This window comes from Lissotriton helveticus, chromosome 2_1 (genome assembly GCF_964261635.1).
Source record: "Lissotriton helveticus chromosome 2_1, aLisHel1.1, whole genome shotgun sequence".
NCBI lineage: Eukaryota > Metazoa > Chordata > Amphibia > Caudata > Salamandridae > Lissotriton > Lissotriton helveticus.
In genome coordinates, this window is record NC_136059.1 from 164872818 (window position 1) to 165016996 (window position 144179).

Sequence of the window (144179 nt, forward strand, 5' to 3'; positions counted from 1 at the left end):
TGCTTACAGGAGCGCCGGGGCTGGCTTCCTCTAGCCTGCGCGCCAGAGAATCATAATCCCCGCCTACCACATCCTGTGACGTGGTTCCTGTTCCGCTAAAGGAACACTAGAGCGCTACCACACACACGTGTTGCTCTCGTGGAGGCTAGCAACTTACTTAACCACGCCCAGCAGCCTGGGCTCTTTATTGTATTACAGGCGTGCTGGTCCATGGGGACGCCAGACCAGCCCATTGTGTTCACGCTCTGCGGGGGAAATTAAACTTCAACCCTAGCAAGGGTACAACATCTGCAGGCCCGATTTGCGGGCAACATTACAATGTGGCTATTTTTATTTAGTACCCTTATTGCCAATAGAGTTTGCCACATAATCACCGCTGCCGTTGAAAATCAGGGCTGAGACGCATTACGGCACACTTCACGCAGAGTGCTGTCTCATCCAAACATATTGCTGGCTTTGAGTGGGATCTGCCACGCTTCCACCTTCATCCCACGCTCCCCCCCCCCTTCATCGAAAGGCCCTTTTGTATTGTGGGCTGGTTTTAGTCGCTCCCGCATTCGCGGTCTCCCACCACCGACTGCGTGAGGCTGGTCCCCACGATGTCAGGCTGCAATGACATCACTCACTGACACCAAAGCAGCCCTGGCCTTCTAAGGCCTGGGAAAATGGAGGGAAGACGGTGCGTCGATGACAGCCAGGCCTTGCAGGAAGTATTAAAAGCGGCAGTGCACAGGCCCGGCCGTGGCCGTGGGAAGGAGATGCTGAGGGGGACACGCGCCAGCATGTGCTCACACCGTGGGTGATTCACTCTCCCTCCCTCCCAGGCGCCATGCCTGCCTTCCCGCCAACGCAGCCGGTGACGCTCCCGTCTCTGCCGAGGAGCGCGCTGACAGCTTTTCTCCCTCACTCCCCGCTCGTGGCTGCCTCTGTCACGGGCTCCAGTGGTTATAATTAGGCACGGCCCTCTATTGCTAAGAAACACCGGCCGCCTCCGCCCGCCGGGGCCCGTCCTTTGTCTCATTCCTGGAAATGGCACCGAGTCCCTCAGCCCCGCTGCTGCTGCCGGTCCCTGCGGGGCTCAGAGCCGGCTGCGTGCCTCGGGGCTTCCGCAGGGCTCGGAGATTTCCCGGGAGCAAGGCGAGCACACAGCGCCTCGAGGCCGACCTGACTACCGAGGCCAGGCCAGCACACGGACCACGTGAAAAGGAGGCGTGACGTCACTAGTGAGGCCTTGTCAGCACACGGAGTACTCGAAAAGGAGGCGTGACGTCACTAGTGAGGCCTTGTCAGCACACGGAGTACTCGAAAAAGAGGCGTGACGTCACTAGTGACACCATGTTAGCACAAGGAAAATGAGGCATGACGTCACTAGTGAGGCCGTGCCAGCACACCGAGAACGTGAAAAGGAGGTGTGACGTCACTAGTGAGGCCATGTCACCACACGCAGCATGTGAAAAGGAGGCGTGACGTCACTAGTGAGGCCGTGTCAGCACACAGAGCACGTGAAAAGGAGGCGTGACGTCACTAGGGAGGCCATGCCAGCACACATAGTACGTGAAAAGGAGGTGTGACGTCACTAGTGAGGCCATGCCAGCACACAGAGTACGTGAAAAGGAGGTATGACGTCACGAGCGAGGCCATGTCAGCACACAGAGCACGGAAATAACATAGCTGTGTTCATTGCACTTCACAGAGGTACTCAGACAAAACCAGATGTATACAACGCTGGGCCTGGGCCCCGCCCATGCAATACGTGGCATTTCAACAGGAGCCTCTGTTTATCCAGGCACACTGTGAATGCTGGGCTTTTTCAGCCAGCGCTTGCGTTATTGAATGTGGAACTACATATCCCAGATTGCAAAGTGATTTTGGATAAGAGTGAAGCAGTTGGTTGGTTGTTCTTTGCATCATAATGCAATGGTAGAGCTCCTTTGAGGGGGAGGGGCCTGGCATGCTGGGAGAGGGGCGTGGCCACAATCCTGATGTGGCAAGTGTGAGAAGTTGGCCTGGTATATGATGTTCACTATTCTAGTGAGCACCTTGCACCAGTCCAAACAAACCTTATGGTGATGGTTGTGAAGACAACCTTATAGACCAGCTATCCTAGTGGTAGCATGGACAAAAGCAGTCTTAGGCTAAACTCAAGAGGGCATGTGAAGCCAGCTGTTTTACCATATGCAAACCTTTTAATACCAAATGAAAGGACACCACACAGGTTATATATTCAAAGTATATATGTATTTATTTCTAAACCACCCCCTGTACTCTTTATGAGCACAGAAGCACAAGCGTATAACAAGGAACTTAATATAACATACAATAAGTTGCACAATATGGATAGGCCCTGGTGGCCCGTTAAACCATATACTAAAATAGTGGTATAAGTACCACGTCACGAACAATGGTAAGGCCTAGGGCCTTGGGAATCGCTGGGGCTAGGGGCTACACTGGACTAACAGTAGTTAGGGAGCAGGAGGCCCACAGGATGCGGGTGCAGTGTCTGAATGCACACGCGTGCACCTATAGAAGTCAATGGGTGCGTAAAGTTAGAAAGTTAAAGAGTTAGGAGTCTTCCGACTGGACTAGAACTAAACCACTTGAAACTAGGACACTAGGAGTGTAAGTCTCTACAGGAGCACCGCAGTACTCGCGTTACCTCACCCACAGGAAGCGGATGCATAGGTGTCAAAGTGTGTCGGGTTTCGTCGTGGAGTTCTATGGAGCCTTGGAGAAAAGATGCTGCAGGCGACCAGGAGAGATGAGTCCAGTTGGATCTAAGGGTAGATCAAAGATGAAGAGTACCTGAAAGCAGAGGGGACAGAGTCTGGGTCACTAGCCAGTGACCAGGAAGGAACAAGGAAGGAACCAGGCGATGTCGGGAAGTAATCAGGTGATGTCGTGAAGCTTGTCTCTGCAGCCACGTGGATCAGGAGGTGTCGACGACAAACAGGAGCTGGATATGGACTGTCCCACGAAGGCTCTCGCTGTTGGCGATGTCGGATCTCGATTCGGAGTCAACAGGCCTTGGCAAATGCAACCCACGCAGGAATCGAAGATGGCTTCTTACTCAGGTCAGCAAGGACTGAAGGGCTTCTCCTTTGCAGAGAAGCAAGGGCCAGTCTGGAGCTACCAGACCAGAGGTGTAGATTGTAGATTTCGTTGTCACAGAGGCCACTAGCCAACGGGCAAGTGACCGGACAGACGCGTCGAGCAGGAAAATGCAAAAGGGCCCCACGCAGCACTCGGTGAGTGTGGAGAGGTGATCTTCGGTGCAGTTGGTGCTCGGGGCTGGGGCTTCTCAATCCCCAATGCACAACTTCGAGGGTGCCTCAGAAGTTGCACGGAAAGCAATTCGCTGGCTTTCCAAGATGGCAAGTCCCACGTCTCGCGTCGCCTCCATGGGTCTCAGCTTTGCTGTGGCTGTGGTTCGGGTTGAAGGAAGTCTGGAAGTCCGAGTCTTGTCAGGCTCTGTGTTCAAGCTCCGGCGGGAGCAACGACAAAGCAAACCGTTGAGCGCTTGATGGTGCCTGTTCGCACAGGGTGGTCACTCCTTGACCACAAGGGAGATTCTTCAGTCTTCTACGTCGAGTAGGATATCGAAGGGTCCAGAGTTTCATATCAGATTTTCAGTCAGGATTATATAAAGTCTAAGGACACAGCTCCTACCTTTATTCCAAATCAAGGGGCTGTATTACCTGCTAGGTCTCTCCTATGGGTGGGACCCAGGAAGGGGGTGGTTACACCCCTTTCCCTTTGTCCAGTTTCGCGCCAGAGCTGGGGCTGGAGTGCCCCAGCACCGGTTTGAACTGGACTATGCATGTGACACCTTGTGTGCCCCAGGCAGTGTCTCATTTCATTCAGCCCTCCCTGCCCCCAATCCACTATCTCCTGTCTGGGGTGGTGCTAGCACCTCCCTGTGACAGGAAACCTATTGTCCAAGCCTCCCTCGCTGGAAGGATTCCCAGCAGCAGGAGGTTAGACTTGTGTCTGTGGCAGCAGCATCCATTTTGTGATGCTGAGGCTCTGGTTAACTTTAATTGGGATTAATGGAAGTAACATGTCTTTTCCCTCTAGAAGGGTGGAATGCTACCCCTGCTGCCAGAACTGGCGAGGGGGTAGTATTCCAAAGCGTATGACACCTTACACGACATGTTTTGATAAAGCCAAACCGAAGTTAGCAATAACCGCGAGGATTATAATGCACTTAAGAGTATATGGTATGGCAATATCCTGGAACAGCTATAAGTACATGGTTCCCAAAGCTGCAGACAGGCTCAGCTCATGCTAGAGCACCATCTCACATAAAACCAAGAATTCTGCCTTAAGGATTGTTAAGGCCTGCCTTAGGAGTGACTAATAGGTGCATATGTGTCCAGATTTAAGGTTAGACATAGGAATACTATATCTAAGCAAGGGGTGATTACACAACCTTGCCCCAGCTGAGTGATCAGCCAGTTGTGTCAGTTTGGATGGCCAGCCAGGGGTGGCAAAAGATATGCTGCAGCCCCTGGTAGGCCTTGGATCCACCTATGCCCTGGGTACCTATAGTACACTATACAGGGGCTCATAAGGTGACACAATACCCAATTAGTTATGTACCTAAGGTACATGGAGTCCATTTTATAGAGAGAGCAGATAGCCTGGGGCCCTGATTAGCAGAATCCCAGGCCAACTAAGTCAAAAACCAGCTAAACACAAGGCAAAACATCTGGGGTAACCATAGTCAGGTATCCACCTTCCTACACAACCCCCCCAAACGAAAGTAGATAAGGCTATCCTTGACCAGGTAAGCTTATATTGCCTAAGTGGCCATATAAGGAAGTACCTGCACTAGCACGGTTACCCCCTGTCTCATGGTCCACTAAGCAATCCCTCACCCTAGGGGTATCAGAGGGTCTCCACCATAGGGAATCTCTACCTATGGTGTGGTTTGGCAAAGTAAAAGGCTGGTGTTGAGATGGAGTACTGAAGTGAGGCTCCACTAATGTAGGGCTCAGCTTCCTCCAATCACTATCCAACATGTGTGCCTTTCTTTCCATGTCTGAGTTGCACTGTGCTCTCAGGGTCAACCTCTGGCTGCCTACAGCTGGAGGCTGGGTCCCTTTTGTTGGCTTACTGGAGGGACAGCTAAGGTTTGGGGCCTTTGGGTCCCATGTTTGGCTGTGCCCAACAGTGTCCATCTGGGGGAGGTTCCTAACTAGGTGTAAGGGAGATCCCTCAGGAGTTTCTGTAATTTTCACCTTGCTAGGGCTGCTAGCTTTGGTGCCCCTAATCTGCTGATGGGGGGGTTCTGGTGGACAGGGGGCTTTTTGGGGTCCACTGGCCTCCCTGACCTCTACAGCCCTGGGCTGACTGAGGCCGGGTAGAGAGGGGCAGGTTACCTTGGAAGGGTCCACTGACATCAGGGGCTCTGCCAGGTTAGGCCTGACTACCTCTGGGGCAGTTCCTTCACAAGGGGTAGGGTCAGTTCCCTGAGGAGGCTGACTCTCACCTAATGTCTGGTGGGAGGGAGACTTGTCTTCCTCCCCAATGCTCTCTGTCTGAGTGGAGTGATCCATAGTTTCAGGCTTCACAACACCGAAATCTGTCTGAGTTTGGGCTGTGGCCATCACAGCCCCACCAACCTTTTCAGGAAGGGACTCAGTTTGGGTTTGGGCTGTTACCATCACAGGCCTGTCAATCTGTCTAGGGAAGGAGTCTGCTGGAGATTGGGCTGAGACTAGCAGAGCCCCACCAACTTTTTCAGCGAGGATCTCCTGAGCTGGGGCTGTGGCCATCACAGCCCCACTAGCCTTTCCATGGAGATTTACCATTTTAGAATGGGTTTCTTGTTCTACCTCAGCCCAGACTGAGATTTCCAGATCATTTCCTAGTAGACAATCTACAGGCAAGTTTGTAGACACTGCCACTCTCTTGGGGCCAGTGACACCTCCCCAGCTGCGATGTACTACTGCCATGGGATGATCTTTCTGTACTCCATCAATGTTGGTCACCTGGTATGTGGCTCCAGGTAAAAGTTGCCTTGAGGGGACTAGACTCTCAGTCACCATAGTGATGCTAGCCCCTGTGTCTCTATAGGCCTCAATTTTCTGACCATTGATGAGGGGCTCCTGTCTGTACTTGCTCAAAGTGTTGGGACAAGCAGTGACGTTGGCAAACCCCATGCCATCTTCACAGACAAGAGTAGCTATGTTAGGGGACCTGGTTAGGCCAGAGTCCACCTGAGTTCCCAAAGTAAACCCAGCCAAATTCTTGGGGGCACTCCCACCACCTGGTGGATTACTACTAACAGTAACAGGAGGTCTGGGAGTATTACTTGGGAAAATGTTTTCCTTATTGGTGGCCCTTGGGCAACTGCTGTCAGTCTTCCAGTGGCCAGGCTGTTTACAGACATGGCAATAAGGTTTCTTTTGGTTAGAGGAAGTGTTTTGGGACCCACCCCACCATTGGAGTTTTGGGGCCCTGTGGAGGACTTGTCTTTTGATTTATCCCCACCTTTCTCTTGAGGCTTGGTAGAATCTTTCTTCTGGTCACCACCCTGATTTTTAGGCCTAATCCTAGTTCTGACCCATTTGTCTGCCCTCTTACCCAATTCTTGTGGAGAGGTCAGATCTGAGTCCACCAGGTGCTGGTGTAAAAGCTGGTTTTGACAATTACTAAGGATCTGCACCCTCATAATCAAATTATACAATCCTGTATAGTCATGTACTTTGCTGCCCAGTAACCAACCTTCCAGAGCCTTAGTAGCACAATCTACAAAATCAGTCCAGTCCTGAGTCTGAGCCTTTTGGGTATCCCTGAACAACAACATGTATTGCTCAGTGGTTAAGCCAAACCCATCAATCAGAGCACTCTTCAGGACAGTGTAGTTTTTAGCATCCTCATGTCTAACTGTGAGGAGCTTGTCTCTTCCTTTTTCTGAAAAGGAAAGCCATAAGATTGCAGCCCACCTACTCTGGGGGACCTGCTGTACCATGCAGGCCCTCTCCAAAGCAGTTATCCATTTGTGGATGGCATTCCCATCTTTGTAGGGGGGCACAATCTTACTCAGGTTTCTATGATCATAGGACCTGTCTTTATCCTTAGGGATATTGCTGCCACCAGTGGAATCTAATCCACTTAACTTTTGCTCCCTTGCTAAAGCAAGTTTAGCTTGGGCCAGGGCTGTTTCCTCCTTTTCTATCTGAAGTTGGACAGTTCTCATCCTAGCCTCATGTTCTCTTCTCTGGGGGGAAGTCATTCCCCTTTGAGGTCACTTACCACAGGTAGAGAACTGGAGGGTTCACCTGTGCCAGACATGTCTAGTGAGGTGTGGTGTGTGCACCTACCTACACTGAGTGTTTACCTACTAGAACCTCTCTAGGAGTTGTAGTCAGGGTGTGCTAAGCCCTTTGGTCTACAACATTTAAGTTCAGTAGAACTTATGTATTTTAAGCTTTGTTATATGTACCGATGGTACCTAATGTGATTTTTATCGCCTGTACTTTACTCGACAAGCTGGGGACACCGACTTACTGAATACTTCAATAAAGAAGCTGTTATCTATTTGTTTGGACCCTTATTACTACAGGTACCTAATGTGATTTTTCAAATGATATCAAAGATTACAATTGGTAAAACAACAGCAAGCTTAAATCCCAACCGCTGCATCCAATGTGAGAAGTTGGCCTGGTATATGATGTTCACTATTCTAGTGAGCACCTTGCAGCAGTCCAAACAAACCTTATGGTGATGGTTGTAAAGTCAACCTTATAGACCAGCTATCCTAGTGGTAGCATGGACAAAAGCAGTCGTAGGCTAAACTCAAGAGGGCATGTGAAGCCAGCTGTTTTACCATATGCAAACCTTTTAATACCAAATGAAAGGACACCACACAGGTTATATATTCAAAATATATATGTATTTATTTCTAAACAACCCCCTGTACTCTTTATGAGCACAGAAGCACAAGCGTATAACAAGGATCTTAATATAACATACAATAAGTTGCACAATATGGATAGGCCCTGCTGGCCCGTTAAACCATATACTAAAATAGTGGTATAAGTACCACGTCACGAACAATGCTAAGGCCAAGGGCCTTGGGAATCGCTGGGGCTAGGGGCTACACTGGACTAACAGTAGTTAGGGAGCAGGAGGCCCACAGGATGCGGGTGCAGTGTCTGAATGCACACGCGTGCACCTATAGAAGTCAATGGGTGCGTAAAGTTAGAAAGTTAAAGAGTTAGGAGTCTTCCGACTGGACTAGAACTAAACCACCTGAAACTAGGACACTAGAAGTGTAAATCTCTACAGGAGCACCGCAGTACTCGCGTTACCTCATCCACAGGAAGCGGATGCATAGGTGTCAAAGTGTGTCGGGTTTCGTCGTGGAGTTCTATGGAGCCTATGGAGCCTTGGAGAAAAGATGCTGCAGGCGACCAGGAGAGAAGAGTCCGGTTGGATCCAAGGGTGGATCGAAGATGAAGAGTACCTGAAAGCAGAGGGGACAGAGTCTGGGTCACTAGCCAGTGACCAGGAAGGAACCAGGAAGGAACCAGGCGATGTTGGGAAGTAATCAGGTGATGTTGTGAAGCTGGTCTCTGCAGCCACGTGGACCAGGAGGTGTTGACGATGACCAGGAGCTGGATACGAACTGTCCCATGTAGGCTCTCGCTGTTGGCGGTGTCGGATCTCGATTCGGAGTCAACAGGCCTTGGCAAATGCAACCCATGCAGGAATCAAAGATGACTTCTTACTCAGGCCAGCAAGTACTGAGGGGCTTCTCCTTTGCAGGGAAGCAAGGGCCAGTCTGGAGCAACCAGACCAGCGGTGTAGATTGTAGATTTCGTTGTCACAGAGGCCACTAGCCAACGGGCAAGTGACCGGACAGACACGTCGAGCAGGAAAATGCAAAAGTGCCCCACGCAGCACTCGGTGCGTGTGGAGAGGTGATCTTCGGTGCATTTGGTGCTCGGGGCTGGGGCGTCTCAATCCCCAATGTACAACTTCGAGGGTGCCTCAGAAGTTGCACGGAAAGCAATTCGCTGGCATTCCAAGATGGCCGGTCCCACGTCTCGCGTCGCCTCCACGGGTCTCAGCTTTGCTGTGGCTGTGGATCGGGTCGAAGGAAGTCTGTAAGTCCAGGTCTTGTCAGGCTCTGTGTTCAAGCTCCGGCGGGAGCAACAACAAAGCAAACCGTTGAGCGCTTGATGGTGCCTGTTTGCACAGGGTGGTCACTCCTGACCACAAGGAAGATTCTTCAGTCTTCTACGTCCAGTAGGATGTCGAAGGGTCCAGAGTTTCAATATCAGAGTTTCAGTCAGGATGATCTAAAGTCTAAGGACACAGCTCCTACCTTTATTCCAAATCAAGGGGCTGGATTACCTGCTAAGTCCCTGCTATGGGTGGGACCCAGAAAGGGGGTGGTTACACCCCTTTCCCTTTGTCCAGTTTCACGCCAGAGCTGGGGCTGGAGTGCCCCAGCACCGGTTTGAACTGGACTATGCATGGGACACCTTGTGTGCCCCAGGCAGTGTCTCATTTCATTCAGCCCTCCCTGCCCCAATCCACTATCTCCTGTTTGGGGTGGTGCTAGCACCTCCCTGTGACAGGAAACCTATTGTCCAAGCCTCCCTCGCTGGAAGGATTCCCAGCAGCAGGAGGTCAGACTTGTGTCTGTGGCAGCAGCATCCATTTTGTGATGCTGAGGCTCTGGTTAACTTTAACCGGGATTAATGGAAGTAACATGTCTTTTCCCTCGAGAAGGGTGGAATGCTACCCCTGCTGCCAGGACTGGCGAGGGGGTAGTATTCCAAAGCGTATGACACCTTACACGACATGTTTTGATAAAGCCAAACCGAAGTTAGCAATAACCGCGAGGATTATAATGCACTTAAGAGTATATGTTATGGCAATATCCTGGAACAGCTATAAGGACATGGTTCCGAAAGCTGCAGATAGGCTCAGCTCATGCTAGAGCACCATCTCACATAAAACCAAGCAGTCTGCCTTCAGGATTGTTAAGGCCTGCCTTAGGAGTGACTTATAGGTGCATATGTGTCCAGATTTAAGGTTAGACATAGGAATATTATATCTAAGCAAGGGGTGATTACATGACCTTGCCCCAGCTGAGTGATCAGCCAGTTGTGTCAGTTTGGATGGCCAGCCAGGGGTGGCAAAAGATATGCTGCAGCCCCTGGTAGGCCTTGGGTGCACCTATGCCCTGGGTACCTATAGTACACTATACAGGGGCTCATAAGGTGAACCAATACCCAATTAGTTATGTACCTAAGGTACATGGAGTCCATTTTATAGAGAGAGAAGATAGCCGGGGGCCCTTATTAGCAGGATCCCAGGCCAACTAAGTCAAAAACCAGCTAAACACAAGGCAAAAAATCTGGGGTAACCATAGTCAGGTATCCACCTTCCTACAGCAAGACTGGCTCGTGGGCAAATATAGTAAGGTTCCACATAGGAGACATTGTTTTCAAGTGTTAATACAATGGCATCAGTTGAAGTGCACCTGTACTGCAACTTCCAGAATGCATGAGGTTTTTAAACAAAAAACGTGGACTGGATGGAGTACTGTCCCCTTGCTGACCTGGAGTCCTCCTATGACCTCAAAAAATGATTTAGTTCAAGTGGAATTTTACCGTGCACAGCACGGTAAGGTAGAATGCACCCATGAGGGTTTCTGTTAATACCTTTTTCTTGAATTCCTGCACACCGCAGATATATATATATATATATATTTTGGGGGTTTACATTTTTTAATTGATTTTAAGAACAAGATAACATTACGGTTAGGTAACCTGTCCCGCCCCCATCTCCCCAACCCCTAAACAAGGAGGAGAGAGATGTGAGTCACACAGTGTGCACATGAATATAAGTTCATACATAACATTTGGATCACTTGGGCAGCATACTTGGTACTATCGCATCAAATTTCAGCAAATCAGCATCATAGACCCATTTAAAAGATATTAATCACCTGTACCTTCACATCTTGTCCCGGTTCAGAGTCTGGCATTTCTGTTGTAGCCGCACTTCTTCTAAGTACCATTTCATCCTACCTCCCTGTTCCACTCCGTTGTAAACCAACCTGTGGCATACCCCACATTCAGCCCGTATCCACCTCTCAAATTCCCACAACCATTGCTTTCATGAGCAGTTGCTTGGACATCCGTCTCAGTGCTACACACTTCTTTGCCACTGTGAGGCCTAGTTCAAATACGTTCTCCAATACAAAAAAATACAAAAAATAATATAAATTTTAATGCAATAAGACAGCACACTGTGTGGCATATGTAACACAATTTACTGGGCACTACAGTCCATAGAGACTCTATGCATTATTCGTTTCGTAAGCCAAAGTAGTCCCACCGCTGCCTCCAAGTCTTACAGTACTGTTAGGGGCAGCCCCAGGCTTTGTAAATAGCGTATTCCATTTTTACACCTTTGTCAATGGCTTTCCACGATGTCGATACAGAATTAACAGCCTGATTCATGTACGGGCCGTTTTGCGTGTCCCTAATAGCGATCAATAGCGACTCGCTATTGAGGAAACGCAAAACGGCATTCATGTACTTATCTGAGAAAAAATAGCGACTCGCATGCGGGCGCTAAAGCCGTTAGCGACCCACCAAAAACGCAGAATAATCGCTATTTCCGGCTACCTGCGAACGGGAATTGCGACTCGCAATCCCGATCGCACGAGATTGCGCTCGCAATCCCGATTGCACGGGATTGCGAGTCGCATTCTCGCGGGATCAGGAAAACGGGAAGACGCATTCCGAGCACCGTGATGACATCACAACCAGGAAGCAGCCAAATCCCACCCCCAAACACCACAGTGACGCCAACAGTCGACTGTCCACGACGGAAAGCTGCCACCAACCCGCCGTTTGCGCATCCCGACCCCGCCGAAATAGCGACCGCTATGGCAGAGGACCAGCAGGCAGGACCCAGCAACAGCGCTGGCCGAAAGCGCAAATTGAAATTTTCGGAACAGGAGCTGGAGAACCTCATAGAGGGTGTGGTGGCCAACCACGACCAGCTGTTTGGTGCAAACTCCCGGAGGGTCCCGGAGCAGGAGAAGAGGAGGATCTGGGTGGGGATTGCGGCAAGTGTGAACTCTGTGGGAGTTGCGGACAGGTCCCTTGAGGAATTAAAGAAGCGGTGGTACGACCTCCGAGGGCGTGCCAAGGAGAGGGTTGCGGAGCGCCTTGGTGAGGCATCAGGCACCGGAGGAGGTGGCCCGACTGTCCCACCCAACACCCCCCTGGAGGACCGGGTAGAGGACACGTTGGAGAGGGAGGCGTGTGTTGGCGTCACCCCTCTGGACTCCTCCCGCCCCACCCAAGACACCCAAGGTAAGTGGCATGCGACTGCGACCCTGTCCCTATGACCGCCCATGACCAAATAGGCTCACTCATTGGCCCTTAGTCATGCCGTGCATCAGGAAATGCCCTGAAGCATTGTGGGAGACGTAGTATGTCCACAATGTAGTACTACCACAATGCGGCCCGAAAGGTTCCAAAGTGCGCAAATACACAGCCACCCAGGGAATGACACCCAGCATGCATGTAACATCTGCACGTCTGTCAGTCACATGCACCTAATGAGTATCCACTTACCCTCACAGGTGCAGGAGATAGCAGCGACAGTGAGAGGCTGCTGATCGACGAGGAGGCCCAGGAGGAGGAATCCCTACCTGCCACCCAGCCACCAGCCCCTGCGCCAGCGCCATCACCAGCAGCCAGGCCACCCACCACACCTGCCGCATCCGCCTCAGGCCCACCGGCTGCCAAGGCCAGGCCACCCACCTTGCCTGCAGCATCCGCCTCAGGCCCACCGGCTGCCAAGGCCAGGCCACCCACCACACCTGCCGCATCCGCCTCAGGCCCACCGGCTGCCAAGGCCAGGCCACCCACCTTGCCTGCAGCATCCGCCTCAGGCCCACCGGCTGCCAAGGCCAGGCCACCCACCACACCTGCCGCATCCGCCTCAGGCCCACCGGCTGCCAAGGCCAGGCCACCCACCACACCTGCCGCACCTGCAACACCAGCTGCTGCAAGACCTGCAGCTCGTCCACCACCATCTGGGCCAGCCACATCGGCTACACAGCGGCCGACCACCAGGAGGGGCAATGGCCACTTCCACGCATGCATGAGTGTGGAGCGGCGCATGCTGCGTTTACACCAGCGCCAGTCGCAGCAGCAGGGAGCCATCCAGCTCCAGCTGCAGAAGATCGGCCGCAATGTTGCGGGAGTGGGCGACAGGGTGGACCGCATGACGGCGGCCATTGACCGCATGACGACGGCAATGGAAGACAACACCGCTGCGCTGGTGAAGCACCGAAGTGTTGCTGGCAGGCGCCACCACCAGTTGCTGAGCCGGCTGACCACCAACAGCCGCTCCAATTATTCCTCGGCAAATGCCACCGCCCTGCTTGCGCGCCGCTCCTTAACCCAGCAGCACCAACTCGTCCAGTGCTGCGAAGATATCACCCGGGTGCTGGAGCACTTGACAACCGTGGTCACCGCACTGCACGCACCTGTGATTCCGGCAATTGTGGGGGGTGATGATGCTAGTGAGGGTACCTCTAGTGTCAGCAGCCACTCTGCCACGCAGGCCCCCCCACCTAGGCGCAGCGCAAGGGCTGCCCCACCTCCAGCTGCCCAGGAAGAGGAAGAGGCTCCCAGGCGCCAGCAACTTGTGCGCCGGAGACGGCAATGACATTGTGACAGGGACACAGACGCAGGCTGAACTTAAGCCTGCAATGGAGCGTCCCATGCAGTATGCATGAATACTGCTTTTTGTATATAGTTATTACGAACACCCATTTATATTTTTTGTGATTCAAACAAATACATTTATTTTGGTGCACACATACGCCTTGTGTAATCATTACAGTTTGCATGCAATTGTGATATGTGGGGTGGGGGAAGGGGGTGGGCTAGAAATTGTTAGCTGTGATGTGGTTGCGACGTCTGTGGCCTTCAGCTGGGTTCTCCCCGCGTGCATGGTGCGCATGTGCTGGTGGCCGGTCGTCCCCCTCAGATTCACTGCCTGAGATGTCAACAGGTATCCGGCGCTTGGTTGCAATGTTATGAAGCATTGCACAGACAGCCACAATGCGGCAGCACGCTGCAGGACTGTAATACATGGCCCCACCTGTCTTGTGCAGTATACGGAACCTGCTCTTGAGCAGGCCAAATGTCCTTTCAATACAGTTCCTTGTCCGGATGTGCGCAACATTGTAGCGGCGTTGCTGAGGTGTGGCAGGGTTGAGGTAAGGGGTCAGGAGGTATTCCCGTAGGGCGTAGCCACTGTCACCTGAATGAGAGGAGCAGATGTTGATTGCCTGTGCAGCGCAGTTACTTCATAGCAATGTGACATTGTCGACAAAGTGTACTTACCAAGTAGGTGTCCTTCCCCAAACTCTCCCCTGAGCAGTCGTGTGTGGAGTCCGCTGTGCCTGAAGATAAAGGAGTCATGGGTACTCCCTGGGTACTGGGCCACAATGTCAGTGATGATGGTCTTGGCATTGCAGACCATCTGTATGTTGAGGGAGTGGTAGGACTTCCTGTTGCGGTACATATACTCCGTGCCAGCTGGTGGGCAGATGGCGACGTGGGTACAGTCTATGCAGCCAAGGACATGGGGAAAATGGGCAACATTATAAAATTGTAGTTTTGTGAGGTCCAAATCCTGTTGGCTGGTGGGAAATGTGATGTGGCGGTGGAGCTGGGTGAGCATGGCGTAAACAAAAGTGTGGAGGCAGCGTGACATGGTGGGCTGGGAAATCCCCCCAGCAGCGGCTACTATGCCCTGGAAACTGCCGGATGCCAGGAGGTGCAGGCTGCACAATACCTGCACATGTGTGGGCACAGAATTGTTTCGCCTTGTTGGGTGCTGCATGATGGGGTCGAGTTCTTGTATCAGCCAGGTGATCATTTCCCCATTCAGCCTGTATTTGGCATAAATCTGTTCTCTGGTTTGCCCCAGCAAGGTGACCCGCTGCCGGTAAATCCGTGCCTGCCTCATGCGTCTCCTCCGTGCTGCTCGCTGTAGCCTTCGCCGCCTCACCACCATGTACATCCCAGGCATTGTGAACGCCTATTGCTGCTGCTGAATGTCCTTATGTGTGATTGGTCAGGCCTGGACCTGTTGGTGATTGGCTAACAGTTTTTCAAAATTTGGTTAATCATGGCTTTTATGGTTACCACCTGCTTTGAGTTGTCCTTAAATTGCGCCGCGCTAATGTGCGATTTAGCGATTTTTCGCTAATGTATTTCTTTCATGAATGCCGATTGAGACAGTATTGCGTTTCGCTATTCAAATCGCAGATTCCGTGGTTGGTCGCTATTTCATTTTCGCTAATGCTCGACTTCCCGGAGTCTGCGACTTTTACAGCGTAATCGCTATTCCGCTCGCTATTATTTTTTAGCGATTTCGCTATTTCGTACATGAATGCCGATTCCATGTTTTGCACCCGCAATTGCGTTTTCGCTGCCATTGCGGGCGCTATTTCGCTTCATGAATCAGGCTGTAAGTGTAGGAGACTTCCCAAACTAAGCAACATCCCTCCTTACAATCACAATACCCACCACTGCTCATTCCCCCAGCTGCCACCCAAGAGGGCGAGCAAGCAACTGGTCTGCCTATAGTTCTGGGCAATGTGGTAAGCAGGCCCGGACTGGCCGTAGCGGCCACCGGGCAATCCCCTGGTGCGCTGCACGCTTGGGGAGCCGGTTTGGGGCCCCTGGAGGCCGTTTTTGTTTAGGGGCCGTTTTTGCAGCATACGGCCCTGGCAAAGAGCTCGGCGGCACACACAACCCCCCGCTGGTGAGGGGGGCCGACCGAGCACTTTGCCAGGGCCGGTTTTGGTTCCCAGTCCGGCCCTGGTGGTAAGTAGCAACAACAGAGCATTCACATGCTAAAAAAATCCATTAAGTAGAGCCACATCAAAACCATGAAGGCGGAGGAATTTTGCCAGCGTATTTCAATTCCATGGGAGTAAAATAGGCAGCAAGTAGGTAGTTTAGTTGTACAAGTCTTAAACGGGAAGGGGTAGCACTCTCATGCAGGGATATTTTTGCATCCCTCCACCCACATTCCTCCAGGGGGCCCACCCAACCCTCCCATCTTTCTTTGAGGTTAGAGTGGGAAAGTGGTTTATTATACGGTGTGGTTGTGAGACCTCGCTGTGTAATAAAGTCACAGTTCCGTATCAGGTCCAGTCCGGTTTGTTTGTACAATTTTAGCTCAGTCACGGGTAGCTGTGGCTCAGAGCAGTCAGACCTTAACAAAGGAACAAGTAAGCATTAAAAAGTACCAATACTGTTGAATAAGAAGAAAATGCAAAACAAAAAATAGACAGCAGTTTATATAAATAGTTTGTATTTTTATCTTTAAATAGACAGCTCAAGGCCAAAAACCCACCAGGGGGTTCCAGATAAATGAATTTTTAAAGAAGCCATAAATCACAGCTTTTCACGTAAGGCAACAAATAGTTATAATCTACTGTGACTCATGGTTTAGGCAGGGTGAGCCATAAAAAGTAACCTGAAAACGGTTATAACAGCACTCTTGTGGGGTCCAACACCGAAAGGGAGCTAGTCACAGAGACCAGTCAGGCCCAGTTGAACAGGTATCTTGTAATTTAAGCAGCCTCCAGTCCAGATCCAGGCCCTATGGGTAAACCGCCGAAGACATCAATGGAGTGGTCCTGATGCAAGGGATGCAGGATGCTGAAAATGCTCAAGGATGCTGAGCCAGTATTGGGGGTCTTCTTGTTGCCACCCCTTTGTCCATGAACATGGAGGGTGACTAGCCACCAATGATCTACTGGTCTCCGGTTACACCAAAAACAGCTGTTTCCATTGACTTGCAGCAACATCCATGGATGACCAAACTGCACTCTGACAACTCTCCTGGGTCCAGCAGACTCGGATGCAACTTTTGAGGATTAGGACTAGGTCTCCCATGCTGCACCTTGGCGTCCAGCGGTGGTCAGGCTTCTTAGCACTGGACTCTCAAGGAGCAGGCTTCTCAGGTTATAGGCCCTGTGGCTGTAACAGGGAGACAGCCTACTGACACTTGAGGGACAGTCCTGGATTACCAGCCTATTATAACCTGCCTCCTCATTGGACCATATGTTCACCCAGCACAATAGGGGTTTAACAGCCACCATATCTGAGTTGTACTTCGACCCCAATTCCTCGTGGACAATAAACGCAGGGGTACTATGAGGGGCTTTCTGCAAGAGTCTAAAATAACCGTCTTTTTCAGTTTGTAGCTTGTAAGTCATCATGAATCCCCAAACCTCGCTATCACATAAAACTTTGGAGCCACAGAAAGAGTTATACAACTTTAAAATTGTCCCAAGTGACCATTTGCTTAATCTATGGATGAAACTTGCAATTGCTCCAGTGGACATTGTCAGACCCAGGCACTTATCCTCTACTAAATGTGTAAAGCTCAGTTTTTCATCAAATAAAATACCTAAATATGAAAAAGCCGTAGCCCCACTATGACCAACAAGGTCAAGGGATCATCTTGCCTTCAAGGACAGGGCCTAATTCCATGTAAGGGCCAGTGCTGTTCCAAAGGCAATCAACCAGATCAGGCCACTGACAGCTGGCGTGGCCCAGAACTACAGCCACAGCTCTCCACTGACGGGACGATATGTTACCTTAGGGTTAGCTGTGGGGCTCTCTTCTGGCCTTGGGGCTGGCAAGGAATCACTCACCAGGTCCTTGGGTTCTGCTAACCTCTGGGGATCAACACTTGTCTGGCAATCCAGGACTTCTAGGGCTGACATACAGTCTCCCTTAAGGACAGTGATGGGTGTCACCAGTGGCAGTCTTGGGGTCCTTTCCTACCTGAGAGGGTTGCCCCTGGCTGTCTGGTCTCTCTGCGAGTGGCCTCCTCCTCCGCTTACCCCTTCTCTGGGGCCATGTCTCCTTTGTATAGGGACAGCACCCCCAGAATCTTTGGGTTTTGAAGTGCCCTGGGCAGCCACCCCTCTAGGTTTCACCTCTAGGAGTTCATTGCCTAGGATACAGTCTTAGGGGAGGCAAGGACTGACTACTACCCTCCTCAGGGTAAGTGTACCCTTCTTCTCTAGGGACACCAAAGCCACAGGTGGTCAGTCACCAGCCACTGAGCTGTCCTTACCCGTACAACTTCATGTGGCAAATACTGGCCTGGGGGAAACCAGTCTGTCACCACTATGGGTTGACTGGCACCTGTGACAGAAAATACCTTTATAATAATCCTGATTTGGAGGTTTTACCAGTGAATTCAGCGGGCATGCTACACTAAAAACGAATCACCACTTTGTTTACCTCTGGTGGTGTATGTAAGATGGCGTCACCGTACACTAGGCCCTGTATGGTGTCTTGGTTGATTAGGGAGATTTAGATTTGAAGGCGGGCTCAAGCAGCAGGATTGGCCTCAAGTAGCAGGGCAGTCCTCTGAGGGTACAAGGCAGGTTTCAAGCAGCGGGGCTTTGGTTGCAACAGGGCAGCTCCCTGAGGTACAAAGCAAGCCTCAAGTAGCACAACAGACCTCTAAAGTGAAGTCCATCTATGGGTCCTCCGCGGATCCAAGAGTGAACTGAAGAGTTTGTCTGAGGGTCAAGTACTCATACCTGGCACCTGCCTTTGAAGTGGGATAAACATCTAGGCTCTTTCCCATCTAGTTCTGGAATTTACCTATCTCCTTCCTTCCCCTGCCCTGGATCCTTGTGGTGTAGGGGAAGAAAAGGCTGGTGTCAAGCTTTTTGTGGGTGTGCAGGAAGCAACCCTTTAAAATGTAAGTTGGGCAGGGTACAGCTCCGCCACACCAATCCTGGCAGGATGGCCCATCATGCCACTCCTAGTCTCCCTTTGTCTCACGGTCTGGGAGGAATACACAAAGTCCAACTATTCACAGTCATGTGACCCAGGACACTGGCTGCAGGCACCAAATACTTAGGACAAGAAAAACCCAAGTTTCTAAATGTGGCCTTTTCAGAATTATGATTTATTATTCAACTTTACCATTAAAGAGGGTTTTAAATTACAAATCTTTTGAGCCCAAACATGACATTTCTACCTATTCCTAATACAAAATTAGCATTTATTAATTGTAATAAGGTAACCCAATGTTATCCTATGGGAGAGGTGGACCTCACAGTAGTCAAAACTAATTTGGGAGTTTCACTACCAAGGCATGTCAAACTTAAAAATAACTTAAAAATAAATGTCCTACATTTTAAATAGAATTCACCTTGCCCTATGGGTTCTTTGAGGCTCACCATAGGGGTGAATTATATGTATTGAAACGGGAGGTTAAGTCCTGGTAAAAGGTCGAATTGGCCATTTAAAACTGGACATAGGCTGCAATTGTATGGCAATGGATCACCAGCTGACCCATGTCCACAGAGAATTTTAAAATTGATCCCCCCACAATTAATGCAGTATTCAACATTATTCTGAATCAATCGCTAGAAGTAGATCTCTTTTCATCAGAATGGGAACAACAAGCTTTTCTGCAACTGCTATCGAAGAAGCACACAGCCAATTCGGCCAAATTGAGCAATTTTAGACCCATCTCCCTTTTACCGGCAGCAGCAAAAATTGTGGAGAATTTGATAACTATACAGCTCTCTGCCTGCCTAGAATCTTGTTGCACGATACACAATCAGGCTTCCGGCAGGGGTGAGCACGAGATCGCCTTATTGGAAATCACGGAATTCCTCAAAGAACACCCTGATCACGGACGTGAAGCGATGGTGGTTCTTTTAGACCTATCGGCAGCGTTCAACACTGTCTCTCATGCCACCCTCTTAGAGAGACTGAAAAGGGCAAGTATTCAAGGGAAATACTTCTTGTGGCTGAGGTCGTATTCACAGGATAGATCACAGAGAGTCCACCTTCACCCATTCTCGTCCTCCCCATGGCCAATAGTATATGGAGTTCTTCAGGGCTGTGCTCTGAGCCTTCACTCTTTAATCTCTACCTAGTCCTTGGCTCAACTGATTGAAGCTTGGGGTGTACAAGTGGTGTCATATGCAGACAACACTTAACTTAACTCAGCCCTGAGTAAGTTTAAAGAATGTCTCAAGGGAGTCGCCGGCTAGATGAACGAAAATTCTCTGAAGCTGAACTCAGAAGAAGCTGAAGTTCTCTTTTTTGGTACAAATTCTCTTCCTCCTAGCCTATGGCGGCCAGAGTACCTTGGCTACCCACCAGCCCCTGAAACCACGCAGGAAGTCTGGGAGTGTTCTTTGACTAAAGGCTCTCTTTCTCTACACAAGTTAAGCAGCTGTCATATGCTTGCTATGCCAAACTCAGATAGTTAAGGACGATGTTGCACTTGATCCCAGAAAAGACTTGTAAGACTGTAGTTCATACCTTGGCCACTTCACGGGTGAACTACGCAAATAGTCCATATCTGGGGCTTCACGCTTTCTTAATCCACAGACTGTAGTTTGTGCAGAATGCGGCAGCAAGTCTGACCCGAAGAGTCCCATCCAGGCAGGCCATATCTCCTCATTTGAAGCATCTGCACGGCCTACCTGTGTTAAAGCGAATCAAGTTTTAAGTGCTAACACTTGGTTTTAGAGTGTTCCACAGACAGGGCCCTGTATCTCTGCGAAAAAGACTGTGTCCATACAAGTAATGTAGAGCGCTCAGATCAAACCTTCTTCTACTGCTCCATGTCCCAGAATTTTTTAAGGCAAGGAAGATCATTCAGTCTTGAGAGCTAAGCTGTGGAACACTCTCCCAATAAAGCTGTGCAGAGCTGCTTCTATCTCAATTTTGCAGAAAGAACTGAAAACCTTTCTCTTAAACAAAAGCTAAGCCCTTCCTATTTTGCATTGGATGTACTGGCGATCAATTGTGTGCTTCTGCGGCAAGGATGCCTCCTGGGAAGCAGCTGTGCGCCATACAAATGGGGATTGATTGAATGGTAGATCGGAGACATGTTTTAAACGGCTTCTTAAGTGGGTGGCATAATATGTGCTGCTGGCACTAGTAGCATTTAATGTACAGAGTTGGGTACATGAAGTACCACTTTACTAGGGACTTATAAGTAAATAGAATTTGCCAATCAGGTGTAAAACTAATTTTAATATGTTTAAGGGAGAGAACACAAGAATTGTAGCACTGGTTAGCAATAGTAAAGTGCACAGTGTCCTAATGTGAACAAACACGAAATTCAGAAAACAGGAGGGGTGAAGGCAAAAAGTTCTGGGGTGATCCTACAGAGAGGGCCAAGTCCAACATTAGCAGACAGAAAAAATAGTTGAAGCAGAAGCCAAGTAAAAGGAAGGGTAGGAGAGGAAAAAATGGGCGGGCTGAAAGGAAATAGCGAAACAGGAGCAAAAAACCTGCAGGAAGGAGGACAGTCAAATGTGTTTGGAATGGGCCCTCTCATACTGGAAAAGGACATGGAAAAATGGGTTATGACCCAAAACTGCAGCAGGAATGCCTGATAATGGGCAAAAAGTATATATATATAGAAGTGGTTCATTACAGCCTGCCAATAGGGCCACTAAAGCAGCTCTGCCCCCCTAAGTCAACACCCTGTCAAGCTGCCAGAATGCCTCACACTCCTGCCCCTTTTATGCATGAGGCCCGAGGGCGGCTATGGTGGCGGCCACAGGCAGCACCTGTACCCGTGAGCCCAAGCCCCGAACGAGTGCAAAGGTAGGACAGGTTACTCACAGTCAGGTTCTTTGTATGCCATGACATAGAACCGTGAAGCTCTTAATACCACTGCTAAGCTACAGATCCATCACAATGCTGCTCTACCAAAGAAAAATCAAAAAGCAAGCCTTCCCTTCTCAACTTTGATTTAGGAGAATTTTGTCCATCTGTAAGACTGTCTCATCGACCTCTATCTCTGTAGGTCTTGGTGAACTGTCTCACTCTTTTCAAGTGGACCCAGGGATAATATGTGTATGTTTTGTGTATGTTTTAGTTCTGAGTATTGTCCTAATGACACAAAGGCATTTTCCCTGCAATGGGTGATGGATGGTTGGTTTTGAAAGCTCAAGGTCAGAAGCATATTGGCCAATCTTACAGATTGTGCAATACTGTTTGAATCCTTTGTTTAAGCTCTTTGATAGGCTTTGGTTGGATATATAAACAAGGATGTGTTCATTGCTTGATGCATCACTCTAGCTCGAAGGTTAGTACATTGCTATCATGGCATGCAACATTTCCACAGACGAAGGGTCTTCGCACTTAGGAATCCATAGGTTTCAAAAGGCCAAACAATCTGTCCAGGCGTTCTCCTCCTGACCCTGGAACTCCCTGCCTCCTGATATTCGACCAGCTTCTTCTATCCTCCAGATTATCAAGAAGCTAAACATTTATTTTTTCAAGGCTGCTGAGCCATTGTAACTCTGTCTGTGGGCAGCTTATTCTTAATCGCATTAACAAGCGGCGTCCATAGTAAACGTTTCCATGCATTGTCATCTACCTAGTTCACCATATCTGTGAGCCACCACATAACACCCACAGCCTCTTCTCCACACTGCTTAAAAAAATATATTAGTGTTCCTGTAGAAAGGATGTTCATGTTTCCATGAGCATTGCCTATTCCTAAGGTCAACCCTCCTCGCATCTCCAGACCCCGATGTTGGCAGGGGTAAGTTTACAACGACCTGACCCTTTTTCCCCCAAATATTTGCTCTATATGTTAAGAATGATATCCAGTGTCCCATTGCCAGCAAGTTATTATGGGTAAATATGCCAGTCCCAGATGTTTATACGTGATGCCTCCCATATATTATGGATAAACCATATGTTAAAAATGATGTCCAGTATGTCCGGGTCAGGATCTTCTCTTTATTTGATTCTCCCATCGCAATATGCCAGGGTTGCTCTTCCCTGGGTGAAAACTTACCTCTGATATGCCAACACCAGCATTTGTACAAGGGCGTTCACATACATCAAGAATTACTTTCAGTATGTGAGCCGGCCCCTGGATTTTATTCCCTCCGTGTTATAAACAGCCAATGAGAGGTTGCCTTTCAATGTGTGCAGAATAACTGGGGAATCGCTTGCTCTGACATCAAATCGTATCTCCCAAAACCAACAAGAAATATTGAGCTCGGGTTTTGTGAGATGCAACTAGCCCTTGCAAACAAGTCCTAAAACCGACTTTTGTTTTTGCTCTCTTTTATATTCATTGCCAGGCCAGCTATGAAAATACATTAATTGAAATGTGACCAAATTCAAGTTTCTGCAATACCTACTGGGAGAAATGACGGTATTGAAGTAGATAGCTGCGTGCCCTACTGTTCACAAAAACACAGGAGTAGCGGATGTGACATCACAGGTTTGTCTCCCTGTCCCACCCTTTGCCTCTCAGCAGCCGTCTATTTGCTGCTGGTGCGGGGGCGCCCAAATGCCCGTTGACTAGCCGCCATTGAGTCATGTGGCCTTTTAGAGACCATAGATTTTTAGCCAGTATATCTAAAAAAAATTGCTTTAAAAGGCACTATTCAAGCCCACTTGTTCAAAGATTTCTCGGGGGCTTGGAGGCCTACGATCCTCTTACAGAAAGTTGGACTTGCTGAGCTCTCGCGCTAGAATTCAGGGCACGTCTTATGCCTCACCACTTTCAGAGATTACCAACCGCCACTGAAATTGCACCTGCAGAAGTGAGCTCTCAAGAGCACTTAAGGCCAATTATTTTCACAATACGAATATGTCACAGTGAAGTGCATTTGCATTTGTAAACCTTTTTGTTGTTCGCATGGAGAAACCACTTGTAAAATAGTCCCCCAATCCGAGGTAGGGAGTAGGGACCCCATCGGTGGCAAACTCAGACCCGTCTCCTGATTCTCTGCAAAGACGGCACCAGGTGTGAATAACAAAATATAAAATGTCGCGAGAGCTGAGATATCCGTTTTCGCTTTAAAGGCAGTGCACTTCCTTCTGTTTCATTATCTTGCCCTGTTTGCTGTGTTGAGTGATGCACGCGTGGCCGCTCTCCCTCAGCATGCATGTGAGTGGAGTGATGCCAGCCGAGGCCTCTCTGTGGACAGTCACTCCTACTGAATGGTAGTTGTAGAACCTAGCTATGTTGGTAGTTTGAGGCTGCTTTGAGGGTTCAAACCCATTGAGTGCAAGGGTGTGTTCCAAAGATCCATTGCACACAGGTCATGGGCATTTAAATGAATGCTGGCTTGACCTTGCAGGAGGTTTGCAGTCACTAGGGGGGGCTCAACCAACCATTTGTGTGCCTGTATGAGGACTAGTATGGCCTGCAGCTTTGTCCACAGCATGCATATTCACATGCTACCTCTGTTGTTGGTCACATGTATGTATTGCTGCATGCATTGCTGGTCAGATATGCTTTGTTGTTAGGGTATTCTTAGGAGGCATGAGTGTTGCCCAGGTATGGAATCTGTAGCCCCCTGGGAAGGTGTGATATGTGAGAGTGGGGCATCTATTGCCTTAAATACTTTGTGTATTGCTATAACTGTTGGGAACCCTGTTGGCCAGCGCCAACAGGGACTCTACTAAGCTACGGTGGACATGGTAGGTGTACATGCATGTATTAGTGACAGGTGTTATCCGCTGGACCAACTGCATTCAAAGGTGCCTCTTGGCGCAAGGCTATTTCTGTCGTGAGAGAATGAGAGTCTGCATGGAATGTCCATCTTGTGCCATATCACAGCTGGGTCTTGTTTAGGACGATACTTTCTCTTCCAAGCCTGATTGGCACCAAAAGAGGCAGCGATGCAGCTATCTCTTATTAATGGAGGCGTGAAGCTAGGGGATAGCTAGGGCCTTGCAGCTATCCCCTATTAATGGGGTCTGTGAAGCTAAACGCAGTGATGCAGGTATCCCTTATCAATGGGGTCATGAAACTAGAGGCAGCCTTGCAGCTGTCCCTTATTAATGAGGGTGTGAAGTCAGAAGCACCCTTGCAGCTATCCCTTATTAATGGGGGCGCGAAGCCAGGGTCAGCCTTGCAGCTATCCCTTATTAATGGGGGCCTGATGCCAGAGGCACCCTTGTAGAAATCCCTTATTAATGGGGGTGTGAAGCCAGAGGCCCCCTCGCAGATATCCCTTATCAATGTGGGCGTGAAGCTAGAGGCACCTTTGCAGCTATCCTTTCTTAATGGGGGCGTGAAGCTAGAGGCACCTTTGCAGCTATCCCTTATTAATGGGGGTGTGAAGCTAGAGGCACCCTTGCAGCTATCCTTTCTTAATGTGGGCGTGAAGCTAGAGGCACCCTTGCAGCTATCCTTTCTTAATGGGGGCGTGAAGCTAGAGGCACCTTTGCAGCTATGCCTTATTACTGAGGGCGTGAAGCTAGAGGCACCCTTGCAGCTATCCCTTATTAATGGGGGCGTGAAGCTAGAGACACCCTTGCAGCTATCCTTTCTTAATGGGGGCGTGAAGCTAGAGGCACCTTTGCAGCTATGCCTTATTACTGAGGGCGTGAAGCTAGAGGCACCCTTGCAGCTATCCCTTATTAATGGGGGCGTGAAGCTAGAGGCCCCCTTGCAGCTATCCCTCATTAATGGGCGCATGACGGTAGAGGCACCTTTGCAGCTATCCCTTATTAATGGGGGCGTGAAGCTAGAGGCACCTTTGCAGCTATCCTTTCTTAATGGGGGCGTGAAGCTAGAGGCACCCTTGCAGCTATCCCTTATTAATGGGGGCGTGAAGCTAGAGGCACCTTTGCAGCTATCCCTTATTAATGGGGGCGTGAAGCTAGAGGCACCCTTGCAGCTATCCCTTATTAATGGGGGTGTGAAGCTAGAGGCACCCTTGCAGCTATCCCTTATTAATGGGGGTGTGAAGCTAGAGGCACCCTTGCAGCTATCCCTTTTTAATGGGGGCGTGAAGCTAGAGGCACCCTCGCAGCTATCCCTTATTAATGGGGGCGTGAAGCTAGAGGCACCCTTGCAGCTATCCCTTATTAATGGGGGTGTGAAGCCAAGGGCACCCTTGCAGCTATCCCTTATTAATGGGGTGTGAAGCCAAGGGCACCCTTGCAGCTATCCCTTATTAATGGGGGTGTGAAGCCAAGGGCACCCTTGCAGCTATCCCTTATTAATGGGGTGTGAAGCTAGAGGCACCTTTGCAGCTATCCCTTATTAATGGGGGTGTGAAGCCAAGGGCACCCTTGCAGCTATCCCTTATTAATGGGGTGTGAAGCTAGAGGCACCCTTGCAGCTGTCCCTTATTAATGAGGGTGTGAAGTCAGAAGCACCCTTGCAGCTATCCCTTATTAATGGGGGCGCGAAGCCAGGGTCAGCCTTGCAGCTATCCCTTATTAATGGGGGCCTGATGCCAGAGGCACCCTTGTAGAAATCCCTTATTAATGGGGGTGTGAAGCCAGAGGCACCCTCGCAGATATCCCTTATCAATGTGGGCGTGAAGCTAGAGGCACCCTTGCAGCTATCCTTTCTTAATGGGGGCGTGAAGCTAGAGGCACCTTTGCAGCTATCCCTTATTAATGGGGGCGTGAAGCTAGAGGCACCTTTGCAGCTATGCCTTATTACTGAGGGTGTGAAGCTAGAGGCACCCTTGCAGCTATCCCTTATTAATGGGGGGGTGAAGCCAAGGGCACCCTTGCAGCTATCCCTTATTAATGGGGGTGTGAAGCCAAGGGCACCCTTGCAGCTATCCCTTATTAATGGGGTGTGAAGCTAGAGGCACCTTTGCAGCTATCCCTTATTAATGGGGGCGTGAAGCCAGAGGCACCCTCGTAGCTATCCCTTATTAATGGGGGTGTGAAACCAGGGGCAGCCTTGCAGCTATCCCTTATTAATAGGGACGTGAAGCTAGAGGCACCTTTGCAGCTATGCCTTATTAATGGGGGCGTGAAGCTAGAGGCACCCTCGTAGCTATCCCTTATTAATGGGGGTGTGAAGCCAGGGGCAGCCTTGCAGCTATCCCTTATTAATGGGAGCGTGAAGCTAGAGACACCCTTGCAGCTATCCATTATTAATTGGGACGTGAAGCTAGAGGCACCTTTGCAGCTATCCCTTATTAATGGGGGCGTGAAGCTAGAGGCACCCTCGCAGCTATCCCATATTAATGGGAGCATGAAGCTAGAGGCACCCTTGCAGCTATTCCTTATTAATGGGGGTGTGAAGCCAGGGGCACCCTCGCAGCTATCCCTTATTAATGGGGGCGTGAAGCAAGAAGCACCTTTGCAGCTATCCCTTATTAATGGGGGTGTGAAGCTAGAGGCACCCTTGCAGCTATCTCTTATTAATGGGGGTGTGAAGCCAGAGGCACCCTCGTAGCTATCCCTTATTAATGGAGGCGTGACGGTAGAGGCACCTTTGCAGCTATCCCTTATTAATGGGGGCGTGAAGCTAGAGGCACCCTTGCAGCTATCCCTTATTAATGGGGGTGTGAAGCCAGAGGCACCCTCGTAGCTATCCCTTATTAATGGGGGTGTGAAGCCAGGGGCAGCCTTGCAGCTATCCCTTATTAATAGGGACGTGAAGCTAGAGGCACCTTTGCAGCTATGCCTTATTAATGGGGGTGTGAAGCTAGAGGCACCCTCGTAGCTATCCCTTATTAATGGGGGTGTGAAGCCAGGGGCAGCCTTGCAGCTATCCCTTATTAATGGGAGCGTGAAGCTAGAGACACCCTTGCAGCTATCCATTATTAATTGGGACGTGAAGCTAGAGGCACCTTTGCAGCTATCCCTTATTAATGGGGGCGTGAAGCTAGAGGCACCTTTGCAGCTATCCCTTATTAATGGGGGCGTGAAGCCAGAGGCACCCTCGTAGCTATCCCTTATTAATGGGGGTGTGAAGCCAGGGGCAGCCTTGCAGCTATCCCTTATTAATAGGGACGTGAAGCTAGAGGCACCTTTGCAGCTATGCCTTATTAATGGGGGCGTGAAGCTAGAGGCACCCTCGTAGCTATCCCTTATTATTGGGGTTGTGAAGCTAGAGGCACCCTCGCAGCTATCCCATATTAATGGGAGCATGAAGCTAGAGGCACCATTGCAGCTATTCCTTATTAATGGGGGTGTGAAGCCAGGGGCACCCTCGCAGCTATCCCTTATTAATGGGGGCGTGAAGCAAGAAGCACCTTTGCAGCTATCCCTTATTAATGGGGGTGTGAAGCCAAGGGCACCCTTGCAGCTATCTCTTATTAATGGGGGTGTGAAGCCAGAGGCACCCTCGTAGCTATCCCTTATTAATGGAGGCGTGAAGGTAGAGGCACCCTTGCAGCTATCCCTTTTTAATGGGGGCGTGAAGCTAGAGGCACCTTTGCAGCTATCCCTTATTAATGGGGGCGTGAAGCTAGAGGCACCCTTGCAGCTATGCCTTATTACTGAGGGTGTGAAGCTAGTAGCACCTTTGCAGCTATCCCTTATTAATGGGGGTGTGAAGCCAGGGGCAGCCTTGCAGCTATCCCTTATTAATGGGAGCGTGAAGCTAGAGGCACCCTTGCAGCTATCCCTTATTAATAGTGACGTGAAGCTAGAGGCACCTTTGCAGCTATCCCTTATTAATGGGGGCGTGAAGCAAGAAGCACCTTTGCAGCTATCCCTTATTAATGGGGGTGTGAAGCTAGAGGCACCCTTGCAGCTATCTCTTATTAATGATGGTGTGAAGCTAGAGGCACCTTTGCAGCTATCCCTTATTAATGGGGGTGTGAAGAAAGAAGCACCTTTGCAGCTATCCCTTATTAATGGGGGTGTGAAGCCAGAGGCACCCATGTCGCTATCCCTTATTAATGGGGGGTGATGCTAGAGGCCCCCTTGCAGCTATCCCTCATTAATGGGCGCATGACGCTAGAGGCAGCCTTGCAGCTATCCCTTATTAATGGGGGGGTGAAGCCAGAAGCACCCTTGCAGCTATCCCTTATTAATGGGGCGTGAAGCTAGAGGCACCTTTGCAGCTATGCCTTATTAATGGGGGGGTGAAGCCAGAAGCACACTTGCAGCTATCCCTTATTAATGGGGGTGTCAAGCCAGAAGCACCTTTGCAGCTATCCCTTATTACTGAGGGCGTGAAGCTAGAGGCACCCTTGCTGCTATCCCTTATCATTGGGCGTGTGAAGCCAGAGGCACCCTTGCAGCTATCCCTTATTACCCACTTGCCTGCTTCTGTCGGCTGTTGGCCGACGCGCCCCTCCCATTTTGCAGAAGTGCCGCACTGCCGCAAAATTGCGGCCGCAGGAAAGGGGTTAATGGAAGTGTGAAGCCAAAGGAACCCTTGCATCTATCCCTTATCAATGGGGGCGTGAAGCTAGAGGCACCCTTGCAGCTATCCCTTCTTAATGGGGACGTGAAGCTAGAGGCACCTTTGCAGCTATGCCTTATTACTGAGGGCGTGAAGCTAGAGGCACCCTTGTAGCTATCCCTTATTAATGGGGGTGTGAAGCCAGGGGCAGCCTTGCAGCTATCCCTTATTAATGCTACACAGGTGCAGCACTGAATGAGCAATAAAAATGGTGAATACTAAGTAAATATATATACCATTGGAGTAGCAATACAGTACCAATGAAGATGGCTCATGTTTGCTTTACCTGCCTCATTGTAGTTGCACTATCTTAAGAAAGGTGATGAGGATCACTGCTTGCAATGCCTCCTGCATTGGTGCATGTCTGCACAATCAATTGCGATGGTCAGCACTACTTCCATAACACACTACATTGGTGTCGCACTGCACTAGCAATGCCCACTGCTTGCACCACAGGCTGCACTGGTGTAGTACTACACTACTAATGATGGTGGTGGCACCTGAATGCATTACATGCTGCATTGGTGTATCTCTGAAGCATCAATCGCAATGGTCAGTACTACTTCCATAACATGCTGCAATGATGTCTCAGTGCACTAGCAATGACCACTGCTTGCATAACATGCTGCACTGGTGCAGTACTACACTAGCAATGACGATGGTGGCCACTGAATGCATTAACTGCTTCATTGGGGCATCTCTACAGCATCAATTGTGATGAATTCAGAAACTTTATTTAGAAAAACTCTTAAGACCTAGTTTTTCGGCCTACCTTAGAGCCACCCTCACCAAACATGACCACTCTGCACCCGCTGTTAGCGCCGGGACACCTCCGTCGGAGTTAGCCATGCGCTCTACAAGTTGCAATAATAATAATAATGGTGAGCACAACTTTTAATACATACTGCATTGGTGTCGCACTGCACTGGAAATGGTGGTGCTGACTACTGCTTGCATCACATGCTGCACTAGTGCAACCCTACAGTAGCAATTATGGTGGTGGCCACTGAATGCATTACATGCTGCACTGGTGCAGTACTACACTAGCAATGATCGTCGTAGCCAATTAATGCATTGCATGCTACACTAGTGCGATACTGCACTAGCAATGATGGTGCTGACTACTGCTTGCATTACATGCTGAACTGGCACAGCCCTACACTAGCAATGATGATGCTAGCCACTGTTTCCATAACGTTACATGCTGCACTGGTGCAGTACTACACTAGCAATGATGGTGGGGACCCTTGTTTGCATTACACGCTGCACTAGTGCTGCACTACAATAGCAATGATGGCAGTGACTACTGAATGCAGTACATGCTGCACTGGTGAAGTACTACACTAGCATTGATGGTGTAGCCACTGTATGCATTGCATGCTGGACTGGTGCAGTACAACACTAGCAATGAGAGTGGTGACCCCTGCTTGCATTATATGCGGCACTGGTTCAGTATTTCAGTAGCAATGATGATGGTGACCACTGAATGCATTACATGTTGCACTGGTGCAGTACTACACTAGCAATGATCTTGGTGGCCACTGAATGCATTACATGCTGCACTGGCGCAGTACTACGCTAGCAATGATGGTGGTGACCCCTGCTTGCATTATATGCTGCACTGGTTCAGTATTATACTAGCAATGATGGTGGTGGCCACTGAATGCAATGCATTCTGCACAGGTGCAGTACTGCACTAGCAATGATGGTGGTGGCCACTGAATGCATTACATGCTGCACTGGTGTAGTAGTACACTAGCAATGATTGTGGTGGCCACTGCTTGTATGACATGCTGCACAGGTGCAACACTACACTAGAAATGATGGTGGTAGCCACTGAATGCATTACATGTTGCACTGGTACAGTACTACACTAACAATGATGGTGGTGGCCACTGATTGTATTACATGTTGCATTAGTGCATCTCTACAGCATCAAGTGTGATGGTGAGCACGACTTCTAATGCTGCATTGGTGTTGCACTGCACTTGCATTATATGCTGCGATGATGCAGCATTACACTAGCAATGATAACGGTGACCACTGCTTGCATTACATGCTGCACTGGTGCAGCATTACACTAGCAATGATGGTGGTGACCCCGCTTGCATTACACTAGCAATGATGGTGGTGACCCCTGCTTGTATTATACACAGCACTGGTGTAGCACTACAATAGCAGTGATTGTGCTGACTACTGCTTGCATTACATACTGCACTGGTGCAGTATTATACTGGCAATGATAGTGTTGGCCACTGAATGCATTACATGCTGCACTGTTGTAGTACTGCACTAGCAATGAGGGTGTTGACCACTGCTTTAACTACATGCTGCACTGGTGCAGTACTACACTAGCAATGAGGGTGTTGACCCATGCTTGCATTACATGCTGCACTGGTGCAGTATTACACTAGCAATAAGCGTGTTGACCACTGCTTGCATTAAATGCTGCACTATCACAGTACTACACTAGCAATGAGGGTGTTGACCACTGCTTGCATTACATGCTGCACTGGTGCAGTACTACTTTAGCAATGAGGGTGTTGACCACTGCCTGCATTACATGCCGCACTGGTGTAACACTACACTGACAATGATGGCAATGGCCACTGCTTGCATTATATGCTGCTATGGTGCAGCATTACACTAGCAATTATGGCGGTGACCCCTGCTTGCATTACATGCTGCACTGGTGCAGTACTACACTAGCAATGATAGTGGTGGCCACTGAATGCATTACCTGCCTCACCGGTGCAGTACTTCACTAACAATGATGGTGGTGGCCACTGAATGCATTACAAGTTGCACCGGTGCAGTTTTACACAGGCAATGATGGTGGTGGCTACTGCTTGTATTACATGTTGCACTGGTGCATTACTACACAAGCAATGATGGTGGTGGCTACTGCTTGTATTACACATTACAGTGCTGCAGTATTACACTAGCAATGATGATGGTGGTCACTGAATGCATTACATGCTGCACTGGTGCATTACTAGACTAGCGATGATGGTGGTGGCCACTGCTTGTATTACAAAGTGCGATAGTGGAGCATTACTCTGGCAAGGATGGTGGTAACCATTGTGTACATTACATGCTGCACTGGTGCAGTATTAGACTGGCAGTGAGGATGGCGGAGGAGTGCTACTACCATGCATTATTTATTTATTTTATTTATTTATTTTTGAAGCTTATAAAGCGCACGGCTACCTCCGGCGGAGGTGTCCCGGCGCTGAGATTACCCGAATGCCACCCAAAGAAGGTACCAGGAGTAAATCCTACAGAAAGGAAATAAAAAGAAGCAGACACTATTATGACCGATTAGTAAACAGCCAGGTTTTGAGTTTACGTCGGAAGACCGTCTCCGATTCAGTGAACCTAAGATCCAAAGGTAGGCTATTCCAGAGTTTGGCAGCAGTGACGGTGAAAGTTCTGCCGCCACACCTGGAGAGTCTGAATCTTGGGATGATCAGTAAGCGAAGGCTGTTAGATCTGAGGTGTCTAACTGAGGATGAAATTTTAAGGCGTTTACTCAGGTAAGACGGGCCTGTTCCATGAATAGCACGAAATGCCAAGGTCAAGATCTTAAAATCAATACGCCGAGCTATAGGGAGCCAGTGAAGCTCATCTCTATACGCTCTGACTGAGGTGCGAGCAGGGATATTGCCAATAAGCCGAGCCGCGGCGTTTTGGACAGTCTGCAGGCGATCAATCAAATACTGGGGGGCACCCGCATACAGACTGTTAGCATAGTCCAAATGTGTGGTGATGAGTGCCTGGACCACCGTTTTGCGGGAAGATTGAGGAAGATACGGGAATATCTTCCTGATCATGCGCAATTTCGCAAAGCAAGCCCCCGCAACCTTGTTGACTTGGGACTTACCAGACAAGGTGTTATCAAATGTGAAGCCTAGGTTGCGGGCAGCCTGAACTGGCTTAGGAGGGGGATCCAGAACAGTGGGCCACCACAGGCTGGCCGGGGAGGAGATTTCTGACCAAAGAAAAGAACCTCAGTTTTATCGGCATTGAGCGCCAGGTGGTTAGCAGACATCCACGTGCAGATATTGCCAAGGCAGTTTCTAAAATTAGAAAAATGGGAGTCAGAGTGGCCTCTAAATGAGAAGATAAGCTGAGTATCATCAGCATAGGAGACCACTCTGACACCCCAAGATTCTACTACCCTAGCAAGAGGAGCCACGTAGATGTTGAACAATAGAGGGCTGAGGGCGGAGCCCTGAGGCACCCCGCACAGAAGGGGTTTATCCTCTGATTCAAAAGGGAACAACGTGACCCTCTGGAACCTATTCGACAGAAAGGAATTAATCCAGGCCAGTACTGTGCCACTGATCCCGAGCTGATGTAGACGCGTTGCTAGTATATCATGGGATACAGTGTCAAATGCAGCGGATAGGTCGAGGAGGACCAACATGGCCTCCTCGCCCTTATCCACTGATTCCCGAATAATTTCTGAGACCTCTAGCAACGCAGTCTCGGTGCTGTAGCCTGCTCTAAAGCCGGACTGGGACTCGTGTAACAGCTGATTAGATGCCAGATACTGGGCCAACTGAGTCTGTACCACTTTCTCCAAGACTTTAGCAGGTTTAGGCAGAAGCGAAATGGGCCGGTAGTTGGTGAATTGTAAGGGGTCAGCACCGGTTTTTTTTAGAATAGGGATTAGCCTGGCCTGTTTCCAATCCGAGGGAAATTGACCACGAGACAAAGAAGAGTTCCAAATCGTGAGGAGAGGTTTAACCAGAATAGGGGCAAGATTGCCCATGATTTTGGCAGGGACGGGGTCCAAAGGAGAACCGGACTTCACTTTAGATAGCAAGGACAAAGCTAGTTCGGGGGTGAGCTCATCGAAATGGTTAAATGAGCTATGACTAGGACAGGTTATATCAGGGGGGTGGCAGGGTACAGCAGTAACAAAAGAAGAGGAGAGTTTAGTAATTTTGTCCTGAAAAAAATCCGAAAGTCCGTTGCAAAGATCTTGCGTTGGAATACATTGGGTTTTCGTGGCAGGGGGATTGACAAAGTCTTTCACGATAGTGAAGAGAGTTTTAGAAGAATTCTGTGCCTGATGGATAAGGTTGGAGAAATAAGCTCTCATCGTAGAGCGTTTCAGTTTATGGAATTTATTCCGGGCAGATTTATAGGCCAGTTTAGCAAGAGGGTCATAATTTTTCCTCCATTTGCGTTCCAGTTGTTTACATAAGCTCTTCTCCTCACGAAGCAAAGAAGAAAACCAGGGAGAAGAGGGACGAGATCTGGAAGAACACAACGGAACAACAGGGGCAACGGAATCAAGGGCCGAAGAAAGGGCCGAATTAAATCTTGCCGTTTCTTTATCAAGGTCTTCTAGATGGTTAATTTGAAACTGAAGATGAGGTTCTAAAGACTCACAAGTCACTTTGGTCCATCTACGGCCACTGTCTCTATGAAGAGAGGATGGGGAAAAAGACGAATGGGAGGTTAGGGTAAAAGGAAGAAGGAAGTGGTCAGTCCAGGTCAGAGGAGAAGGGGATAGAACAGAAATACCAGGATGATTAGAAAAAATGAGATCTAATGTGTGCCCTGCAATGTGGGTCGGGCCAAGAACTAATTGCGTCAGAGTAAGTCCCAGTAAGGTTTCCAACAGGGAAGAGGCTTTAGTACAGGAAGAATCATCAATATGGAGATTGAAGTCTCCCAATACAATGAAATGAGGATGTTTAAGAAGGAAGTCAGCAATAGAATGCGTCAAAGCCTTGAGAGAGGATACAGTAGCTGTAGGAGGATTATAAACCAGAATACCGGCACAGATGATGCTAGCTGAGTCCATTATAGTGAAGTAAGCAGCTTCGATAAGACCGTGATTGGGGATTTTAGTTAAGTTCAGTTTTAGGTGAGATTTGGCAATTATAGCGAGGCCCCCTCCAGGTTTAGAGTTTTCGCGATTAATGCCAGTGAAGCAGTATCCAGGGGGGATAGCTAGGTTAATGTCTGGAGTAGATGAATCTTTGATCCATGTTTCGGTTATCCATGTGATAGCTCAGTATCGCTCTACCCACAATCACCGCGCTCCCACAAGTGCCGCAAAGGACCCCATTGGCTCCAGGTTCAGACCCAGAGGATGAAACAGATCCCTATACATCCTCCATATCGCGGCGGCCCACCAACACTAGCACATCGATTGCAGTGGCAAAGGGTGGCACTCAAAAACTGCACATGCGCCTTTCTGAACACATAAGTACAGAAACGAAAATTGGTGCAGAACTGTTTATCTTTTGATAAAAAAAATGCAAAAGAGAAATATGTGGGAAAAGAAATGTGAGTAACGAATTAACGTCCTTGGTGTTTGCTGAATGATGAGTGAGATGAATGTGTGGTGACAATGTCACCAATATGCTTCATATCATATTTAGAAAAAGAGGTTCCTTCTGGCAGTGACAACTTGTGTTTGTCAGCGTTACAGCTAATGCCATTGAGGCTTCAGACGAGTGTCTGTGCGGCTCTATCACACCTCAACGGATCTCGAATGTGTGCCTTCGGTGGTATGTCTCATGACAACAGTGTTAGAGCAGCCAGGCTCATTCTGAATGAATGTGATGGAACTTCAACAGTATCTTAGAAACAGCTTTTATTCATAGCCAGATACAGCCAGAAAAGGGAACTGTAATTCCGGTCCAGGGAAGACATGGCATGGCAGTTCGGGCTGGACTGTTCCCATGAGGCACAGGGTCAATACTGATTTGCATATGGCCATGTCTGAACTGGGGTGGCTTGGTGAGCAAAATAACGATGGATTAACCCCAGATCTGTGACTGGGGGTGAATGTTTTGCCATTGTGCAACATTCCGTCCATCATCTTGTGTGTTTAACTGTAAAAATATGTCATCGAAAAATTGGATTCCATCTCTGAGAATGTAAACTTCAGTTGTCAAAGCTGTTGGCAAGACGTTTTCACGAAGAACGTTGCTACAAAATGCATTTATTGAAAATAAAAGAACAAATGATAAGAACACAGCCCCGGGCTCATATGACTGTCTAAACAATAACAAAAAGTAATCAAAGGGTTTGCAACAAGAGCAATGCAGGGCAGGGTGCCCTGATAAAAGCTTTCTCTGTTTGAATGCATTTCCTACCCTGAACATTTGTAACACAATTCTAAGAATTTGTTCCAGAGCAAAGTTCATCAAAATGAAATGCAAACGTGTACAATACCCAGCAGGCATGGCGTGGGTGGTGAGTGGGAGGTGGAAAGTACTTCTCATCTGAACACAAACAGTCCTTCAATTGCAGGGTGGTGACAGCTGTGCTTCCTGCCTGGAGAGGGCTGCTTGAAGTCACCTTTGTAGCTGAATAAGGGGACTCTTAGTTCAAAATGTAGGGCTGTGCTCTGATGGGAGTTTACAATCCACAACCATCGCTGGCCTTTCGCCAGACAAACAAACAAAAAAGGCAAACATATCTATAATTATGCATCAACCCAAACGAAATCCCCAGCCCTTTGGCTCTAAAGCCCCACCGCCATGTCATTAGGAAAATCCCTGTCTTATTACCCAACCATTGGACCAGTGCAGCCATATTTCCTCAATAAAACATGACATGACTCAATGACAATGAAAATAAATAACATATGTATAAAAGTCACCAGGCGTCAAAGCGCTAAACCAAAGAATAGCTTTCCCAACGAATCCTGACAACCCGAGGCTGGCTTTACAAAGAGAAAAGTCATGTTTTCAGATTTTTCCGAAACAGGGAAAAGGAGTCTGCCTCCCCGATGTGAATAGGTAGCGGGTTCCACAATTCCGCTGCCGCAACCCAGGGGGGACGACCTCCCCATCTGGCTTTACGATAGGTGGGAACCATCACCTTTCTACCAGCAGAGGACCTATGAGATCTGCTTGGCAGATACCAATTAAAGATGGAGGTCAGATGTCTCCATTCCTTATGGTGTAGCGCCTGAAAGACCATACTGAGCACTTTAGAGGAGATCTGGAGTCATTGGAGAGCTCCCTGACCGACAGGGGCTTGGGAATATTATATTCAGAATGGGGTGTGCGGCCGCATTCTGTACCACTTGCAGTTTATTAACTGGGGAGCTGCTAATATGCAGATATAGTGCTTTGCAGGAGACCAGGCGTGAAGGGATCAAAGCGATGACCACTGAATGTCACATTTCTGAAGGGATCTAGGGAAAGATTTTCCTAAGAACCTTAATGATAAAAAAGCAGGTGCTAGTGGTGCGACTAACCTGCGCCTCAAAATTGAGAGCTCTGTCAAAAGTAACTCCAAGATTTTTGACTGACTTAACAGGAATAGGAAGAGGACCACATGGCTTCGGCCACCAAGCTTTTGTCCAGATGGAATCCTGTGCTCTAAACACCAGCTCCTCCATTTTCTCCACATTCAAGTTTAGGAAATTATCTTTCATCCAGATACTAATACTGGACATACACTGACTAAATGTGTCAGGTACAAAAGGCAAATAATCTTTGAGATAGACACGATAATTTGTGTGTCGTCCGTGTAGGAAAGAACTTGGAGATCAAAGGAGTGAACCAGCTCTGTGAGGGGAGCGACATACAAATGAAACAGAGTTGGACTTAGAGAGGATCCCTACGGAACCCCGCAGGGAAAGCTAAAAGCCTTGGCTTTAAAGCCACAACAGCTGACAATTTGCACCCTATCTGGGAGAAAAGAGGGCCTCACCACTCACTCCAGTAAGTTGAAGACGTTGGATCATGCTCAAGGGTGAGACAGTATCAAATACTGCAGACAAGTCCAAGAGCAGTAAGGTAGCCGCCCCGCCCTGATCTACCTGGAGCCTGGTGCTATCTGCTGCTACAGTAGTATGGAGTGCTGTCTCCATACTATGTCCACTTTTAAACCCTGTTCTGCGATGGATCAAGAATATTGTGAGAGTCTATCAATTTCCCCAGTTCCTGATTCAGATATTTTTATAAGAATTTGCCTGGTGCAGGCAGCAGGGAGATAGGGTGAAAGTTTTTCACGTCATCCAAATCAACATTAGGTTTTTTCTGTAAAGGAATAAATATGGCTTCCTTCCAGAGACAGAGAAAAATCCCAGTTTCCAAAATCTGATTGAACATTCTCTGCAAATTGTCGGCAAATCAATCAGGAGCGAGCTTCAAACTTTTGGGCAGACATGGGTCTGCCAGAGATCTTGATTTATTACAAGAGAAGTTTTTTAGTTTGCTGCCTCAAAATAGGGAGACAGACGGAGAGCTGTGGGAAACATACCAAACTGGTGAGTGCTACAACTCTCAGATCCTTTACAGCAGTAGAAGTAAATTCTTACTATCAATTAAGGATGTTATCTGTCAAATAGTTGTCTGGTTTGTCGCAGAACCCTTGCGAAGTGTCAGTAAGGCCTAGGATAGGGGTGTGGGACAGTTCTTGAACTAGTTTAAAGAATTATTTAGTCGAGTTGCTCGCTAATCTGATTTTGTTGGTGTACTCAACCATACTGCACTTTAAATACCCAAATCTTTTTTATTTTAAGATAATTTTGAAAGCAAGAAAAGGATCCTCAAATGGTGTTATTTCTGCTCACTACTTTGCTATCCCCTCCTTTCATTCAGGACTTTCTTTACTGAACTGCTGCAGCAAGCAAGATTGTTAAACTATTGGGAAGAGAGACCTCTATCCTAATATGTGCTGTGGCTGAAATCCCACTAGATCCAACAGCATAGTTGCTAAAAAAGTATACAGGCGCCCCTTGAGAATCCCTGTCTTACCCTTGGTAGCTTGGGACAACCCTCAAGGTGGTGGTACCTGTACACAACAACAGAACAAGATAACATTTAAGAAACAAGCAAGTTTAAATTCCCAAATCAATCGTGATAAAAAAAGAACAAAATGTAACTATTAACATGATATCAAAAAATAAAATTACAAAAATTAGATGCCTGGATGTGGAGTCATTATAACAAAGAAAAATATTCCAGAGAAAATATTAGGAGCTCAAAGTGCAATGAAAGTCATTTGGGTGCAGATGACCAGGACCTACGCCTACTTTCGGGAAAAACTGACTGATAAGGAAGCTCAAGATAATGAAGATAAAGCTAGTGATGACGAGAGAAAACCAAAAAACTAAGAACTCAAAGTGCAATGAAAGTCAGTTGGGTGCAGAAACACAGGACCTATGCCCCCTGAGAGACTGACTGGTGAAGAAGATGAAGATGATGAAGATAAAGCTAGTGATGAAGAGCTAAAAGTTAAGAACTCAAAGTGCAACGAAACTCAGTTGGGACCTATGCACACAAAGAGACTGACTGGAGATGAAGCTGGAGCGGACACAGGCTGTTGGTTCACCCCACTTAAAAATTGTGGCGGTCCATGATAACACGCCCTTTGGGGCCCACTGTGCCTGCTGTTGGAGGGAGTTGACTTACCTGGTGCAATTGGATTCAAGTCTTTCTGCCCCTGAAGTTTCACAATCACCACTCACCAATGCACACTGCTTCTTTTGCAAGTATAGTCCAAAAACTATTGCTGCATATAATAGATTATATCAACTTCATTCTTAGGTAACCACATCAATTTCTCCAAACATAACCTGCAAAATTCCCACGTCTTATCTCTCATAGGATCCTAACCCGGCTGTGAGAGAGGCTCATTCTTAATGTGGCAGAGCCTTCTTTCTACAAAATGCAGTCCTCAGCACAACCACTGGCCACAGAACTTTTTTATTTTTTATTTATTTTTATTTTCAAAAACTTTTATTGAAGATTTAGACACAGCAAAGGTACAGAGTTACACCATGGCAAAGTAATATTCATTACGATATGTTGTACAGAATCAAGGACAACCGTTTACAAGCACTGCAATCAATATCATCAAGAAATAAAACGGAATTCCACCAAAAGCAGAGAAGAAAAATTATCAGGGAAGACACCACTCCTAAACACAAGAGGGGGGACAGTGTGGGGTAGAGGGCGAAAGGGAAGCCTAGAGGAGGAGACTCATGGGTCTGCACCGATGGTCGCCGTGGGTGAAGCGCCGACGGGGATCACGGGAGAGGTCGCCGAGTGCTGGGAAATGTGGCTTAGGAGATAGGAGACTAGCAGACCCCAGATATCTAGCGGGCAAGACTTAGCGGGCATTAGGTCCCAGAATTCGGACAGGAGAGTCTGACAGCGGGAAGCATCCCCTAACCAAAGGGACACCTTCGGTGAGCTGGCCACAGAACTCAGGGTGTCCTAACAGTTGATGCTTCACCCTTGTGAATTTTCTCTTTCTTCTAAATTTGTCCTGGTGTAGCTCTGATTTCATCAAAGCTGTCAAATTAATTGACCAAGATTATTAACCTGCTGCTGGACCATACTATGTTCCTGCTGATGAAAGCACCCCGAATTATTTTGCCACCTATTCCAGTTCTGTCTTCTGTTGATGTACCTACGTACCCCATGCAAACAGGAAATCATCTAAGTAGTGCAGCTCTACCTGGCTCGAATATCCACTTCTCCGCCTGCTCTAAGGGAGTACTGAGCATTTAAAAACATTGTTTGATACAGCTCCCTTCACATGGTCACCCTCAGAGGAGTCAAAATGGCACAGTGACACGCAAGGTGAGCTGGAAAACACTGCAGAGAGTGGATTTCAGACAATGTCGATGAAGGGGGCATCGAAAACATCCCAGGGCATCAACAGCAGCCTCGACAACTTTTTGTTTTCATGTTTTTGGGTGAAAGCCATGCCCCCTTCTCACACAACACGACACATTGTATTCTGACATTGGCAGGTCTGCTCACAGCAAACATCTTGGGGGCACCAAATTTCAGTAGCTGGTGCCAAGCTCAATCACAGATTGGAAGATTAATATCCTCCAAGATTTCCTGGGATGATTCCTGTTATTTGATGAAGAGACCCTCTTAGATCTAATTGGCTTCTTTTGATTGTGACAACAACGGGGATGACTACGCAGAGGTTCTTTTGCATTCTGCAATCTCTGGCATCAAACAGCTCCTTAGATTACTAATTCATATCAAAAGCAGCAACACCCAGGACTTAATGTGCACAACACTTCACCTTTCACAAGTCTCAGTGTCATGACTGAACCAGGCATGCAACCATCAGTTACGACTTGCTCCACTGTCAAGTGTCCCAACCAAAAAAAAACGAAACCAAACCGGGATTTCTACAGGCAGTGCACATCACAACAACCTAATCAATGTATCTGCCTCACTAACCCCTGATAGTGATGCTAACTCACAGATAACTGACGTCAGACACAACTTCTAGTGGAAAGGTACCACCAAGCCCCAATCAAAACCCGCACTGCGGTACACACAAACTCACAGACACTAAACACACCATCAGGTGGTAAGGGAAGTAAAGGTGCCAGATGCAGCAGCAAGAAAGAAGTTACAGACCTTAAGAACCAATGGTTTTGCAGAATGCTCGTCACAAAGGTCACAGCAATCTAATACAAAATGAATATCAATCATCCAGCAAACAGAAGAATACATTCTTCAAAGCAATCAATCTCCGGATCCATCCGAATCCATCCCTGAAGCACTCAAAGAAGAACCGCGCAGTTATTAACAAACAGCCTGGGTTCGGAGTGACTTATTTATTGGTTTTGACTTGAATCATTGCAGGATAGAACTATTGAATCCCATTCGGAGAGCCAGTAGTTGGGTCAGGCTTGGAAACCAGCGGGTAGGTCAATCCGCTCAAGCGGGCAGGCACCGCCGTTGTCTGTGAACTGGAGGGTGTTGTTGGTCACCGGGATTGGTGCTCTTTCCATACTGCATTGGGGCCCAAAGCCATATTTGTGGTTCTGCAGAAAGATGTGTTTTATTCTTTCATGAAGCTGGTTAGTGAACAGATAGAAATGGTGGGTGTGTGATTGGCTGGTAGTTTGCTAGGCTGCCTTCATCCCAGATGGATTTTTGGGGGAGAGATAGGATCTAGCTGGTCTTGATGGTTTAAGGGGAAGTGCCTTGTAGAAGGGAGGTGTCTTAGATGAAGGGGTGGGATCAGAGCTCGTCTGGAGATCCCTTTTATGATTGATGTTGAGATGACCTCATTCCAGGAGGTTCTGTTTAAGGACTGAAGCATGTTCATCAGTCCTTCTGTGAAGATGGTGTGCAATGTAAGCCCTCAGACCTTCTGAGGGTAGGTATTTGCCTTCTAAGTGTAAACTACTTCAGCTCAGCGTGGAAGGTATAGGTTTTTACGACGTCTTTCCATGGGAGTGGTCCCGGTTTCTCTACCAGCGGGTGTGCTTCACCTAAAGAATCAGCTGATCCAGAGTGGATGGTCTGGGATCTGTTACAATACATATAGAAATAAAGAGTAGAAGGCACAATGATAATGCAAGTGACTGCACACATGCACGCACACAAAAACTCCACCCGCTTTTCTCCCTCAAACGAGGAAATATAATAAAACATTAGTTTATTTTCTATGCTAAGTAAACATTGCATATATACACACTGCAAATTGTTGCCCACTACAGTGAGTCCGTGTCACAGTCCGACCCTTGGATTGTACAGGGGTAGAGTATGGGTAGGTTGAAGGACAGTGCCCGAGAGTAAGGGTGTAGGGCTTGACGTCTCTGCAGTGAGCACAGGAAATAAATGAAAGGGCAGGTCGGCTGCTACGGAAAGTAGATGCTGCAAACTGAGCCAAACCTTCCAGTGAACTCGACTCCAAGAGGCTGGAGGGGCGAGGATGGAAGACGTGGTTGTCTTACAAGGCCTCTGCCTCTAGATGGAGACTGCAAGTTGGGTTCTGAAAGTTGCAGAGTGTAAAGAGTGCAGGCAAATGCAGATATGGCAGCCTGAAGAACCTCAATGTAAACAACAGTTCATCACTTGACTCACTTCCATGGCAGGTGGCTCCCCAAGGATAGGGTGATGGATTCCCCTTTGAGCCCAGCCTTGCACAAATTAAGTGTTAGGACATTCTTTGAATCTCGTTGACATCCTACAGCGTGAAGGACGGGGGGAGGAGGATACCCCAACTTCGAGAGAAAGATCTGCATATGAAGGAGAATCCACTTGGTGAATCTCCTTGACCCTAGAGATTGAATGACCGAGGCGATTCCGCTGGTGGAACCGTGCCCAGGGTTAGCGATTCTCCCCAGAAATTGGAGAGTTTCTCAGGTCACCGAAGTGGGTGGGAAAAGACACCTCTGGAGGGCGTGTTAAAGCAAGAGCGGAATTCAATGGTGAGATTTCTTCCACCGCAGAGATATAGTGGATCCTTCCCCCGGCGGATCTGCCTCCGACTGAGAAATGTATGAGATGATCCGGGATAAACCACTTCAGCGATTTATTCGAAGTTGCAGTCTCAGGTTGAGGAGTAATACGGAGTAATAATAATGAGGAAATGAGGCCTCCTTTTTAGGTCTCGACTACTTTATCCCGCAGGGGTAGATAGGCGAGAATTATAGTAAGCACTTCAAAAACTCTACCAAACTTGCGGATCACGCACAGTTCATGTGAGCTATGCGCGTGCACGCCATCGCCAGCCACGTCACACCACCATTTGTCTGTGCCTCGCATCAGACTTCTAAGGCTGCCGCGCCCCCGCATAAGACTTCAAAGGAATGCGCTCCTGCTCCGCTCCCCCGCCCCCGCCACAGTAATGCTGAGAGCTTGTTGTTGTTTGTTCACCCCCATGGATCACCATGATTACTTGTGGCATACAAACTTCTTCCATTATAGTTACTGGCTCAGGGACATATTTTTTTCATCTGAAAGAGCTCTGCATGCAAGTGTTCGTGTTTCCTTTCCCTTAATCAGCGCAGCGCCTCTTTACGGCCGCCCGCTTCATCTTTCACACCAGACCACCTACATTTTTTATCACATTTCCTGGTTAGTGCCCACATAGGTACATGCGACAATGCGCTAGTCCTTTCATCTTAAACTTTTAAAATGGAAGTTTTCCTTGCATTACAACCGAAATAATCACAGAGACAACAGAGGAATTTCTATTTGCGAGAGCTGACTCTGCTCTGATGCTCCACGACGTGCAACCACTCTGCACCACACATTAACTGTGGCCACTGCACGGTGTCGGCAACAAAAGGCAGAACCACTGCTCCTATAAACGTAGCACGTCTGTGCTGCTTCTTCAACCATGGCCTGGGCTTTAATCAACATGCAAGCATTCCCATAATGTACGAAGTCACCTTTATTTAGTTTCAGCTACAACCCCCTCCACCCCGCAGTAACAGATTTGCTTTCAGCGTGAGACGATATTTTGGGTTTTGTTTTAGTCTAGCTTCCCCGCATTTGTTAGCCCGCATATTCTTCAGGCCATAAACTGCTGCAAGCCACACACTGCTGCATGGCTCATACTACTGCACGCCACACACTGCTGCACCCTACACACTGGTGCACGCCACACACTGCTGCACGCCACACACTGCTGCACACCTCACACTGCTGCACATCACACACTGCTGCACGCCTCACACTGCTGCACGCCTCACACTGCTGCACACCTCACACTGCTGCACGCCACACACTGCTGCACGCCACACACTGCTGCATGCCACACACTGCTGCATGCCTCACACTGCTGCACGCCTCACAGTGCTGAATGCCACACACTGCTACACGCCACACACTGCTGCACGCTGCAAGCCTCACACTGCTGCACGCCTCACACTGCTGCACGCCACACACTGCTGAACACCACACACTGCTGCACGCCACACACTGTTGCACGCCTCACACTGCTGCAAGCCTCAAACTGATGCACGCCACACACTGCTGCACGCCTCACACTGCTGCACACCACATACTGCTGCACCCCACACACTGCTGTACGCCTCACACTGCTGTTCGCCTCACACTGCTGCACGCCGCACACTGCTGCACGCTGCATGCAACACACTGCTGCACGCCACACACTGCTGCATGCCTCACACTGCTGCACGCCACACACTGCTGCACGCCACACACTGCTGCACACCTCACACTGTTGCACGCCTCACACTGCTGCACACCACACATTGCTGCATGCCACACACTGCTGCACGCCACACACTGCTGCACGCTACAGACTGCTGCACGCCTCACACTGCTGTACGCCTCACACTGCTGCACGCCACACACTACTGAACGCCTTGCACTGCTGCACGCCTCGCACTGCTGCACGCCACACACTGCTGCACGCCACACACTGCTGCACGCCAAACACTGCTGCACACCTCACACTGCTGCACGCCAAACACTGCTGCACGCCTCACACTGCTGCACGCCTCACACTGCTGCACGCCTCACACTGCTGCATGCCACACACTGCTGCATGTCTCACACTGCTTCATTCCACACGCTGCATGCCACACACTGCTGCATGCTGCACGCCACACACTGCTGCACGCCATACACTTCTGCATGCCACACACAGCTGCATGCCTCACACTGCTGCACACCTCCCACTGCTGCATGCCTCCCACTGCTGCACGCCACACACTGCTGCACGCCACACACTGCTGCATGCCTCACACTGCTGTATGCCTCACACTGCTGCATGCCTCACACTGCTGCACGCCACACACTGCTGAACACCACACACTGCTGAACGCCACACACTGCTGCACGCCACACACTGTTGCACGCCTCACACTGTTGCACGCCTCACACTGCTGCACGCCACACACTGCTGCACGCCTCACACTGCTGCACGCCACATACTGCTGCACCCCACACACTGCTGTACGCCTCACACTGCTGTTCGCCTCATACTGCTGCATGCCGCACACTGCTGCACGCAACACACTGCTGCACGCCACACACTGCTGCATGCCTCACACTGCTGCATGCCTCACACTGCTGCACACCACACACTGCTGCACGCCACACACTGCTGCACACCTCACACTGTTGCACGCCTCACACTGCTGCACACCACACATTGCTGCACGCCACACACTGCTGCACGCCACACACTGTTGCACGCTACAGACTGCTGCACGCCTCACACTGCTGTACGCCTCACACTGCTGCAAGCCACACACTGCTGAACACCTCGCACTGCTGCACACCTCGCACTGCTGCACGCCACACACTGCTGCACGCCACACACTGCTGCACGCCAAACACTGCTGCACGCCTCACACTGCTGCACGCCTCACACTGCTGCACGCCTCACACTGCTGCATGCCACACACTGCTGCACGTCTCACACTGCTTCATTCCACACGCTGCACGCCACACACTGCTGCATGCTGCACGCCACACACTGCTGCACCCCATACACTGCTGCATGCCACACACAGCTGCATGCCTCACACTGCTGCACACCTCCCACTGCTGCATGCCTCCCACTGCTGCACGCCACACACTGCTGCACGCCACACACTGCTGCACGCTGCACACTGCTGCATTACTCACACTGCTGCACGCCGCACACTGCTGCACGCCGCACACTGCTGCACGCCTCACACTGCTGCACGCCTCACACTGCTGCATGCCTCACACTGCTGCATGCTGCACATTGCTGCATGCTACACACTGCTGCACGGCACACTGCTGCATGCCTCACACTGCTGCACGCCTCACACTGCTGCACGCCGCACATGGCTGCATTACTCACACTGCTGCATTACTCACACTGCTGCATTACTCACACTGCCGCATGCTGCACACTGCTGCACGCCTCACTGCTGCATGCCTCACACTGCTGCACGCCTCACAATGCTGCACGCTTCACACTGCTGCACGTATCACACTGCTGCACGTATCACACTGCTGCACGTATCACACTGCTGCACGCATCACACTGCTGCACGCATCACACTGCTGCACGCATCACACTGCTGCACACTGCTGCATTACTCACACTGCTGCACACCTTACAGTGCTGCACGCCTCATACTGCTGCACACTGCTGCACGCCACACACTGCTGCACGCCACACACTGCTGCTTTGCCTCCCACTGCTGCACGCCTCACACTGCTGCACACCTCACATTGCTGCACACCTCACACTGCTGCACTCCTCACACTGCAGAACGCCTCACACTGCTGCATGCTGCACACTGCTGCATGCTGCACACTGCTGCACGGCACACTGCTGCACGCCTCACACTGCTGCATGCCTCACACTGCTGCATGCCTCAAACTACTGCACGCCGCACACGGCTGCATTACTCACACTGCTGCATTACTCACACTGCTGCATTACTCACAGTGCTGCATGCTGCACACTGCTGCACGCCTCACTGCTGCACGCCTCACTGCTGCACGCCTCACATGGCTGCACGCCTCACAATGCTGCACGCCTCACACTGCTGCACGCCTCACACTGCTGCACGCATCACACTGCTGCACGCTGCACACTGCTGCACGCTCCACACTGCTGCATTACTCACACTACTGCACGCCTTACACTGCTGCACGCCTCATACTGCTGCACACTTCACACTGCTGCATCCCACACACTGCTGCACGCCACACACTGCTGCCTTGCCTCACACTTCTGCACGTCTCACACTGCTGCACACCTCACACTGCTGCACGCCTCACACTGCGGCACGCCTCACACTGCAGCACGCCTCACACTGCTGCACGCTGCACACTGCTGCATTACTCACACTGCTGCATGCTGCACACTACTGCACGACTCACACTGCTGCACACCTCACACTGCTGCACGCCTCAAACTGCTGCATGCTGGACACTGCTGCATTACTCACACTGTTGCATTACTCACACTGCTGCATTACTCACACTGCAGCATTACTCACACTGCTGCACGCCACACACTGCTGCACGCCACACACTGCTGCATGCCACACACTGCTGCACGCCTCACACTGCTGCACGCTGCACACTGCTGCATTCTGCACACTACTGCACGACTCACACTGCTGCACACCTCACACTGCTGCACGCCTCACACTGCTGCATGCTGGACACTGCTGCATTACTCACACTGTTGCATTACTCACACTGCTGCATTACTCACACTGCTGCACGCCACACACTGCTGCACGCCTCACACTGCTGCAAGCCTCACAACACCACCACATCACTCAGGGACACCACCACATCACTCAGGGACACCACCACATCACTCAGGGACACCACCACATCACTCAGGGACACCACCATATCACTCTGGGACACCACCACATCACTCTGGGACACCACCACATCACTCAGGGGCATCACTCAGGGGCACCACCACATCACTCAGGGACACCACCACATCACTCTGGGACACCACCACATCACTCAGGGGCACCACTCAGGGGCACCACCACATCACTCAGGGACACCACCTCATCACTCACGGTACACCACCACATCACTCTAGGCCATCACTCAGGGGCACCACCATATCACTCACAGACACCACCACATCACTCACACACACCACCACATCACTCAGGGGCACCACCGCATCACTCTAATACACCACCACATCACTCAGCCCTACCACAACAGCATCACTCAGCACCACAACAGCACTGTCCTTGCTTGCTACCAACAAGCATTGCCATAGTCAACAGGACTCGCATTAGGAAAGTGTAAGCTATTGGCTTTGTCAATAACGATGCTATTAATTTATATATTTTCAAAGCCAACACATATTAAAAAAAATTGTCATTTACAATACCAATAGCTCACACTTTCCTAATGCGAGACCTATTGCATTGCAAATGCTTGTTATATAATTGATCTTTACCGTCCTCTACCCTTCATTCTATACATGCCTGACAGTCACCCGGGCCTGCGCCTGTAGACTGATTGTGAATGAGTTAAATCCAGTTTGTTCATTAATTATTCTCTCAAAAGCGAGATGTTCATTCGTTTTGCTATTATTAGACAGACGTATGCGTAATCAAGTTCACTGTTTGCGTCATTTATTCTTCTCTGCTGGGTGTCAGATTACCTTGGTGGCATAATTACCCGCTTGCGCATTACATTGTTAAGTAATTGAAGAGTATGCGCTTTCATTTACGCACTTGGAACTACTAACAGGAAACTGAGCGTTTATCAAATGTTTAATTTTTAACAGTGTGTTCGTCCATATCAATAATTTATTACTATACCCATGTTATCTGCAATTACTTTTTTTTTTACATAACATCATCCCTACAGGTTGACTGCCAGTTCTAAGCTCTGTACAAAACAGGTGTTACTATTACCCAGTTTAAGAGTACTCAATATAGACCTTGAAAGGATGGAAGGCTGAGTTGGTCTTGCTGGTGTTCAAACTCATGCTCTGCAGAGCACAGCAGACAAAGTATATAGTGCCTAGTGAAGTGGATTCTTCCGATCCTAAGCACTTTTTCATTGCTCCCCCTACGCGCAAAGATGTGTGCTTGAGACTCAGTTCGCTTCTCCTCTTCTTGTAGAACAGGGTTTGTTTCAATGAGGGTACATCCCAAAATGCAGAACCCACATCTCACATGGCAATCTGTCTGCGTTTTCATATTTTTCGACTCCATCCTTTAAAGGATCTATGTCAGACCCTATTCTGGGCTCCACTGGGCAACAGAACCTGCCAGCCAGAGCCCTGAGGCCTGGGGTCATTTAGGTCTGATGTCCCAAGGTCCGTCCTACTATAGCTCTGCAACCTGGGCCAAGTATAACCATTCGGCACTTGACTCACAGTGGTAGCGATGGCGAGCAGTCAAAGGCTTCAAAGGGGGAAGTACCTTGAGACACATAGAACATGTTACACCACACACCACAGGACACAGATACAGGCATTTCGCTTGTGTAGGGCCACTATATCCAGGGATGGGTACTTCCCCTCACTCTGTCCCCTATTCCTTGGTTGGCGTCTGACTGTGGGCAGGTGTAGGTATTAGACACAGACACATTGAGATTTATAGAGTTTGTACACTCCATTACTCCTAAAAGTTCCAAAAGTGTTTTTATCTAATCACTGGGGAGCTTTGCCACAGTAGCGTTTACGACAGGGACCCCCAGCACGCGTCTGGCCCTCCCTCTCTCAGGTGAAATTCACTGGGAGAGGCAGTGGAGGGCGCCACCCGCTGCAGGCTTCAGAGTTGTTAAAAGTCTTCTTATTGGCTTCAGGTTAGCTGAGTGTCAATCTGTGAGATCAGATGTCACATGACTGCCTTAAAGTGACATTTTGCACGTGGCGCGACACCAGCTCCAGTCACGGTGCTGGGTTAGCGGTACAGTATGTTCCGGTTCAGCCAGAGGTCACAGTGACCAACTCTACTCAGTGGCGTAACAAAACATGAAGGGGGCCCCCTGCAAATGAGGGTGCCCCCCAGCGGCTCGGCCCATCACCCACCACTTTGCCCCACCGACAAAAATAAGCAGTCACCTAAAGCCGTATTTTCAGCACTTATCTCTGCATACTTCGAACAGCAAATAGAAACAGGATGCACTTTAATTGTGTTCTAGGGCTGCCTGAATGATCTATGACTGATAATTAAAGGGAAAAAAGACAGAAAAGTCACATTACAAATGAATACGTACATTTTTATTTATAACCCTATTTAGTGTCAAGACGAGGATTTTTCAGGGTCTTTAAACAACACATGGCTGGCATTTTTCTTTTGGCAACCCTACTTTATATTCCTTTTAATGAAATGTATTCTCACACTACAGGAGTAAATGCAAATTTCAATTGTACGGAATAGGCAGAGTGGGGGCACTCTTTTTTTGGTCACAGCATACCTAGGCTTTCGGGTGTCAACCTGCCTCAGGCCCATGGTTTGTGCTGCTTGCGTTCTCTAGTTATGCCTTACCGGCCTACGTTCTCCTATTCCCACCTACATGCAGTCGTTGAGGCTACCCTGGTTGTACAGATACTGTATCTTTCATGTTCGTCTACTGCATTACCCTGCATATGTCTCAGAAATCAACATGTCTATCTCTCTTTATCTCTCTCCCTCTTCTCTCTCCCCCCTCCCGCTCTCTCTCAGTCTCTAACCCCCCTCTCTCTGCTCCTCCTATCATGGTATCACCTTGCCTGTGTTGCCCCATCTTACTCTGGGTTGCTCGCTGGCCTGAATGTTTGCATGTAGGCCCTTCCCCCCCCCAATCTCATTAAATGCGGACCTTACCAATGGATTGCAGAGTCTTACAATCTCCCAAAGCGACTTCCTGTACTTTACTGCCTCCGGTTATAAGGGTACATATTGTCTCAGCGACTCCTGTTGTCATCCAGTGTGCCCTTAAGTGTTTATAGATTGATGACTCACTGGGACAGAAAGTAAGCCTGGCACCAAAATAAAAGTGTCCCTCATTAGCAAATCAGACAGCTAAAAGAGCGGCCCATTTGCAAATAGGAGTTAATCTTATCTTATCAAGAAATGCTATATATGTGATTTCAAAGTATGGTAGACTGCATAAATTTATGCTTGCTGCAGTGCATAGTTTGTGGTGATATCATGGATATCAACAGTATAACCCATCATACCAGATTCAACAGGCCGACAAACAGCCCACTCTCTGAGGTGTCACATCTACTCTTTTGGGGACAATACTAGCAGTGGGAGAGGCAAGGAAAAAGAAATCTCTTAGCTGAAGGCTGCACCTTCACATGCTGTAGGTGTTTAGTAAGGAATGTGCGACTGTGTTTATTTAAGGATACTTCAGGCAAGGTTTGTGGTATAATCCAAAAATCACCAATAAAACCCAGGGCACCAGACCATACAGGCTGAAATAAGTCACTTGACACACTGACCTGCAAAGATACCCCACAGGACTGTATGCACAGGTGGCACAGGTGGCAGGCTGGCAATGAAAAAGGAACCTGCCACCCATATCCTCTATATACGTTTTATAACTTGGGTATGAGAGATGTCGACTCTGCATTTAAGCTTGCTCCGGCAAGGCTTATATAGCAGAGAAATAATCAAGAAAACACAATGCACAAGACACTACATGCCCACAAACAGCCAAAATAAATCATCCCACACTGTGACCTGCCGCACATAGCCTTTGGGGACGGACATTATCGGCAGTGGGCGAGGCAAGAAAATAAGATAGCTGCCTTCTACCACTTCATACACGTTATAGGTGTTTACACTTTTCAGTAATCACGCCATGCATTTGAGCTTGCTTCAGGCTTTGCTGTAAGATCGGGGAAATCATCATTAAAACTCAGAACAAAAGACCCATTCGGCCTACATACTGGCAAAATGAACCAGCCCACACACTGAGGTCCACAGCTACCCCTCAGGACTATAATGCACGGGCTGTGGGTGCGGCAACGAAAAGGGAAGCTGCTGTCCACTGGCTCAATATAAGGGGCCAGTCAACACACTGCACAGACGCAGCTATGTTTTTCATCACACAATGCGCAGATAGGCCAGGTGGAATGCTTGAGAGAGAAGCCGGACACGGCTTGTTAAAATCTAAGGGTCAGGGTCAGCGATCTCCGTCAGTGACTATAAAGTCAGTGCATTGGCCGATCGGATGTAAGTAAAGGCCAAAGTATATTTGAGACAGCAGACTGGCAGACCGCACAGAGTGAACTCATTAGCACCATCACGTCCCTGCCTCCTCAGAAGCAGAGGGCTATAAGTCATCAAGAGAATATGGGAAAGGAGAAGGAATAATGAAAACAATAGTCTGTTGTCTGGGGATCTTTTTAAATTATGTGGTGTTGTCTGGTGAAGAGCAGTACAATTTTAAAGCCTGTTTAATCAGTTTCTCTAAAGAAAATGTATTGTTTTTACTTTTGCACAAGTGATGGGTAGTCAGTGTTTGTGAATCATGAAGGCTCTTAATTTATAAGGAATAACATAAGATCATAGTAAATCCTGGAGGCAGCAATCATTCAGTGTTGTTGGGTCTTTTTTCACACACAAAAATGTTGTATACGTGTGGGCAACGATTGCACAAGGAACAGCTATGATGAAAGTGTATTTATGGTAATGTCATGTGACCTTTGGTAAAGGCTCCTATTCCTCCTGTGGAGTTCCCCACAGTGGAGAAGTATGCATGGCTGAAATGGAGCCTCCTTGAAAATGTACATGTTTCTTTTTTTTGGGCTGTGGAGGAAAGCGTTGTGGAGAAACCCCTAACCCTGCACCCCCAAGAAGTTTGGTGCTCATCGCTTCCTCCTCCAATCTTGGATGGAGAGATACAGCAGCCCTTGGCAGGGGAAAATCTGTGACTGTTTCTAGTATGGAAAAAGATCTGAGAAGAGTTTAGAAATGCTACAAGTATAGATGTTGGTGGGTGGTCACAGGAAATCTGCAGTACTAAATATATTTACACCCTCCAGGAATCGCTTCCAGGATATCTGGCAACAGTAGTAAAATGACATGTTGTATAACATAGCGCAGCACTGCCAGAGTCTGGGATCACCCTTTAATGCCTCTCACCCCCGGCATCTTCAGACTTCTTGCCACAGAGGAAGTCTGAATTAGTTCATATCTGCAACGTGAGGTGCCGGGTTTTTAGGAACCCGGTGGTGCCAGGGGGTAACACCCGAAGACCTCTGAGTTCTCCCTTGTTCCGGACCACAGAAACAATGAGTCTTCTAGTCGCAGTCAGAGATCAAGTTTTATTGGTAGCTACCAAGTAACACGTGTCCTAGAAGCACGACAAACACGGGTCATGTATTCTCAGGAGACTGTACGTGTTCGTTTTTACAGAACCAGTCTTCTCCTTTTATACAGAAATAATGGCTTCAAGCAAGAATTCTTGAGTTTATGATATGGCTGTAAACATATTTCTGCAATAATACAAAGTGCGGCGTCACGTAAGCAAGCCCACATTTTAGATGTCCATTTCGTGACAGATTACCCAGCAAGATCCGGGACTCCCATCAGATATCGATGAAACACCAATAAAGGCAGGTACCACCCAGTCATAAAACTGGCCATAAAGAAGAAGTATGGACAGGTGCATGTTTGTAGAAAGCATGTTCTGTATGGGGTGAATGGTTTGTGGAATGTTATGTGTCGATGTTATCGTATTCGGCCACTGGGCGGGGAGCCGCCCAAACAGGTTTGGCTTAAGGCAATGGAGTCAGTTTGGACAGGTCAGGGGGAAGTCAAATGGAGTCTAAGGGATTTGGATGGAAACTACGATTTAGGGGCGCTGGCAACCCTCGATTGTTACGCAAATACACAGGAATGATGTCCTAATCATTATCGGTTCTTGGACACTAAATTCGTCATGGTACGTTGATATTTTGTGACACGGGTATTGGACCTCGATATGGGGATAACAATAGGGTCCAAATTTTCAGAACCACAGACCCTCCTTTTGCCCTTATGTAAGGCAATAAATCATGTTAATCTGAGTCTAAATCTGTATGTAGGAATTCGTGGAGATGCTGCTGTAACATCATTCTGTTGCTTAGTTCATCCCTTGACGCAGGCTTCCGTACACATGAAGTAGCACAGAGGCCACAGAGTGCAGGAGCGCACTGGACACAGAGGCAGAACATAAACAGAAATGTTAAGATCATCCCAATGAAGATTAGCGTTTTCCATCCCCAGGCAGCGATCAGTCCCCAGAACCACCCTAGCAAGGACCGATCCCCTTTCTCAACGTGAAGGGAACCAGATATTTCATGTAGTTTAGAGATGGCCTGGTATACTGTCGGTGCATTATCAGGGATGAATATGCAACAACTGGATTGGATGACTCTACACACACCACCACGATCGGCGAGTATGATATCAAGGGCAATTCGGTTCTGAAGGGTCATAAGTCGATCCGACTGAAGCTCGGTTGTCAAATTGCCAAGTGCTCCGGCCGTTGTAGTCACGGCGGATTCAACTATCCTTGCTAACTGGCGGATATTCCTGCTGTTCACCATAGGCCCCCAAAATGGCAGAAAACCTTTTGCGAAGTCAGCAAATTCCTGACCCGCGGTGTCGTCTTTACTTACGACACCTCTAGCTGTCCTTGTCCGATGGTAATCTGCTCGGGCCGTGTAGGTAGGAGGCAGCAGAAATGAGATGAAACACGTGCCTGAAAAGTCAGGGGGTAACCACGTATAGGCTTGGTCGTGGCAGACGAAATACGTGCCTTTGGCTGCTAAGAGCATAGGGGAAGTTCGGGAGGCGAGCACATAGGTTTCCGTGCAAATGCTCTTTCCTAACTGTGCTGTAGGATCCCTACCAATACCTTGTAAACATAGGTGACCTCGGTGGGGCACTATCCAAACTGGGCGGGATTTCTTGGCTGCCTGGCTCTTGATCAGGTAAACGCCATGTTTGGTTACGTTCCAACGAGTGTATGGGGTCAGTTCATCTTTGGGGATAGTCAGATATGTGTCGATATCCCTACTCATATTTCTTATCCCTGCTATTAGTGCCTTGTTACTGGAATCGCTTTCAGTGGAACGGGTCGGGTATGGTTCTAGGGCGAATAGGAACATGGTCTGAAAAGCCCATAGAGAACCATAATAACTAAATGGCAGGATGAAGTACGGGATACCCTTATCAGTCGTGTGCGGCATGAGTCCGCATATCCAACAGTTTGATGTGTTCATTATAGACTGGTGTTGGTGCAGGAGTTGGATGAAAGAGTTATTTAAAAATTCGAGCCTTCTGGCAGACTCGTGTTCAGGTAGAGGGTGAAAAGAGTGTGGGGAGAGAGTGGGAGGAGGCGTTGGCAGAGTGTCATTTGGGAATAGGGAAACTCGAAATACGAATAGAGCACAACCAATCAAAAGCATCACAGTGCTAAACAGCATTAGAACACATATTATTAAAAACCTTCTCTTGGACAGTATAGTACACAATTGTTTTTCTAAGTTCGTAAGTTTGACAGGTCTCTCTACCCTTGGAAACTCCATCCTCTACTTGCTGCCCGCGGTGGTAGGTCGATTCTGCCAGGGAGCGCGCTCCGTTCGGTCCGGGGTGACTCCCTCGGACCAACCAGAACCGGTGACCTAAAACTTCCTTGGTTGCACTCCCGACACTTCAACCGCGACCCTAGCAGCGGAACCGGATGGCGGTTCGAAAATCAAAAATGAGCTAGTTCCCTGGTGCGAGAGAGCTGGAAGATAAAAATAGTTCTTGGGGGAAAAGGGAAATCACATTAGATCAAGGTTTTATTAGTCTCTGGGGCAGGATCTTAGTTCGTATCGTCGCTTCTCAGGTACGGTGTGGTCTTTAAACAATGTCTCAGGTTCGGTAGTGTCCAATTGCATAGATGGTGACACACGTCCTTGCAAAATACGATCACTCTCCTTCTCGGTACCAGTCTCTTTTAAACGTGCATCGCTGAAAGGGATGAAACGAGGTACGGATTCAGTCTTAGAGTCGGGAAGTCCTTTATCGACCCACCGGTCATATGGAAGGGGCAGAGGGACCTGTTTGCAATGGGTCCCATGCACCCAGTTCTTTTTGCCTTCCACCCGAACGGCTGACCTCGTAGAAAGAAGCACCAAATACGGTCCGGTCCACCTCGGCTGTCCGTTGCTGGTGCGCTGGTAGTTCCGCACCAAAATCCACGTGCCGGGTTTGATTGTATGACCTGGCTCGTCAGAGGCTGGCGGAGAGGAACTGTGAACCTGTTGGTGTAAAACACGCAATTTAGCTGTCAATTCGCACAAATAATCAAGCAGTACGGGGTGTTCTATTTCACAGAGTTTCTTTGGTCTTGGCATGCCCCAGACGTTGGCTGGGCGGCCAAACACTATCTCGTGGGGGCTAAGACCTAATCTGGAATGGACAGTCATCCTAGTTGACAAGAGTGCTAGGGGCAAGGCGTCAGGCCATTTAAGACCTGTACTGGCTTGGATCTTGGCTAGCTTGAGTTTCAAAGTGCCATTGTAGCACTCTACTAATCCAGCTGATTGGGGGTGATTTGCAGCGTGGAATTTCTGGTGTATGCCTAGACACTCACACACTCTCTTCATCACTCGTCCTATAAATTCACTTCCATTATCACTCCAGACAATTCTAGGCATACCAAATCTAGGGAAAAATTCTTTGACAAGGGCTTTGGCAGTTGTCAAGGCGGTATTGTCCTTAAGGGGGTATGCTTCCACCCACCTTGAAAAGGCGCAAACAACAACGAGCACATACTTTAGATTGTTGCACCTCTCCATGTGGATGAAATCGAGCTGCAAAACCTCGAACGGATACGTAGGAGGCGCAAAATGACCAGCTGGGGTTGGAGTTCCTTTACCGGGATTGTGTTTTAGGCATATCATACAGTTTCTGACCATATTTTCTACATATTTTGGGATATTGCTATTCTGCCATACTGGGGCCAATAGCTAACATATTCCTTTCGAACTGATATGTGCCATGCCGTGAGCCATTGTTACTACTGCAAGTACGTATGCATTAGGTAGTAGCCATCGCTGGTGTTCCGATAATTCGACCCAACAGCCATTCGCATCCAATCTACCCCTACTTTTTCTCCACTCATTCAACTCATCCTCAGTTGCCTCAGCTTGTATACATTTCACGCTTTCAATGGTGTCCTCACACATTCCCACATCAGAAATACATCCAGCGGGACCTGCAACATACATTCGACTCATCGTGTCCCTTGCGGTCTCTTTCGCAACCTCGTCTGCAAATGCATTCCCGCGGCCAATATCGTCTTGAATTTTCTTGTGTGCACTGCATTTCATAATGGCAACTTGTAGTGGCATGGTCAGTGACTCAAGGAGCTCATTAACTAGCTGACCATGTTGTATCTTTGCACCATGTGAGGTAAGGAAACCACGTTCACGCCATAATCTCCCAAAACTGTGAGCCACGCCAAAGGCGTATTGGCTGTCCGTGTACACATTCACTCGCTTTCCTTTTGCTAACACGCATGCTCTGGTAAGCGCAATAATTTCCGCAGCTTGTGCAGAGTTGTGGGAAATACGTGCAGTCTCTATAATGGTGTGTAATGTTGTTACGGCATATGCGGCAGTCGTATCACCATTCGGCAACTTGAAACATGAACCATCAACCCATAACACATCATTGCATTCGGGAAGGGGAGTGTCCTGTAAGTCTACTCTCCCTTTTGTCTCTTCTTCTGTCCTAAAGCAGCAGTCATGTTTATCAATCTTGTCTGTTCCTGTCGAAATGGGTAATAACGTTGCGGGATTCAGTGTATCACACCTCTTTATGTGGATGTGGCTTGCTAGCAACGTAAGTTCGTAACTGGATAGTCGAGCGCTAGTAAGGTGTTGTGTCTTCGTCCTGTTTAGTAAAATGTCTACTACATGCGGAACCATAACGATCAGAGTATTATTCATGACTAATCAGGCGGACTGTCGGATGCAGACAGCTGTTGCGGCGGTGGCTCTCAGACAACTTGGTAGTGCCTTAGCCACGGGATCCAGAGTTGCCGAAGAATATGAGCATGGGCGCTGTCTGTTCCCAAAATGTTGTGTTAAGACTGACAATGCACAGCCTTCCTTCTCATGGACATATAATGTGAAAGGCTTACTGTAGTTGGGGTTTCCCAACACAGGGGCTGAACACAATGCATCACGCAACTTGTGAAAACTCGTCTGACAATCTTCAGACCAGGGCATAGGATTGGGCGTATCTTTACGGAGTAGTGTCAGCAAAGGTTTAGCTAGTAGTGAGAAATTCGGTATCCATTGTCTACAGTACGATGTAATGCCCAAAAAAGCTCGAACTTTTCTCTGTGTCCTTGGGGCACTTAGTTCTGCAATTGCCTGTATTCTTTCTGGTGTCAGTCTCCTTCCCTCCTTCGACAAGACGTGACCTAAGTAGGTTACTTCTTGTTGGCAAAATTGTAGTTTGGAAAGGGAGACTTTGTGCTTCATGTCACATAAGTGATGCAATAATGATAACGTAGCTTTCTTGCAAATTTCTTCAGTGTCTGCAGCGATCAGCAGATCGTCTACGTACTGAATCAGAGTTGAACCACTTGGTAGAACAATCGTGTCTAGTTGTGTTTTCAGGGCCTGACTGAATATTGATGGGCTTTCGCAGTAGCCTTGAGGAGCGCACTTGAAGCGGAAGCTTCGTCCTCCTAAATTAAATCCGAAAATATCTCTACTTTCCTCGGCGATCGGGATACTGAAAAAAAGCGTTCTTCAGGTCAATCACTGAGAACCAATTTGCTGAAGCTGGAACCATTGTCAATAAAGCAGTAATGTCGGGGACGACTGGAAACTGTGGGATAACTATCTTGTTTACTTCTCTGAGGTCGATCACGAACCTATACACAGGGGGTTGTGAAGGATCAGTACGTTTTAAGACGGGCAAAACCGGACTGTTACAGACATTTCCTGTCGTTTCTTCGATGACGTCTTTATCAATCAAGTCATGAACAATTTTCAACAACGCTTTTTCGCATTCGCTAGATATTTTGTATTGGGGAATACGTGGCAACCTAACGTCGGCTTTCAACGTTATGACATATGGTGTTATCTCCAAACGACCTACATCGTTAGAACCATTAGCCCAGAGTATATCAGGAAGTGATAATAATTCAGTTGGAATATTCTCCTTTGATAAATACATCGAAGAAATGACCTTCTTGCCTAAAGTAAGTTGTACTCCCGAGGGAGAACAGTACAAGGTCGCATATAACCTTTTTAGTAAATCCAAACCTAACAAATTTTCACCACAACCTGTTGTCAAAATGAGGGGTGCTTCTAATTCGCATGGGCCAACAGAAAGGGATATAGGACTAGAGATCGGGTTTCTAACAGGGGCGCCAGAGAAACCTACTGAGACATGCATTTCGCCAGACAAAGGTGCGCCAGGAAGTTTCGAGTGCATGATAGAACTTTTTGTAGCACCAGTATCCAGCAGAAATGGCTCTGACACTCCTGAGGTAATCACCTCGACATAAGGTCCATTCTGATCTACCGGAACTGAGACAACTCCCTCTCTTTGTCCATGGCTGTCCTAGCAATCGTTACCCTCATTTTCGTGTTCAGCGTAATAGTCGTCAGCATAGTACTGAGCTGATTTAGACGATGAATTATTCTGTTGGTCAAAGCTATTCATGGACTTCTGAGGCGGAAAAGAAGTTGTATTCTGAGTGAAATTTCCACGGCCTCTACCTCTAGGGGCATGCTGAACACCTCTTCCCCTTACACCTTGAGCACCGTTTAAACGTCGCGCAAGAGCCGGACAATTATCCTTAAAATGACCCTCTTCCTTGCAATACGCACATTGATTCGGGCCATATGTAGGACGCTGATGGGAAAACTCGTTACCTTGCGCGTTCCTTGAATACTGCTGTCGTGGTTGATAGTCGGGCTGACTAGCCGTGCGAGGCGGATAGGCCTGCTGGAGGAGAACCTTAGTTTTCAAATCTTTCGTCTTTTTATCTGCCTTGTCTAGCTCGTCTTTACGCCTATTTTCATAGTACTGGGCTGTAGCTAAAATCTGTGCTGACGTAGAGACAGCCCAAGCACTCTCTGAATCTTTCAATTTATTACACAGTTCAGGCATTAAATTATGTACGAACTTGTCTACAAACAATCTTTGGCCACCCTCGGTAGCCATATCTTGACCACTGTGGTCGGTGAATGTTTCCTCAAATCTTGTGAAAAAGTCAGACACATTCTCATCTTTCTTTTGTTTACATGCTGATAGCTTGTCCCAATTTACGCGTACTTCAAGCATTATTGTCTTCATGTATGCTATAATTCTACCGGGAAGTTCAGCTATTAACGGCTCAGGTTTAAAACCACCGACTTGTCCAGCATCTGTGGTCGCAATGTTCGCCCATGAATCACCTAGTTCCTGATCGTGATCCGTATGACGTATCTTGCTCCATAAAGGATGTGGAACAACGTTCCCAAATAACATGTCTACATCTGCTAAATTCATTATACATGAGTTTGCAGTTTGCGATAACTCCTTATAATACCCAGTTGGGTTCTTACGAGGGTCAGGTAGTGACTGCTTGAGTGCTAATACTTCCGATCGTTTCCAGGGAACATGTACCCATACACGCTGGAAATGAGGCAGAATTGGCGGTACTACATTTGCATCGCCTTCCCTCCAAACCGGAGGAACCTCTCTCATAGGGTACTGTCTCGCTCTTTTCCTACTAGACGTACCACATTCAGACGATGACCCAGAGTTCCCACCTGTTCTTCGATATGATAATAATACCTCAACTGCTTTGTCGACATCGGGACCTACAATCATGCCTTCCCCAAATTTAAATCGTACCTTACACAACTCTCGAGCGTTGCTCTATTGACCATTATCTTCCAAATCCTCACACAGAAAAACACACATCTGTTCAAAAACATATCTTTGCGTCGGTTCATCCCATTGACAGGAAACGTTCATGACGGACTCTACATCGTATCTGGCTGTATCCAGAGCCCAATTCCGTGCTAACTTATTCAGGCATTCCCTCTCTCGATAATCAGGCATTTGGCTTCGTAACTGTCTTAGTCCCGTATTAGGGGTCGTTTTAGGCGACCGAAAAAGTGGTGAAGGAATGTTAGTAACAGTGCTGGCCGTTTTATGCCAGACGGAAGGTGAAAGTGGAGGAATAACTGGTGTCAGAACAGAGTCACGCAAAGCAGAAACAGAAGCGTTCGCAGAACTAGTATCGGAAGAAATAGAAGGTGCGCTAGGCGGAGTTGTAGAAGGAATCGTAGGAGAAGTAGACGTGACTGGTGAGCCTTGAGGAGGCTGCACTAGAGAAATAGAAGCCAGCTGAAGAGTAGCTGGTGAGTGCTGTAGAGGAGCTGGTATAACAGCTACCAGAGGTGCAACTAAAGGTTGCGGAGGTGCTGTGGCATTTTGCGCAAAGGGTGGTGGCGAACTCAGCAAATGTGTCATTAATGGATCTTACTCACGCTCTTTTACTGTCTCTTGCTGAAGAGATGGTAAAACAGGATAGCATTTATCTATTGCCATTTTACGTTGCCTGTGCAACTGCTCACTTATTCGATCCTCTTCGTTGTCTTTAAATTTTATCGCGGCTTGCATTACTGAAATACCTCTTTCCCTCTTATTCTTCTTTTCTAATTTAATTTCCTTTTGTTTGGCCTCTTTACGCATAAGCGGAAAGAGTCAAACATCGCCGGTCGGGCTTTCTTTTTTAACAGTTTGACCTCTAGGTTATCTAGAATTTCTGAGTCAAAACTACCATATTGGGGCCATTTTAAAACACCATCCTTACGGGTGTATTTTATCCACACTTCATTATATGTGATAGGACCTACGCCATGCTTTATATAGAGCTCATACGTTGGAGTTCCAATTGGAGGAACCGGACAGGAATCCTCTAATCGGGAGTCCTTATTATAACCAAGACAAAACAAGTTTCCGAATCTGCTAAGACCAGGCATCTTCGCTCACTAGTCTAGCTTCAAACTTCAAAGGTTTATCTATTACGATATTTCTCATGAAAACACGAGTCCTTCGGCTTTGGGGCTTGCAAGTGCCAAATCAAGTCGTATCTCAAGGATACCAAAAACTAGGGACAAACTAAGGACTGGGAGACGCTCCACTTATACTTAACTGAAGTATTTGAAGATCGGTGACGTCGCTAGAAGACTCGTCTATCGTTTCGCTCTACCAAGGATCACTGGGTCCAAAACAAGGCGATAGTCAGGGCAGCAGTCCTTCGTAGCCGTCGGGACGCGGGGAACCTCGCAGCAAAGACCTTCGGAACCACGTTGACATACAGGGGTCGCTGAAGTGGCTGGCCGTCCTCCGGAATTTTCACACGAAGCTCCTCACGAACATCTGGCTTGGACCGCCGCCGCTTGATATCGCCCCGAGTTGGGCGCCAACTGAGGTGCCGGGTTTTTAGGAACCCGGTGGTGCCAGGGGGTAACACCCGAAGACCTCTGAGTTCTCCCTTGTTCCGGACCACAGAAACAATGAGTCTTCTAGTCGCAGTCAGAGATCAAGTTTTATTGGTAGCTACCAAGTAACACGTGTCCTAGAAGCACGACAAACACGGGTCATGTATTCTCAGGAGACTGTACGTGTTCGTTTTTACAGAACCAGTCTTCTCCTTTTATACAGAAATAATGGCTTCAAGCAAGAATTCTTGAGTTTATGATATGGCTGTAAACATATTTCTGCAATAATACAAAGTGCGGCGTCACGTAAGCAAGCCCACATTTTAGATGTCCAGTTCGTGACAGATTACCCAGCAAGATCCGGGACTCCCATCAGATATCGATGAAACACCAATAAAGGCAGGTACCACCCAATCATAAAACTGGCCATAAAGAAGAAGTATGGACAGGTGCATGTTTGTAGAAAGCATGTTCTGTATGGGGTGAATGGTTTGTGGAATGTTATGTGTCGATGTTATCGTATTCGGCCACTGGGCGGGGAGCCGCCCAAACAGGTTTGGCTTAAGGCAATGGAGTCAGTTTGGACAGGTCAGGGGGAAGTCAGGGAAGGTGGACGTGTCCTTTTGAAACAAGCTCGACCTTTAATTGACTTAACATGAGGGCAAGACATAAGATGGATGCCGTTCACAAAATGGAGTCTAAGGGATTTGGATGGAAACTACGATTTAGGGGCGTTGGCAACCCTCGATTGTTACGCAAATACACAGGAATGATGTCCTAATCATTATCGGTTCTTGGACACTAAATTCGTCATGGTACGTTGATATTTTGTGACACGGGTATTGGACCTCGATATGGGGATAACAATAGGGTCCAAATTTTCAGAACCACAAACGTCAACATGCGCACTTCCGCCTCAGCAGGAGGTGAGCGAGGAGGAATATAATGCATTCTTCATTTCACAGTTCTATCTCTATGGAATGCTTCATGTCAGAGTTCTATCTCATACATACATTATGAACAGCAAGTAACCAAAGGAGCTCTGTGACAAAAAGCAGCAACTCACTGAGATAGCATCATAAAATGCAGTTCAGTGAACTGCATGGTACATGTTCTTTGCAGCAGGCACATTAACCCTCTGCACTACTTCATGATCAGTGAGACCTGCCACTAGACAAAACGCTGATCTCCCTCCAGAAGGAACATTATTTGCTTGTGTTATATTGACATTTTAACTGTTTCTTGAATACATCTTGGCACACAAGGAAAAATTAACATCAGCAATACTTGTCATGCTGGCGATTCAAAACTGCCAGTAGAGAAGAAAACTAGGCCCTGTCAACAAGAACATTATCAGCGGCGGGTTATTTAGCTTACAGGGGTGTCTCAGAATCTTACAACTCTGTGCTGCTGCAGCCTGCTGCCTTAAGTGTCTGTGAGCCACACGTACTGCAGATAGTTATCCCTGTCTCCCAGTGCTGTGTTGAATTCAACTGGGCGTACTTACTGAATGTACTGTGTTCTCATGCATGTGTATTCAGAGGAGCAGAAGAAACCAGGTTCCTGTGCTGATTCTGAGGTGAATGGACTGTGAACCCCCTTGTTTGAAAGGATTGTACAAGAACCACTGCTCCCACCTGTATGGCGAGGAAGTGATCTGTGCCTCTGGAGAGAATCTTGCAGGTGTGACCAGACTCAACCCCGAGGGAAGGGACTTTAGAAGAAAAAGCCGGGGAAGGACTTTACCTCACGCGGTGACTGCTTTGGTTTTGTGGAGTAAGATGTACACAAGTACTCTGGTACTGAAGAGAGGAGGGTGCAAAAAGTACCACCCCTCTTTACTTTCTAGAGTCAAAGTGAGTTCCAGTGCCCCGGTACTGGTCTGCCTGAAGAGGAAAGGTGCACCGGCAGATTACTTTTGGAAGACCGCCTTGTACAAGACCCCGAGCACTGTCCCAGTGCTGGGTTTACGGAACTACTGTTGGGCAGAATCAACCGTCCCAGACTGTACTGAATTGTAGATAAAGGTGTGTGCCAGACACACAATCCTAGTACTGTGCCGCAGCTGAGTACAAAGCGCCTCACAGATCCAGGGCCCCACTGGTGAACTGTATTGCATCTGGAGGGAAAGGACAACCAACGGGATACTGCCCTACTCTTGCAGGCAGAGGTCTGTTGCATCAGAGGGGAAAAACACACTCTCTGACCCTGTGCTGCTCGCTGGGGGACTTGGACTGCACTTTCCTGCTGCTCATGTGCCGGAGTCATGTCACGTCGCTGGCTGCTGCAGTGGCTGTCCACATGGGCCCTGGTGGCAGTGGTCAGCCTGGCCGGGCCCGGTGGCTGCCCGCCCTCGCTCTGCCCTCAGCCCTGCCACTGAGATGGGGATGGCGGGGTGGACTGTTCCAGCAGGGGCCTGATGGCAGTTTCCGTGTGGCTCGGCGCGTTCATAAAGGCTCTGTAAGTATTTTTCTCATGTGAGAAGTGGATATAAAACTGTTAACCAATAACTAGTCTCACCAAATGATTCGTGGCAGTATATATTTAAAACGGGGTTGTGGAATACTTATGAAACGCTGTCTATTGAAAACTCCGCTATAATATTATAACAGCACATATGTACTGATTTCAATACGACTGTCCCCTTAATGTAGTTGCAGATCATTGTAAGGTGATTCTATCAAACTTAACACTAACGTATGTCATCGTGTGTGGTTATCACACACACGTGGAGTGAGTAGGTTGTAACTCTTTAATTTTAGAACAATTGCGAAGTCTCTCTTCAGTAGTTTAAAGTGATATGTTTATACTTTACCTGCATTCTCCCCTGGTTCTTTTTTCTATCTTCATCCAAGGAAGCGCCTATAGAATGTCAAAAAGCGCTACACAGATGACATACATTACGTATCCTGTATGAATGCGCGAGGTGAGGGTAGCAACTTTCAACACCCACTAAAAACAAGAAGTGGGCGCTCTTTTTCTATCTTTAACAAACGTGTTCGTGTTCCTCAGATAATAAGCTGGTGCTGCAAGGCATATATTAATGGCAAGATAGCACTTTGTGAATCTCTGTAATATTATAGTGGTATTCTGTGGCTGCTAAACCTATGGTTGCAGTAGTTTATGCGACATGAAATTGATGACACTTAATGCCAAATGTTATCATATTGATGATAATGTGTACCTGCTTTCGAATGGATGGTGGTGTTTTGTGCCTTGAATCGGAGCCAAGAATTTTTTTTGTAGAAGCTGCATTCTATGGTTCTTGTTTATGTTTCCTCGGTTCGTGAGTACCTCATGGTCCTTCCGCTGTTTTCTCATTAGGTATCGTCAGAAATGTCATATTTGGGCTACATCGTGTCGAGTATCGTGATATTGGCAGTGGTCGAAGTGGGGGGAAAAAAGTAGGGGAACTGTGGGCGAAGACTCCAAGGGCATGGATAACCCAAGCATTGGATCAGTGGGCAGAGTCAGAGGTGTGGCCAGAATGTGCCAAACATCCCAATTTTTAGTATTTGGCATTTCCCGACCAGTTGCAGCTTATTGGTTTATTTAATTCAACCAATGGATACACTTGATTATTTAAGGTTTAATAGAAGTTATTGGCATTTAAATACATTCACAAAGTGGGATATATTTCCAATCACACAATGTCCCAAATACGATTAAAAGTGGAATCACAAGCCATTTGTCTCCAAGCCATGCAGTTTCTCTCATTAGCACTTCTCCTCCCTTCTTCCACAAGAGCAGTTCAAACATGTATGGCTAAATATCCTAGTTTGCAGATGTTTTCTATATAATTATGGCTCTGACATATTTGCCACATAATACATCATCCACTGCATAATCTTACAGTGTTAATAATCATTTTTGTAGCTCAAACGGATAAAAAGTTTTAAAAAAACGTGACTTGAGATGCTGCAAAGTGGACGGCCCTTTGCAAAGGTTGACTGATCATCTTTCTCACTGCTGCATTTGTATGTTATTCAGATACTAATGAGACAGAATATTTGCAGAGACTAAATGTGTAAAAATGTCTAAATATAAGAAAATATATTGCATTACGCTGCAGCCTTTTTTTTGTTGCATAATTTAGTCAACACTGCAGCATCATTTTGTCCTTAATTGCTGCATAATTCCAGTGGCTCCAGAGCAGGTAGCACATGTAAAAAAGTGCTTGTGCATGAAGAAGAGAGACTGTGAAGTTTGCAAACTTAGTTTGGTGTTCGAGCAGATCCTGCATTGCCAATTATTGGTGAGTTGCAGCTACTACTGCTGCAACAAGGTCAATGGAGGTACCAATGGGTGAGTTGGACTGGCCTCGATGGCAGGGCCGGCTTTAGTGCTGGTGGCCCCCTGTGCAACAATGTTTGTTCGTGCCCCCAATGATCATCTACGCCTCAGGCTCCCTCACTACCACCCTTTAACAGCCCCCCTCAAGTCTCCATAACCACACTCTTTCTCAGATGCATTTAGTTTGCTTTACAGCGCTACTCATACCTGTATACGTTGTCAGAGCACTCTACATCACACACACTACACAGAGATAATCATTTATATGTGTGTAAATCACTGTATAGGAAATGTTACATAAGGCAAAGGACTACAAGGTATAGAAGCCATATGACAACCATACTAGCAGGCAGTATAGTTTAATAGCTCACTGTTCTATGTTAGGATTTTAACATATAAACTGCATGTAACAAAAGGATCTCTCTGACAAAGTAGTAACCTACTATCCTAGTTAACATTATGTACACTTCGTGATCTACATGGTACATGTTCTTTGCAGCAGGCACCTTATTATTATTATTATTTAGTATTAATATGGCGCGACAAATCATCCCCACAGGGATCTCTCGGCACATTAACCCTCTGTGCTACCTTTCCAAGAGTCAACCCTTCCACTAGACAAAACTCTGATCTCTCTCTCTAGGAAGAACATTAATTACATTAATTACCCAAGGTATCATGACATTTTTATTGTTGCTGAAAGGAGGCAGCAAGTTTTTTTAAACCATATTAGACTTGTAAACACTACGCACCCACCCAAAATAGGTACCCAGTGCAGTCACACCGTTCGCACCACCCTAACCTGCTCAAGGTTCATGTGACCTCAGTGACAGAGTCACAGTGACTGGATCACTGCTGCTCTAGGGTGTGCTGCTTCGTAGACCTGCCCGCAAGACTGGAGATGAACTTCAGTATGGATTGTGGTGGACAGGCCTTCAAGGTTTACCCACAATTGAAACCACCAGGGTACACCTCCTTGTGCTAAGACATCAGGCCTTCTAAGGTCTAGTGGGGCCTTCTAAGGTCTAGCATGAGAATATGCTTCCTCAGAAGAGTGGTCTGGTGGACTGGCCATGAAGGCTCAAACCGGTTCCCCATTTCCAAATTCCACAGCTCTGGCCATAGTGTCGCATCCTCTCCTCAACTGAACACCATACTGCCCCACTGAGAGAAACTTGCACTGCCTTCAGCTACAACCTAACTGTGCCCGCTATAAACACTTGGATGTGGCTCAATTCATATTATGCACTTGATAAGAATAATATGCTGCCTAAAAAAAAGTAATAGCAAACGCTCATAGGGAATGCAAGATTAAATAAAGCATGTGAAATGTAAGCGGAAACAACATGGTTACCTTAACGATTTCTCACTCACTATTCAGAAATCAGCAAGTGGTTTTACTTGAAAAGTTAAGGACATGACTACAGGGCCCTGAAGGGAACTGTTTCAACGTCCATTGCTTTTATCCTTACAAAACGTAAGCAGTATGGTTTAAAAAGACCACATTCCTAAACGCAGAGCCACGGTACATATTTTGTTTTCCAATCCACCCATCAACCAGGTATTGCAATACATCCAGGAACTTCCCCACCTGAGGGCAACAATGCTGTTTGGATGTGAATAAAACCAATCTGGTCACTTTGAACCACTCTGTCTTGCTTTATTTAGTTATGAATTTATTTTTCATATTTAAAACCTTTTATTTCTCTTGATCCCTCGGCTGCACCTTGGAACAGAGGTAAATGTCATAAAAAGAGCATTTCCCGCAATAGTGTTTTTCATTTTTGGAAGACTACTAAATGAAAGACGGAAAGAGAGGTTGTGAACGTTTCTTCAAGTCACGGTTTTCAGTAAGTGAGGAGTAAGACAGAAAGAGAGGGAATAATAGGAAGAGGGAGGGGGGTCAGCCATGCGCACCACCATTTAATTCATGATTGAACTTCAATTATGAATTAAGTAGTGAGCATGCACGCATAGACTTGAGGCTTACTTGATGTCTCCGTTGTTGAGACTGAGTGAGGGGGCCCCTAGAGCACGGGGGCCCCCCGCACCACGGGGGCAGAGGGAGCCTGTGTTACGCCCCTGACACTACTCATGCACACTCAAGGCTGTTCCACAGTCTGCTTAAGGCACTTTGCAACAGCAGCTCCTACTATTATACAATCAAAGCAGACAGGTGATGTGGACTCTCTGTTGCATTCTCAGAACTGGTTTGGCGTGGTTCTTCTTTCTCTCCAGGCTGGCATAGCCTCTGTGTAGAGTGATGCTCCTCGCAGTAGGGTTGCTTCCAGTTTATAGCACCCACAACAGCGGTGTGAGCTTCCTGGACCTGGCGGTCAATAGCCACACTGAACACTGAGCAGAAAAAGGACAAAAGGCTGACCCCCACAGTGTACAAAATGGCAGTACTGAAGAAAGCTAATCAGCAGCCTCTCTCAGCAAAATGACCTATTCATTTATTTGAATTTATATTGTGCATCAGCTACCCAGAAAGGGTTTCCCGGTGCAGACAGAAAAGCCATGACAATGCAACGCCTGGGCATCTAAATGTAAATGTATTGTATTTATATAGCGCACTTCTACCCGGAGGCCTCGTAGCGCTGTATTCATACCGCTGTAGAACCCATCCTGGTTTTCCTGTGAAATGTCCACTCCTGGGCACCCCCAAGGTGAAGCCAGGCATCCAAGCACTGCTGTGGCCGTTGTGGATATTAAACAAGCTATTGCCCAGAATCACAGAGTGGGACCCACGATTAGACTAGGCACCGAGGTGAGAATTATCAGGTCCGGGGAAATTGAGTCCAAGAGTCGCCGAGGTGGGAATTGAACCCTGGTCCCGGGCCAGAACTCTGCATCAGGGTCTGCCGCTTTAACCATTGAGCCACACTTCTCCACTTCTCTTCATCTTATTTGTTGAATAGCCAGATTTTAAGCAGCTGACGGAAATTGGAGTAGCTTGTTTCATTTCTGAGCGAGACTGGGAGGGAATTCCAATAAGATGGCCCTAAATATGTGAAGGATTTTCCTCACATCCGTGCCAGTTTGTATTTAGGGACCACAAAATTGCCTTGGGAGGCTGATCTTAGATTTCTGGATGGGGTGCAGGGTTTGGCCAAAGGTAGTGGGGGGCCATTCCAGATTTAATTTTGTGCATGTAGGTGAGTGTTTTAAATTTCACACGATTTTTAATGTTCAGCCAATGTAGTTAACGTCGGTATGCTGAGATGGATTCTCTTTTAGGAACTTTGCATAGCAGTCTGACTGCAGCATGTGGGCCATCTGTAGTCTGTAGATTATATGTTTGTTTGAGCCTACATAAAGGACATTTCCATAGTCAAGCCGGGAAGTGATTAAGACATTGACTACAGTTTTTAGGTCTCGGCTAGCCGCGCGAAGCACGTCTCCGCCGAGCCCCTTTTGTCGGCATGTGTGCTTCCCAGGAGACAGTCCTGGCCGCGCGCATCGCCTTGGAGGCGATTTGAAAGTGACACGCGCACGCGAACGAGCGCTGCGGCCAGGCGCTATCTCCTGTGAAGCACACACGCATGCGCATACACACATCAAGTGTGTGCCGTTAGCGCGCGCGGTAATTCTCCCATAAAGCGCCCCGTCACCGCACGCGCGGGGGCAATGCTCCTCAGTCACCTCACGCGCGTGGTCGGTGCTCCCACCTCACCTCGGGTGTCGCAGGCAGGGCCCGGATAACAAAGACCCGCGGTCGGACCGGAGGAAGGCGGGGGCTCGGCTATGACAGACTCCGCTGCTGCGCCTGGACTGGGGAAGGAGGAAGAAGCGGCCCCCGCCCGCCAGGCCCGACCCCTTTTATGATAATGAGCCGCCTCTGCCAGTCGCGTAGAAGCTGCGCCTGGACTGGGGAAGGAGGAAGAAGCGGCCCCCGCCCGCCAGGCCCGACCCCTTTTATGATAATGAGCCGCCTCAGCCAGTCGCGTAGAAGTAGTAAACTTGCACCGGCCCCTTTCACGAGCGCTGCTGGCCGTTCAAACGCTGGAGCTAACCGCCGCCGCGCCGATAGCCCAAAATACGCCCCCTCGTCGAGCAGTGCCAGCCCGCAAGTATGTGGGGCTTTCAGCGGGCTGGTGGGGGGCCCCGAGCCGCGGACATGGCTTTAGGTGGAAGTGTGTCCCTGTCCTTCAACAGCGGCTGCCGCCTTCCTCAGAGAGACATGCCGTGTAGAATGTGAGAGCGCATAGGGCCAGTGCTAAGTAAATGTGACTTAGAAAAATGTCCCGTGTATATTTTTTTAAACTTAGCAGTTCTGCTTCTGCCAATAAAAATACAGCAGTACGTTAGATTATTCGAATCACCCTTAAAGTGATTTTTCCGTTCTGTTTGATTTTTTGGGGGGGCATGTAGTATAAGCGAGCAATAGTGGCTCTCTTTGTTTTTGTGGGTCCTTAACTCAAAAATACCGGCTCTGTCGATAACGTATCTCTGCCCAAAGGTGGTGGCTCTAGATGGCTTGGAAACAGATTCTCGTTATTCATTCAACGCAAGCGCTTCCTGTCTGGAGGATATTTACCCACCGTGAATGAAAACCTCTTTTCTATCAGTGCTATTTTCTACGGTATTTGCCAAAAAAGCGCATAGAGCAACATCAGGAGTCTGCAGGAATTGTTGGAAGATGTGGCGCATCCTGTGGTGAGGGCAGGCAAGATTAGTAGCACTTGAGAATTTATTATTTATGCAATGTATTATGGGTCTAAATTAATAATTGCAGAAAGCATAGTGATTCATTTATTAGCACTTGATATTATGATTTGCTTACTCTATACCTGCCAATTTACACGTTGATACCACAGTGTGAGGCGGGGTCAGGGCTAAGTGCTGAGAGCTTCTCACCAAGCCCCCCCTCCCGCGCCTATCAAACAGTAATAAAGGGTCATTGAGGCTGGTGCTGATGTCCTTTGGTGTTTTCACACCTCCTAATGGATGTCTGCACTTCAAAGCCTCCGAAAATGAGCTGAAACCTCCTGTTTACAGTGGTTTTCAGTTCGTTTTCCATGCCACCGTGTGATTACGTCACTTCACCGGGTGGAATGAGTGAAGGGGTGGAAATCGTGGCACCGTGTGAGTTGGCAGGTATGTTAACTGAACTTATCCCATTCAGTATCCTCTAACCTCGGAGCAGTGTATATTTGTGCCATCTGCGTTATAGGTATGTCTTTTCCGCAAATGCATTACCTAATGAGTTGTCTTGCAGCATTGAATATAAATGATCACCCAGTAAGATCTTACTACGATTGAAGCTTCTGACCTGCAGCTTAGACCCGCTGCTCTTCAGCAGACACACGAACCAACTGCTAGTGTATCAGCGTTGCAAGGTCAGACTCGCAGGATACATACATGCAGAACACAGTTTAAACTGCTGCGCTGACAAAATGCATTAAACATGCACATTATGGTCATGTTCTTACTGTGGAAATTTGTGGGCAAAATGTACCTGGCCAGGTTTTTATGCTAATAAAGTTAATGACATGAGTCCAGATGAGCTGGATAATAGTAACACCAGTTGTTTACTTTGCCCCCATTCTGCCTCCTAATCCCCTCGTCCATTTCTTAGTAAATGTTGTCTGTCAAGGGTCGTGTATTTGTTAAGAAAACAATTCCATTTAAATGTAACTTGCTTTTGAATAGTGGGTGATTGACGAGTTTAACAGCAGAAATTGGCGAAACTCTGATTTTGGAAAGCCATATTATGAACTCTGAGAAGCTAGTAGGTGCACATAACATCCTAGACGTTTTTTTTTTCCAATAGTAATTCTCATTTTTAGGTATTAACCTTTCGAATCAGCCAGTCATTGTAGTCAACAATTAAACTTGTAAATGAACATTGCAAAAAAGCAATTGCAATTTAATATGGCCAGTGAGCCACAATACTAATGGAGAGTTACTATCCAGTTCAGAATTGTTAGCACGGGCGGGGGAATTGCCATTATTTTCAGGAGAGAATTCTCTTGTAAATGGGAAGATCTCGATTTCCCTAATTGCGAAGCTGGTTTGTTTAAGCTCTTACTTACCCCGCATTTTACTTTAACCGGCACGCTGATCTATCGTCCGCCGGGCTCTGCTAGTAGTTGGGCTTCCTCCTTCCCTGACCTTATTGCCCTATTCTTGGCGCAATCAAATAATTTTATCGTCGTTGGTGATTTAAACATCCATTTTAACTCTGCTTCATGTGCTATCTCCACACGCCTTTTACAGGATCTTGCAGCTTTAGATCTTCACCTTCATAATTTCGACCCCACTCATAAGGCCGGTAATCTTTTAGACCCCATTATTTCTAACCTCACTGGCATTTCCTACCAATCTTCAACGCCGGTCCCTTGGTCGGACCATTTTATTGTTAATTTCTCTATTGAAATGGCTACGGTAAACCCCTCTAATCCCGCTCTCCCTCACAAAGCCAGCAGGAACTGGAAACGTTTAGATGTAGACAAACTAAACTCATTTCTTACCAACTCAATACCCCCGTTTTCCAGTATTACTACCAAGGAGCTACCTTCTGTCAGACGGTGGTTGACAACTGCTTTGGATTCTTGTCTCCCGATTCAAAGAAATAAATCTCATATCCATCACCCACCAGCACCATGGTTCACTGACGCCCTTCGCCAAGAAAAATCTAAATGTAAAAAACTGGAACGCATATGGCGCTCCAACTATGATGCTGTTCAGAAAGCTGAATACAAGGCTGCCCTTAAAGCCTATCACGCGGCTTGTGATAGTGCCAGAGCAAATTTTGCTAATACCACTATCCTTACGGCGCAGAATAGACCCAAGGCCCTGTTTAAAATTGTGAAGGAGCTATCAGGTGCATCTACTGTACCTAAGGACCCCAGTCTGGATACTGCCCAGTGTGAAGTTTTAGCCAATTTCTTTGTTGAGAAAATTGAGAAGATCTATGAGACTTTTAACTCTACTCCCGTTGCGTCCACTTACCCTGATCCAACCGTATGTACTCCCCCACCGGTCACTTCCCCATGCTCCACTTCCATTACTCCCCAACTTCATGCTTGGGACCCCATCTCCCCTACGCTTCTAAAAAAGTATCTGCTGGACATAAAATCTGGTTCTCCCCTTGACCCTATGCCTCCTCAAGTTCTGAGCTCTTTGGACCCAGCCCTACTCCTTATTATTCTGAAGGTTCTGAACGCATCACTTACTGAAGCTACCGTTCCTAACGAATGGAAGCACGCTATGGTGGTCCCATTATTAAAAAAGGCCAACGCAGATCCCAATAACCCATCTAATTTTCGCCCTATTTCTTTGCTTTCATGTTTCTCTAAAATTTTAGAGAAACACGTTAATTCTTTGCTCAATTCTCACGTGGAAACCTCCAACTTTCTTCATGGCTCTCAATCCGGGTTCAGGGCGGGTTTCTCAACTGAAACCACTCTCCTTGGTGTGTCAGAATCCATCAGGCAAAAGGTGGACAATGGGGAGACAGTGGCACTCATATTGCTTGATTTGAGTGCCGCATTTGACACCGTCTCCCATTCCATCTTGTTGTCCACCTTGAAATCGGCGGGTGTCGGTGGTTCCGCCGTGGCCTGGATTGCTAATTTCCTTTCTGATCGCACGTTTCAAGTTTTTTCTTCTACATCTGTCTCATCAATATTCCCCTCCAATCACGGTGTCCCACAAGGGTCTATCCTCAGCCCTCTTTTATTTAATTTATATGTTAGACCTCTTGCTTTTTTGGCGGAACAGGCAGGTCTCACTATTTATTCCTATGCCGATGACACGCAAGTCATCTACTCACTCTCCACCAACAAACATCTTCCCTCTTCCTCTCTTCAAGCTGGACTGAAACAGATTTCGGCATGGATGTTTGAGCACAAATTAAAACTGAACGGGGAGAAAACAGAACTGCTCCTGTTTGGCTCTGACACCCCGCTCTGGGGCCCACAACATTGGCCGCCGGAGATGGGCCCTCTTCCTACCCCAACTACTACTGCTCGTAATCTTGGGGTCCTCCTTGACAATCAACTGTCCTTCAGGCAACACATCGTGAAAGTCTCCGCCACCTGTACCACCATCATCAGGTGGCTGAGGAAAATCACGTGGATGCTGCCTGCTGACACCCTGAGGACTGTAGTCCAGGCTCTTGTCACCTCACGCCTGGACTATGGTAACATCCTACTCCTGGGTGCCTGCAAGGAGGTAACTAAGAAGTACCAGGTGGTACAAAATATGGCTGTTCGCCTTATTTGTAACCTACCCGCCAGAACCTCAGCCACGTCTCATATGCGTAAACTACATTGGCTGCGAATTGAGAGCAGAGTCAAATTCAAGGCACTATGTCTTATGCACAAGATCATGACTGGAAAAGCTCCACACTACCTATCTGTTCTAGTGCAGCAATATCTTCCACCTCGCACACTTAGGTCATCTACCCAGAATAAGTTCAGGATACCGCGTGTCAAGAGAGCTAAAATGGGAGGTCGCTCATTCTCCCTGTTGGCACCTTCTCTTTGGAACTCCCTACCCCTCCCTCTGCGTTCTGAAATGTGCTTCTTGACTTTCCGTAAAGGAATTAAGACCTGGCTCTTCAATATGTAAACTGCTGTCCTGACGCTCCTCCCACCCTGTATACTGTTCTATTTGCCTTAGCGCCGGGAAACCTCCGGGTAGCTGTGCGCTTAATAAATGTAATAATAATAATAATAATAATAGTGATTTTAGGAGCAGAGCAAACAGACAGCTGCAGTATGTAAGCAAAATATATGTATATAGAGTAGAGTAGTGAGTGCGCAGAGTAGTGAGTGCGCAGAGTAGTGAGTGCGCAGAGTAGTGAGTGCGCAGAGTAGTGAGTGCGCAGAGTAGTGAGTGCAGAGTAGTGAGTGTGCAGAGTAGTGAGTGTGCAGAGTAGTGAGTGTGCAGAGTAGTGAGTGTGCAGAGTAGTGAGTGTGCAGAGTAGTGAGTGTGCAGAGTAGTGAGTGCAGAGTAGTGAGTACAGAGTAGTGAGTGCAGAGTAGTGAGTGCAGAGTGGTGAGTGCAGAGTGGTGAGTGCAGAGTGGTGAGTGCAGAGTGGTGAGTGCAGAGTGGTGAGTGGTGAGTAGAGTAGTGAGTGGTGAGTAGTGAGTGCAGAGTAGTGAGTGGTGAGTAGTGAGTGCAGAGTAGTGAGTGGCTGGCCCTGTTTCTAGCTCAAGCGGCACCGGCACCTGTAGTCTAAAGATAATACCTCTGCCTCAAGTGAAGTACTCTGGTACCCAAGGATGACTAGCAAACAATATTATTCACAACGTTGCTTACTATTCAGCAACATTTGACAGTTTGCAATCAATCTTTATAAAACAATTCAGAGTTTGATAACAAATTAATGCAACACATTGTAATATACAATGGCAATAGCTCAAACTTTAATGCTGCGAGACCTATTGCATTGTAAATGCTTGTTCTTGTTGTTTCTGGTAACATCCAGCAGATTTTTCTCAGCCATTTGATGATGGAAAAACATGTGACCGCGACTTTTACTGATTGGGCGTGCATACTCAAGGCGTCATCAAGGAGTACGCCTAGATTTCACACTTGTGATGAAGGGGTAGGGTAGTTGAATTTCTAAAGGCACCGTGTCTACTCTTTTACCCCTTAACTGTCCAGGCCTTCTCCCTGCTGATTCGGAAATGTCCGCAATACACTTCCACTGTCTGGGAAAACAACACTGGTCTTCCGCCCGTTCCACCATGGCTGCTGCCGCTTGAGTGGAGGGCTTCATTGACCTATAGCTGCGCTCCTCTTTGAGGCGGGCCTTCCCGGGTGATTACTACTTGAGGGAATGGCGGCGCCGTCGCGCAGCGGACGCACTTCCTTGCTAAGGCGCTAGCTGCTCTCTACGGAGCGCCCTGCTTGCTAATTTGCACGTCTTTTGGATTAAATCATTTTATCTTGTTAATAAAGCTTAATACTGCACTGTTTTGCTAATTGCACATATCGCTGACATTGTTTTAAAAAACCTTGGGAGTGCTTGAACATGAGGAGAGTTTTTACTCGTTTAACTCGTTTTTAACTCACTGTTTGCCCAGGCATTTTGGGTGTGTGTTTACTTATTGCATCTTGGTTAAAAACACTGGTCTTCCGCCCCGTTCCACCACAGCTGCTGCTGCTTGAGTGGAGGGCTTCATTGACCTATAGCTGTGCTCCTCTTGGAGGCGGGCCTTCCCGGGTGATTACTACTTGAGGGAATGGCGGCGCTGTCGCGCAGCGGGCGCGCCATGGGCGCGCCGAAGGCGAGCCTAAGGCGAGCCCTTTCACGCCAGGTCGTGCCCAGGGGCCAGGACCCCTGCTCCTCGGGTGGTCTACTCTAGGCAGACCCTTCTGTGTTGGGAATCCGAGGCCCGCCCACTGCCCGATAAAATATTGTCGAAACTTAAGCGGGAAGGGCTCTTGAGACCGCATGTAAGCTCTAAGTTGGTAATGAGGGCCCCTTCCCCAGCGTTTCCGCCAAAGTAGGGGAGTAGGTTTTCATTACTCAACACTCGCTCATTACAGAAGCACTGTCTGGAGGTCTTTTCCCTTCTACAGGAGGATAACCTAGATCTTCTTTGTGTCACTGAATCCTGGCTCAATGAATCCTCGACGCCGGATCTGGTGGCAGCCCTGCCCCCCAATTTTTTCGCCATCCATGCCAACCGTCCAGATGACATTATATGAGGGGGGGGTTGCTATCCTTTTTAAAGACACTCTGAAAACTGAAATACTCTGTTCAGAGTGTATTGAAGGCGCTGATGTCCTAGGTGTGAAGCTCTGCTCCCCCCCCACAGACTGTGTGGTTTTCCTGTTAGTATATCGCCCGCCTGGTACATCAGTTAGGTTCATGGAACCTTTCTTGAAGGTGGTGCATGACCTTTGTTCCCGCTATGAAGGACTGGTGGTGCTTGGTGATTTTAATTTTCACTGGGAAAGGACCCCGAAAGATGGTCAGATTCAACAATTGGAAGAGGTCCTAGTATCCCTAGGTCTTACTCAGCTGGTGGGGAAACCTACACATGAGAGGGGTCACACGCTGGACCTGATTTGGTCTTCCTGTCCACTCTTAGCCCCGCTCGTGATCTCCCCTTGTCCCTGGTCAGACCACTATTTGATTGAAGGTCACTTTCCACTTTCCATAAAACGGCCAGAAGTTAAATCAGACTGTAAATGGTTGCGCAGCTGGAACCAGGTCAAGGCTGCAGATTTGACAGCTATTCTATCACAATCTGACTATCCCCCGTCGCTGGTGGATAATTTGGAAAGTGAAAGCAGTGCCCTGGTGTCTATACTTAAGGAGGTTATTGAGGTAGTGCTCCGGCCCATAAAAATAGACTGAGGGACAAGGGCAAAGGAGCACTATGGTTCAATAGTGCTCTTAGAGAAAAAAAACAAGTCCTTCGCAAATGCGAGAGAGCTTGGCGTAAATCTCGCACGCCTAGTGCACGGGATGCCTATACTGCACAAATTGCAGTATACAAAAAAGCCATCCACTTGAGGAAATCTGATTTTTATGAAGCTGCTATCATGGAGGCGGTCAACCCGCAGAAAGAAGTATTCAAAGTCTTGAATGATCTTCGAACGGTGAAGGGACCAAATCCGACCTTTAATCTAAAGGACTGTCAATACTTTCAGGCCTTCTTTATGAATGAGATAAAGGACCTGATGGTAGAGATAAGGCAGACCCCACACTTCCCTTGCTCTATTGAGCCAACCCTTATCTCCCCGAGGCCAATATTGGGCTCCCTGACGGGGCTGCCAGCCCTCACAAAGGAGTCTCTATTCACTATAATGAACCGGATGAAATCAGAATCCCCAGCAGACCCCTGTCCGCCCATGATCTTCAAGCTGGGTTGGTCTGGAATGGAGGACAAAGTCCTCACCCTGTTGAACCGCTGCTCCTTAGAAGAGGGACTTGTCCCCTCTAATTTTAAGGAAGCACGGGTGCTCCCCCTCCTAAAGAAACCTGGTGCTGATCCTAAAAACTTAAAGAACTTTAGGCCAATCTCCCAGCTACCCTTTCTTGCTAAGATCCTGGAGCAACATGTTTTGCACTCTCTCACACACTTCTTAGAAAGCAATCATCTTCTTGAGTCTAATCAGGCAGGTTTCAGAGCTCATCACAGCATGGAATTGGTGAGGCTCTCCATGCTGGATGACCTGAGACTGAAGGCTGACAAAAAAAATCCGTGTGCCATGGTCCTTCTGGACTTATCCGCGGCATTTGATACCGTGAATCACTGTCAACTTCTGTCGCGGGTTGAGAACTTAGGGATTCAGGGTATAGTCCTGGCCTGGCTGACCTCCTTTCTTAAGGATCGCTCACAACGAGTCCAACTGTCTGACCTCATGTCAAATCCAGCTAAGTTGACATGTGGAGTGCCCCAGGGTTCAGCTCTTTCGCCTTTGCTTTTTAATATATATCTTCAGCCGTTGATTGCAGCCCTGAACCAGATGGACTGCAGGGTCTACAATTATGCCGACGATACGCAAATTCTGTCCAGATCGAACATTCACCTGCGGCCTATTTGAGAATGCAAGACATTCTCAAATGTACGATTAACTGGATGTCGGACAATTTTTTGAAAATTAACCCGGACAAAACGGAAGTCCTGGCAGTTACCACAGCAGCCAACCCATGGAGTGATCTGTTCTGGCCAGCTGAATTAGGGCCATGTCCAGAACCAGCGGTAGCAGTAAAGAGCCTAGGGATCAAAATTGATGCCCTGTTATCCATGACACAGCAGGTGTCGGCAGTGGTAGGCACCTGTGTTAGCTTATTACGCCAGCTCCGGAAACTATCCCTACTGCTGTCCGTTCCCACCCTTAGGCTGGCTGTTTCCGCTCTGATTCTGGCGCGGCTGGATTATGGTAACTCCTTATATTTGGGTCTACCAAATAACCTTCTAGCCAGACTCCAGGTAGTAATGAATGATGCGGCCAGGCTCATTTTTAATAAACCCAAGCGAACCAGGGCAACGCCCTTACTACAAGACCTACACTGGCTGCCAATTGCTCAAAGAGCTAAATTCAAGAGCCTCTGTATTGCACATAAAGCCGTCCATGGCTCAGCCCCTACCTACATCAAGGATCGGCTGACTAAATATACACCAAACAGGACCCTTCGGTCTACTGAGGCGTGCAACTTGATGTGTCCTAGGTTCAACCTGGTATCCAGCGGCGGCAGAGCCTTTTCAAGCACGGTCCCTCGAGCATGGAACCTTCTCCCAGCTAAACTGAGGAAAGAAACTAATCCTCTTCTCTTCAGGAAGAATCTGAAGATGGTGCTCTTCCTGGAAGCATAGGGGCCACTGTAGTGGGTGGCGTGGTGTTCCTACCGGTGTTGTGTGTCCACTGATAGCGCTTAGATACCTCGGGGTGATAAGGCGATTTACAAACTTATAATAACATAACATAACATAACTTACCAGCACATAAGCTAGTGAAATTCCAATAACCTGGTTCCCAATGGTTATATTCGACACACAAAGATAATGTGCTGAGAACAGGGCCGCAAAGCGAATCACTCATTATAAAAATCCAAGGGCTCAGCAAATGTGACTTGCTGGTGCCAAAGTCTTTCCTGGAGTTTCCTGTTTTTTGATGAAAGATGAAATCTAGAACCTCAATGGCTCCTTTTAGCCTGGCACAGAAGCTGAATGTGACCCAAATGGGGATGACTGCACATCCCCCAATCTCTGACATCAAACAGATCATAAAATTACTAACTCATATGAAATGCTATACCAAGGACTTAATCTGCACAGCCAACACCCACCCCACCTGCCACATTTCTCAGCATTTTGATTGAACTAAGCATGCATCCATCAGTTACTATTAGCTCCACTCCCAGCTGTCCTAACCAAAACAACTGAAACCAAACAAGCAACTGTTCCAGTCCTTCAGAAATGTCCTAGTCCATGCACTGCACAACAGCCTAATCAATGTTCCAGCCTCACAACACCCTGGCAGTGATGTTAACGCCCTTATAACTGACGTCTGCCACAAATTCTAGTGGGAAGGTAGCACTCACTTCCCAATCAAGCCCCACCCTGTTGTACACACAAACTCACAGACACTAAACAAATGTGTCTGTACAAAGCTCATCACAAAGTCAAACAACCTAATACAAAATAACCATCAATGATGCAGCAAACAGAAGAATAAACTCTTCAAAGCAACCAATCACTGTTTCACTCCGAATCCACCCCAAAGCACTCAAAAGAGAAATGCACAGTTATTAGCAAACAATCTTTGTTCAGGGGGACCTATTTATTGGTTATGAGTTGAATAATTGCAGGATAGAACTGTTGAATCCCAATCTGAGAACCTGAAAGTTGAGTAGGCATCGATATTGTCTGTTTACTGGACGGTGTTGTGAACCACCTGGATAGATGTTGCAATGAGACCGAAAGCCATATTGGAGGTGCTGCAAAAAAACATTGTCATATTCTGTGATGAAGCTGGTTGGCGATTACCTTTCAATGGTAGGTGTGTGGGTAGGTTGTAGTTGACCTATTGTCTTAATCCCAAATGGGGTTGTGGAGGAGAAATAGGCTGTGACTGGTCTTCAGGGTATCGGGGAGGTGCCTTGTAGAAGGCAAGTGTTTATTATATGATGGCATGGGATCAGAGCTCTTCAAGGGATCCAGTTCATGACTGACGTTAAGATGACGTTATTCTACAAGGCACCTTTTAAGAGACTGAAGTATATTTATCAGTCCTTTGTGAAGATGGTTCGCACTGTAGGCCTTAGACCTAAAGGTGTGTAGTTGCTCTCAAAGTGTAGGCAACCTCAGTTCAGTGTGGAAGGTATAGGTGTTGTATATATGCCTCCATGGGAGTAGTACAGGGTTCTCTACTACTCTGTGTGAGTAAATACATGGAGTGTGCTTTAGGTGTAAAGAACTGGCTACTCTAGAATGGATAATCTGGCATCTGGTACAACACATGTAGGAAGAAAGAGTAGAAGGCACAATGGCAATGCACATGAGCACACGCATGCACTCATAGAAACACCACTCACTTTTATTCCCCAAACAAGAAAATATAATAAACATTTGTTTATTTGCTGTGCTTGGCTAAACAAATGGCACATGAATACACACTGCAACTTTAGGGCCCTCTACAGTCGGTTTGTGTTACAGTCCAATCCTCTGCTTGTACAGAAGTAGAGCCAGTGGGATGTCAGGAGGGAAGCACAAGGCTCCCCTGGTTTACCTTGCAGTCATTGGTACCCTCTTTGAGAGGGTGGGCATCGACATTGTTGGCCCCAAGATAGCCCTAGGCATCTGGTTCATCCTGGTCTTGTTGAACCATGCCACCTGGTATGTGGATACTTTACCGTTGGGAGTAGTGCCTGCCCCTGCAGCGTTCAGGGCACTGAAGGTGTTATTTATCTGGGTGAGGTTGCCTAAGGAGGAAGTATCTGACCAGGGTACCAACTTCATGTCCGCATACATGAAGTACTTATGGGACGAATGTGGCATAAAATACAAGTTCTTCACACCCTATCACCCCCAGACCAATGGGCTGATAGAAAGGTTCAATAAGACTGTAAATGCATGATAAGGGGCTTGGCAGAGAACTTGAGGCAGAAATAGGATGTCCTCTTACCATGCTTGTTGTTTGCTTAAAGGGAGGTCCCGTAGTAGAGGGTTGGATTCAGCTCCTTTAAACTTCTGTGCGGTTACCAGTGGTGGTTCCTCCGATAGGACGGAGGAGCATCTCCCCACCTGCTGCGAGTGCAGCAGGTAAACCCAAATTGATAAAATGATAATTGCCATTTTATTTTATGTTTGCCCTTGGCTTTTGCTGTTATAGCTCGAGAGTCAGGGCAGGGGATGGGGACGGGGCTGATTCCTGCAGATTGCAAGGTGACTGCTGCCCCTGTCAGTGCGGAGTGCGCATGTTGGATTGGCCAGCTGTCTTGTGACGGCTAGTCTGACATCCACACTTCAGACCCAGCATCCCAGTGGTGGGAAACAGCTGGGTGATTGTGGGCACAGGCCCCTATCTTCAAAATGAGCTCTGAGTTAACTTGCTCTAAATAAACCTGAAAACAGAAAGAAAACAACTCCAAGAATTCTTGCAAAATCGTGTTGAACTTGGCAGGAAGAAAGTCCATCACCTTCCTTCCCTTTCCTGCTCATTGTCACCCTCAGGATCCCGCCGGGAGAGGAGAGACACACCAGACAGAGGGTCAGTAGCAAACATGGTGAGTTTTTTGGCATTGTGACACGTCCCAACATATTTTAATGTTACGAGCTGCCAGTGACGGTTACCGTATCAGAGTGCCTCTCAGCCTGGTAAAGGAGAGCTGGATCAAGCTCCCAAGAAAGCCCCTCAGGATGTGGTCAGCTATATGCTGGCCCTCCGCACCCAGATGAAGCGCTTCTGGTAGAAAGATAAAGAGAATCCAGAAGCCATTGAGGAGGCTATGAAGCTCTGGTATGAGGAGAAGCCTCTGTAGCCTTAGACCCTGCACAACTGATTGCTCTGCGCCCTTTGAGGTGAAAGGGGGAGGTCACCTATGGGTCCTTTATGTAAATCTCCTCAAACCCCACTGTGAGAGGTCTGAATTCACCATGCTTCTGGTCATGATTGATGGGGTGGAGGAGGAGAGTGAACCTCTCTATGAACTCCTTTCTTCCAAGGAGCCTCTCCCATACCCCGACCCTAAAGCAATAGAGGGACTGTTGCCAATTGTTAGGGCAGTTTGCCTCCCTCTTCTCCCTAACCCCAGGTCTCATTACATGGTGTACCCATGATATTGACATGGAGGAAAGTATGCCTGTGAGGAAAATAATCTACAGGCTATCTGACAAGGTGAGCCAGCATGGTGAAGAAAGTCACCAAAATGCTGGAACTGGGGGTAATTGGCCCTCGAGCAGCCCTTGGTCCATCTCAGTGGTGCTGGTCCCAAAGGCTGCCCCTCAAGGTATCACCGCCGAACTGTGGATTACCGGGGACTCAATGCAGTCACTAAGACTGTTGCTCACCCCATTGCCTCAGCTGATGAGCTCATTGATCAGTTGGAGGTGCTAAGTTCCTCAGCACATTTGATCTGACATCTGGGTACTGGCAGATCACCTTAACTGAGGGGGTCAACTTGGGTCACCAAGTTGGAGGGGGCAAGGTACAGCCCCTCCAGGCTACAATTTTGACTCAGGAGCCCCTCAAGACCCAAACAGAGGTGAGGACGTCACTGGGTACTATAGGAGATTTGTCAAGGGGAGTGGCAATATTGTTGCTTCCTTGACAGAGCTGACTTCGAAGAAGCAACCCAGACAGGGGATCTCGACAGAGGCATGCCAGAACACTTTTGACATCCTGAAGAAGGCCATGTGCACGGCCAAAAGTTAATCGGCAGATCCTTGCGAGTATGGCTTAGGGGCCGTGCTCTCACAGCTAAATAAAGAGGGCCTAGATCAACCATTAACCTTCATCTGCAGGAGGTTACTTCCCAGGGATCAGAGGTGGAGTGCAATAGTGAGGGACACCTTTGCAGCGGTCAGGGCATTGAAGAAGTTGCGACCATACCCATTTGGGGCTCACTTCTGGATTCAGGCAGAAACAGACCACTCAGATGAAAAATGGAGATGAGGGGTGAGAATGCCAAACCATTGAGGTGGTCCATCCCCCTCCATGGAATGACTGTAAGGTGGGTCATCGCCCTGGAACTGACCACCCCAATGCTGATGGTCTCTCCAGGTTCTGCCACCTTAGTGACGTGACCTCCCATGAGGGTGGGTAGTTCTCTCTGCTTTCAGCTCAGGAAGACACATGTTTGCCATGGTTTTCCACCAACATTTTGCCTTCCATCCTCTTGTTCTTGCTGATTTTGTTTTTGCTCTCCTTGGGACTCTGCGCACTTTACCACTGTTAACAAGTGCTAAAGTGCATGTGCTCTCTCCTGCAAACAAGGTAACATTGGTTTACACTCAATTGGCATCTTTAATTTACTTGTGAGTCCCTGGTAAAGTGTTACTGCATGTATCCAGCGGCTGTAAATTAAATGCTACTCATGGGCCTTCAGCACTAATTGTGCCACTCACTTGAGTAGCCTTTTAAACATGACCCAGGCCTGTCATTAAAGCCTGTGTGGGCCGTTTAACCTGCCAGTTCGACCTGGCTAAATAAACAATTTGCCTGGTTCTGCTGACTGGATTTTTGTTGTTTTGGTATCAAATTATGTATTAACCGCATGCGTGCGGGCGGAATTCCGCCCGTACGCTGACTTTTTCAAAAGCGCATGTTACGTGACGAGCTGGGCTCGTCATGAGCGTGCGAGGAGGCTATCTCATGACGAGCCCAGCTCGTCATCAGCGTCGAAGGGGTTAAATGATACTCTATTTTTCTTAATTGGTATGGAATTTTTCTTATAATGTGTTTTCACTTTATTGCTGTTTGAGTGCTGCATAAACACTTTACACATTGCCTCTAAGTTAAGACTGGCTGCAGTTGTGCCAAGCTGCTTGTGTTTCATTCTATCAAGACTTGTGGTTGCTGCTTGGGTAGGGTTTTACCCCCTCAACCAGTAACCAAAATTTCAAACAAGGAGTAATTAATAGTAATAATGACGAATATGAAGCGTCTTTTTTTAATCTAATTCATCTTTGCTATCCTCTAGCCTTCATTTCTAAACATGCTTGACAGTCACCTGAGCCTACGTCTGTAGATTGACTATGAATGAAAATAATTCCTTTTGTTAATTTATTATTCTCTCAAAAGCAAGATGGCAGTTTGTTTTGACTATTATTAGAAAGCGCTGTGCGTAATTCAGTTTACTATTCGCGTCATTTATTCTTCTCTGCTGTGTTTCAGATTAATTTGGTTGCATAATTGTCTGCTTGCGCATTACATTGATGTTTAATTCAAGAGTAAGTGCTTTCATTTTACGTAGCAAGGTAACTGGTAGTAGGAAATTGAATGTTTATTTAATGTTTGTTTTTTACCAGCGTGTTTATACAAAGTTGTTCTATACCAATAATGTGTTACTAGACCTATATTATCAGTAATAACTTGAGATTCTTTATTAAAGTGCGTCATACAGGTTTATTGCCTTTTCTAAGAGCTCTCCATAGCAGGCTTTAATATTACCCAATTTAAAGGTACTCAGTTTATGGACCTAGACAGGAATTAAGCCTCGGTCAGTATTCCAGGAGCAGGATTAGTATATATTGTGTCCTATGGACGCAACAGACATGTGCGCCTGCTGTGTGTGCACGTCTGGCACAATGCTATTATGGAATGGGCCACGGGCGCTTTTGCGGCCCTTCTGTAATACCGATAGCACTGGTGTACATGTAGAGCTAACTCTATCATAAAAGGGCGCTCCCTCATTTGAATGGGGGCGTGATCTCATGCAAATGAGGGAAGCACTTTGCCTCTGCGCCTGCACCATATTAGGGATGTGGGCACAGATGCAAAAGTACCCTTAGGAGGCGGATGTATGACGTTTAAACGCATGCTTTTACAACGCATGCCATTACGACGCAGGTTTTACAATGCAAGTCGTTACAACGACTTGCGTTGGGGGGCGCTGGATAGTGAATAGTTTCATTTACTATTCTAACTCCAGTCCCTGTGGATAGTAGGGAAGGTGTTGGATAGTAATTAAACTATTCCCTATCCTAGAGCGCCCCCAGCACAATGCAATGTAATAACTTGCGTTGTAAAAGTTGCGTCGTAATGGTAGTGCATTGTAAAAGTTGCGTTGTAAAGGATGTTCCCCTTATGAGGCACACGGAAAGTGCGCCACAAAAAGGTGGCACCCTTTCAGTGCACCTTCTAATGGCAACCACCTTGAGAGGCGAAAGTGGGTCCCATGCACCCCCCAGACAACGGCCTGCAGGCGGGTTTAGCCACTCACTGCACCTGCCTTCAAGGGTATCTCTCTCCTCTCTTCAAAGTGCAGACGGGTGCCACCTGCACTGTGAAAAACAGAGTGGCTTTGAAGCAGCCGCTCCATATTTTACTTGAATGTCTGTCTGTCAGCAGGTGGCGGTGTCAGGCACAGATGCAGAGCTACCCCCGTTACTAGAGTCTGTGCACTCAGGTACCCTTAATGGATCAAACAGTTTGTTTATTGCATCACCGTGGAGCTTTATTAAAGTAGAGTCCAAAATAGATGTTTGGCTGTCCCTCCCTCTTCCAACAAGCAGATCTAGTTTACTGGGTGCAGAAGTGACCACCACTACCCAGAGCCTGTGCAAGTGGGCAGGTCCCAGCATTTTCAAAGGTCTCTGATGGTCAAATGCCCATTTCTGGGCTTCGAGTGGGTTGTATGGTGAGTCGAGTGGTCAGAGGTCATAGACCTATCTTCAACCAGGGTAGCTGCCTACAGAGCACAGTGTTCACTGTTCGATCCCCGGCTCCAGGGCAGCTCAGCTCAGACGCTATGTGACTCTGGGCAATAGCTCACTTACTTTTCACGACGGCCCCCAGCGTTTGAGACCCGTAAGTAGTTTGCGCTTTACAAATACGGATTTACAAGTGCTCTTTTGCGAGACTCCAGCTCCAGTCATAGTTTTGAGTTCATGGTACAGGCCATCCAGGTTGATTCCGATGTTATAGCGCGCCAGTCATCTCGGGTACACTTCAGGTTTGCAGTGACACAGTCCACTCAGGCACAACTTCAGGACAGTGCTGCAGTGCACGCTGCTTGGCAGGAAAGACTGTGCTCCTATCCTAGAGCATGAAGCTATCTCTCCTGAGCATCTCTGGGTGGTTGGACCCTCTGCTGCTTCTAACATGCTAGACAATCACACCTCCTGCAAAGGTGGTGAACTCCTGACCTCCCTCAGTGGGCAGATTTGTTTCCAGGTGTTTCAGGCCAGGGAGATAACTCCTCTTTCCAGGTCAGACTCCAGGTAATGGTCCTCACTCTTGGGAAGCTGCTGTCAGACAGACACCAGTCCTGGCTGTGCAACAGTCGTCAGAGGACTCTGCAGTTTACTCCCTTCCTTGATGAAAGAGAACTTAAACTTGAACTACAGGTGGGTCAGCAGCTCCCACCTTTATACAATGGAGAAAGGTGATATGGATTCTCTGTCCACTCTCTCAGAACCGGTTTGGGGTGGTTCTTCTTTCACGTGTCCTCTCCAGGCAGATGCAGCCTTTGTGCAGAGTGATGCTCCTCACGGCAGGGTTGAATGACCTTCCTGCAGTTGGCTATCAATAGCCACACTGATCGATCATGAAAGGGACAGAAGGCTGGCCTCTCCTAAAGGACAGTTCACACTCTGAACAATGTTACCCTTCAACCCCCCCTCTACAGAACGGCAACCGAGGAAGACCAATCGGCAGCCGCTCTCAGCAAATGGACTTATTTGAATTTCTAAAGTGACCCTGTCTCTTCTTTCTCCACTTCTCTGTCTAGGTCTCCTCCCTCCAGATTCAGGAATGTCAGCAATACAACTTCAATCAATCAATCAATCATGCCATTTGTATAGCGCACTACTCACCCGGGAGGGTCTCAAGGCGCTTGGGGGGAGGGGTATGCTACTGCTCGAACAGCCAGGTCTTGAGTTGTTTCCTGAAGGCGAGATGGTCCTGGGTCAGCCGAAGGTGGATGGGGAGGGAGTTCCAAGTCTTGGCAGCCAGGTAAGAGAAGGATCTTCCTCCAGCGGTGGCTCTTCGGATGCGTGGTACGGCTGCGAGGGCGAGGCTGGTGGACCGTAGCTGGCGGGTGGGCGTGTAGAAAGTCAGGCGGTCGTTGAGGTACTTGGGGCCCAGGTCGTGGAGAGGCTTGTGTGCGTGGGTGAGGAGCCGGAACGTGATCCTCTTGTCGACGGGGAGCCAGTGCAGGTTCCTCAGGTGGCTGGAGATGTGGCTGCGTCGGGGGACATCCAGGATGAGTCGGGCGGAGGCGTTCTGGATGCGCTGGAGTCTTTTCTGTAGCTTGGCTGTGGTTCCGGCGTAGAGGGCGTTTCCGTAGTCCAGTCGGCTGGTGACGAGTGCCTGGGTGACAGTCTTCCTGGTCTCGGTCGGGATCCAACGGAAGATCTTGCGGAGCATACGCAGAGTGTTGAAGCACGATGAGGAGACGGCGTTGACTTGTCTGGTCATCGAGACTTCACTGTCTGGCAAAACCACCTCACCTTCACCTTCTGCACATGGACAGGCCAGGTGCTCCTAAAATGGAACACATATACCCTCTTTACTCTGGTTGACTTATACATGCATTCACCGCACAGGCTATACATATATGTTCTTGCACAAAATGCACTGGGATGTTAGCACTAGGACCTGGGTTAGTGCACAGATGCAAAACTTTACATAAGTGCACCAGTGGACCTCCACTCCAGTGACACAGATAAAGTGGTCCGGTCACAACTTCTATTTCACACACACAATGTGCTGCCGCCACCACTGTACCTGCTAAATCCATGACAGGGACGGTAGCACACTGTCCAACAAATGACGTCATGCTTGGTGCACCCATAAAGGTCCAAGACTTACAGACTTACAGACAGACACACTCTCTTACTCTCTCCAAAAACTCAAAAACCGGGATACCTAGGGCCAGTGCTGTGGAATTCCCTGCCTCTCTCAGCACGTATTGAAACCAACTACATGAGCTTCAGGAAAGCTTTAAAGACCTGGCTTTTCAACATCTAAACACTCCTTCTTACCTTAGCATCATCTTAACATCTTACCAATTGCGCCAGAAAACCCTTTGTGGGTAGCTGATGCGCATAATAAATGCAATAATAATAATAATAATAATAATAATAATAATACCAGATGTTCTCAGTTATGCAATCAGGGCAAGGGAACATGACTGTACACCATGCTGGAGACATTCTGGTCCCAACATTCTGCAACTCTATTGATTACTTAATGCATCTGCATCTTTTCTCATTAAGACCATCACTTCATCTTTTCACTAGCAAGCTTTCGATTTAGGTGGTAATGTGAAACATAGAAATTGGACGCAGGACCCAATAATCACTGATAAGGGGCCTGTCTAAAAATATATGTGGAAGTAGCCGGTCTGGTATTAGCATTACTGTCAGCCCTTCTACCTTATTTTTAAAATTGGAAATTTTGAGGAGTAAATTGCAGACAAAATCGTCCCACCTGAGAAATATCCATAACTAAGGGTTAGGTTGCAGCACAACTAGCATGCATCCTGGTAATTTTGAATACGCCCATGAAAGAAATAATGTGTGTAAAAGAGTGTTCCCTTTCTGGATTAGTGCACCTGATTACAAAACATGCACTGTTTGGAGCAGTGCTTGATTTGTAAAATAATAAGTGCCAGGGTTCTGACCAGGAGGCTACTGCAGCTTGCACTACCCACTTCCCTTGTCATCACTGCCAAAACAACTACTAACCATCTCTCTCCTGCAAGTGCGACAGTTCAGATTATTCCAGGTCCCCAAAGCTAAAGGAAAGGCTGGGGAGGCAGGTATTAGTAATTTTTTATGTATATTGTATTCATAAACACGCGTTATTCTGCTCATCTCTAAATTAGATGAGCAGCGCCACTATGTGGCAGACTGTCATAGGTGCAGTGTTGACAATTAAGTTGAGCACTGGGAATCCTTAAGTAGCAGTGCGGAGCATCGGAAACCACCGGCTCAAATTAAGCACTGGTTTGCAGTGCAGGTACGAACAAGGGCCTTTGCTGGGAATAGTGCATTAATATGAATTCAGCTGTCTGTTTTCCCCATAGGTGCCTTGTTTTATAGGTGATGGAGGGATTCCTCCACAAGCAGGTGCCTGTAGTGGCTATAACCTGCTCCCTCATGCTGAGTTCCTGGTCCACCCAGACTCCGAGGTTTTTAGCTACCTTACTGGGAGAGGGGGCCTTCCCTAACGCTGAAGGACACCAGTCTGTAGACTCCAGGTCTTGGGCTTTACCAAACAGAATGATTTCAGTTTTGCCTGGTTTCAGCGGGAGGAAGTTGATAGCCATCAAATACACATTTTGCCTTCATGCCTACCATGAAACTGGTCTTCTCTTTATCAATGCATCCCTCAAGAGTAATGACCAACTGGATGTCGTCCGTGTAAGATATGGTTTTAAACCCATAAGCTCTAATGGCTTTGGCCTGGTGTGCCATGTAAATGTTAAACAGTGTGGGACTCAGGCAGTACACCTGCAGTACCCCCTTATCAACTAGCTTGGGTTTCAAATGAAATGTTCCCAGTGAGATACATTGCCTTCTGTCTTTCAAAAAGTCTTGGAGCCAGTCTAGGGCCGACCCCATAATTCCACTCTCTTTTAATCGTAAGAGTAGCCTGTCATGGGATACCATGTCAAATGCGGCAGATAGGTCTAAGAGAATGAGCATGGCGGGTACGCCTGAATCCAGCAAGCATCTAAAAATATCAGTTACAGTAACCAAGGCTGATTAAGAGCTATGCTCGGCTCTGAAACCTGACTGTGAAGGGTCCAAGATCTGATTAGCTTCAAGATACTTTGTCAGCTGCTTATTGACTAAGCCTTCGAGCAGCTTTCGTAACAGAGGGAGTAGGGAAATTGGTCTGTAATTTGAAAGAAATAATGGGTCTACCTTGTTTTTTTTTTTTTATTTGAATAATCTGTGCAGATTTCCATGCTGGAGGAATAGTACCTGATTCTATGGGGGTATAGATTAGCAGGTTTACAGCAGGGGCAAGCTGACTGGCCAATAAAGCTATACATCTGGGTGGACACAGACCTGTTGGGGATCCAGATTTGGTTCTTGCAAGTCTTTGATTAATTTGCTCGTGTTAAAAGGTTGGAAACTGTCCAGCCTAGATTCTCTCAACTCAGGGCGAAGGCGATCATTAAGTTCTGCATTAAATTGTCACATAGTTCCTGCGATGCTAAAAGTGGTGGTGTGCAGGCAGGAGGATGGGTAAATTCCTTTAGAGTTTTAAACAATACTTTAGGGGATTTGCCTGCGCGCTCAATTTGTTCACTGATGTACAGGCCATTTTGATATTTCGATGATAAGTCGCGAGAGCCACCTTAAAAGCATCCATGTCATCTGCTCCATGGCTTCGGCACCAGCGTCTCTCCAATTATTTGCAAGCAGCCTTTCCTGCTTTAAGCTCTGAGGCATACCAAGGAGCAAGTGGACTATGCCTGGTATTAGATCAGGTCCTTAGAGGCGCAATACAATCAAAAAGTGGAATTTAAAGCAGATGAAAACTCTGTCAACATTTGAGTGACATCTGGTTCCTGTGCGGGCTGAGGAAAGTCAAAAGCCTCAAAGAAGGAATTTAGTGAGAACTGATGCCATTGCCTCATGGGTCTCCCATTACTGGGATGGTTCAGGACAAGATTTTTTTCTTGGTGGGAAATCAGAAAACAAATCATAGCGTGGTCTGTCTACATCAGAGGGAGGGGTGGCTCACAATGTAATGTGCTGTTAGAGAATATCAGATCTAAAGTGTGGCAGCTGAATGTGTGGGGCCAAAAACCTTCTGATGAAGGCCTAATGCCCCTAGGTCGGCTGCAAGCTGGGACATATCGTTATCCGAAGGATCATCATAGTGGTAATTAAAATCTCCCAATAGTAAACGTTTTGCGCTGACAGCACATGCGGTGCCAGAATTTCAGTAAGAAGCAGGCTGAAGACTTTTTTAGACCTTTTACAGTAGGGCACCTTTTAAAAAGACTTTTTGTGGAAATTTCTATTTAAAAAAATACACATTTCTAATCTGTCCACCCCGAGGCTAAGAGATGCCTCCTCAATGTATGGGAGCCTACCGATTTGATAGGGGCGGAGTGGTTGTGGGTCATCCTTGCTGCGCTGTTGCCAAAAGGGACATAGCTCAATTGTGGGGTAGGCCTTCACCCCCTACTGTGGCAGCGTGGAAGTGAAATCTTGATTGGTGCATGTTTAGGGAGAAAACTGTTTATGTGGCAAGAGGGTGCCCCCAAAAATGGTCCTGAGTGGGGGCTAAATGGAGCACATATAGGGGAGATATCTGTGTTGCTCCTACAGATCCCCATGACGATGAAACTTTGTCTCCATGATTTTTCTATCCTGTCCACAGGTTGTTGTATTCAGTTTCACTGTATCCTAAATGAATTTCCATATACAAATAGCATTTATTTTCTGTTATATGTGATTTGCCGAGTGTTGCTTTCCTTGTTAATAAAATCAATAAAAAGATGTAAAAAAAAAAGAATAATACACATTTCCACCCAGTCAATGCATAGTGTGTCAATCAATGTTATTCTGTCAGAGTTCCTAAAGAGAATTGTCACTTTGCCTCCAGGCCTCCTAACTCTATCAATTTTAATCATGATGTAGTTCTGCGTAATAGTAGGAGTGAAGCTGGAACGTAACCATGTTTCGGTCAGGACACCAAGGTCAGGCCTATGGGAGGAAAGGAGAGCCCAGCATTCAGTGGCAGGCTTGGGTAGGGATCTTACATTACATAAGAAGCTTTTAATCCCATGTGTAGAAGGTGGGGAGTCAGGGTCCTGGGGCTGAGATAAGGCGCCTGTTACCTCCATGACCAAAGTTTCTGCCCTATGTCGCTGGGAACATAGGGGGAGCAGCTGAATTTACATTGCAGACAACTCACGGGTCCTTCAAATGTTGGTGGAAAACAATGAAAACAGGCTTTATTCCATAGTGAAAGGATCTGCCATTGTCCCCTATTGTAACAAGTGTACTGGAGGAATACGTTATGGTGGGGGGCTTGACCTTGAGTGTAAGAGGAGCAGGGGTCCTGGCTCCTGGTGATGGTCGGGCGCGGAAAGGAGCAGGGGGTTTCCCTTTGGCATGCCTTCAGCGCAATCAGCATCCGCTGCGTGCCTTCAGCATCCGCTGCGCGCCCACCCAACATCGGGTTTTATTTCTGGAGGTGCGGTGCACTAGACTGCCAACCTCCCTAATGGCGTCAAGCAGAGAACGTGAAAAGTGTCAGCAGCAGTTGACTTTCTCCACTCAAACTCAGAAGCCTGTGGCAGACCAGAAAGTCAAGTGTTCCAGTTACAGGTAAGCAAAAAACTCCTCTGGTGAAATCTTACAAACAAATTAGTGCCCCCAGGTTATTGAAAGTTCATTAAAACTAATCAGGGCTGGCACAGCGGTAACCCTACTTGGATTGCAAACCTCAGTGCTCGCTTTGACCGCTGCACACCCGGTTTGTAGAAGAAGTGAATATGTAAATACTGCATGGGAGGTTGGTTTCTTTGTTTTGAGAACAGTGTGGTGGTGCTGTTTCATGTGCATGTTGTTTACACCTTTTAGGTGGTCTGGGAGGGTAGCTCCCATCCCTAGCTCTTCCACTAGTGGATTCTAACATGTTAGCTGGTGTTAATATTAAGCCATTATTTAATTGTAACATAAGTAGACATTGGTTCAAAGAGTATACAAATTATTAAAATATTCAAGGTTTTTTTTGAGAAAGGAAATTATATTTAGTAGCTATTATACATACTATTTCACACTAATAATTAATGTTTGCTCCTTCATTTGAATATCTTCAATAGGTGTTTTAATCAATCCTTTATAAGATTAGCTCTGAGAGAAAATTAGTTTTATATATAAAATATTGCAGTGAGAAGAACACAAACTTACCTTCACTGTTATGTACCCCTACTTAGGCCTGGCTAGCTACACAACCTTTTACCTACATTTGTTCTACCTTGCTCTGCATAACGTTTCTAGCACTGACCTTTTACCCAGTTATGTGCTGAATAAATATCGATCAGTTTCCTTAAAACTAGTCTAATTTATTATGCATGAGGATTCTTGGAATTGAAGTAAACCAGTTTAGCACTGACCCTGATAATCTCATTCTGTGTTTCAGAAGATCTATAAGGTTCTCATGTTTCACCGTATCAAAGGCTGAAGAGAGGTCTAGCAGGATGAGTAGGCAGGTTCCATTCTGATCAAGGATTTGTAGCGCGTCGTCGATTATGTGTGTGATGGCTGATTCAGTGCTGTGACCTGCTCGGAAACCTGATTGGTATTCGTTAAGAAGGTCAAAGTGATCAATATGCCTTGTCAGCTGTAGGTGTACACATTTTTCCAATAGTTTGGCCAAGGTAGGAATATTGGAAATAGGGCGATAGTTGTTTAGGTTCGTTGGGTCGGCCGTGAGTTTCTTTAGAATGGGTGATACCTGTCCATCTTTGAGGGTATCCGGGATGCAACCTTGTTGTAGTGAGTTGTTTATGATCATGGTCCAGAGAGGCAGAAGTAGTGGAGTTAAGTCTTTAACAGCGTTTGCGGGGAGAGGATCAGTGAAGTGATTGGCAGGATTCAGGGCACTAAGTATTTTGCATATAGCTTCTTCAGTGTAAGTAGCAAAGGATGACCAAGCTGAGTAATTTTTTATGTCAAACTTTGATGGGGTTTGGTGTGGCGCCACCTGCCCTGCATGGTGTGATGTAGTAGATGAGCTCCCCAGCCGGAGAGCGATGCGTCCGCTGTCATGACTATTTGAGGAACCGCTTCCAGGAACAGTCGCCCTTTGGAAAGCTTTTTGGTGTTCCACCACTGCAGAGAGCGATGAGTACGACCGTCCACCAACACTAGATCTGTTAACTGACCTTGAGCCTGGTTCCATTGGCGTGCTGAACACTGTTGAAGGGGACGCAGCTGGAGTCCTGCATGAGGCACTATGAATATGCAAGAGGCCATCATCCCTATGAGTTGCATGAACCCTCTAGCTGGAAGAGTGTTGCGTTTGAAATTTTGTTAGAAGAGCTTGCATGCTTGCTATTCTAGTAGGAGTGGGATAGGCTAGTGCTCTTGAGGTGCCTATTGTGGCACCGAGGTGTTGTTGTATGTGGTACGGTTGCAGATGGGACTTGGTGTGGTTTACTGTGAAGCCCAGGTCGATGAGTAGTTGGATAGTGGTGTGAGTGTGTTGTACACGTTGGTTGCATGAGCTGGCTTTTATGAGCTAGTCATCGAGATATGGGAAGACTTGAATGTGTGGTCTTCTTTAGTGTGCTATCCTCTTCCAAATGAAATAATGCTTCTAGATCAGTATGAATACATCATTTACACTGATGGATCTGCCCAGCCTGCCGTAGAAATAAACAGCAATACAGCGCAGCAAGTGCGATTGTGAAAGGACGGCGAATTCCGTCCTAGCAATACACAGACGCAGTAGAACCAAATGCCCTGATACTGGTACTAAAAAATACAGATCGGGAATTCCCCATGCTCATTGTGTGCGATTTGTTTTACTGTGTCCAGTCCTACAATGAAAATCTTAAATACTGGGGCCAGAATGAGTTTAGAGAGTCAAAAGGTTGCACAATAAAGCACAAGTTGCTGTGGGAACAAATGGCAGAGCTGAAAAAAGGCTTGCCACGGGCTCATGTAACTCACACATTGAGTCATCAGCGTGTTGGCGTGTACATTGAAGGGAATTTACTGGCTGATGAAGGCGACAGTGCAAACTGCTGCCGTTGCTGCAATCACTCGTTCTAGCATGAGGATAGATGGACAGATAATTATAGCTGTGAGCGCTACGCGCGACAATACTCGGTAATGCCAAAAGGTTTTCCACTCAAGAACTCCTACATGTTAGATGCGCAAAACATTCTGTATGCTCAAATTCCAGGAATGGGGGATAGAGTAATACCAAACATGGATTGCAGATTAGGTTTAATTCTAGCTGCACACGAGGGTCTGGATTCAGCACATGCAGGTATCACTGCAACTGTTTCACTACTGAAGCAGCAGGAGGCTGCTGAAAAATTGCGTGAGATTGACAGGGTTAACCTAGAAAATGCTTTGGCAGCGGTCGACAATGGTATGACAACACTATCATCTAGAATATATTCACTGGGCAACATTGTGTCTTCTGCTATAGATTTAATGGAACAGGATTTGTCTGTTCTTCAACATGGATAATCGCAATTCCATTCTATTATTAAGCTGGACGCTGCCATCATTGCGTTCTGGCTACGTGCCCTGGCGTTAAATCAACAGTACGATTCTGTTTTCTGCATATAATCTAACGGAAAGACAGATGGTAATGGCATGAAGAGATGCAAAAAATATACACCACTATACACTGAAAAATTGGACCAATTACCTCTCACTGTGGCTGAGTCACCTTCCACCGAATGGTTAATCCATGGCTATAATACACTGCCAGTCACGACATTCCAATTTCAATACTGTCTACCGTATCACCAGGTAGGCAGGTATGAAGTGTTGGGAGAGGGATATACACATGAGTCCTAGAAATAACCGTGTAGATTTAGATACCGGAATGGGACACTGAGGTTTTTCTCACCTGTACAAACTGTGAAACTGGGTCTCTAATTTGTAAGGATATTTTGCTTCATGGAGCCTGTAATGCTTTGGTTGCCAATTTATCATGTCCCTTGCAGGGATCCCCAGCTGCCGTGATTCATCTGGTGTTAGAACTGCTCTCGAATGGGAACTATTTGATGTTGAATGATCAAGGCAGCTGTGGGACGGTACCAGGTATTGCATATCTAGTCCCAGTAGGTTCCAGGGTTACTTGTTGTATGCAAGTATTGTTTCCTCTGATGTACACAGTTAGCGAGTTATATGCTGAATAAATGTTGATCGGTTTCCTTGAAATTAGCCTCATTTATTATGCTTGAGGATTCCTGAAAATGTCCCTGCACATGACGCAGCATGAACATACTCTGCGTAAAAGTCATGGCCATCTTTATCTTAGGGCAAAAGAACTATTTTGCATAATCGCAGGTATTGTTCTAGGCTCAATTGTACTCACATCATATCGACTATGTAAATAACCCAGAGGCTATCTTTATGGTATAAAAGACCCATACCAACACTAGATGGGCAGAGGAGAAGCTTCCACGCCGACACAAGATGCTGGGGTCCTGACCTGCAGAAGCTACAACACACAGTGGTCTGACATCCCTTGCAGGGTCTAATTAACCCTGACTAAATAATAACATAGATACAAAAAAATATATAAGGAATCCCTCCAAATTTACAAAACTTATTGTCACAGAAAAAGCCGCCTATTTTACAGATCAAATTAGAACAGCTAATAAATGCCCAAAACACTGTTTTCCTCCATAAAAAACTACCTGCTCCTGAAAACACCTCAGCTGGTCAAGAATTCAGCAACATTCTTCCGATGCCTTTCAAAACAAAGTAAAGGCAGTCTACAACTCCTTTCTACATTCGCCCAATGGCCAAATAAACCCTGGGGCGCATTATGAAAGTACCTCCACCGTAGAGACACCATCTGTCACTCTGTCCGCATTTACAGCTTTAACTACCAAACAAACCCTTCAATTAATTAAAACCATCAAATTAGGCTCCCAGAAGACCCCTCCCCTCCTAAAATCCTACTTTTAGCGCCCTAAACATTTGCTCCCCCTTTAACAGTGATGTTTAATGCTATGATCACCTCGGGTAGATACCCAGTAGAATGGAAAAAAGCATGCATTCGTCCATTATTAAAAAAACCCTCTTTGAATAATGAGGATCCACTGAACTATAGGCCCCTCTCAAGAATTCCTTTCCCCTCTAAAGTGGTGGAGAAAGCTATTAATTTAGATCTCTCTGCTTACATCACTAATAACGAAATCCTGAGCTCTTCCCAATTTGGGTTCCGGGCTCACTACAGCACAGAGTTAGCGCTGATTACGACCACTGAGGAGCTCAGAGGGACATTGGATGGTGAAGGCAGCGCGGCTGTCATCATACTGGATCTGTCAGCGACCTTTGACACGGTTAGCCATGGGCTGTTGATGGATTGTCTGACAACTATTGGGATCAGGGACAAGGCGCTCTCCCTGCTAGGCTCCTTCCTATCTGACCAATCCCAGTGGGTTGCATTAGGTAATTTTGTTTCCTCCTCTTTTTCACTTCCATGTGGAGTCCCTCAGGGTTCCTCCCTGAGCCCCACACTTTTTAACCTATACGTTACCCCACTGGCCAGATTGATAAAAAGTTGAGGGTTTATGCTGGTATCATATGCCGACGATTCACAAATTATTGTTTCAGTAACTGAACCCAGCTACTCCATTGCTAGAAATTTTCAGGACCTCATGAGCTGTATTGGAACATGGATATCAGAAAATTGCTTATAACTCAATTTGTCTAAAACAGAGATCCTACTCTTCGGCAATAACCATCAATTCTGGACCACCCATTGGTGGCCAGCCCAGCTAGGACATCTGCCTACGCCTATTTTAAAAGCAAAAAATCTAGGAGTAATCATGGATAATAAACTATGTTTCAAGGCCCAAATAAATTCCACTACTTCAAATTGCCACTTCATACTAAAAACCTTGAGGAAGATCTTACCCTCAATCCCAGTAGAACTTAAGAAAACAGTGATCTCATTGCTTATTTTATCAAGACTGGATTATTGCAATGCACTGCTCACCAGCGCAACAAAACGCGGTATTCAAAAACTGCAGATCGTTCAAAATACTGCTGCCAGAGTTATCCTGGGTATCCCCAAATCTGAATCTGTAACTTCTGCTCTTCCGCAGCAACAATGGCTGATGGTAGCAAAAACCATATGTCCTGACCAGGCCTTTACGATAACCAGAACTAGGTAATTTGATCGTCCTCAGAATAAAAAGGACCAAGTGGGGCAGAAAGAGTTTCACCTGCACTACTGCAAAACTCTGGAACACACTCCAACTTCTCTCAAGAGAGAGACATCCCTGCTAAAATTTAGGAAGAACTTAAAAACTTGTTTTTTTAGAATATAACTGTATCCCCTTTTAATTTTTAACACATATGTTTCAGGCAGCGGCTAGACACCTTAGGTTATTGTTCGCGCTTTACAAATGGCTTCATTCATTCATCCATTCATTCAGGGTGTCCAACTTGAGACCAAGACGGGGTCCTTAATTCTCTCCAATCAGGTAATGGGGTTAGCTCTTTCCTAGGGGGTTTCTTGGCTTCTCACCCACATACATTCTAGGTACACATAGATAGGGTTTGCATTGTAGGAGTATGCTTGATTACCGTTATGTCTATATACCTACATATATTCACTGTTTTAGCACCATAGTAGAATTCTACCTTTTATTTACTCTGTTGGTGCTTGTAATCTTATACATTTGTTTCTGTCTAATGATTATCGCAGCAAACATGTTTTATACTAGAATCGCGCTGGTTCAATAATTGCTTATTGAAAATGTCCCCATTATTTATTTTGTCTATCTCTCTGAGACTAAGTGAGCATGATTGACCGAGCGAAAAGCACTGCACTGTTTCCACGATCCCTGAAGGGTCAAGGGTGGTCATGTTCGATAGTTGACAGAATCTATTCGGTCCTTGGTAAGGTGAGGGGTCTTATGGTGGCACTGTGAGCTAGTTGGTCTAAAGGCTAACTTATCCTTTGGGGTTGTCTGGAATCCGTCCAGACACCAATCCTGTAGTTTATGTTGTCTAAACAGTGAAAACTGATATGTGTGAATCGTTGCTTCCAGAAACTGCTACACACTTCCCATGTGGATGTCTGCAGATGCATTTTCACCTCCTTATGGTCTGTTTGCAGTAACCAGGGTAGGCAGTGACCTGCTGCTGAGAGCCAGGAGCTGCAAAGCATCACTGAGGCCGCATTCCTGGCAACTTTCACTCTGCTTCCGCTGCAGAAACTTGTGCCCTTGGAGGCAGCAGAAGGGGGTGTGATAAATATTGGCTTATGTGGCAAGTGTGCCTATTCTGCAGAGTGCTGTGCGTGGTATTTACAGCTGGTGCATCATTGGAGAGAGCCAGCGAACTTGTCTCTGACCTCAGTGACCCCAGTCGAGGAGAACCTCTCTGGGATGCGCGATTATTTGCATCCTCCAGCAGACATGGCTATTCCATGAGATATTTATTGACCCTCTATCTTCTAGCAATGCATCTATTCTTCTTCACTGCTCATTAAATTGGCTCTCCCAAAATCATCCTGCCCCAGTTAGAAACTTCCACCTACCGTTGTGCTTTGCTGAAAACGTTTAAGGAGCAAACTTCTCAATTTTGCCTTTTCATTTGGTTTCAAGTGATACAGTTCTTTTTGCAGTTGTCATGGCAACATGTGAGGCAAGTATCTTTCTTCGGGTCCAGTGTTATGTCTGCTGCACTGTACTCCCTGCTCGCAGCCCCCACACATGTGGGCAGCGGCACCTGTCAGCGAGCGCCCCGCAGGCCTGAGAGCCGCACAGCGGTGGGGGGAGGGCCTGCATCAGAGGGACCTCAGTCCTGCCACCCACAGACCACATCAGGGGCCCAGAAAGAGCTCTTTCATTGAAGGGTCTGGAATGTCCCTTACAGATCACTAAACTATGAAAGTTTCAGCCCCAGGGATAGGAGGATTCTTCAGCAGTGTCTCCCAAAGCAAAATAAAATCAGTGCCAGATGCACAGACCGCTCCTCAGTGACAGCATCATTTGACACAGAGGCCACCCTAGCAGCTTTGTCTCACTGAGCTTAGTATGTCCTAAATAACCCTAAGAGAGAATCTACCCAAAGCTAGGGGAAGCCAAAAGCCCCCACTGTGCAACTAGGACAGAGAGGCGGGGTCTCACTCTTACATGAGCAACCACACTCGGATGGGAGCCCGGCGTGCACTGCGCACTGCAGACCCTCATCCTTCTACCTTAGGAGAACATCTGGAGAGTAGCATCTTCCGTTCTTGAATAGCTGCTGTGCGCTCACCCCATCAACTGTACTTTTCCTGTCTGTTATGTTTATGCAGATGTGCAGAGCGCACTACCACCCGGGAGGGTATTCTGGTGCTGAGCCGATGTGTGTCTAGGCAGAGCCGGAGCCTAGTGGGACGACTTGAGATCGATTAGGAAGTAGGGTCGCCGCACAGCCTATCTATAATGACCTGGAATATAAATGGGTACAATAGAATAGTGGCACAGGAAGATTTTAAAAATATCTTGAGGAAAAATGACATCGTTTGCCTCCAGGAAACTTGGCTGTGCGGCGAAATCCCTGCTACCGTAGGCTTTACGCATTATGTAAAAGCAGCAAAAAGGAACATGGTGGGTAGACCTTCAGGGGGGCTGATGACGTTGATTTATACAAAGATTGCCAAGGACATTGAACCCCTGGAACTAAAGTGCAATTGGGCACTGGGCAACAGAGTGCGTACAATAAATAATATGTTGGGGGGTGAAAGCCTATGCATTATAAATGTATACATTCAGAAATGGAAAGTAAATGAGTATAAGGCAGACTTGGAACGCTTAAAAACTGATCTGGAAGAGGTGTGTAACCGTTTTCCAAGGGATGTCCTTATAATATTGGGAGATTTCAACCTTAAATTGAATCCTAAAATAATGGACTCCTGGTTGAAGGACTTGTTGAATGCATATAAAATAGAGCGGGCGCAATTTCCCTGCTGTGATACTTCAACTAAAGATGATGAGCTTGGGCAACTGTTGGGGGTTATGGGATTTGTATGTTCCAACGGTAGAAAGAAAGCTGACAGGCCTGCGAAGCGTACCTTTAAGGTAGGGCAACAATTGTGCCCCATAGATTACGTATTCATACAGGCCTGGCATTTCCATCTTATCAAACAGTTTGAAATTATGGGGGTAGAGGGTAGTGACTACTATCCATTGCAGGTTGAACTTCAGATAAATAGCCCCCCGCAAAGACAAAAAGTGCTATTAGTTGAGCTAGATTATCCCAAGCGGTTAACAACACGAATCACCGATGAATATACAAAGAAACTTAGCGCATATCAGCTAACTGTGAATTTGGGTAACCTTGTACCAGAAGAGAGCTTAGTCTGGTACGAGGGTATAATAGGGCAATTGGTGGAATGCCTCCGGATTAAGTTAAAGTGTAATAATCATAAATCAGTAAACAATGCGATATTACTCCCTAACAATACCAAACATTGGTTTGATGCCGAATGCCGGAAATTAAAGGCCGGTATTAAGAAACAAGAAAGACACCTCAGAGGTAACTACAGTGAGGAAGTGGTATTAGAACTCAGAAAACTGAAGTTAAAATATAAGACAGTTATCAGAGATAAAAAAAGGAGTTTTAAGGACAAATGTTGGGATAACTTACTCGAGGTAATTGAAGATAAAAATGTGAAAGGCTTTTGGAGGTTAATACAGGACTGTACGGGAAAAGCACAAGGGACCATGCAGTGCTCAGTGCCAGAGGACAAGTGGCTGACCTACCTAGAGGAAATTTATGGCAAATGGCATATGAGGGAGGGAATAACGGCAAATGTTTGGCCAGGAATAAGTGAAGAATTAAAAACTCACTTTTCCCCAGACCGAATTAGAACCATAATAACTAGGCTAAACCTAACACGGGCAGCTAGCCCTGACAACCTGCCAGCTGTCATAATAAAAACAAACATAGAATGGTGGGTAGAGTTCTTTTCAAATATGTTTCTAGGGATCCTAAATACAGGTGAATTCCCTGCAAATTGGAAAGGGGCTATTGTTAGGCCAATCCATAAAAAAGGAGATGCAAACTCCCCCAAAAATTACCGCTTAATAAACCTTTTGGATATAGGGGAAAAGGTATTTTCCAAGGTAATTCTAGGGCTGCTAAAGGAGTGGGTGGAAGACAAACAGATAATACCCCCAGAGCAGGGGGGGTTCGAAGAAGGCCACTCAACGATTGACCATTGTTTTGCTCTGTGGTCCATTGCACGGAAGTCAATTGATCAGAGGGGTGATTCATTCTGCTGTTTCGTTGACTTCCGTGCAGCCTTTGATCTTGTGGACAGGGAGCAGCTGTGGTCAACACTAGTAGGGTATGAACTACAGGACGACCTGCTGGTCCTTATCCAAGCATTACATACAGAAAATTGCGTACAGATAATATTGGACACGGACGGAGGACTGACTGGGAGAATCCCTATTTGGAACGGCTTAAGGCAGGGGTGCGTTCTAGCCCCCCTCCTGTTCGCCCTGTGTTTAGCTGACCTACCCCAAGTAATAAGAGACGTTAGAGGGGCGAACCCGAAATTGGGAGGAAAGCACATATCGTGCCTCCTTTATGCCGATGATCTAGTAATTACGGACCAAACGGAGATAGGCCTCCAGAGAAAATTAAATAGGTTTAAAGAATATTGCACGAGTAAAAAATTAGTGGTAAATATGGATAAAACTAAAATTGTATGTTTTGGGAGAAGGAAAGCGAAGTTCTCGTGGTATCTTGGCACAGTTTTGCTTGAGAGGGTGACTAATTACAGATATTTGGGAATGTGGTTCTCAGGTAACTTGAAATGGCACACACACCTGCAAGCATTAAAAATAAGGGCATTGGCGCGGTCAAAGGCCTAAAAAGATTTAATAATACCTATGGTGAAAGGTCAGATAGGCCGGTCTTAAAAGCCTATCAAGCAATGGTCCCCCCACAATTTTTGTATGGAGCCGAGGTCCTTTATCTCAGTGGCAAGACCTCCTGGGATAGAGAGGAGGGAAATATATTAAAAAGCTTATTTGCGCTGCCTAAATCATCTATGGTGCAGGCAGCACGACTGGAGCTGGGAATAACCTCCTGGGCTATAACAGCTTGTATGAGCCTTGTACGCTTCTGGCAGCGGTTGGGAGTAGGGGAACTTACTAAAATCTCCCAATGGGCTAAGGAGGAAATTACGATTAGTGAGCTTCCCTGGGCAAAAGAGGTGAGAGCTTCAATAAGTAAGGCTTATGGGGTGTTAGAATTGAAGGTATGCTTGCCGCAAGACCCCATAATATTTGGGAAAAAAGAATTAAAGATTCAAGGGGTCAATATGTCCCGTAGTTATGATCGGGACTACCTTGCTCAAAAGTCCTCGGTAGCACACATGAAAGTGGCTTGGGAGAGCAGCCAACACTTCCCCTACGTGGATCGGCTACCCAGCCATAATCTGAGGCGTGAAGTCTTAAAAAAGCGAATCGGTATAAACCCAGGTTATGCGAATAACGGGGTTTGAAACCTAATGATAGGATGTAATGGGAAATGCACTTGCACTTTAGGAACCACCTGCGACATTTTACATATTTTATTAGATTGTACGAGATTTTTAGACCTTCAAAAGGAGTTTTTATGTCCGATTTAAAAAAAATATAAGATTACACACAGAATGCAAGCTGCAACTCTTCTGGTGGAAATGGAGAATTTAGATATAGCCTGTGCGTTGGGGAAATATATGATTAAAGTTAAGTTGTTCCTCAAATGCACAGAAGATTATGTATAGTGCAGCCCTTACCTCCGAATAAAGGTAGAGATACTAAGCTATAACAGTAGTAAAAACTGCATTCTGAAGAAGTTATGTATAGGTAAGATTTTAGCGTTTTTAACAAATAAATGTTATAATACCCCGTTTTAAAAGGAACAAGAGAAGTTAAACTACACGTATCTTGAGGTGTAATTGTGGTTTTAATATTGTAATGTTATGCTGCTGTTCTTTCTCTCTTCACGGAATGTGGAAAATGTACTTTTAAAGTTTTAACAAACCAAATAAAGTTTTGTTTGACTGACTGACTTGAAAAGCAGGTCTTCGGCTTCTTGCTGAATATTAGAGTGAGGAGGATGCACTTATGGGTAACTGTGGGTTATTCCAAGCTTTATGAGTGATATATGTGAAGGCTCAACCACCAGATCTGTTTTTCCGTATGCGTGGGATCTGTGCAAGCAGGAGTCTGGACATGCAAAGGTGTCTGCAAGGTTTGTGAAAGCAGATACGATAGTTGTGGTACGATGGGCCAGTGTTATGTAGTGCCCTGGAAGTGTGGGTGAGAATTTTTTTTTTAATGTGAAGCCAGTGGAGCTCTTCCAGGCGTGCTGTGATGTGAGTGCAGCAAGGGAGGTTGAGCGTGATTCTGGCCTCTGAGTTCTAAAAGGTCTGCAGCCTTCTGGTGAGTGTTTTCTTGATCCTGGGACAGAGGATATTTCCGTAGTACAGCTTGCTTGTGACGAGGGCACACCTGACAGTTTTACGGGTGCTGATTGGGAGCCATTTGAAAATCTTCCTCATCATCTTCCGAGTATGGAAGCATGAGGCAGTGACGTTGTTGACGTGGGCAGTCATTTTGAGTTTGCTGTTGATGACGATCCCGAGGTTCTTGGCTTGCGGGGTGGAGGTGAATGTTAGTCTGCAAATTTGAATGTCCTGTCTGGTCATTCTCCGTTTGCGCTCCAGTTGTTTGCAGTGGCATTTCATCAGTCTGAGATCCTCCTTGTGCCAACTAGCTTAGGGTCTAGATGTTGCTGTATTGCTAGGTTTAAGGAGGCCAGGGAGTCAGAGCAGAACTCGTTTGGGGAGGTCAATAAATACCAGTCTCAATGCATTTACAGCAGATGGTACGATCCATTGCTTTGAGAAAAGGAGGCATAGAAAAGCCTTCTGTTAAGCTGACTTTTTGGACTCTTGATTCTTATAAAGGCACTGCACACCACATTCCTGGGGAAGCTCAGTAGCCTCATGCTCTATCTCAAAACCCCGTTCAGAGGGCAACCAGGAGCTACAGATGAACCATGGGTGTTTGGGTCTTTTACTACTAATGTCCAGGGGCTGGACCTGCTATAGATCCTAAGCAACTAGGCCAAATCCCACTTCAGCACTTGACTCTCAGTGGTATCAAATCAAATCAAATCAAAATAAGCTTTATTCGTTATCACAAGGATATCATAAAAGCATACATTACATTAATTGAATGAAAAAAGGCAAAAGCCGAAATGAAAAGCACAAAGACAGGAGATAAAAACATGTATCATAAAAACTGTGTTCTTTTTTTTTTTTTAAGTTTATAAGTAACATAGCTAAAATCGCAAGTAAATACAACCTATGCTATCGAATTCCTACATTTTAGCAACAGTTTTAAGAACTTTTCCATGATGGATATGACATTCCTATCCTCCAACTGTTGTAGGCGATCAAAGGCGTCTTTACAAGACCTCAGTCCCCATTTTTTTAAAAAAAAGTTTATAAGTAACATAGCTAAAATCGCAAGTAAATACAACCTATGCTATCGAATTCCTACATTTTAGCAACAGTTTTAAGAACTTTTCCATGATGGATATGACATTCCTATCCTCCAACTGTTGTAGGCGATCAAAGGCGTCTTTACAAGACCTCAGTCCCCATTTTTAAAAAAAAAAGTTTATAAGTAACATAGCTAAAATCGCAAGTAAATACAACCTATGCTATCGAATTCCTACATTTTAGCAACAGTTTTAAGAACTTTTCCATGATGGATATGACATTCCTATCCTCCAACGACTCTCAGTGGTAATGTGATCAAGCAGTCCACGACATCTAGGGGGAGAGGGAATTTTTAGACATGCCGTGGTGAACACAGGCTCACAACTCAAAATACGCTCAGCAGCAATAAATGAGTGTCCAGTCAAATATTTGCTTTCATGAAAAAAGGAGTATCTATTGATGACCAGAAAGTAAAATGTGACATTCACAAACAATGCACACAATTCACAAACAATGCACACAATTCACAAACAATGCACACATCCCCCTGAGGGCAGCGCTCTAGTGCTTCATAGGCAGGTCCCGGAGTCCCACTCCCCTCTTTATGGCAGTAGTGGTTATTCCCTATTCACTACAGGCAACATTTAGGTTAAGTCCCACTAGTAGTACGAGTCCTAATCCAACTAATAAAGTCAAAAGTGTTCCAACACCAAATTGCTATCTGGCAGGGAAATTCTGCCAGGGCCGTCTGGCCCACAAATCAGTCTTACTTGCATTAGCAGGATCAGAGTGACCAGGGCCTCTAAATGAGCACCTTTTCTGGGCACTGAACCTGCAATGGCTTCTTCAGTAAGTCTTTCACATGTGGCTTTGGAGGGCTGCATTCAGGTGTCTTCGAGGTCCTCACACATGGTACTGCAGCAGCAGCTGCCGGCGGTTCACGATGTTTCTATGGTGCTGGGAAGCTCCTAAAGAGTCAACAATATTTTGTTTTTAGTCAGGAGGAAATAATTATGCCTGGAAAATAGTGAGGTTGAAGGTGGGTCAGCCACTGAATTCTCGAGACAGCTTTCTTACTCTTACTTAACTTGAGGTCCTGCCAGGGCTAGCTTAAGGGCTGTGCAACCGGTGCAGTTGCACCTGGTGCTGACACCAGGAGCCACTGTGTTCTAAAATAACTTATGGGTTAAAAGCACATGCTGCAGAGTTCCTTGTGTGTCCAGCAGTTTTCAGGCAACAGTAACAATATGATTAATGTTCTTGCTGGAGAGAAATCAGAGTTTTATCTAATGGCAGTTTTAACTCATCATAAAGTTGCACAAAAGGTTAATGTGCCTGCTGCAAAGAACGTGTACCCTGTAGATCACAGAAATGACTGTGAATGAACTATGAGTAGTTTTAATAAAAAAAGGAAATGCATGTCAGAGAGGGACTATGGATAGATCATGGGTACTGTTGAGGGTGGTAGCGGGAACTGGTGGAAAAGGAGATCATGGGCTGGGGGTGCCAAAAAGGACTATCTCATTGGGCGCTACCTGAGCTAAAGCCGGCCCTGGACTTTCTTAAACCCTTGTGCCCAAAACAAGCCAAGCTTTCATGTGACTTCTGCCTGCCACCCATGCTCTAACCTCATCTTCCAAGAATCAAAGACAACTCATTAACCTTTGAAGTAAGACAGGAGAAAGATATTCATCCATTGGCTGAATTTTGCAATGTGAAATCATATTAGCTTGGTTGAATCATGACTTACTGTTTGACTAAACTGTGACCTTAGGCAAATATTTCACTGTACCTCCTTTTTTTTCATTATTTCATATGGGAGCATCTGGAGATAAATGAGTTCAGATTGTGTGCTTTAGAAAACCGTCTAATGTTGGATATAATATATGACAATGTTGCTGCATGTGTCAGCAGAATCTAGGCTACAAATAGCGATAACATGCAGCTGACTTGCTTCTTAGTTCAGTAATGGCATTGTCGTCATGGGAGAGGGCATAATGTTTCTTAATTCCTGTTTAAATTCACATTTACTATCATTATTAATAAACGCCTCTCAATGTAGTGGATATATTCATGTTAAAGAAATCATTTTTATTTTTATTTTTATTTTGATGAGACTTTATTATATTTTTACATGATGTGTGTTGTGCGATTTGCAGGCCTAACATTTTCATGGCTCGGCTCGTGTACAGCTCTGGCTTTAGCATTTTGGATGCTTTGTGAATAAGGATCTATACTAGCATGTAGTTAGGTGGGTGTCACATGCAGGGGCCATTTTATTATCATTTATTATTTTTACTGTATTGCCAACTGAGCCAAGGTGTCACATCAGCAGTAGGGAGGAGTGGTAGGCACTTATAAGTGTGCATGTCAGTTTGGCGGGCCATCTTAGGAGGGTCAAACTGTACAGCCGGGTTGGGAAAAAGCTGCAGGCTCCCTGTGCTTGAGCAAGCATTAAACCAACCTGCTCAGGCCAATCCAGTCGCAGCTCTCATGCTACGTATAGCATGAAAGCAACGTCTGGATTGGGTGGGGAGCCTTGCAGTGAAGTCCATCACCTTTCAGGACGAAGGGAGCAACGAGGCAGCGGCAGCGGGGCTGGAGCGGCAGGTAAGTCTTTTAAATGTATTTTTAAATCCGTACTCCAAATCCTCCCCTCCTCCCGGCCCACCACTTTACTTACTAAAGCATCATCTGCTACTGGTCATACGACTCCAGAATAGGCACACGACATATTGGTAGCTACGGGTCATCCTCCATGATACAGTAGCATAGCAACACAAGATGAAGGCTTAACACGTGTACCTGTGCCCACCACGTACAGCGACCTGCACAAATTAAGCATTGATGGCCGACTTTTCGGATATCTGGGTAGGGCCTAGGATTGGATATAGAACCACTGTAGGGGAGCTCATCTTTCTCTGCCAATGGCATCATCCTGCTACCATGCACAGCAAGTTCCTGCTCTAGCATGCAGCTGTTTTATGAAACACACAAATTCTGTTTCACAACCTCTACCCAGCGGGCAGGGCCTGTCTCTGTCTCCCAGAGCTCCGGGTGGTGTTGTAGGTAGGTGTTAACTGGTTCTTGCATTCAATTTAGTTCCCCATAGTCCAGGACGCTAAGGTCTGAAGCTTCACAGCACAAGTGACACCCAGGAAGCATCATTCTAGACAGGCATACTCTGGGATATCAACAGGGCCGGACAGGCCTGTTATTAAACCGGCATTTCCCAGGTGTGTTGGAGCTCTCGGAGGTCAGTTTTGAGAGGTCAGGGTTGCTCTCAGTGACTCTGTAACTTTCCCCACCCGCCGAGGTTCATTGCAGCAGGAACAGGGAGGCTTCAAGAGAGAGAAAAAGAGAGGGAGTGGGGAGGTAGAGAGAAAGTGATCAGAGAGAGAGGACCGAGGAAATGGTTGAAAAGAGAGACTGTGTAAGCAGATGAAGGGAGCGAAGCTGGTTTGAGCAGTTTTGCCAGGACTGCTTTGGTTCCCCAGTCCGGCCCTACATATTGAGTTTATAAAATGATGCAATTGAGGTTCCATATTGTATACATATTCTCGAGGAAACTTCCAGAGATATTGGAGAGGTGTGGCGCAGCGCCCAGAGTGGCTGACTCCAGTGTGAGGAGCTCACGGTTTGATCGCCGGCGGCAGCTCAGCATCATGTGACTCCGCGCAATAGTTAGCTTAATCTCCCCAACGGCCCTCAGAGCCTTATAAACCCTTAACGGGTGATATGTTTGTGCTTTACAAATAGGAATTGTTTATTATTTATTGCTTTTGCCTTTGTTTTCTACTGGCTTCAGTTGTTAGGAGTCACCTGTGAATGCAGGTACTTATCAAGCACGGTGGAAGTCCCGGGAGCAGGCTCCTTATTGGCAGTCAAGTAGCATGTGCTTGTGTGGTGGATCAGCAGAGCAGGGAACTACCAATGTCACTGGTCCTAGAAACACCTGCAGTGATATACTTTACTTTTTGGTAGCTCCTAAACCTGTGCTGAGCACGGAAAGCACTAGATTAGTAACCATTTTCTTCTACTAACTCAGCTATTTAAAGCGTGTTAGAAATATTTTTGGCAGCTTGCACTGTGTGCATGAAGTCAATGGTTGAAACAGAATAATAGACTATGTAGTGGCCTCCTATCAAGCAGCTCTGAGGCAAATAATGGCATTGTTATTTCAGTGGGTTAATGTGCAGAATCCTAATCCTACAAATCAGAAGCCCGTGGCTCAGAGGTTCATGGTCATCTGGACATCGGAGCAGCAGGAAATTAGCCAAATAGCCCAAGGGGGGGTAGAGTACGGGACCTCTGAAGGACCACAGGTCCACGAGTCTGAACGCTCAAAGAAGGAGCGGTGTGGTGGAGCCAACCAGAGCATGTATATTAATTTCTAGAGTAGACTGAGAAACATCAATAATTGACGATGGTACCAGCAAGACTGTGAGATGTGGCGTGGCAGTCAGAGCGAGCTAGAGGTCCATCTATTGATATCACAGGAAGTGACAACAAAAGTGTAGTCAGAGTGAACACCCTTTTTTACCCGAGAAAACTTGAACTTCTTGTTCATAAACTGCATGCACAATCGCCCAGTCTCTGACTGGGTGCAGGATTGGGCGGGAGTCCATACTTCTGGCTCCAGCTTCCGGCTCCTCCCTCTCCTGTTGTGGGCTGGCATGCTGGTGTCCATGTTTGGAGGGGCCGTTGCACTCACGGGTCCCCCAGCTTCAGATGCATCTGCATGACTCCTGAGGCACCTGCGGGGCCCTTTCACCTCAGAGACTAGGTGTCATAGTCTCTTCCCACATCATGCCACCCTAACCTTCCAGGCTGCTGTCCTGCTTCCGGCTGGAGCAGCTATCTGCTCGAGCCAGGAGACGGTCTTGGCTACTGTGGACTGACCACGTTGGATGATGACCATCATCTCTGGAATGTTCATAATCTTTCAAATGGTATGCCCAGACATGGGTCCCATGCTCACTTTATCACTGGATTCAAGCTAGTCTGGCTGATGAGGGGTGTTACCCTGAAACCGGTCCAATGGTGCTTTGTTTCCGGTCCAGGGAAGACCTGGCTCGGCAGTTCGGGCTGAACTGTTCCCATGAGGCACAGGGTTAAGACTGATTTGCATATGGCCGGGTCTGAACTGGGATGGTGCAGTGATCCAAAGAACGATGATGGAATCAATCCAGTTCTGTGACTGGGGTGAGTTTCTGAAAAATGTCAGCGCTCCGTCCATAATCTCCTTGTGTTTGCTTTGTGTGGAATTTCCAGCCTGGGTGCAGATGACACATGATTACTTTGTCACCCACTACCAGATATGGGGTCACCACCCTTCAGACTTGACTTGCCTGGTTGTTAGTGCCTTTGCATTTCTCTTGCACCGCAAGCTTGTCCAGGATGGCAGGCTGCCAGTTGGGCCCTGCCGGTATAATGTCTCTAGTGAGGCTACACAGCACAAGATTCATCGGGGGTACAGTTTGTGGTACTATGCCGTGGGTGCCTGTATGCCCGCAGGAACCTGTGGAGGCAAAACTCTGCATCCTTCCCTTGCTCGACCCCGATGCAAAGGGCCCTATTCAGTGTGATCATAAAGCACTCCTTCTCTCCATTGGTCTGGACCCATTGGGGCGTTACTTTCCAATGTCTGATATTGAGGTACCTCAAGTAGTCTTGAAACACTTGCCCTTAGAACGGGGGCCCATAGTCAGTCTTCACCTCCACTGGAAGCCCTAGCAATGCAAATAAATCCCCAGGACTGGTTTTACCTGTGAAAATGTAGTGGGTTGTACTAGCTCCACTACGGGATACTGCGTGTGGCTGTCAATGTTCACTGCATTGAGCCGCCCATCTGGGAAACTCCAAAAGTCCATGCTGATCTTAGCAGGGGCTTCGCCTCTGTTAGGGTGGAGGAGCGTCGCTCCACAAAAAAATTGCCACCAGAAATGTAAAAATAAAATGGTAGTAAAGTTAATTTATTACCATTTTAGTTTTCAAAACAAAACCTGTCCCCAGCCGAGCGTCAGGAAGGGGGTGGGGGTGGGGGGAGGGGCAGGGCTTTCTGGTTTGTGCTGCTGCCGGTCAAGCAGCAGCCGAAAGCAGTGGAGGACAGGGCACTTTGAAGTGCGCATGTCTTTTTGGCCGATGGTCTTGCTATGGCCAGCCAGACATCTGCATTTTAAACCACTCTAACCCAGCTGTCTCAGACAGCTGGTTTAAAGATAGCATAGGGCTCCAGAGTCCTCGGCATTGCCAAAGGAGGTCACTCCCTCCAATCCTGGCGCTTCTTTCATGCTGCATGAGAGCAGCACCAGGATTGGGTACTGCAGTTTCCTGGGTCCTGCTGGAGCCTGCCTGCCTGGAAAAGACCGGAGCAAAGAGGACGTCGTGCCTGGAAGGTAAGTGGAGAATTATTATTTATTTTAATTATGTTATACTTTTATTTTTGTCCATCTGCCATATCACCCTCCTTACATCCAAGCCGCCTCTGGATTTAGGGCCACGATGTCAAGCACAGTGCCACTGAAATTACTGGGGCAGATGGGGGATCCCTGCTGGTGATCATTCAGGATTGGCAGCCTCGAACCTTCTCTTCTACCCAAGTGTCTATTCCAGAGAACCAAACTTTCTCACTCATCCTTGTCTTTATGACACTTTGGTGACCACGGTTGGCCAGGTCGACAACCCGGGCCTAGAGGCCTGGGGTATCACTATCTGCTGCCCCTGGAGCCTTCCTGTCACCCAACGCTGTGCCTTTAAAACAGGATGTATGATCTTTAAATCCTTGTACTGCAAAAGCCCCAGATTCATTGACCAACTAATCACCAGGTACGTACCATCTCGCAACCTCCGCTCACTCCACCAAGGTCTCCTCCAGACGCTCCCTTTCAAACTTAAGCGTTCTGGAGGCCGTAGGTTTGCAACACTTGCCCTCTGCTTGTGGAACACCTTCCCTCTTGAGATCCGGTCCTGCCAAGACCTCCTCTCATTTCGGAAAGCCTTGAAGACCTCGCTCTACAGACAAGCATTTCAATAACTCCCCACCCCTCATCCACGTTTATGTTACTGTTGATCTCAGCGCCAAGAAACTAATCGGTGATAGTGCGCTTATCAAATGCCTTAATAACATAACATGTGTACAAAAAAATTGCCAACTTCACCTTACTTGACACCTCCCAATTGAGGAAAACAAACCAGTATTACTATATGGTCTGTTTGGTATATTTACTTAATACCTTTTTGCTTTTTATTTCATTATATTCAAAAAAGTTTAGGTACAAAAAAGACACTTAAATACATTCAACAAGATGTTTTTTTAAATACAGCGCGGGACCGCGCATTTAAAGAAAGCAGGTATGCCTTACCGATTTAGAAGCAATGCAGAAACATTTATATAAAATGAGTGCAGTTGGCAATTTTTTTGCACACATTTAATTGATGGTCCAGCTGACTTCATGGTTAAGGACCTAACTCCTTAGTGTCAGTTATTAACATAACATAACATAACTGCTGGCATTCAGTTTATCGCGGACACTCCAGAGCTGGCCCATCGTCATCGGTTCAGTGGACAATTCTTGAGAAGTTCTTCCTTAGCGTTAGACAAGTTTGTGTCAGACACTGTTACTTCCTTGGGGCCCGATTCACAGAACTAACTTAAGACAAAATCCTTAATTTACTACTTTTAGTATTCACAGAAGGCATTTAGTAGGAGTAAAGTTAGGATTTTGTCTTAAGTCTGCCTTAAGTCTGTCCTAAGTGTGTCTCAAGTCTGTCTTGAGTCTGTCTTAAGTCTGTCTTAAGTCTATACTAAGTTTGTCTTAAGTCTGTCTTAAGTCTGTCTTAAGTCAAACTTAAGACAAAATCCTAACTTTACTACTACTAAATGCCTTCTGTGAATACCAAAAGTAGTAGGACAGACTTCAGACAGACTTAAGACAGACTTAAGACAGACTTAAGACAAACTTAGGACAGACTTAAGACAGACTTAAGACAAACTTAGGACAGACTTAAGACAGACTTAAGACAGATTTAAGACAACATCCTAACTTTACTACTACTAAATGCCTTCTGTGAATACCAAAAGTAGTAAGTTTAGGATTTTGTCTTAAGTTAGTTCTGTGAATCGGGCCCTTGATCTCTTCTATAGACAATGCCGGGGGGCATGCGTCACACACAACCATCTTTGTGAATTCTTCATCTCCTTCGTCTTCCTCGACTTCACCTAGTTCAGGTTGGACTTGTGGGTACCACAACAGGTATTCAACCGGGTTGTTCACTCATGGGCGGTATACCACGAAGAACGAGTATGGCTGGAGCTGCATGATCCACCTTCCGATGTGGGAGGAGCTCGTCGAGATGTCCCCGCAAATAATGGGATCAGCAGCTTGTGACCTGTTACAACTTGGAATTGATGTCCACAGAGGTAGAGATGTAAATGGCAGCAAGCCCATCTGATAGCCAGCGCCTCACGCTCGATTTGGGTGTATTTCATTTCTGTGTTTGATAATGCTTTGCTTGCATAGGCAATGGGACACATGGTGCTCCTCAAGGGTTTCAGGGATGATCAACATATAATCAGTACTGTTTAGCACACCCACCAGGCCAGACAGGATTTTGTGGATGGTGATCTAAAGCACCTCTGTTGCTGATTGCTAATGATATCCCAAAAGTTCGGTCTCCACTACCTGTGAAGTCTTATGTGGTCGAAAAAGTGGTAGTGTAGCACCTAGCTGGTTCAAGCACCAGCTGTTGGTAGCCAGCATTAAGGTCCAATTACGAGAACCATTGTTATGTTATGTTAGCAGGAACTTTTAAAGCGCACGGTCACCAGGAGGTCTCATGGAGCTAATCTTGAATAGTGTTGCGACGCAATGGACTATGCGTAAGCTTGCTCAAACAACCAGGTCTTAAGCACCTTTCTGAACCCCAGCAGGTTGTCGCGCATCCTGATTGCTAGTGGTAAGGAGTTCCAGAATATAGGGGCAAGGTAGGAGAACCTGCACCCTCCCTGACGTTTGAGTTTAATGGCAGGGGTAGTCAGTAGTTGAAGATGAGCAGACCGTAGGTTGCGAAGTGGGGCATGCTTTACAATCATACAGCTGATGAATTTGGGGCTCCTGCAGTGCAATGCCTTAAACCATGGAGCACTGTTTAGGTCTGCCACTATATCATCTACCTGAGGGGGGGGTCACTCCCTTGGGATGGCTTTAATTGGGAGCTGCATATCAACAAACAGTCTGATGGCCCCTGGTTGTTTGGGCTTGAGCGCAATCACAAGAGGCAAGATCAGGAAAGTGAGGCCAGTGACTTTCTCAATTACTCCTTGTTGCCCTAGGCTCCACAGCTCTTTCTCTGCTAATGGGCATAGGTGAAAAAGAACCCTTAAGTGGCAGAATGCCATAGGCCTCACTGTTTCATTGAAGTGCAGCCAGATCTTGGTGCCTTCCAAGCATGCAAGCTCCTCGAACAACTGATATCAGCAGGCTGTGTTGGGACCTGTCTTGAAAAGAAAACCAGCCCCAAATCCTCCTCTCTATGGCAGCCTAGAAGGGTGCTGGTATCCCCCTTTGTAACATGGAATCAAACTCACGTTGATCTTTCTGTGCTCACCACCACAACCTCCACCAAATGCAATGGCTCACTGCCAACATAGGTATATCCTTGCCTATCTAGGAACCCTCTTGAGGGTGTGGAGCGATCTTGTTGAACTGAGTAGAGTCCATGATGTTGGAGGCACCATTGTCGATTAGTGCCTTCACAAATTTTCCCTTGACTTCCATGTTGCACACCAGCAGTGGTCACTCCTGGTCGCCCTCTTTGCATGTGAAGGAGATGGTGAATACTTCATTGTCGTTGGGGTAGGCCTTCGTCTCGTCTTTTGCTGATGGGCCATCAGTCTCTTCCTCCTTGATCGACCCCTGTTGCAGAGCAGCTTTTGCGCTTCCTCTGTATCCCGCTTCACCACCTTCTCCTTCGCTTTGGCACACTTTGGCGAAGTGACTTATTTGCCCACATCAGGTGCATGGCCGCCCTTGTGCCGGGCAGATGCTCTATGTTTAGTGTGCCAGGCAACAGTTGCTGCATTTACCTTCAAGTGGCTTTAGCATGTTGAAGGTATGGGGAGAGCAGGCTGTCTCTGGATGGCATCCACCAGCTCTTCCTTAACCTGCACAGCACAGGCTGCCCCCGCCGGGGCTGCTCCTCTCGTCAACACCACCTCCATGTCATCAGCCCGGCTGTTCGCTAGTTCATGTGACCCTGTCAGGAATAATATTGAATCCAACGAGATCCCTGGCTGGCACTATATGTCACCTCAGGACCGCTGACCTGCAGCCCTGTATCAGTTGGCCCTGATCTTGGGTTGGTTGATGTCAACACACGTACTCACCGGCTTCCTGAGTCATGTGTAAAAGGCATCAACCGACTCCTCTTCAGTCTGTTGAGTCTGCCGCAGCTTGAACCACTTGTAGTCTAGGTTGAGGTTGAGGGGGGGCGAAATGCCCTTTCAGGGCTGGCACCCCAGCATCAAAGTCAGTGTCCCCCCAAAGTTGTAAAGGTTCTCAAATTGATAGTACGACTCCGTTCCTCTGAAATTAAGCAACAGCGACTCCTTTACCACTCTATTCATTTCGCGGGTGGTTCGAAAGTAGTATTGTAAGCATCCAACCAAGAGCGCCAACGTGGGGCCGACCTGGCTGGGTCCACCAACTCACTGAATGGCAGTAGCACCATAGCTGAGAAATGGGCACCGGGGGAAAGAGCTGCCGAGATGGGGTTCTGCTCATATATCTTGTGGTCTGTGAGTCATTCACCCTTGGGGTGTATGGGTCGGTGTACAGGGACTGTGATGGGCGCGATGAGCCATGTTCCCTGACCATCTCTCACTTCTGATCAGAACACCTCCTGGTGTACCTTCCACAGACAGTATATTGACTGTAGCCACAAACAACCAGTGTGGTCCCTGGCTGCCAGATGACCAGAGCACTACAAACCCCACATGCTGATTGTCTGGAAGGGGTTTTTATTCCCTTATTCATCGCTCACATGCCCCCTGCTCACAGACTTTATTGGGTTTCTGTATATTTTATTTGTCACAGTTCTCTTTATTGTTATTCTTTCTTTATCTTGTTGAATACGGCCTTCGTGGTGGTGTGAAGGTGATACAAATTATTGCAGAGGCCGGGTGGCACTCTACACCTTTGTACAAATGTCACAGATAAGCACGGAATTGGTTATAAAAAGCTTCAAAACTCTGTTGAAAGTGTGCAGCCAGCAGTGCCTCGAAAGCTGAAATGCTCCTTGTTTTTGGCATTCAGCAGGGGGTTGTTTTGCTGTTGCAGTCTCAGGGCCTGGGTTTAATTGTTTATTCTGTACAGTGCGCACGAACGCGGCAAGCCATTGTGCCCACTGCAGCTGCGGTCGGTCTCTCCTGCCAGGCGCAGTTTGGACGGATTATTTCCTTCTGAAAATAATATTTTGCCTGCTTTTATTAAATGAACGCATGGAATATTTCGCTGAATGTATGTTCTGTAAGGTACGTGTTATACCAGGTACACTGTGTACTGAGGGTTTCTTAATTGTTTGTCGGAGGAAGGCAAAGTTCCTCATCAGACTCAGCCACTGAGCCACGTTCACCCTTCTGTGCCTTACCTCAAAGTTCAGAGTCTTAGCACCAAACTGACTTCAAGGAACAGTACATCGCTGCACGTAGAATACTTCTAACTTGCTAAGGAAATGAGGTGCTGTAAAATGTGCCTAGAGTTAACAACTGCACACATAGAACATATATAATAAGAGCCTCAGTTACTACAAAAAGACGCAGCACCGTGAGCCATTTTGCTGCGCCAAGAAGCGTAATTTTAAAAGCGTTGGGATGTATTGTATTAACAACAGTACAACTCATCCGTGTGTATCCCCTGCACTGGTGCACAATTGACTGGCATGTGCCAGATCAGGCACCCTTACGTCATGTTGACGGGTGCCTGCGTTGCAGGGATGATTGTTTTCGTGCAGGAAAAAACAATAATTGATGGAATTTTCCTCTTTCTATGTGTGCTGCAGAAGGCAGCCCCGCCCCACCCTAGCCGCCCTAACCTGGCTCTAACTGCAATGCTAAAAGTTAAATTATACTAACGTTCTTTTATTATCATTTTATTTTCCTTTTGCACTGCTTTAAAGCAGTGGGGCGACATCTCTGCCTTAGTGGGGGAGCCGCCACTGCTCATTATCTTATAACACACTCTGACCCTGGGTAGAATTAGTTCTAACTGGCTGTTCTTTGTTAGGAGTTGTAGAATCATTATTATTTTATGTATATTTGTATGGCACAGCTTATCACCCATGCGGGTACCTGCACGGAATGACTAAAAACATCATATTGAGCTATTAGACCCAACGTTACCTGGATCCTACTGATGCACCTTTATATAGACGCAAACCTATGCCCGCTCACTGAAAAGCATGTGGCGCCGAACACAGAATGAATTGGAAAAAATAAATTATGACATTTACTTTGCCGTGGAGTAACCAGAAACAATAATAATATATTTAAAAAAAACACACTGATCTGCGTCCTTGTGAAGTCATTTCACTGATGTAATCATTATGCTAATTGATGATTTTGAAACTTGAAAGAAATGACCTCTTTTTAGTAACAGAATGTTGGCAAGTATGCTGTTGGTACAGCACTCGCACACTCGTCCGTTCGTATGCTCCAATCTCATGCTCCTATCTGCTTCTATCCTTTACACTGGTCTTATTGATATCCTGATTGTTTTTAGGTTGCGCTTGCTCTGTGCCTGTGAAGTCTATTGTATTTAATATATCTTAAAAGGGGCTTCTTTAATCAGTTCCCAAGGCCAAAGTACTCAGCCAAAGCCACTTCAGGGGTGGAACTTTTTTTCTTACATTAAGGCTGTACAGCCTTTACTGGCCTCAGATACTTATCTTTCTCTGGCTGCACACATTTATGATGCTTATCTTCTACTAACGCTATTCACACTGTTTAAGCCCATTCACTGTGGAGACTTCAGGGACTGTTAAACTATAAGATAAGAACTCTTCCCAGGGATAGAGCAGATAGCGTCTAACCGTATGCAGGAATGCTTGCTTTTTTATTACTTTGTTGTGTAAAGTAGATACTTTAGTCTTAGAATGTTTGTGGCATTTCCTATTCATGCATCAGTATCTTTCTGTGCACTTTGTATGCATTATCTGATCGATTGTATTACTATACAGGCAGTCACAATTGCAATTAAAAGGGTCTTGGTTTAAATGGTGCAGCAGGTGCAGTGGCACCACAGCAAATGTTGTCATAGCTCTACTAAATTATTGCTATATTGTACTACTAAACAGGCAGTCATAAGTGCAGTTATCTAGCAGACACTAGGACTATGATTTCAATAGTGCAGCAGGTGCGGTGGTACTGGGACCAAAAGCTCTAGGAACCCCAATAAACACCAATTATTGCTCTATTGTGCAACCAAACAGGCAGTCACAAGTGCAGTTATCTTTCAGGCACCAGGGTCATGATTTGAATGGTGCAGCAGGTGCAGTGGCACTGGGCCCAAAAGCTCCAGGAACCTCATTAAACACCACCTATTGCTATATTTTACAACGAAACAGGCAGTCACAAGTGCAGTTATCTTTGAGGCACTAGGGTCATGATTTAAATGGTGCAGCAGGCGCAGTGGCACCGGGCCCAAAAGTTATCAGAACTACTCTTAACACCTGATATTGCTATATTCTACTGCTAAACAGGCAGTCACAATTGCAGTTACCTTTCAGTTAAAAAGGGCATCATTTGAATGGTGCAGCAGGTGCAGTGGCAATTGGGCCAAAAGCTCTAGAGACGCCACTAAACACAGATTATTGCTAAATTTTACTACTACACAGGCAGTCACAAATGCAGTAATCTTGCAGATACTAGGGGCATGATTTGATGGTGCAGCAGATGCAGATGAAGGCTTATATACTGTAGGCAATTGTGGAAGTTGAACGAAAACTTAGTTACCCAAAAGTTATCAGAACTTCTCTAAACACATATTATTTTCACATAAATGTATTCTGTTATTTCCCTCTTTCATTTAATTTTTCAAAGTATGGCTATTACTTAATCATAACATGTGGATTTATTTAGTGTAGCTAATCACCTGTGAGTGGCTCTAGGCGCCGCATAGGCACGGGAGATTAAGTGATTTGTCCAGAATCACAGGATGTTGAGCTGACGCCGAGACTCGAGCCTGGATCCCCGGGTCTGAAGTCAGCAGCTCTGGCCGTAACGGCAACACAAGTAACAGCACAATATATTGCCTTTTTTGTACATATACAAGGCATAAGACTTTAACAGACTTTCTTTAACTTATATTGTACAACTACTCAGCAAGCTACAACTTACAACAAAAAACAGCTTATTATTAATCATATAGGCGATACCTAATGTATTTACCAATGCTTGTTTGATATTTCAACCAAGCTGTTTCCCTTTCAACTATCTTCCTCCTCCTCCACCTCGACACGACATGCCTCCTCCATCCTAATTCCCCTGCCCCCCTCCCTTCCCTGGCTCTCTGGTCCCCACCTTCAGCCTGGAACCAGATACTTGCCCGTTCACTTCAAGTATGCCAGTCCTTCTTTGATGTTCATGTTTGTTTACATTCCGTGGTCAGCAAATGTACCTTTGGATTCTTAAGTGCCTGGCTTTCATTATTCAGCAAATTATTATGCACAAAAAACAATAAAAATCTATTTGAAAATGGTTAAGTACATTACAGTTTTGCTGTTCTACACACAGTAAATAAAACAATGGATTTCGCTAAGTGAAATGCAGGAACTGTTTTTGTATGTTCCAAGGTCCTCAGTGTTCTACAAGAAATGCCAAAAGTTATTAAAATAATGGTAGGGCGTCAAAAGAAGTGGGGAACCCGTCTTCTTGCGCAAGCCGAGCGTCCATCACAAAACACATTAGTCTCTCGAAACGTCTTTTTACCTTGCAGATTATAGCTGTGAGACAGGAACGTGAAATATTTCGACCTCTCAGCGTCTGCATCTGTTGTTACACGCGCACATTTCAAATGTCATTGAAGTGCTGTTACTTTTGCCTGACGTAAGGCCCCATTTGCATCTTTAGAAGTATGTTATGAAAGAGAACATGTGCTTTTCTACAATTTATGTAGACCTATACTTAAGTCTTTCAAAGGCATCAATTTAGAAATGTCATAGATAATTATCTTTATCCTAGGACAAATTTACATTTTATGTTCTTTAATCAAAGGTACATTTTGCAGCATAAGTATGTAAATGGATTCAAAGGCGGGAATTCGCTGGGAAGTAAGGGAGCCTGGCACCGGGTGCTGGTCGTGCGGGCATGGAGGCATGTTTAAGTCTTGAAATGCTCACTGTACGCGAAGGCTTTTCAGCCACGTGGTCTTTTGGGGACGATTACGCTTATTTTGTGTAGGAAACGGAATATAACTGGTATCCAAATTGTAAATAATTAGGCGTGTTGATTGTCCAGGAGGTTGGGAATAGGATGGCTCTAATTGAATGCCCTTCATTTGAAAGTCCACTCAATGCTATAGCTTTAGTCTGGATTGAAATAATTTACTTTTATGTAAGTATATGTAATTATGAAATGTTATCTATAAGAAATATAATAATAATAAGATGCCTTACATAATAAATAGGATGATTTATTATGTAAGGCATCTGTACAAAGCTGTATCCTAAACAATAAAAAATGTTTTCTTAAAATGCATATATATGTGGAAAAACCCCACTACCCTTCTAAATGCCCGGTGGTTGGCCTGGCATTTGGCACTGCTGATGTGTTCTGCGGGTCTGCCGCTGCAGTATAGGGTCTAACTCAGCAATTAGATCTAAGATAGCTGCAGCATTCAGCCAATATTTATCATAGATCTCCTCCTCCGTCTGCCCTAGCAATGTGACGCGCACTCTAAATATTCTCTCCTGGATCCTCCTTCTCCTCTGTGCTGCCGCTCTTGATCTCATCCTCTGCGCCATGTCGTAGAGCAGTGCCATAGTGGGTCACTGGGATGCATTCTGGGACTGTTTAAGTACTTTGTAATGATTTCCACCTGTTTTTGCTTATGTATAATTTTTACAACCTGAATTGATTACTTCTAGTTTAAGGAATGCAATTCGCAATTTTTGGCTAGTTCTGTATTTGCAAAAACGTGATGCATCCCATTTTGCGATTTCTTAATTGCGCTCCATAAAATACAGAATCCAGTATTACCGATTCTGTATTTTTTGAACTGCTAAAATTGGGAAAACCACTATTTTGTGCGAATTTACTTCATGCATCTGAACTAGCTATTTTGCGATCGGAAACTGCATTTTTTACCGATTCGCAATGTTTCCGTTCACAAATTAGCTAGATGCATGTGGGCCTCAATTACTAAATGATTGTGTAACAACTAACCCGTCCACGAGAAGCCTCGTATGTTTTTAGTCTAACATGTATGCTTATGTGGTTTTAAGGTGTGCCAGTGTGAAATTAATTCTAACCACAAACACATTAATGAAGGGTTCTGTTGCATTTCTCTAAAACTTGTTGCTCAGATTATAATGGCGCTGGACTTGTGTGTACGTGTGAGAGAGAGACTGGTGTTGTGTGGATGTGGCTATGTGTTCTGCATGTTATTTGTGTTTCTCTGTTTTACTATCTGCATTGCTGTGTGTTTTGTTGTGGAGTGGTTTGCGTGTGTGGTTCTGAGTGTTGCTGTGCATGTTTTGTGTTTGTGTGTATGTTGCTATCTGAGCTGCCGTGTGGACTGTGTGCCTTGTGTGTGTGTTTTGGACAGGTGGGGGCCTGTTCGTGTCTTGCCCACAGCTGCCCTTTCTCCCAGCTGCTCTCCCTCAAGCCTTCTAGTCCCTACTCCTACACCCGCCACTACACGGCTCTAGAGGTCAGACTGCTATCACTACAAGGAGGATGAAAGATGCCTTGCACCCTGTATCAAGAAAGAAAAAGGAAAGAAATAAAAAAGAAAGTAAGAAAAAAAAGAGAAAAAAAGGGAGGTGAAGAAAGAAAAGAAAGAGACAATGGAAAGAAGAAAGAAATAAAGAATCATAAAGTAACAAAAGAATGAGGGAGAGTGGTGGTGAAAGGTGGGACATAAGAGGGAGGAAGCAGGAAAAAGAGTGACAATTGCAGCCATGGATAGAGTTGGCAACAAAGATTTCCTTTTCAGGAGGGGTCTGGGAAATTCCCAAAATTTGATTTCGCATAACTGCACGGAATTTTGGCAAAATGAACACAAAATTACTTCTAATCATTCGAAAGACAAGTTCGCCATTCCAAGCTATATTTTAGTGCGAAATGAGCCCTCATGTCAAATTTTGGCACGAGGACGCATTTAACAAAAGCACCGCGAACAGCAGCCACTAGCGTTCTGTTGTTCCCGTCCCTTCCCGGTCGTTTTTTTTTACCACAAATGGCACGGAATTATGTGAAATGCCATGATGGATTCCTTTCAGGAATTCCACATAACAGTGTAATGCATTTTCCTAGAAATTACACAGCAGTAAATTTCACCAAAGCCTACTTTTTACCCCTGTAGAAGGGATCACATTTAAAAACATGGCACCACTATGGGTTGAATCTATATAGTTCACCAGTGTCTCTGTGTGGATCCTCCCGTCAAACCAACCCCCGTTTCTGTGGTGCACCCCAGGGCCCAGTAGTGGTACCTTCACATGTCAATATGTATTTGGAACCCCTGGGGTCACCCCTAGCAGAGAATGAAAGTCTCTGTTGCCTCGATCAATATGAAACCCAGTTATTTCTTAAGGTGTCCGGAGCCTCTGCACACCCAGTGCTGCACTGTTCAAGTTCAAGTTAAAATTTGTATAGCGCACTACTCACCCGGAGGGTCTCAAGGCGCTTGAGGGGGGGGTTGTTACTTATCAAATAGCCAAGTTTTGAGTTGTTTTCTGAAGGAGAGGTGGTTCTGAGTAAGGCGGAGGTGGGTGGGGAGAGAGTTCCAGGTTTTGGCCGCAAGGTAGGAGAAAGATCTTTCTCCCATGGTGGTTTTACGGATACGTGGAATCGTGGCGAGGGCTTGATTGGACGATCGTAGTTGGCGGGTGGGGGTGTGAAAGGTCAGGCGCGTGTTGAGGTATTTGGGTCCTAGGTCGTAGAGGGCTTTGTGTGCGTGGGTGAGAAGACGGAACGTTATTCTCTTGTTGACGGGGAGCCAATGAAGGTCTCTCAGGTGACCAGAAATGTGGTCGTGGCGGGGTATGTCTAGGATGAGTCTGGCGTAGGCGTTCTGAATGCGTTGGAGTTTTTTTTGTAATTTGGCTGCGGTTCCAGCGTAGAGGGTGTGTCCGTAGTCCAGTCGGCTTGTGACAAGTGCTTGAGTGACTGTCTTTCTTGTTTCGGTGGGGATCCATCGGAAGATCTTTTTGAGCATGCGTAGGATGTTAAAGCATGATGATGAGATGGCGTTGACTTGTCTGGTCATCGAGAGGGAGGAGTCTAGAATGAATCCCAGGTTGCGAGCATGGTCCGTTGGTTTGGGCGCGCTGCCTAGGGCTGGTGGCCACCATGAGTCGTCCCAAGCGGAGGGTGATGATACTAGGATGAGGACTTCCTTCTTGTCTGAATTTAGTTTTAAGCGGCTGTTCTTCATCCATTCGGCTACGTCTTTCATCCCTTCGTGTAGGTTGGTTTTGGCAGTGTTTGGGTCTTTGGTGACGGAGAGGATCAGCTGTGTGTCGTCAGCGTAGGAGATGATGTTGAGGTTGTGTTGGCGTGCGATGGATGCGAGGGGGCTCCTGTAGACGATGAAGAGAGTGGGGCTGAGCGAGGAGCCTTGGGGAACGCCGCAGATTACTTCGGTGGCCTCTGATCTGAAAGGGGGGAGGCGGACTCTCTGGGTTCTTCCGGTGAGGAACGATATGATCCAATCCAATGCTTTTCCTTGTATTCTGATGTTGTTGAGGCGTTGTACAAGGGTGCTATGACAGACCGTGTCAAACGCTGCGGAGAGGTCTAGGAGGATGAGGGCAGCTGTTTCTCCGTTGTCGAGTAGTGATCGGATGTTGTGTGTGGCTGCGATAAGGGCGGTCTCGGTGCTGTGTTTGGCTCGGAAACCGGACTGTGAGGGGTCGAGGGAGCCATTAGACTCGAGGAAGGCGGCGAGCTGATTGTTGACGGCCTTCTCTATGACTTTGGCAGGGAAAGGGAGGAGCGATATGGGGCGGTAGTTCTTAAGTTCAGTGGGGTCTGCTGTAGGTTTCTTCAGGAGGGCACTGAGTTCGGCATGTTTCCAGCTTTCCGGGAAGGTAGCGGTGTTGAGGGAGCAGTTGATGATATTCCGGAGGTGGGGTGCGATGATGGAGTCGCCCTTGTTGAAGATGTGGTGGGGGCATGGGTCGGTTGGTGATCCGGAGTGAATGGAGTTCATCAATCGGATGGTGTCTTCGGTGCTGATCGGGTTCCAGGCGTCAAGGGTGGTGGTGGGGGGCTTCAGTTCGGTGGTAAGGGGGGTGGACTGGTCGCAGAAGCTGTTATGTATGTCAGCGATTTTACTGTGGAAGAACGAGGCTAGAGAGTCGCAGAGGCCTTGAGAGGGAGTGATGTCGTTGGTGTCGGCGCTGGGATTGGTAAGCTCTTTGACGATGCTGAAGAGTTCCTTGTTGTTTTGGGCGTTGTTGTCGAGTCGCTCCTTGAATGCTGATTTCTTGGTGGATCGGATCAGCTGGTGGTGTTTGCGGGTGGCCTCCTTGAGGGCGGTCATGTTGTCTGTGGTAGGGTTTCTTCGCCAGGCTTTCTCGAGGGTGCGGCATTTCTTTTTGGAGTTCTTGAGGTCGTCATTAAACCAAGAGGCTTTTTTGCTGCCTGGCTTGTTGTGTTGCTTTTTCAGGGGAGCTAATTCGTCGGCGCAGTGGGTGATCCATTGTGCGAGATTGATGGCTGCTTGAGTTGGGTCCGATGATTTGGCGAGAGGGTTTTGGTATAGCAATGTGGTGAGCTGGTCGGTTGTAAGTTTGTTCCAGTTTCTGCGGGGGACTTGTTGTGGGTGGTGGTGGGTCGTGGTCTTTCTGAAGTTGAAATGTACGCAGCTGTGGTCCGTCCAGTGGAGTCCTGTGGCGTGATTGAAGGAGACGTGCTTGCTGGAGGAGAAGATCGGGTCGAGCGTGTGTCCGGCGTAGTGGGTGGGGGTATTCACCAGTTGTTTGAGTCCGAGATTGGAGAGGTTGTCCAGAAGGGTGATGGTATTGCTGTCGTTGTTCTTTTCCAGGTGGAAGTTGAGGTCCCCTAGGAGAATGTAGTCCTCGGAGGTGAGGGCGTGTGGGCTGATGAAGTCAGTGATGTCTTCGCAGAATTGTGTGCGGGGTCCTGGTGGTCTGTAGATGAGGGTGCCTCTAAGTGTGGTTTTGGGGTCGGTGTGTATCTGGAAGTGGAGGTGTTCGGCGGCTGTGAGGGTGTGGTCGGAGCTGGTCATGATGCGGATGGTTTTCTTGTGGGCGATGCCTCGTCCTGTCTGGTTGTTGCGGTCCTTTCGGATGATCTTGTAACCGTCCGGGATGGCTATGGCGATGTCGGGCGCTGATGAGGCGTTCATACAAGTTTCTGTAAGAAAGGCGATGTCCGGCGTGGTGTTGTCTAGTAGGTTCCATAGTTCAATGGCGTGTCTGTGGATCGAACGGGTGTTGAGCAGGATGCACTTCAGGTGGTTGTTGTCGGAGCTCTGTTTGGCGTTTGTGGATTTAGTGTGGGTCTTGAAGCAGTCGAACTTGCAGGATTGGCAGGTGAAGGGTCCATGCGTGCGTCCTGGGGCGGCTTGGTGACAGTCGGGGAGACGGCCGGTGTTGAGTGCAGAGAGGGTTGCGACGTCGTACATTAGGCGGCTGGAGTGGATTTTGCGGGGGACAGGGGGTCAGGCGCTGGGCGCGGTCCAGGCATGGACGGGCGTAGGCGGGCTTACCTTTGGCGCTCATAGGGCGCGTCTGCTGCGCGTGGACGCTGCGTGTATGTTGCTCTGACATAAGTGGATAGTGGAGGGGGGCGGAGCGAGGGAGGAGCAGCTGGGAGGCGGGAGCGGGGTGGCGAGTGGGTAGGGTCAGTAGGAGCTGGAGGTAGCGGGGGTGGGGCCGCGGGGGAGCAGCAGCGTGGACGGGCTAAGGGCACAACAACAACGCTGGGCGAGATCACTGGTACAAAGGAGGTTGTGGGCACAAAAAAACAATCACTGGCACAATCAATGGCACAGAATGCGGTCGCAGGCACAAATAGCTGGCACAATTGTAATCAATGCAGGCAACGATACCAGGCACAATGCAGGTCGCTGGCACAGATAGCAGGGCAGAATGCACGTCGCTGGCACAGATAGCAGGTCGCTGGCACCGATAGCAGGGCAGAGTGCAGGTCGCTGGCACAGATGGCTGGGACGAGCTGCAAATGGAGCGACCAGTTCTGACCGGAGTCAGGATGGTCACCGTCCACTCAAAAAGAAAATGACTAAAAAAGTAAATGTCTAAAACTGAGGAAACAGAAAAACAAAATTTGTTTCTCTTATCCCCAAAACCTGACAGGCTTCTGAATAAAAATTGAATACAAATAAGCAGGTCTGCAGGTTTTTAGCATCAAACTATTTACTCTGCCAAATTCTTTGGAATCATATTGCACCGGAAACGTAACCTAGAAGCCTTTTTAAGTTAAAGCCATTTGCTTTGCTAATGGTATTGTATAGCAAAGCAAATGGCTTTAACTTAATGAAATGCGAGGCCTATTGCATTTTTAATGCTTGTTTCTTCTCGTGATGGACCCTCTGATTCTCCTAGATAATACAAGCCTCTTTTCTTTAATCAGTCTCATGCATGACCAACTACCACCCCCACCCCCTTTTTTAAGAGGTGCACCTATACAACTTTACTGTGATTTTACATCTGTGGTGTATTGGTGACTTTCCTTTCTTATACCTTTCCCCTTGCTTTATTGTTTTCACAGATTCTTGACCTGATATTTAGAAGATGGCATAGCTTGGTAAGTAGTGATATAGTGCCTCCTTACCTGGTTAATAACATGCATTTTGGTACAAATCTGACAAACCTGTTGGCATTCTTTCTATATGCATTATATCCGCCACCAAACCAATGTTTTACCACTAAACATTGTGAGTGATGCTGTGCCCATTCTTTCTGATGCACCTACCTGAGAAATCTGTCAGCCTGATTTTCAAGCCGGTCTTATCTTCTTGCCTCCTCACTGACATGAACAGTTCTCTTGCTTAACTATACTCTGGCATGCTGACATTTGCTGATAACTGTTCTCTGTGGACATGGAGAGCCCTTGTATTTGATTCCTCATCAGCATTTAAATACTATAATTCTGTGACCAGGACCAATACAAACGTATATTTACAATACTATTAATGTGATGATATTGGAAAATCAAGTACTTTTAACGTGTTTTGGTAGATGAATATTGACTCAATAACCTGTTTTCCCCACTTATATTTTTACTCTCATATCTATCTAATCTGCTATCCCTGATGCTTTTTATTTTTTATTTTTGATCGCCTTTTTTGTGTACGTAAACTGCACTTAAAATCACACCACATTTTCTTTCATTCCCACACGTACCACACTGACATTGATCCTATACCCCTTTTTTCCTTTACCCGTTTTTCCTTTCTTCTTTCTCACCTCATCTTATTCCTCCTGACTCTCCTGTCTTTTCCTTTCCTTCCTCCTCATGGTAACTCCATATTGTATTTTCTTGCAATTTACTTGTACGTCACCCCTATTCTCTTTTAATGTTTATTCACAGGCATATTCTATCCTACTACTGTTCTTTTTGATGTATTTATGTTCACCTCTTTAATCAGCCCTGAAAAAGCCCTTGGCCCACTGGCCGTTTGAGCGAAACACGTCGGCTGTCTTTGTGTTCACTTGCATTTCAATAAAGAAGAAAATACTATAAAACACAGTAATCTACTTTCTGTAGCCACAACGCCAATCCAGAATTTGGGATTTAGTTACCCTAGGATTTTATATAGTTACCTTGGGCACAAATCGATCACATTTGTGGAATACTTATCCTATACCAGGTGGTCCCTGGGTGAAACCACCTGGTAGGAATGTGCTATACTAGTGATTGGGTCTTGTCTAATTGTGTGTAAACCCTCTTAGCACCCACTACCTGAAGGCGCTATCCATTATCTGCTTTATTACCCTGCTCATACAGCCAGTATCAAGAGAGTGACCTGGTGATCCTCCTCCAATTGCAGTACGTTAGTGGATTGCTCTAGGCCTAGGAGCTGTGTCTACATTTCTTTTCTTATACCACGTTCAATCTGCGTTTCTTACACCCGGCAATACCAGTTTCAGTGTTCTATCAATCAATCAATCAATCAATCAAGTCATTTGTAGAGCGCACTACTCACCCGTAGGGTCTCAAGGCGCTGGGAGGGGGGGGGTGCCGCTACTGCTCGAACAGCCAGGTCTTGAGCTTCTTCCTGAAGGAGAGGTGGTCTTGGGTCAGGCGCAGATTGGTCGGAAGTGAGTTCCAGGTCTTGGCGGCCAGGTAGGAGAAGGATCTTCCTCCTGTTGTCGCTCTTCGAATGCGGGGGACGGCGGCGAGGGCGTGGTTGGTTGATCTGAGGAGACGCTCCTCTTCATCTTCCATCACACCAAAATGCCATCCTGAAAGTACATCACATGTGGCATGCTCTGAAATAATACCTGCATCGCCCACTGAAAAATATCTGATGCCAATACCAACAACATTCATTAAAATATACATGCCCCATGGGGAGAAACAAATTATGTCAGGTTCCTGGATCCTGGTTGCAAAATCACCTGATGTTGCACCTGGAATATATCAATCATGGAGAACAACTGTGCCTTCCCAATAACGGCCAATAATTCATTGATGTTCAACAGGGGAAGCTTATCAGTCCAGATACAAGCATTCATGTACCTTAGTACCCCACACATTCTCATGCTGCCTTTGACTTTTTAGCTCATAACAGAGTACTCAGCCACTCAATGATACAGTAGGGTCAATGGTGACACTATGGCACATCCTTTGCATCTACTTACATACCTCTTCCCTCATAGATGGAGCAACTCTCCTCACATTGAGTGCTTTCGAAATTCTTTTCTTTAGTGGTTTTAATGCAGCAGGAGCACCCTTTCAGACACCCACGTAGTCCTGCAAAAAAAACCTTTGGAAATTATTTCTCTCAAGTCACACACTCATCTTCCATCGTCAGGACTTGATCCAGGGGATAAGAATCCAGTACAATAGCAAATCCCCCTTGTTCAAGCCATTTTACAAGCTTATTTCCAGTGGTCGTAATATAGAGCTTACACTGGTCTAGCACACTTTGTTGGACTGATTTTGTGTTTCTCTATCATCACCTCACACAATTTACTCCAAGGGTCTTTGTCTATAAAGGTATACGGTGAACATGAATCCAGCCACATCTCAAAGTCAACTCTCTGTATCTGTACACTGTACCCAGAAGGGTGATATTTATTTTAATCAATCTGAAAGCTTGAATTAGCACTATTCGTGTACACCCCCCGAAAACGTTGCCGTCTTCGTCTTGTGTCCTTGATCTCCCCTCTGTACATGAAATTCAAATTAATCTCACAGTTCCTACACACTCTTGACAATATAACCAATCTTTTTTCACATTTACAGCTGAACAATTGTTTCAGGACACAATATTTCACACACTTCCCCACTGGTAGCACCTTTGTCTATTTTCATGATCCACTTCTTTCTTGAATACTTTTAGCTTTTCTTGACTTACTTACCCATTTTTTTATTTAATTGACGTTTAAAATGCATTTACTTTATTATCCTTTTCTCTGGGATTACATTTCGTGATTAATAGGAACATGTTTTCAATTGTTTTGGCCAAGTGAATACTCTTGTCATTTGTTACCACTAAATAACTCCATACTTTTCATGTTATTAAATCGATTTATCAATAGACCCCCTATTTGTTTTTTCGTACAGGTCTTTAAGTTTACTGCATGCTACCAATGTTCTTAAATCAGCTACAGACTATTCTATCCTTTCACTGGGAAATTGTGCCCTGGAGAATACAAAGATGTCTCTACCAGAGTATGTTTACCTTAGCGGTATAACAGTTTTCTAGTGTTTGCATGGCAGATACATTCTAATAATCATGTGTCCATGACATCTAAATTATGTTTTAAAAGAGCAAATTTTCATTTAGTGAAATATTTCCCCAGACACGGCTTCTAGGTAGGTTTCAAAAACACCACTTTGATTTTCCCAGTCCAGGGGAGGTTCTCCTGGAGGTTGAAGAGATGTGAGTTGACATTGTAGATTCCATTATGCACTTAAATTTGATGCAATATTATTTAAAATAGTAAGTGCTTTAAACTTGTCCCACAACAAACTAAAACAACTTACTCCCAGCCGCGGCCCGTAGAGGGAGTTGCGGTGGGGCAGGCAGGCGGGGCGGGGTGGGGGAGGGGCAGGTTGGGGGGGTGATAAACAACGGAATCTGGATGATTACAGGTAAGTAAACAATTACATTAATAAAACGAATTTCGTAGCGCGCCCTGCATCGCATTTTGTGATGCAGGACACGGAACGAAATTCATTTTATTAATTTAATTGTTTACTTACCTGCAATCATCCAGATTCCGTTGTTTATCACGCCCCTCCCCCACCCCGCCTGCCTGCCCCACCACAACTCCCTCCACGGGCCGCGGCTGCTTATCTTTATAAGGATCAGACATTGCACAAAAAGAGAACAAGGTCTAGAGCCTTCTCTAATTCGGCACCGAAGATCTGGAACTCTCTCCTACCGGACGTCCGCAGGATCCCATCCACAGCTGCTTTCAAACATGAAGTAAAAAGGATCCTAATGAACAAATTCTTGCCTTAATTGGTCATGGCTCATCTGCTTTCTCAATGACCCTCTTACCACCTTCTTTTGGGTCTATCAACGGTAAAACTCAGGGTTGTCTGTTACACCCTACTAAGTACTGTTTGCTTTGCATCTTGGTACTCTATGGTATTAGATAAATAAGTTATTTTCTGTTACTCCCTTTGTCATTTCCCTGTACAATGTTTTTTCCCTTCCGCAATGTGAAGCACTCTAATACCCTTCGGGGTCATGTTCGCGCTATACAAAACTTTATAAATAAATAAAATAAAATAAATAAAGGCTTCGACACTGGGTACTTTATTGCTGCCGGTGTACTTCAATATCTGTCTGTCAGCACTCAGTCACCAGTTCTGCATTGACGAAGATGGGATGATCAGCTAATCCCACACTGGCTTCATTGGGCGAGAACTATACATTCAAGAATTTCTCTTATCGTGGTTAATGCAACTTTTTGTATAACTCATCCAAACTCAAAATTATTAATGCAACTTCCTGTATAATTCACCCAAACAAAGTACCTTATTTGTTTGAAGTGCACTTCCACAGACCATCTTATAATTCCATCAGGGCGCATTGACAAGTATCTCATCAGCTGATAATCCAGCAGGCACATAGCCAGCAGCGCATTACGTTGCAAACATCAATGGAGCACACCTTTTGTGTGGACAGCAGCAGGAAGATTGGCCCGCCGACAATGCATGATGCCTAAGTCAGCACGTTCCTGACATTGTCAGATTACTTGACTTGTCAACACGACTGCCTTCAGCTAACATCGCTGTCCGACATCGTCTGACGTTGACCAATAAAAAATTGCTTGACCCGCTAGAAAGTGTTGCAAGGTTGTGTCCACGAGGGAAAAGCTGAGTAGCACCACAAACCCCGATGTGGTCAGTGTTTTGTCTGATACAACACAATCACAGAGATTTTACTGAACAGCACACTGGTGTCGCTGATACGTTATTCCAGGTTAGTACCGATGTTGGCTATCTATTTGTCGCTCATTGTAGTTTTTGATGAATGGTTCATCCGCAAGATCAAGAGGACTTCCCAAGGAATCTTGTGGTTGGATACAACTCGCTGTCACTGCTGAAATGAAGAATAATCGTGAACAAACTAGTTTTGATTAGGTTTATTGAATAGTACAGGATTAACGCCCATCAGGATCCAAGGGACAGCAGCAACTGGTCTTCCCTGGACTATCCCTCACTCCTGGATATTCCTTGTTTCAAATTCAGGATCTACAATCTACCACTAGATGTAACAAATTATCAGCTGCCTTGGGGTCTTTCACCTTAATGGACTCAGCTGCTTTGGAGTCTTGCACCTTGATGGACTTCTCGGCTGACTTGTAGTCTTGCACCTTGGTGAACTTCTCAGGTGCCTTGGGGTCTTGCACCTTATGGACGTCTCAGCTGCCTTGGGGTCTTGCACCTTATGGACTTCTCAGCTGCCTTATGGTCTTGCACCCTGATGGACTTCTCAGCTGCTTTGGAGTCTTGCACCTTGATGGACTTCTCAGCTGCCTTCGAGTCTTGCACCTTGGTGAACTTCTCAGGTGCCTTGTAGTCTTGCACCTTGATGGACTTCTCAGCTGCCTTGGGGCCTTGCACCTTGATGGACGTCTCAGCTGCTTTGGAGTCTTGCACCTTGATGGACTTCTCGGCTGACTTGTGGTCTTGCACCTTGGTGAACTTCTCAGGTGCCTTGGGGTCTTGCACCTTATGGACTTCTCAGCTGCCTTATGGTCTTGCAACCTGATGGACTTCTCAGCTGCTTTGGAGTCTTGCACCTTGATGGACTTCTCAGCTGCCTTCGAGTCTTGCACCTTGGTGAACTTCTCAGGTGCCTTGTAGTCTTGCACCTTGATGGACTTCTCAGCTGCCTTCGAGTCTTGCACCTTGATGGACTTCTCAGGTGCCTTGCGGTCTTGCACCTTGATGGACTTCTCAGCTGCCTTGGGGTCTTGCATCTTGATGGACTTGCAGGGCATCATGCTCCTGGTGAATGTAGCATGGTACTCGTCCTTGGAAACCAGTGATATCCCAGAGTCGTTGCCTCTACCAGCCCCACATGCAAGTGTGCAGTGAGTCCTTCGAACACAGATCTATGTGACGCATAAATGCCTAGGTTCCATGATTTGAGCATATTTGTAGCTCTCATGCAGGACACCCAACATTTGCCATATAGGACACACGCTGTCCAGGCACCTTTCCAGACACAGGATTGCGCGACCACATGTAACAATATACATAATGAAGAAACTGCAATATATTTTGTCATTATTACTTATTGCATTTTCACTAAAGCATCATGCACTGAGAACGCTGTAAGACACAAACCTTCATTTTTTCATTTTTAATATTTTATAACATTAATATGAACATGCTACAGGAAATCAACCTATTCTAGTCAGTGAAAGGGCGAGATTTTGATCGATACCTTATATCTATTGATCCAAACCTCGATCTGGTCGACTGAACCTTTGTTGCCTGTCTAGGAGGAAAACAGTACACCCATCTGCAAGTTAGTTCACCCAATAAAGGACTCTACTCCCAAAGACCACAGACAACTTCTAGCTTTCAAAAGTTTATTGTAAGGAAATGATAAGCTGCAAATACAGACATCTCAGAATGAGATTCACGAGATACACAGGTCCAATTACATACATGTGCTCTCGGAAAGCCCTCAGACGAGCAACAGAAATCACTAACACAAGTTCTAAGAATAATAAAGCTATCAGCATAGACGCATATCTCTCCTTCATTTAGGTTGGAGGAAAACACACACAGGTTAGGCGTCCCTACCCTGTTCTAGATGGTATCCCTACTTAACCAAATCCCAACCTAACAAAGGTGTCAGCAGTGAATGACCCCCAAGGGAAGTCACCCACTCTAAGTCTCTTGGTGAAAACCTAAAGTTCTCCAGTCATGACCCCTCACTGCCTACCCATCCGCTCTCTAAAGGGTCCTCAGGTATCTGCTCTAACTCCACCCAGGGGTGCTGTCCCTAATACAAAACAGTCAACAACATTTGAGACGCCCCTTGCGAAACGCCTCTCACGTGGTGTAGCTTCAGGCTTTTTCCATGATGCTTTGTATTGGGCCTCAGACGTTAGAGTTGACCTTGCTTCTCAGGCTCTTCTCCGGCCCGCTGATACCCCTTAAACATTCCAGAACCCTCCTCCATGTCTGGGCCGTCTACTGAACAGACCTCTATTCATTCATTTATAATTGGATCCCCCCTTTCCTGTTGCAGACAGATATCTGCCGCCAAGAACCCAACTCTCATAGACTTCTAAAAAGGCTTGCAACATTTCTCAGCCCAGACATGTACGTATAAATCAATGCTAAAACATTTCAGGCCTACAATATTTCTCATTATGATTATAGCATTCAACTTCTTCATTTAATTAAAGCATGTTAATACTTCTTATTCTATTATTAAGTAAACATTTCTATAAATCATGGCCTATTTAATGCAATGACCAAACCATTAATATAATCTGCGTCGTGAAAAGAACCACCTTCCCTTTCCCTCCAGCTCTGGCCCTGAGGCCTACCACGTTCTGCTTTTAACCATATACCATCTTATGTTTTTAGCAGCTTCACGACATGGATTCAAAAAAAAAATAATCACGTCTAATAAAGTCATATAATGTCACACATTTCTGTATTAGTTCCACTTCTACTTAAATCTCTACATTAGCTATACATTCAGAATATAATTGCAGATACTGTTAGCACTCATGGCATTTCTCCTCATGATTTGTGCTTACTACAGGTAAGTGTGATGTACTCATACATTTAAGTCAGTTTGCGCTCTCTCAGTTCCCCCCTTTGATGACCTCTCGGGGTCATCACTAACATTTAAACTGCAGTTATTGCTGGCATTCTCTGCGCTTCCAGAGCCCTCAGGCTCCTGTACTGATTATCTTGTATGGCAGCCAATCTCCGCAGCTGTTCTCTTTGGGCCCTTTCTGACCTTCTTGCTCTGTACCATTTGAATACCCTCACCAATCCCCACAATATTATCCCACAGATCAATATTATGATGATAGGCTTTAGGATATACCATACAAAGCTTTTGCCTAAGGTGGAAAACCACCCTCCAACTGTACTCATTCCGTGGCCCACCTTTTCCCAGACATTTTCTCTACTCAAGTCTTCGATCTCCTTGTGAATATTAGTTATGTTCTTAATAACCTTCTCAAGGGGCTTCGAATTGTCTGGAATGTAAGTGCAACATTCCTGGACCTTCAAAGCCTTACAGACTCCGCCCTCTTTTGCTAGTAGGACATCTAATGCAAGACGATTTTGAAGAACCATAGCCCTTATCGATTGCATCTCTCCTTCTACCAGCATTAAGGACTGAGCAGTGCTGGCAGACAACCTGTCGACAACTGTTGCCAGTCGTCTAATTTTAACATCATTAAGGATTATTCCCAAAAGAGGGAACATAGCTCCAAAGACATCTCCAACCATTTCAGCATCACCTACATCTCTCCTTCCCCTCGATGATGTCTGACCCTCAATGATCACTAAGTCTTGTGCATGATATATTTTGGGGAAGACAATTGCCAAGTAACATGATCCATACCAGTTGTCAGGTAGTCTCACGTAAGCATTTCTTCCACATACAAAATACACATTTGGAATCACTTGCATTCCCTTCAGGAAATCCTTAGTGTAATACTCTAAATTAAAAGCATGTTCACAGTCAACTTCACCCACGTATACATTTTCATAATACGTTTTGGCTCGGTGAAGACATAGCTTTCCTCTCTTCGCTTTATCTAAAGCTATTGGACCACTACTACCCTTTCTCTTGTGTGACTTCTCTTCCTCGGTCCAATCTATTTTCCCCTGTCCTGATTTTTTCAAAATCTTTTGTCTCCTGTAACGATCATCCACCTGCCCTATGAACTTCTTCTCGACTTCTGACACCTTGCATGTCAGGTTATTTCTACGGGCATGTGAAGTATCTAAGGTAATCCAAGGAATGAAGAACTTGGCCAATCTGTCTTCACTCTTCCAGTAGTCCCATTTGTTCATCTGCTTATAATTTGGGACTTCTGGCAACACTGAATCATAATTGGAGAAATAGTATTCAAAACTATCTCTCTCATAAAATATACTAAGCAATAAGCTACATGTAATGCCATATGTCAGCGGGAGGTGATGGTATCTAATACCCTCGTCTACAGATGCCGGCAACTGCATGCAGACATAACAATCCTTAACCTCCATGGCATCCACGTATTCATATAAGAGTTTAGCATAAGCATTCGACCTAAAGTCTCCTTGGGACTCGTCTACATGTAACCTGCGGGCTTCTGCAGCTAATAACGCTTTCTCTTGAGTGTTTTCCCTTTTCTCACCAGCAACAGTGGGTGTAAGCGTTTCTGCAGAATTCACATCAGTTACCTTTACCTCTTCCTCATGTCCCTTTACATAAGAAATTGTTACCACTAAAGCTATTAATATTATCACTCCTACTATTAGTGTACCTATTATACATTTAGCTCTGCGGTTCGGGGTGCCGGCCTCCATTTCGTCAGACAATCTGGCTCTCTCTTAATTTAACAAAAAGTTCTTTTCCTCTCGTTCCTTTACAGTCTCTTCTCAATCCTTTTGTCTTTAGAATCCGCACAACTGGAGGCTGACAGCCTTCTTCGCAAAAGTCCTTTAACAGTTCAAAAAGACAACCCTAGCCCTTCTCCATCAACTCAAGGGAAGTTCCCTAAAATTCTCTGCTTCCTGGGCGCTAGGTAATCTTCTTTTTCTGCTTGCTTTATTTACAAAGTCCTTTAACAATCTACTATCAGATTTGTGGTTGCAGCTTCAATAGCATAGTTCAGTATTTCCAAACGAAGATTGTGCTCTTCATGTGCTGTTATCGTTGTACCAAAGTCGGGGAATTGCAATTCTGTAAGAAACATGTGTTTTAACTTGCTGAGGCGGGGAGGTCTGGGGAGCATGAATGTTAGTGACCCTTCTTGTTCGACACCGGGTACCAACAGTCGTATTTCCACGGTGATAATGGGCTCAGAACTGGACACCACCACCGCTCGGATCCTCCCTGTCTCCGGTTTCACAGACATTTGACGCCAGATATGTCCACTCAGGTGTGGAGTATCTTCTGTTAGGCACACGCACTCTTCTTGACCTTCTTCGGTCCGGTGCTTCAGCACCCTGAGCACCTTCTTCGGGGTCTGAGTCTTCTGATATCGGAGGAAGGGTTAACTCTGGAGTTGACCTCAGGCTAGAGCTCCTTCTTTGCGGCCAATTAGCTTCTCCACGTGCCCTTCTACTCCTTCTCCTTCTGGTCTGTTCTCGCTCTCTTTCAGACCTGTCAGGGTCAGACTCGTACTCCCAGCTACTTTCTCCTTCTGTAGCGTCTTCTGTTTCGCTGTTGTACTGACCGTCCTCAGCTTGGTCAGACTCGTTCCCTGCTTCCGCTGGCACCTCTACAGCTTGGCTAGCCCCCTCTATGGCTTCTCGGTCCTCTGCTGGACGTCTATCCGAGAGAGGAGCTGTTTCCAGAGGTGCTGGAACCCTTTTCGTATGTGACGCGTGGATCCAATTGGGCAGGCCTCCCACCTTTACAGCTGTGTTTGTGATCAGGATGACCTGGAAGGGCCCACGCCAACGAATATCCAAGCAGCTTCTTCTCACATGTTTCTTCACCAGGACCCAGTCCCCAGGATACAGGTCATGGCAAGGGCCCTGGCACGCTGGAACCTCGGCAGCCTGTACCTGAAGAGACACAGAACGCATGGCGTCAGACAGCCCCTTACAATAGTCCAGGATCATATCATCTGTGATATTTAACAGTGCAGTAGCTGGGACAGATGGCAGCCTCATTGCTCTCCCCATTAACACCTCATGTGGTGACAACCCTGTTCTTCTGTCTGGGGTACTACGAAGGCTCATGAGAACCAATGGCAAGGCATCAGGCCAACTCAGGGTCGTTGAGGAACAAACTTTTGCTATCCTGCTCTTGATCGTGCCATTGATCTGCTCCACAATTCCTGAGGCTTCTGGTCGGTAACTGCAATGTAACTTTTGGTCGATATTTAACGCTACACAGACCATCTTCACAAGCTCGCTGTTAAAATGTGTTCCCCTATCTGATTCCAAAAAGGCCGGCACCCCGAAGCGAGGAATGAGTTCTCTAAGCAGTAACTTGGCCACTGTGAGGGTGTCGCACCTACGTGTAGGGTATGCCTCAACCCATCTGGAGAACACACAAACAACCACCAGGACATAGCGGAGGCGGTTGCACCTTGGCATTTCAATGAAATCTATCTGCATTCGATTGAATGGACCTCCAGACCTTCCTATGTGACTTAGTGCAACTGGTGTTCTTTTCCCTACATTCAGCTGCTGACAGGTCACACAACGCTGGCACACTGCTTCTGCTGCTATTCTAAACTTAGGATTGTACCAAGTCTGTCTAAACACTCTCAGCATAGCATCTCTCCCTAAGTGTACGGGACCATGTATGAGCCTAGCCATTGGACTCACCATCTCATTGGGCAACACTGCTCTGCCGTCTGCTGAGACCCAAAAATGGGTCTCACCCATTACACATCCTGCCTTTTCCCATGTTTCTTTTTCAGAATCAGGAGCATTTTCTTGAATGGTTGACAGTTCATCCCAAGTATCAACAGTTTCCAGTATCATGGCTAATTCAGTTCTTACATTTATTCCACCCACATCCACCTCTGTGAAAGAGTAACCTTGTTCCGCGCAATACCGCGCAACTTCATCAGCATATCTATTGCCTTTCGAAACAAAGTCCTCACTTCTGGTATGTGCGGTGCACTTTACAACTGCGATACTTGCTGGGCATTGCAATGCTTCTAACAACAGGCGCACAAACTCTCCATTGCGAATGGGAGAGCCTGAAGAGGTCATGAACCCTCTTTGAGACCATAACTGCCCGTAATCATGAACTACCCCATACCCATACTGGCTGTCGGTGTATATGGTAACTCGAATTTGATTGCCTGCTAAGCAAGCACGTGTCAGGGCAATAATCTCGGCTACCTGAGCGGAGTGTACTCCTTCCAGGCACCCAGCTTCCACAACTCCTTCAATTGTACAAACAGCATAAGCTGCTCTCAACTGCCCAACTTCGTCTCTTACACATGAGCCATCGACAAAGAAAACTTCGTCTGGGTCGGTCAGTGGCTCATCTACGATGTCGGGTCTGGGTTTGGTACATAGTTCAGTCACATCGAGACAGTCATGGTCTGTACATTCATCATCATCATCGATATCATTTGGAAGTGGCATCAAGGTAGCAGGGTTCAAAACAGAGCATCTCTTGAGGGTCACATTCTCTGCAGCAAGAATAACTTGCTCATAGCGCGTGAGCCTGCTATTGGTCAGATGCTGTGTTTTGGTCCTGGTCATCAACAGTTCAACAGAATGTGGCACGCACACCTCTAACGGGTGCCCCATGACAATATTTTCACATCTCTCAATGCTGACACCCGTTGCAGCAACGGATTTGAGACATCCGGGCAACGCTGCGGCTACTGGGTCTAAAGTAGCCGAGAAATAAGCAACTGGTCTACGGGCATTCCCATGGATTTGGACCAACACAGACAACGCACAACCTTCTCTCTCACAACAGTAAAGGAAAAATTGTTTATTGTAATCAGGCATTCCCAATGCCGGAGCGCGACACAGGTCCTCTCGCAGCTGTAAGAATGCCATCAAACAGTCTTTGTCCCATGGTACCGGATCACTCACCTCTTTGTGCGTCAGTCTTTGCAAGGGCTTTGCTTTCAGTGAAAAGTTCACGATCCACTGTCGGCAATAACCCACCATCCCTAGGAACATCCTGACCTCTCTCTGTGTTTTAGGCGCATTCATTTTCATGATCGCCTCTATCCTGTCTGGTGACACCTTTCGTTTGCCTTTCTCTATTCTGTGTCCTAAGTACTGCACTTCTGTCAGGCAGTACTGCAATTTTCCCGGGGACACCTTGTGCCCATTGGCAGCTAGGTGATTTAACAAAGCAATGGAGTCTTCCCTGCAAGCTTCTTCTGTTTCTGACGCCACAAGGAGGTCGTCTATGTACTGGACCAGAACTGACTTCTGGGGCAGCACTAGACTTTCAAGATTTTTCTTCAGAAGCTGGTTAAAGATCGATGGGCTCTCTGTATACCCCTGAGGGATACGACACCATGTTAGGACGCGATTTTCCAGCTTAAATGCGAAAAGAAAATGGCTATCTTCGTCCAAAGGGATCGAAAAGAAAGCCTGACAAAGATCGATCACTGTGAACCACTCTGCTTGGAATGGAATCTGAAACAGTATCACTGATGGATTCGGTACCACTGGACAACACGAAACGACTATGTTATTAATCTTTCGAAGGTCCTGTACTATCCGAAATTTCCCATTTGGTTTCTGCAGACCCATAATCGGGGAGTTGCATGGACTACCCACGATTTCTTTCAGTATTCCCTGTTTAATCATGGACTCGATCACGGGTTTTATGCCTGCAATCGTTTCTGGAGTCAATTTATATTGGGGTGTTCTTGGGAACTCAGCATGCGGTTTCACTACAATTTTCACTGGGTCCACCCCTTTGACCAATCCAATCTCTTCCCCAGTGAAATCCCATACTTCTGATGCCACTGTCTCTCTCAGGTCCCAGGGAAGCTCGTCTACTGTCAAAGTAGGGTACAGTTCCACGCATATTCTAGAGTTTGCAACTTTGAAATCTGCATCATCATCATTAGTCAATACCTCCACTCCCTGAGGTGTACAGTATATAGTACAATTCAATTTACACAACAGGTCTCTTCCTAGCAGACACACAGGGCTTGAATCGCAAACCACAAACTGGTGCTCATCGCTGTACTTCCCTATTTTCACCTGTACCGGTTCTGTCAATTGGCTGGTTATTCTCCTGTTTGCGACCCCTACCACCTGTATGGTCTCTCCAGACATGGGCAGGTCTGGAACTGCAGCTGATCTGATCGTGGATCTAGTGGCTCCTGTGTCCACCAGAAATGTCGTAGGGCACCCTGCTACTTCTGCTTCCACATAGGGTCCCCTCTGATCTACCTCCAAGGCTGCCCCAAGGGTGCAGTCTTCTCTTTCCACTCTCTGTCCGGTTAATGGGTCCACATAATAGCACTCTTCACCTTCCACAAACAGGGGCATTTGTCTATAGGTCTTACCCATACTCCCTACTCGAGGAGGTTGCGGGAACTGGGCTCGGGGAGGAGCCCCCCCTTTGAGCACCTTTCCTTGGTATGGCGTTACCCCTCTTGTAGGCGCGCTCTGAACCTCTTCCTCCTCTATCTCTTGCTCTCCTATCTCTACATTGTAAGGGCACTCGCGTTTCCAATGCCCCAGCTCGTTACACTGGTGGCACCTAGTCGTTTTCTTCAAGGTAGCTATGTCTATTCTGGGTCTAAAGGTGGAACTCTCCTCATTGCCCTTGTTCTGACTGTACTGCTTCTTTCCTCCTGTACCTGTCCCTTGCTGCTGTTGCTGTTGTCCCCCCTTCCCTGCTGCCTGCATCTGTACCACCATCAACTTTTCTTTTAGTTTCTTAGCCTTGGAATCTATCTCATCACAGCAGTACCTGGCATATCTCAGTATTTCGTCTAAGGGTTTAGTTTGCCAACAAATCGAGTGTTGCTGAATCATTAAACTAATATCCGGTCTCAGTCCCAGGACGAACTTGGACACAAATTGCCCTATGTCTTTTGGATCCATTACATCCAAGCCGCTATACTGTTTAAACGCCTTCAGCAATCTCTCGTAATATTCATGAACTGTCTCTTTGGGTTCCTGTCTTGTTCGGTCTATTCTGACCCAATCTATGTCTTGCATTGGCACTTTTTCTTTCAGCCAAGTCATCACTCTCTCGAATTTTGCCATCACAATCTCGGACGGCCCATTAGTCTTGGCATCTCTCTCTGGCTCCGTTATGGGCCACTCAGCGCTAACCTTGCATGCTGTCCACAGATCTCCTGGTACTACAATGTCAAACAGCGTGTTCAGATCTATCCATAGGACCTTTGAGATTTTTACAAATCTCTCGACTTGCTTGTACCACTCCACAGGGTTTTCCCGCAATTTGGGGAAGGAGGTGGTAAAAGCAGCTAAATCTCCCCTACTCCAAGGGACATGTACATAGTTCCCATTTGCAACTTCACGCAAAGGGTACGCTTCTATTCCCTGCTGTCCTGGTGTCATACCAATCATGCTTCTCCTGCCGGTCCCTTTCTTGGAC